The sequence below is a fragment of the Acartia tonsa genome, chromosome 3 (genome assembly GCF_053477335.1).
Source record: "Acartia tonsa isolate MP-2025a chromosome 3, ASM5347733v1, whole genome shotgun sequence".
Taxonomy (NCBI): Eukaryota; Metazoa; Arthropoda; class Copepoda; order Calanoida; family Acartiidae; genus Acartia; species Acartia tonsa.
The window spans coordinates 42,266,846-42,401,015 of NC_137262.1; the positions used below are offsets into that span (position 1 = coordinate 42,266,846).

The 134,170-nt window shown below is 32.2% G+C and overlaps 7 protein-coding genes across 12 annotated transcripts; 5 read left to right on the plus strand and 2 right to left on the minus strand.

Moving 5' to 3' along the window:
• Positions 1-4,991: 4,991 nt before the first annotated feature.
• On the minus strand, positions 4,992-11,315 carry LOC145314237 (protein grainyhead-like). Its single transcript, XM_080154070.1, has 7 exons — positions 10,999-11,315; positions 10,703-10,787; positions 8,071-9,005; positions 7,245-7,313; positions 6,643-6,994; positions 6,119-6,264; positions 4,992-5,159 (listed from the first exon to the last, which is right to left on the minus strand). The coding sequence occupies exons 1-7, from the start codon at positions 11,146-11,148 to the stop codon at positions 5,079-5,081; spliced, it is 1,818 nt and encodes a 605-aa protein (XP_080010196.1). The 5' UTR covers positions 11,149-11,315; the 3' UTR covers positions 4,992-5,078.
• A 12,710-nt stretch (positions 11,316-24,025) lies between these two features.
• Positions 24,026-31,461, plus strand: LOC145314238 (uncharacterized). Its single transcript, XM_080154071.1, has 4 exons — positions 24,026-24,179; positions 24,744-26,637; positions 30,109-30,228; positions 30,763-31,461. Exons 2-4 carry the CDS (start codon positions 24,781-24,783, stop codon positions 30,877-30,879), a joined length of 2,094 nt encoding a protein of 697 aa, XP_080010197.1. The 5' UTR covers positions 24,026-24,179; positions 24,744-24,780; the 3' UTR covers positions 30,880-31,461.
• Positions 31,462-33,058: 1,597 nt separating this feature from the next.
• Positions 33,059-43,275, plus strand: LOC145314235 (transforming growth factor-beta-induced protein ig-h3-like). 3 transcript variants are annotated; one of them, XM_080154065.1, is made up of 14 exons: positions 33,059-33,153; positions 33,808-33,874; positions 34,130-34,256; positions 34,398-34,502; positions 34,773-34,815; positions 34,979-35,030; positions 35,410-35,519; positions 35,835-35,911; positions 36,416-36,485; positions 37,176-37,230; positions 37,815-37,936; positions 38,324-38,417; positions 38,754-38,833; positions 42,326-43,275. In XM_080154065.1, exons 1-13 carry the CDS (start codon positions 33,077-33,079, stop codon positions 38,802-38,804), a joined length of 1,050 nt encoding a protein of 349 aa, XP_080010191.1. In that variant the 5' UTR covers positions 33,059-33,076; the 3' UTR covers positions 38,805-38,833; positions 42,326-43,275. The 3 variants fall into 3 exon arrangements, with proteins under 3 accessions (XP_080010191.1, XP_080010194.1, XP_080010192.1); XM_080154068.1 differs by lacking the exons at positions 37,815-37,936; positions 38,324-38,417; positions 38,754-38,833; positions 42,326-43,275 and adding an exon at positions 37,658-37,769; XM_080154066.1 differs by lacking the exons at positions 37,815-37,936; positions 38,324-38,417; positions 38,754-38,833; positions 42,326-43,275 and adding an exon at positions 37,498-37,596.
• A 458-nt stretch (positions 43,276-43,733) lies between these two features.
• LOC145314234 (uncharacterized) lies at positions 43,734-54,864 on the plus strand. Its single transcript, XM_080154064.1, has 18 exons — positions 43,734-44,130; positions 44,647-44,771; positions 45,113-45,137; positions 47,268-47,343; positions 47,992-48,207; positions 48,536-48,601; positions 48,949-49,012; positions 49,397-49,482; positions 49,723-49,795; positions 50,190-50,249; positions 51,106-51,192; positions 52,034-52,093; positions 52,239-52,305; positions 52,490-52,598; positions 53,092-53,143; positions 53,286-53,324; positions 53,700-53,777; positions 54,298-54,864. Exons 1-18 carry the CDS (start codon positions 44,070-44,072, stop codon positions 54,382-54,384), a joined length of 1,431 nt encoding a protein of 476 aa, XP_080010190.1. The 5' UTR covers positions 43,734-44,069; the 3' UTR covers positions 54,385-54,864.
• A 4,814-nt stretch (positions 54,865-59,678) lies between these two features.
• Positions 59,679-115,058, plus strand: MAPk-Ak2 (MAP kinase-activated protein kinase 2). Of its 4 annotated transcripts, XM_080154072.1 has the most exons (15): positions 80,887-80,992; positions 82,175-82,807; positions 84,727-84,781; positions 85,756-85,840; positions 87,744-87,826; positions 91,892-91,948; positions 92,525-92,583; positions 96,454-96,561; positions 101,235-101,297; positions 101,736-101,834; positions 103,833-103,908; positions 109,032-109,173; positions 111,130-111,198; positions 111,945-112,067; positions 112,294-115,058. In XM_080154072.1, the coding sequence occupies exons 2-15, from the start codon at positions 82,594-82,596 to the stop codon at positions 112,420-112,422; spliced, it is 1,362 nt and encodes a 453-aa protein (XP_080010198.1). In that variant the 5' UTR covers positions 80,887-80,992; positions 82,175-82,593; the 3' UTR covers positions 112,423-115,058. The 4 variants fall into 4 exon arrangements, with proteins under 4 accessions (XP_080010200.1, XP_080010201.1, XP_080010199.1 ...); XM_080154074.1 differs by lacking the exons at positions 80,887-80,992; positions 82,175-82,807 and adding an exon at positions 59,679-60,042; XM_080154073.1 differs by lacking the exon at positions 101,235-101,297 and having other exon boundaries at positions 80,879-80,992.
• Positions 112,657-115,058, plus strand: LOC145314241 (uncharacterized). Its single transcript, XM_080154076.1, has 2 exons — positions 112,657-113,247; positions 114,865-115,058. The coding sequence occupies exon 1, from the start codon at positions 112,657-112,659 to the stop codon at positions 113,131-113,133; it is 477 nt and encodes a 158-aa protein (XP_080010202.1). The 3' UTR covers positions 113,134-113,247; positions 114,865-115,058.
• A 1,288-nt stretch (positions 115,059-116,346) lies between these two features.
• On the minus strand, positions 116,347-119,187 carry LOC145314242 (uncharacterized). The gene is made up of 3 exons (XM_080154077.1): positions 118,982-119,187; positions 117,477-117,587; positions 116,347-116,574 (listed from the first exon to the last, which is right to left on the minus strand). The coding sequence occupies exons 1-3, from the start codon at positions 119,029-119,031 to the stop codon at positions 116,388-116,390; spliced, it is 348 nt and encodes a 115-aa protein (XP_080010203.1). The 5' UTR covers positions 119,032-119,187; the 3' UTR covers positions 116,347-116,387.
• Between the last annotated feature and the right edge of the window lie 14,983 nt (positions 119,188-134,170).

Genomic DNA, 134,170 nt, shown 5'->3' on the forward strand with positions numbered 1-134,170 from the left:
AAAAATACAATTGACCTCCAGGCCCAGGTGCTACAGGCTTCCATGTAGACTATGTCCAGAGAAAACCTGAAGGCCTGAACTTGAACTCTTTAAATAAGAAATTTGAGTCTTTTACCTGTCCTGAATGAACCTGAACTTGGATCCCGATATGTTAATATTATCCAAGTAAATGCATATTCTGTTATATAAATAGACTCTTCATATAAGAAATTTGATTGTTTACCTGTTCAGAGTGGACCTAAAGGCCTGCAGGACCTGAACTTGGAGGCCGATTTATACATTTTCTTCAGATATGTTAATAAGATCCAAAAAATACATATTCTGTTTTATAAGTTGACCTCTAACTCTTAAAACAAGAAATTATATTTTTTACCTCTCCAGAGTGGACCTGGAGGTCTGCAGGGCTTGACCCTGGGGGGCTAATTTTAAATTTTTTTCAGATATGTTAATAACATCCAAAAAGATGCATATTCTATTTAATAGGTTGACCTCCAACTCTTCAAACAAAAAATTTGAATTTTTACCAGTCCAGAGTGGTCCTGGTGGCCTGCAGGACCAGAAATTGGAGGCCAATTTAAATTTTTTTCTACAGATATTTTAATAACATCCTTAAAGATGCATATTCTGTTTAATAAGTTGATCTCTAAATTCTAAATTTTTTTACCTGTCCAACTCGAGAAACCACCTTTTAGCCTGCAGCATCTGAACCTGGAAACTTATCCAAAAAAAATATTAAATATAAATGAACTACTACCCAAAAGTAAACTTTTATCCCAAATAACCTATAGTCTCACATTAATACCTAGCCTAATAATCACGGAGTAAGCGAAAGTGGTAAAACTTCCCCCTCACCCTTAAGTTAATTCTATGAAAAATAACTGATATTTAAATCATAATCACAGACAAAAATATATTTTAAAGGAATTTCTTCATCTCTTTTTTACTGTAGAGCTTTATGCATTTTTGTCGTATCACAGTATCTTTTGAGCCCCCCGCAGGGGCTAGAAATAGGAGAAGACCTACTGTGAAAATAAGACAAAACGCTCCTTTGTGGCGTTGTCACAAAACTGACAATATTCGTTTTTTGTTATATAAATGTAATATTATATAGTATATATAGTAAATTTTGGTCAAGTAAAGGTAATAATATACAGGGCGACCACTCCAAAACAAAAAAAATATAGTATTTTTATAGTATATTTATTTAATCCGTATAGTATATATAGTATATTTTTTTAAACACATATAGTATGATATAGTATCGGACTTAGAATTATAATAAACCCCGTACAAACATATTATGCAAATCTGAATTTTCAAAATAGCAGCTTTATTATTCATTTAGGATGATTTTACAATAAATATGAAATGTAGATGCCTCTTTTGGTTACAAAATTCCACTGTTATTTTTTAATTAATCAGCACCAATAAAGCACAAGATCTTAAAAACAGCATTTGGGGGTAATACTGGTGAACAAATATATTATGCAAATCCAAAACAAAGCAACAAAAAAAAGGTTTTTTGGCACTTTTCTCCTCTTTTAAAGATTGATTATGATAAAATAATAATTTTTTAAGGGATTATGCATTAATTATTATGAAATATAGTATAAGGTAGAAATTAATGATTTTTCTAAATAAGAAATGATTGAAAAAAATAAATTCGATCCCTATCACTTTAGAAGACAGCTGCTGACCCCCAGTCTTATGGATGAACCTAAATACATGTTAAAGATAAAAATTACCCTGAAAATTATACAAAAATGTTTTTTGGTGTGTTGAAAAAATCTATTTTAAAATCTTGATTTTGAGGATGATGACCTTTAAGATGCCCCTATTGGTGGTGATGGTGAGCCAATTGTTATCAAAGTGCATGTCCATGATGACAACTTATATATTAAACTATGATCCAATTTTTGTAGTTATAGCATCCTCCAGCCCAGCATTATTAAAAAAGAAAAGAATTGCAATTTTATTTGCTTCAATTCATAAGGTGAATATTGTAGTTTTTAGAAGATGGTTATATTTCTTGTCGGAAGGCTCCATTGGAGGCTGCTATGACTACAAAAAATGGTACATAGGTTAATAGACAAGTTGTTGTAATGGGCATGTACTTAGATAACTTTTGGCTCACCATCACCACCAACAGGAGCATCTGAAAGGTCATCATCCTCAAAATAAAGATTTTAAAATGAATTTTTTTAACACATAAAAAAACATTTTTGTATACTTTTCAGGGTAATTTTTATCTTTAACATGTATTTAGGTTCATCCATAAGACTGGGGGTCAGCAGCTGTCTTCTAAAGTGATAGGGATCGAATTTATTTTTTTCAATCATTTCTAATTTAGAAAAATCATTAATTTCTACCTTATACTATATTTCATAATAATTAATGCATAAATCCCTTAAAAAAATATTCTTTTATCATAATCAATCTTTAAAAGAGGAGAAAAGTGCCAAAAAATCTTTTTTTTGTTGCTTTGTTTTGGATTTGCATAATATATTTGTTCACCAGTATTGCCCCCAAATGCTGTTTTTGAGATCTTGTGCTTTATTGGTGCTGATTAATTAAAAAATAACAGTGGAATTTTGTAACCAAAAGAGGCATCTACATTCATATTTATTGTAAAATCATCCTAAATGAATAATAAAGCGGCTATTTTGAAAATTCAGATTTGCATAATATGTTTGTTCGGGGTTTATAAACATCATCAATAATAACTAAAAGCATAGCTGTTATCAAAGCAATTTCACATTTAAGGGGCTTACTCTGTGATTATTAGGCTAGGTATTAATGTGAGACTATAGGTTATTTAGGATAAAAGTTTACTTTTGGTTAGTATTTCACATAATTATTTGGATAGGTCTCAGGTTCAGGTGCTGCAGGCTAGCTGGAAGGTGGTTTCTGGACAAGTAAAAAAAATTAAATTTCTTTTTGAAGAGTTAGAGATCAACTTATAAAACAAAATATGCATCTTTTTGGATGTTATTAACATAAATAAAGAAAAAATTAAAATAGGCCTCCAAGTTCTGGTCTTGCAGGCCTCCAGGTCTACTCTGGACAGGTTATAGATATTTTTTTTATTTGAAGAGTTAGAGGCCAACTAATAAAACAGAATATGCATCTTTTAGAATGCTATTAACACATCTAAAGAAAAAATTTAAATCGGCCTCCAAGTTCTGGTCCTGTAGGCCTCCATGTCCACTCTGGACAGGTAAAAAATTTAAATTCCTTATTTGAAGAGTTAGAGGTCAACTTATAAAAAAGAATATGCATCTTTTTGGATTAACCGACATAACTGAAGAAAAAAATTAAAATCGACCTCTAAGTTATAGTCCTACAGACTCTGGACAGGTAAAAATCAAACTTCACTCAATTGAACAGTTAATGGTATATTTGTTTTAAAAAATGAGCTTATATTTAGATGTTCTTTATATATTTAAAGGAAAAAATAAAATTGGCCTTCAGGTTTAGATAAAAATTTTTAATTTAAGGAGTTAGAGGTTTATTAAACAACATAAGCATCTTTATAGATGCTATTTATATGTTTAAAGAAAAAATGACAACCGACCTCCAGGTTTTGTGCTGCAGGCCTCCAGGTGGACTCTAGACAGGTAAAAATCAAAATTTCTTATTTTTGAAGTTAGGGGTTAGTTTATAAAACACCATAAGCATCTTTTTAGATGTTATTTACATATCTAAAGAAAAAATACAATTGACCTCCAGGTCCAGGTGCTGCGGGCTTCCATGTAGACTCTGTCCAGAGAAAACCTGTAAGCCTGAACTTGAACTCTTCAAATAAGAAATTGGAGTCTTTTACCTGTCCTGAATGAACCTGAACTTGGATCCCGATATGTTAATATTATCCAAGTAAATGCATATTCTGTTATTTAAATGGACCTCTAACTCTTCATATAAGAAATATGATTGTTTACCTGTTCAGAGTGGACCTAAAGGAATGCAGGACCTGAAATTGGAGGTCGATTTATATATTTTCTTCAGATATGTTAATAAGATCCAAAAAATACATTTTCTGTTTTATAAGTTGACCTCTAACACTTAAAATTAGAAATTTGATTTTTTACCTGTCCAGAGTGGACCTGGAGGCCTGCAGGGCTTGACCCTGGGGGCTAATTTTCATTTTTTTTCAGATATGTTAATAACATCCAAAAAGATACATATTCTGTTTTATATAGGTTGAATTTTTACCAGTCCAGAGTGGACCTGGTGGCCTGCAGGACCAGAACTTGGAGGCCAATTTTAATTTTTTTCTTCAGATTTGTTAATAACATCCTGAAAGATGCATATTCTGTTTAATAAGTTGATCTATAAATTTTACAATTTTTTACCTGTCCAGAAACCACCTTTTAGCCTGCAGCACCTGAACCTGGAAACTTACCAAAAAAATTATTAAATATAAGTTAACTACTACCCAAAAGTAAACTTTTATCCCAAATAACCTGTAGACTCACATTAATACCTAGCCTAATAATCACGGAGTAAGCGAAAGTGGTAAAACTTCCCCTTCACCCTTAAGTTAATTCTATGAAAAATAACTGATATTTAAATCATAATCACAAATAAAAATATATTTTAAAGGATTTTCGTCATCTTTTTTTTACTGACCTAGAGCTTAATGCATTTTTGTCGTATCCTAGAAATAGGAGAAGACCTACTATGAAAATAAGACAAAACGCTCCTTAAGAGGCGTTGTCACAAAACTGACAATATTCGTTTTTTGTTATATAAATGTAATATTATATAGTATATATAGTAAATTTTGGTCAAGTAAAGGTAATAATATATAGTATATATAGTAAATTTTGGTCATATAGTATGATATAGTATCCAAATTCATCCTATATAGTATAAATAGTATATATAGTATGCAGTGGTCGCCCTGTATATATAGTATATATAGTAAATTTTGGTCATATAGTATGATATAGTATCCAAATTGATCCTATATAGTATAAATAGTATATATAGTATGCAGTGGTCGCCCTGTTTATTACAATATATTGCCACATGTATTATGTTGTCCTTAGCTCATTTGAATTTGTCATACTTTGTGATTATTCTACAACTTCACAGAGAGTAATGTCGTACATTATACTATCTTGTCCTTCTATGCCCTCAAGTTCTATGGCGGTTACCTAAAATAAAGAAAAAAATTTTAACACACCATAAAATAAAAAATTATGCCTGTTCATCAAAGTGAGAAATAACAGAAAAATATTAGATAGCAATTTAGTGTAAAAACTCTAATATGTTTTTATTTTTATTTTGGCTAGGTATATAAATATGGTAAGTATGGAACACAGTAATAGTGTCTGACTGATTATGACGTAACAAAAAAAATTAGCCAATGAGAGGCCGTTATTGACCAATGGTAAAAGTTATAGTGGCCTCTTATTGGCTAATTTTTTTTGTTACTTCATAATCAGTCAGACACTATTACTGTGTTCGTAAGTATGCCATATTTAAACAAACATATTCTTTAAAGTGATACGTTGTTGTTCAATTATATAACACAATACCTAGTAGGTAAATACTTTATTATTTACTTTTTGTAAAACCAACTACATTCATATTAGTGATAGTATCTATTTTAAAAAACCAAAAAAATATGTCCCATAAAAACTCAAATTTAATCAAAATGTTATGTTATGATCAGTCTTTATAAAACGAGCTAAATTCTAAGGTAAATTTCTTTGTAATTTAATTAGATATTTATGGAATTTGATTAAATATTTTGTCAATAGAAATATTTTAATATAAGTAACATAATATAGAAAGTTCATAAATTAATAATTAAGTTATGTAAATGTATAAAGTACAAATCAAAAACCTAAACTAGTAGGTTTTTTTCTAGTTAAAAGAGATATTCACGAAAGAGGTTATTCTATACTTTAAAGAAAAGAAATAACTTTTTTTGATAAAAACTATGTTTTTATCTATTAGGCAAAAGAAACACAATTTTACTCTTTATCGTTTTAAACTTAATACCTATGCCTTTCAATTATTTAAGTAACAAGCTAAAAAGGAGATATTTTGCCAAAAAAAACTAGCTAAAACCAGCCCAAGACATAAGTATTTCAACTGAAAATCATACCTGCATCAAAAAAGTGTCTTCGTTGCAATAAAATTTGAGTAAATCGTCGTCCAACTTTGCAATGATTCCTTTATGATTTCTTCTGTACAGGTAGCGGATAGCTGTCGCGGATACGTTGTATTTACTCTCGATGGCTCGGGCCAAACCTAACAAAAAAAAATAATTCTATATCTTTTAAATGTGTACCTATTGAGGTTCATAGAAGTTCGGTCACTGCATTCAACAAAGATGATTCATAGATAAATATCGAAATAGAAAATAAGCCTTAACTAGTTTTCATTAAGAGAAAACCATTTTGACCCAAGTTTAACCGCCAATAAAATAACTTATAATATTTCTAAATTGGAAGCAAGTAAGTTTTTTTGTTTAGATAAACTATCCAGGGATCTTAAGGGATAAGACAATGAACAAAGCCCCCCCCCCCCGCCCCATACTTAACAATTTATGTTAAAATATAGATCGGAGTAGGGTTTTCTGTGATTGAAAAAGCACTTTAAGGAAAAATACCGATTTCTTCTTTCTACCTGTAACTGTAGGAGGAACAAGATGTAGAGGAGTATAAATCTCTTCATTCTCCTGTCGTACATACACAACCATCCGTGTATCCGACGGCGGATACGCCTTCCGCCTTCCCACATCCGTAATCTGCTTAACAGCCGTGCTCGAACCTATAACACTTCCGCCGCCGCCGACGCTGCTAACAATAGAAGATCCAAAACCACCGGTCTGATGGGTAACTAGGCCGGGCGAGGGACAAGACTCTGGGTCTGGCGTGAACAAGACAGGGAGGCGGGATAGGTCAACCATGGAGTAGAATTCAGATCTTTCTTGGCACTGGTGGTACATGTCTAAAACTCGTTGTCCGCCCGCAGCCACCTGAATTAGATTACAGGTTAATAGGTATAATCCCTAAGTTCGACAAGTTTGTCAAAGATAGACATTCAAATAATACTGCATAGAACAATTGAAACTAATTTCAAATGCTTTTAGCCGGGAAAAAATGCTTTAGGTGTACCTAAAGTCAAATAAAAAGGTAAAACCTAAGGCAAATAGGTATTACCTATTTCTATAAAGACATAAAAGGATAGGTAAACGTATATTAAATAGTCAAATTCAGATATCTTACCTTTCTTGAAGCTCGTCGTTCTTCTTGTCTAAATTTTCTTTCAGCACCTTTATCACAAAACACCTTCAACTGAAAAAAATACATTTCTCAATATTTGATAAACAAGATGGTGGTATTTCTGCTTGTTTTCCGTAATAGTATGTGTCTTTAGACTTTAAAACAGGAGTAGAACACTAAATTTGGCATGTTAGTTGATTTATTTTAATAAAAGAACAAGTATGTTATAAACTAGCGCTTCCAAAATGACAAGATAATAAAAATAAATAAAGTATATATATTTTTTATAATAAGTAACAGACATATTGCCGTTGATAAAAGCAAGAGACACTAAGTTAATCAATAACTGCGCTTTTTAGGGTTGGCAATCCGTATCCGAATCCGGGATCCGGAATCCGGCCAATGTTTGGCCAATTTTTGAATCCAAATTCGGAATCCGTTTTTTAATAGCGGATTCGGATTCTTGATTGGTAGGCTAAAAATAGCGTCTTGAGTTTTTTCTTTCAACTCCCCCTTTTTAAGGCAAAGATTATCATCATTATACATAATATCTTTAAAAATTTCATGGTTTGATTTTCGGAAATGAATTAGAGAGAACACCAAAAAAATTAATTTTTAGGACATATGTATGTAGCACTTAAATTTTTTAAAAAGGCCTTTTAAAATATTGCTAATATCCGGAATCCGAATCTGGAATCCGGAATTCGCGGGAATCCGCCATTTTTTTTAACGGATTCTTTTAAGAATACGAATTCGGTCAAAAAATTTGACGGATTGCCATCCCTAGCGCTTCTAGAAATCTTTTTGATATATTTTAGAGAATATTTACCTGACAATAAGCCCTGTGTACAATATCATACTCTCCATCCGCAGGATTCCTCACATACGTGTCAACTTGCAGGTGCATGGGCAGACCTTTCACTCCCTTCTGCAGAGAAAAATCCGTGGACAAACATTGAATGGCAACAGAAATGAAAGCGGCTTTAGATGGATTCCAATACACACTGATAGCATTGTAAGATACATCTTCGATCCTTACGATGCCACAATCGTCGGGGATGTGATTTGTTTCAGCATCCAGAATTCGTTGTTTGCCGCTTGGTTGGCGGCTGTGCCAGAATGACCAGGCATTTAGCTCGTCCTCTGGCTTCTTGGCGTCCCTAAAGACAAGCATGACCATACTTTTGACCTCAGTCATGTTTCCTGGTAGTGGCTCTGTTGGATTGGGTCTGTATTCCAGAGTTATGCCGTAAAATTGGCCTTTGTTTAGATAAGTGCAGCGATCCTCATCTTTTCGCACCCATTGGGCTGTTGGGGCTTCTAAAGTGCAATGAAATCCAAATGGAGAAAATTGTTTAGCAATATTAACCCTTGAGGGGTCGGCACTACGACTAGGTTTGCGTGGAGTTTGTGTATTGAACGTTGTCAGTGTGTCAGGCAAGTCTTCCAAGCCGGAACTGTCAGATCTTACAGAAGATTCTTCGATAACCATGTCACTGCTCAGAGACATAGCTCTACTAGGAGTTGTATTAAGAGTTGGACCATTATCAACTAGAATATGGGGTGGCAGGATTTGATTCAGGATTGATTTGTCTGATTCTTTCAAAGATCTGAGCACGTTTTGAACAGCTGTAGCCGCGCTGGCCTGGATGGCTTGTGCTCCAGCCTCCAGGTCGATGCCTTGTTCGGCGCTAGTGAAGCTAAGATCTTCAGGTTCAATTTTGCCCGGTGTTGATTGAAGTAAATATGTCTGATTGTCTTCACCCTGGGAGAAAGATACTTAGATATATTTTAAGATTCAGATGAAAAAGCATAACTGATATTTAACTTAAAACTGAAAAATCTTTTCATTTAATTCATATGTAATGTATTTAAAGTGTGTTACCTTTTTTTTATGTTTTATTATTAATTGGCCACAACTTGGTCAAAAATGCTCACAAATCAGACCTTTTTCGACCGAAGATACTCAAATGGTTCCTTTACAAGCCCAATCAATCAGTTTTAAGATATCTTTATATTTCAAGGAAACTTGATGAAAATACTAAAAAACGGCAAATTTGGGTGTTACCTTTTATATGCACAGATACCATAAAATCAACAGAAAAAATACTTATTTTTACTTTTCTGTTATTTTTAAAGTATGATTCTGTTAAATTGGCTATTCTTGAAGGGTTTTATGCATTGATTATACTGAAACATAATATTGGGCAGAAATTAATGTATTTCAAAGAAAGAAAATTTTGAAAATAAGAAATTTGACCTCTACCACTTTAGAGGACAGCTGCCAACCTCCAGTTGACAGGATATAGTTAAATACTTGTTAGCAATAATAATTAGTCCAAAAAGTAAAACAAAAAGTTTTTTAATATGGCAAAAAAAATGATAATCTAAATCGTAATTTTGGGGATGATAATCTAAAAGACGCTCTTGCTGTTGGTGATGATGACCCAGATGGTATCCAAATACATGAGCATTATGACAACTTATCTATTAAACTATGGTTCGATTTTTGTATTTGTAGCATTCTCCAATCAAGAGAAATCCCAAAACATACAATCATGGTTTTTAAATTCTCCAATTCATAAGGTAAATATAGTAGTTTTTAAAAATGGTTATATTTCTTGTTACAACTTTTATTTGGAGGCTGCTACAAATGCAAAAATTGGACCATAGTTCAATAGATGAGTTGTCATAACGCTCATGAACTTGGATACCATCTGGGTCATCATCACCACTAGTAAGAGCGTCCTTTAGATCATCATCCCCAAAATTAAGATTTAGATTATCATTTTTTTCCCATATTAAAAAACTTTTTGTTTTACTTTTTGAGCTAATTATTATTGCTAACAAGTATTTAACTATATCCTGTCAACTGAAGGTTGGCAGCTGTCCTCTGAAGTGGTAGAGGTCAAATTTCTTATTTTCAAAATTTTCTTTCTTTGAAATACATTAATTTCTGCCCAATATTATGTTTCAGTATATTTCAATGCATAAATCCCTTCATGAATAGCCAATTTAACAGAATCAAACTTTAAAAATGACAGAAAAGTAAAAATAAGTATTTTTTCTGTTGATTTTATGGTATCTGTGCATATAAAAGGTAACACCCAAATTTGCTGTTTTTTAGTATTTTCATAAATTTTTCTTGAAATATAAAGATATCTTAAAACTGGTTGATTGGGCTTGTAAAGGAACCATTTGAGTATCTTTAGTCGAAAAAGGTCTGATTTGCGAGCATTTTTGACCAAGTTGTGGCCAAATAATAATAAAACATAAAAAAAGGTAACACACTTTAAAATAATTTTGTAGGTATATTCTTAGCTGTTGCCTTTTTAAGAGGAGAGAAGGGGGGTGGGAGATGGACACAATAATAAACATTGACTAACTTATTTTTCATGTGTTTTTAAGGAATTGCCTTATACATTTTATATCAGAAAAAAAATAAAATATAACTAGGTATTCCTGTATTTGAATGAGGTTTCCATTTATAATCCCAGCTTCACTTGTGATAACAACATGCTGACCATTCGACATCATCACGACTTGCTGAAAATTTTAAAATTAAATATCTAGGTACACCAAAAAGTTACAAAAACATATCACCAGCTCGTTTTTTTTTTCTCTTATATGTACTGAACTCTGAGATTCGGAAAAAAACATCCATATTTTCTTGATTTTTTTAAAAATCAAGTCAAAACTAAGAAAACCTATATTTTTTTTATGCCGTCTAACTTTAAAAACCTTAAAAAAATATTACTTGATTAGGCTCTGTCACAATAGAGGACAGTGAAGGTATAGAGGCATGATTGAGGTCCAGTTCATGTATGTGTGCGCCAGGAGGATGCAGTCCTCCGTGAATAATATCTCCCCCCTCCGACACTACAATATCCGTCTTGTTTACAGTCATGATTGTCTTTACTACTAGCAGTTCCGCGTTGTACTTCTACTACAGGCATATATTTATGTGTGCTAGCTAGCTAAGTTTCTATTCTATTGTGGTTCTGTCAGGCGCCTTGTCAGGTGGTCAAGCTCGATACATTTTTTTCATTATGCCTGAAAATTGTAATGCATGAGTTATTATTTCACATTTATTTTTTTGTTGTACAGAAGATTTTTTAGTCAGGAGGCATATTTACCAACTAAAATGAATTTTTTCCCCAATCTATAATATAGAAATAGGTTTTCATCTAAAATCTTAACTTGATTTATACGGGATGGGAGGTGGGGGGGGGGGGGGGAATAAGAAAAATGTACCCCCCTGTATTTTGAGAAAAAAAAATTAATCTTATTTTTTTCTTTGGCATTACAAAGTTAATAAAAGTTAACAAATATGTACGTATTTAGAAGCCTGTAATAGCTTCAGGTAGATATTCAACACTTAATAAAACAGAACCGTTAAGAATGGCTGTTTTAAGTAATCTTAACATGAAAATAAAGAGGATTAACTATTAAGTAAAGCAACTTAAACACAAAAACCTATCACTTTTTAGCTTTTAGGAAGATTTAGAACATAAAACATCAGATATTTTTTAATTGGAGAAGAAAAAATAATAATCTTACAAAGTTATACAAAACTACAGTGTTTTTTTTATGTATTAAGCAGTATTAAGTTCCTTTTATTTTAGAATAATATTATAGTATCCTAAATTCCTAATCCAAAGACGTCGAATTAGTGGGGTAAAGGGATCGTATTTACACACCCTTCAAACTTTAAAAACCCACATTTTATACCCAAAAAAAACCTTTGAAACCCCTCATTACACCTCCCTCAAGATAAAAGGCTTGGACGTCCTGTGTCCCCAATCGAATTCTATCATTTTTTATATAATTTAATAATTTTTACTTAATTTTTAAACTTTTATAGCATAAAACGTATTTCATTGTTACAAAAACAGAGGATATTAGGTTTAAAATCTACTAAATATATATTATTGTCAATGTTTCTTGTTAAGGATATTTGATAATTATTTGTAATTCAGTCATATTTTTCTTTCTGTTCATAAAGGAGCTAGGCATTTTCTTACTTTAAAAATGCAAATAAAGGCACTGGATATTGAAAACATAATTTTCTACTTTAATAAACATTAAATAGTCATATTTGTTGTCATCATGTCAAAACAATTATGATAATAACTTGTAATATTTTGACGTAAATAAACACAATAAAATTAGTTAACTGGTTGAAAGCAATAAACCAGCTGAGCTAAGCTGCAACACTGGGCTAGGCTGGGTGGTGTGTGAGTGTGTGTGACAGGCTAGCCAGTGATGCGGGGGTGTGACTTGGTGCGGGTGTGACAGGCTAGCCAGGCATGCGGGGGTGTGACTTGGGGTGTGTGTATAGTCAAGGCTAGTGCAAGCTAGCTAGCAGGTGAAAGGAATGTTTACATTTTACATGACCCTGTCTGTAACAAGGTGGCCGATAAAGCATAATTCATTTTTTGATTTCATAATTTATTTTTCAGAAATCTGGTCATTAATATAAATTGTTAAGAATATACAAAAATGCTAAAAAAAATTAATGATATTAAGAATTGTACATTTTTAATAACCCCTGGCAACTGCGTTCAGGACATATGCAAGGCGACCAATCAAGTTAAAGGATTATAAAAATTCCACCCAATCAAGTAAAAGACTATAATAGTTTGACCAATGGCATTAAAAGTCATAAATTGCTTGACTTTTCGGCTCCAGATTCTTACACCAAAAACACGCGTTCAATCTCCCGGCTAAGCCGCACATGAAAAAATCCTTTACATTCCAATCTACTACGAATTCCTCTATATTCTCTCCCTACTACAGCTTAATTTTTTAATGGGTAGTTTATTGGGTGCATTCGGTACAAAAGAGTAAGGAGAAAATGCAAAGAAATTCGTTATGTTTATCTAACCTAAACTGTCCTTGTTATTTGTTCTTTTTTTACAAAAATTCGGTTAGATAAACGTTCGAATCGGACTAGGACGATTTACCCGCTCCTTTTTATGCTGTCGTGGTTGCCGTCTTGTTAAATTTATGTGCATTAACCCCGTCCGCTACTTTTTATTTTATCATTTATACCTGTCCTTTATATTTATATTTATAATTAAACAACGCTATTTCTCGCCACAATTATATTTTCTATGAAATTTGCGACCATCTCATCAAGTTACAATTTATGAATAGAATTTTATAACCCGTTTGTTGCTTCTGATATTTTTTAGCCGATTGCCATCGTAGTTTCCACCACCTGTTCTACCTCCACTCCTTCTTCGTTAACCTTTGTGTCTTTCGCCAGCCACCATAGTTCCACTATCTTTGGTTCCACGGCCGCGTTTGTCGCCAACTGTTTCCTATCGCGGTCTGCCGCTCTTTGTATTGAAGTGTATCCCGCCAGTTTTTTCCTATACGAATCTGAAACCCGTCTGTAAGCTTGCGCCGTTTCGAGTCCGACCCATCTTCCTTTGTCTCTCGCCTCCGCATCTGTCATTCCTGCTTTGAAGCCGTCAGACACTCCACTTATTTTGGCTGACTTCCCTGTCACTCTTCCTTCATAACCAACCCCTGCGCAAGCGGCCTTGATATCATCCAGAAGCGTTGAAACGCTGACTGCAAAGGTCCCATCCGATACCTGTATTCTGGTGCCTGGCAACAATCTCAATCGTGGAAATAGTGCGTTGGTATCATTGTGTTCCTCGTCATATAGCCAGAAACCCATTCTTGCGTAATACGTCTGAACCAACAAATATGGACAAGCCTCTCCACCTTCCGCTAAAATGTGACTAATTTGTCCTGTCGCTGTTTGGTCGTTTTTCATCCGTCTGAATTTAACTTCTACTGCCCGTTCTCCGTCCAAATCCACTAAAGCTATATCTCTCGCCTCCAACTGTATAAGGTCCGTAATTCTTGCCATCAAATAGTACTGCAGCACAAGCATGAGTGCCACTCTCATTCCATCCGCCGGTATTTGTGGAATATCCTCCGGTTTTTCAGCCACAGATAAGATTCTCCGAACTATCTTCTGTATGACACTTGCTGGCAAAGGATCACCTTTGTATATATATAGTAAAGAAAAGAAAAAGAAAAAGCAAAAAAAAATAACTCTTTACCCCAACTTCCTTTAATTGTACTACGTAGTTTGTGTTAGCTTACTGAAATGCAGTTATTTGTCGCCAAAGCTCGTTATATAATCTGTCCTTCTCTCCTGCTCATTAACCATTTTAAAAAACGTTATGGAACTTGTCCTTTTCTATACTATATCCTGCCTCGAAACATCCTTGTCCTGTATTCCGCTGAAACTCTGATTAACGCATCGCACATTCTTTGGCAACTTAATGACCACGTCGACTCTGGCACTTGTAACATGGCCAACATGGATTTTATGGATCCTTTCACCTGCGTACAAAAACCATGTGGTTTCTTCAATTCCTGTAATTCTGTTAAGTATTCTAATAATAATTGTTCCGACACACTGTTGGTGGGGATTCTTCTTCTCATCATATATTCTTGATAATCACGAATCACTCTGTTGTGATGTGTCGTAGTTCCTTGCGCTCGCCCATGTAGCATAATTCTAAAAAAAAAAAAAAAAAAAAAAAAAAAAAAAAAATAAAAAAAATAAAAAAAAAAAAAAAAAAAAATTTCTCATGTATTTTTCTTACTCCTTTATTATTAGAATGTCGCTGTTTGTCCTTGATTCCCAAATTTTGTCTTAAAACTACGCTTCTCTGTCTGTCCTTGTCCTTGTAATATATTTAACAAATTTTTTCCCCTTTCCAATCTGCTCCCCCCTAATCCCTACATTAATTTTTCTTGCTCATTTATTGGTTTGATGTTTTCCCAATTTTTGCCTTAATACTACGCTACTTTGTCTGTCATTATCCTTGTAATGTTTTTGACAAAAATTTCCCTACACAATCTGCCGCCCTCTGATCCCTACCTGGCTTGGTGTTGTTTGCCCTCATCCAAGTCCATTCTAAGCATTGATGTTGTAGGCTGTCTCAACTCCCCTTTATCTCTCCCACTCTGTCTTTCATTTGGGTGCCCTTGTCGGCTCCTACTGTAACGTTTAAGATCTATTCCCTCGTTCATTTTTCTCTGAAAAACAAACATATATGAATTTTCATTACAATTTTCTAAATTTGTTGAAAAGAATGTCTTTAAATTTCAGTCTGATGAAAAGAAAACTATTATCGGAAAAAATTATGAAGAAAAAAAAAACCACTGCTGGAACAAAAATAAAACATACTATAACAACAAAAGTAAATATTCTTAAAAAGAAATAGCCTCTAAAAGTCCTTCAACTAGTTTTTATCCTAATTTCTTTACCCTTTTGGCCCTCCAAAGTTGTATGCCTTCTTGTCATAGTAATCTTCATTCCTAATCTTATACATAATAATCCACCCTTTGTTTTTAATTAATGCCCTGTCCCCCCGTTTCCTAATTGTATTAGCCATGTGTTAAATTCCCTAATATAAAATTTTTGTATTTACTATTTCTTCTATAGAATATTTAGTGAATAAACAGAAAGGATAATTTATGTTAATATTCTACCTTGTTTAATACTCGCACTATTAAACTCAAATACAGAACTAAATACTGTAGTGACTCAATGAAAATAAAGTACATTTTAGGTACGAATCAGCAGCGCCAACATATTGAATTTTGCCTCTGAATTGAAAATAGTATGATCTGAATCTCGGAATGCGGCCTTAAATTCAAAATGTTTTTCAATAAACTTGTTAAAACATGTTTTTTCTCTAAACAACGGATAAAAGCTTGCGGAATACCAAGCTGGAACCACTAGCACTGCTGTAATATTAGGCACATTGGTCAGTGCAAACCATGTTCTTGTCACCTCTTTTATCGGAGGTACCAAGTAATATATCTCTTTAGGTTGTAATGTTTGTATGAAAAAATCTGTGGCCCATGCTGATGCCTCCGGGATACGAGAAAAATATTTTTCACACTTGGTATTCGTTTTTGTGGCGAAGGCGTCCACCGTCGGTATTACCGACAACGCCTGTGTTATCCTCTGGAAATCCTCCTCCGCCAGTTGCCATTCATCAGTCGGAATGGGTTTTGATCCAGCATCCGCTATCGCCAGGTTTACGTTACTTCTGCTAGCCCATACTGGGAATATCTTGATATCTGAAAATAAAAATAACATTAATTTCATTAAAAAACTTTCCATATTGAGACGCCTGTCGGAAAACAATCCTTATTTCATGTCCGTGATTTTGATAGTAACCTTAATAATTCTTTGAATCCCCTGTGTGATCCTAATCCTCCTTTTCATCTTAATTTTGTGTCCTTGCTCATGTACGTTTTAACTTATAATTTCAGTCAGGTTTTTTATAACGCTTACCGTATTTTATCTGTTGGTCTACAATGTTTAATATAATCTTCTGTAGCTCTTGGACCCGAGACCCTTTTGTCAATATATGTACCAGACTTTGGCTGTCTGTTATCCAGACCAATGTGGCCCCCCTTATGCTTTTGATATAATTTGTGTCATGTGTGAACAACCGGCTTACTGCTGCCAGTTCCCTGAACGTGGAACTTTTTTCAACCTCACTTAGGTCGAATGGATATTCGCGGACCAACCTAAATTGATCCGCTTCGAACACAAAAGCCTGCGTGCTGGAACTATCGCTAACCATTTTGATTAACGATTCTTCTGATTCATTCGGGTTCCATTGGTCTGTACTATATGTGCTTTGAGCAGGATGCACTATGTGAAAATCTTTCCTAATACGCCTAATCGCATTTCCATTCCCCTGTTTGAGATAGATTTTGCAAATGTTTAATTCTTGACGGGTGTGTTCATTTAGATCCATATGTCCATCCCATCCCCCGCTTTCCACACTTTGTCCAAGTAAATGTTGACACGCCCTGGTCGCTATTCTTACATAATTGTGGTGTGAGGTTAAAAGATGTGCGCAACTCCCCAAAATTGCCGCCATTTGTTTGTTGTGAATATTCTCATTCTTGTCCAGTATTAAATCAATATTTGCTATTAAATTGGCGATCTTGGCCTCTGATGCAAACACTCTCATCAACACGGAATCCATAAAAAATCCCAGATAATATATCTTAGTGGTTGGAGCTGTTAATTTTTCTGCCGCCATGATCCAACCACTGTTGCCCAAAAAATTTAAAGATAATTTGAAAAAACTGCCACATCTTGTCACTGACCTTCCTACATTTAAAGAATCGTCTATGTAAAACGATATATCCACTGATAATTTATGAAGTGTGACTCTTAGTGGCCTAATCAGATCTTCCATTTCCGCTGCTGCTGGTGCGTAACCAAACGGAATTGATGTCATCATGTAAAATATTGTCTCACCGTTGGTGTCTGTGATGCTGAATCCAAAATAAGTCTGTTCTTGTTCTGCCAGCTTCACATTCAAGTACATATTCTTGATATCCGCACTCGCCATGTAGTACCCGGGTTGAATCCTGAAAAATTCTTATGAATTATCCATTATTTATTTTTGCAAGCATATGTCTTGTCTTTGAGTCCTTTCCTGTTTTGCTCTCTGAAAATTGTTTTCTTGTCTTACCCCATTGACAATAAAAACTAGTTGCTTAAAATATTACCCTTGTTTATTCATTGTTAAATATTATCCATATAAGTTTTGTTTTAGACACCTGCCATATTTTTCCCAACTACTACGAAAAAACCCTCTGTTTCCCCTCACTGGACCATGTTTTATTCCCCATTTGTTTTATGTCTTTGTACTCTCGTTTTATCTGTACATAAAAAAGTCCGCTCTTCACGACCTATCTCCTCCCTGTTTCATTGACCCTAAGAAAAAAATAAAATATTCGAACCTTGGTAACACCGCCGACAAATCTTCCATGACCACGTTAGATTCTTTGACATACAGATTAACTGATCTTGACAGATCAAGGCAAACTCTATGTTTGAGTTTGCCTGATTGTGTATCTGTCTTTGTAGATAATGTAAGTGGACTTACTATCTTTGGACGTGTTGCCACTTGTTTTACTGCTCCCAGTTCTTCCCAGGCTTTAACTTGAGTTCTAACGATATCCATATTCAGTCTCGCAGACGCATTATTTTGAAAGAACATTGGACCTGGGGGGGTATTTTTCACCCATTGAGGTTTGTGTCCGTGAGTTAGGGTATGTATCACTTTATCACTGGCCCCCAGTTCTGGTTATAAAATCTGATGGATTCTGGAGAATGAAGTTTAGTATTATTTGAATCGAATCCCATATCTTCTAATTTTCTTATAATTGATTCACAAAAAGCCGAAAATTCTAAATCAGAGTCATCTACAGAAATATATTCAGGTAGATAGTTAACTTTTGGTGGTTGAATATTATGAATCACCTCTTTAGGTGTCACCTGTGCGAGAGGATCCAACGTTTCTTTAGTTTGAGGTGATTCTGTCTGCTCTAGCTATTTTGCATTATTTTCTGATCCTGACCTCTCAGATCCGTTCCTCCCTGGTCCTCTAAAACTCGCTCCCCCCGTTCCTCCGTTACCATTGTTTTGGTTTCGGAATCGGCACTCTCTCGCCATGTGATTTTCTTTGTTACATATGTAACATTTTCCCTCAAACTTCCTTCCACCCTGTTTGCTTGTGGGGGTTGTTGTGTTGTTCTTCCTATATTCCTCCTTTCTGTCCTCCTCTTGTTTGATTATCGCTTCCCAGTGCTTTTTGCGTTCGCCTGTCAGCATTTCATTGTGATCTTGTGTAATGAATTTCATCACTGAGCTGTGTGTGGCCTTGGGCCAAAAGAACATGTTGAGTGTGTGATTCAATTCTTCAATAAGATCTACCCCCCCCAACAGGTCATCCATTACTGCGTGTAGGCACTCCCTAAGATGTGCTGGCACCTCGAGAAAAAATAATCTTCGAGTAGCATCCTCTATTCTGCCCTTCATTGTTGCTAGTTTTGACAATTGGTACTTTGCAAAGTGGAGATGTGATGCTGATCCTGCATTCAAAATATTGATGTTGAACGATTTTGTTAACCTTTCTTGTTGTAGTCCGCTGAGAGTCGCTGTCAAAAATCCTGGAGTTTTGAATTCTGCAATTTGTCCCTTCACCATCCTCAAAGAAGGACATCCTACCATTTTGTACGTCTCTAATCTACTTTCTTCCAATTCCCCACGTTGAATTTGATATTCCGCCTTTCTCTTGCTACCACTGCTTGTTGGTTGGCCTCCCACGCCAACCTTCGGGTGATACCCATGTAGTCCATCTCCTTCTACATTTGCTTGCCATGGCTGCGGCATAGTATATTGATCCAAGTTTGATCCATAACGTCTTATATCTTCCTGATGCTGCGTTTTGTTTCCCATAGCTGCCGCCGGTTGAGACGTTCCCGCAAAAAAATCCTGCAGTTGTGACCTCTTGGGTGTTGGAGCTGTGCTCGACCCTTCTCCTAGCTCCACCTGTCTGTGTTGACTGTGTCCTACTTGCCTTGACTCCACTATAGCAGTGAGTTCGTCTACCTTGGATATTTTCTTGTGCAGTTGATCCAGTAGTGACTGGATCAAAGCTTGATTTTCCGACATCCCTTGAGCCTGTTGCTCCTCTCTATCTTTCTGTGTATCCGCCGGATTTGTCCCATCTCCCGCTTGTGACCCCTCATTCCCTGTGTCACCTTCATCATGTCTCTGACCTTGTCCTAAAACAAGTACAATATGTTATTCAAATGCGTTTGACTAAAAACTAGTAAAATTTGTCCTCACTAATAATTCAGAACCTGTACACATACGCTAATATCCCTGTGTCCTACTCTTTTTTATAAACTTTACCTTTTAATTTTACTGAAAAACCTTTTCCTTTGTTTGACTCTACTAAACGTGAGCTACACACTAAAAACCTTTTTTAGCTAAGATCCTACCCCACTGCCCCCCCCCCCCCCTCCATGTCCCAATTTCCTATTTTTGTCTGTTTTTACTGGCCGAGGGCTACCCTCGTCACAACCCTTTCTCTAAAGTCCTAATCCCCCCCCCCCCCTAATGTCCTAATTTCCTATTTATGTAGTGTGAGCAAAGTCATTCCTTAATCTTTTTTATGATAATCTTCTTCTTACCTTCTTGTTCCATTCTGCCGTACTTCGCCAGAATTGCTACTTCCAAATAAGACCACTACTTGTTTCCTTCTAAGAACGCCGTCGATTCTTCTAAAATAAAAAATTCGATCAGATAAAAATAAAAAATCATCCTTTGTGTATGATTCTTTTTATGTTCTCCCCCCCCCCTTTCATGTGTCTTCATCTTCCTTTTCTCCCCCCTTTTTAATCCTAGGCCATTACATAATATTATTTATTCTGCTATTAACCCCTCCTTTACTTTTCTCATTTTTGTTCCTAATCTGTCAACCTATAAAAATTTCGAAAAAATAAATGACGCAAATAAACCCAAAATGTACACTAATACCTGCTTACTTTCTTATAATACGAAAAATGGAAGAACAATCCTCATCCTTTTTATCTTAAAAACACCCGTTAAATAAGAATCTAGTTTTATTATATGCAAATACCTATCGATAACAATACACTCATTTTTCAGATAAAAACCATTGTTCATGTCCCCTAGACGCCTTTAAGTATTTTAAATGGAAAGTGGATACCTCCACCTCCCCTATACTTCTAAATTTGAGTTTTATTAAAAAAGATTTTTGAATAGAGGGTTTTATTTTGGCGCATTTGTATCAACCCCCTTTTTTCTTTGTATAAAATTAATAATGTAATGGACAAAAACAAATCTGATTTTATTTCCTATTTACCTTTAGTATCCCCACTGTTAGCTGTTCTGCCTGATACAATTTCTCTATCGTAGTTATTATATTGGTCTCGACTAACACTCTCACCTAAATATAAAATTATTATTTTTATAATTTTCCTCTCTATCTATATGTCTCGGCGAAAACCTAATCTTCTCTGTTTAAATGCCAACTCTTATTATATTCACCGCGTTCGCTTTTAGAATGTTAAAACATAATAACATCCAGCTCTGTAATTAAGCCCCCCCCCCCCGATTTATAGGAGGTAGTAAAATAGAGGGGGGGGGGGAGGGGGAATTGAAAATATCCTGTAAGCGGTTACGGGAAAATAAAATCTTAAATATAAATGACGCAAGTGAGTACGAAATATATACGCATATTTTGGTCGATTTTGGTGTTTATTTAAAAATGCAAAATAGAATGATAATTATTAAAACAATTTTTAAGTATAACTTTTATCTTATTGGAATAACAATTAAAAAAGAAAAATATTTTTGCTATATGCAGTTCGTGTTCAAACACCTGATTGAAAAAAATTATACAAAATATAGCTTTTATTTTAAGATAGACTAGGGGCAACGCCCCCTAGAAGCTTATACGTATTGTTAACGTGGGAGGTGGATAAGTCAACCGCCTTTCTACTTTTATTTTGAGTTTTTAATAAAAATATTATAAAAAAAAAAAAAAAAAAAAAATTTTAGGTAGGGGATTTGAAATTGGCGCATTTGTATAAACACCAGTTGATGCACAAAAATAAGAGGGGGGAACAAAACAAGTTTTAAAAAAAAATCCGAAATTTCGCAACTACTGTCATCCTGTAAGCCGCCTATGTGCACGAGTAAGTGGGAACAGAAATAAAAAATTAAAACCTTACTTTTTCAAGAGCCTGTGGCCCCCTCCCTAATTCCTATCAAAATTGTGTACTTACGTGTCCCTACCAAAAAACTAAACAACCCTTTGTTCCCCTCTCTATTGCTCTTTCCTTTTTTACTATTATTACGAGAATTGGAAGCTATGATTTGTCCTTATCTGACTTTATTCGTCTTATATTCTTGCCCTCCTACTTGTTTAGTTGTAAGGTATTAGAATAAAAAATCTTTGTTACCTGATAAAATCTATTATAGACTTCCTTCTCTATATTATGTTACCACGTAACTATCGCAACTTGTTCTTTCTCTAAAATATTAAAAACAATTATTTCATAAATTTATAAATTTCAAATATTCCTTTCCTCCCTGACTATTTTATAATTATCTCTATTGTACTGTATTAATGTTCTATGAACGCATCGCCAATGATTTCGGTTTTCTTATTTATAAAATACAAAAGTAATAAAATATTCTGCGCTGTTTCCAAACTAGAATTAACATAACGTAAACCTTGTAAAACCCATGTGTTATCCACCAATGCGTGTTCCTTATGTGTTAAAACAATTTTAATCTCACAACTATCGAAACAAACTTAATCTATTAAACTATTTTTAAAAATACCTAAATACCTATCGTTGTCGCTAACTTTCTTTTTACTTTTTTGTTCTAATAAAATTAATACATTCTATTCTATTCTATTCTATTATATTCTATTCTAAAATATTTTTTACCATATTACTCTACAGTTTCCGTATAATTTAAAAAATTTTTTATACCTACATTTACTGTGTCTTCTCTCGTATCATATTGTGTTTACTCACCTGTATAAATCTGTGTGGGATTTCCCTTTCACTTTCCCGCCAAACTTTTGTTTACATTAAAACATGAATCGTCTGAAAATAAGACATACATCATAAATTGAATCGTCGGGTGGGTGGGTGGGTAAAAAAGAAATTTTTTCGTGTATATTTTAGATCTTTTATTATATTTTCATTTGTTATTTTCACGAAAAATTTTCTTTTTATATTACTATACATAAATTTATCAATCTCTGCTTATATTTTCGCGGATTTTAAGTCCAGTCTTAAAACACCCGCGGAATCACTTCTTTCGTTTACAACGTGTGTGTCCCTACTAAAACTGCATCTTGACCCCTCTCCCCGTAACCCCCCTTTTTTCTCCCCCCCTTCCCTACCCCCCTTACCATCCTTTCCCCCTCCCCTTTCTCTCATCTCCCTTATATCCCTACCCCCTGTGTATGACCATTTTACTCTTGGCCCCGTTCCGAGTCCGTAGCTACTATTCCCCCTACGGCCTATTTCACTATATCTTACTAGTTTTCCCTAAGACCACCTATCTTAGGGCTCACACCTCCTTGTCCTACAAGGAATCTCTTCCTGTGGCCTATCACTTTTGCCCAGGGTTAAACTCTTCCTTTTTTCCTCCCTTAATGGTTCTCTACAACCATAGGGGCTAGACCCACCGTTTCGCAAACGGCCTTCAAAGAAAATATATTTCCTTCTCCTTATATTTTCTTTACAAGAATTTTTTCATGGCTCTAATCCTTCCATTTGAAAGCATAATTTCAAAGCCAATTCTGCCTAAGTTAAAAGGAGAGTAATATAAAAAATTTTAAAAATAATTTAAACAAATATCTTAAGTAATTTGTATTTTCATGGTTTAAAAAGGATAATCCTATGATTTCAAAAATAATCTTCATATATATTCTACGCCTAAACCACGAAATAGCCAAGACAACACTCAACCGAACAAGTTTCAAAACAAACAAGGGTCAAAATCTATTTTTAAACAATATATGATGAAAATTATTTGCATCTTAGTTGGACTTTTTCTGTTTAAAAACCCTTTTTTTAAAAAAAAGTTTTGATAGGAATTTACACAAAAAAAGTGCATAGAAGACAGTCCTTTTACGAAGAAGGGGGATATTGACGAATCAGAGAAAGTGTAGGAGTATTTCGACCAATCAACGCAGTCTAACTCAAAATCAGTTGTTTCTATCGTAATTTTTTCATTTTTTTCTGTCTTTAAAGAAAGCTAGCTATTTATAAAAGAAAAACTTAATGAATTAAACATCTCATTTTATCATTTTATTCGTTAATGAATATTTTTGTAATTTTTTATTACTGGAAAGCTAGCTTTAAATTTGTTTTCACAAAAAATTTCATTTGTTGACAGGTTCGTTTGAATCGACCACCGCGAAGCTTCAAACAAATTTTTTCCTTCAGCTGTTAAGTTTTAAGTTTAGCTCCTCTTATATTTGTGACTTTTGGGGCTTGAAAGCTTCTTTTTTTGTTGTTTTAAAGGTAATGTAATACATTTATAAAGATTTTTCTCTTAGCTGCTCTTTGTTTGATTACAAAAATAAGTAATATTACTTAAGATTAGACACAAAACGCCTTTCGATCAATTGATTTTGTCATTTTGAATTAATTAGTAAACCACATTGTGGCTTTGTTTGACATTTAAATTATAGATTTCTTCAACCCTGTTGAATAATATTTGGTGCTCTTTCTATTTAACATCTAATGAATTGATTAATTATATATGCTCTTCAACGTTTTTGAATCTTCAATCTGTTTTTTAAAATAAATTAAGATTACACTTAAATCAAGTTTCTTGCATAACATTTTATGGTACATTAATGAACATTGTACTTTTCCATTTAATCATAACGTTTTTAGTTATGTTTTCCAAGGGGGGGGGGGGGGTTGAAATAGCTTTAAACCTTTCAGGGACCATAACCAAACTTTCCGAGATTTCGGTACGTGCATGCACACACAAATACTTCTTTGTAATTATAGAATAAGAAAATACCTAGCTGATAACAAATATTTCATGATATTTAACTAATCTCTTTTCTTTTTTAGATTGACGTTTAAGAAACTGTGATATCAACTACATGCAATGACCATCAAAGAAAATGCAGAGAAGGAGAATCGAACCCGACCCAAAACCCGCTCCAGGCGAGTGGACAACCTGGACCTGCGTAAGAAGGTGCTTAAGGATCAAACGTCAAGAATCCTGAACCAGAGTCCTATGAGAGAGCATCTACGTGGTAAAAGTCCAGTTAAAATTGACTTTGAAAAATCCAAAAAAGAAATTCCTTCCTCTCTAACAAAGGAACTAACAGATGTGAAGAATGATCCCAACAAGAGGGTTGGCTGTGAGGAGAAAACATTGCAGATTCAAAGAAAACTGGAGAGAATCATTCACAAAAAGAAACCAGAGAGCAGTGCAGTTGATTTATTAGTTATGGTGCAACAAATGAAATATACACCAACTATTGTGGAGAATACGAAAATTTGTTATACACTTGAGGCTCTAAAGTTAATTGTTCAAGATAAAACTGTTATTGAAAAAGCTGATGAAACTTTGGAATTTCTTTCCAAAGTTACTAAAAATGATGGTGCTACTAAACCTAAAAAAACTGAGTTGAAAGTTAACAAAGAAAAAGATGAAGATAAATTGCATAAATTAGACAAAGATAATAAGAGAGAGAAAGAAACTACAAGGGCAAAACCTGTTTTTGAAGAGATCAACAAAGAAAATAAAAAGCCTGTTGAAGAGGAAAAGAAAGTTGAAGAAACGTTTAAAAAACCTGAAATTAACAGCTACAGAGAATGGAGGGATGCAAAAGCGGAAGAAAAATTAAAAGAAGAACTGCTCCTAGAACAGAAGAAAAAAGATTTTGAGAAGAGGATGAAAGAATTGAAAGAAAGAGAGGCAAAGCTGAAGCGAAAAGAAAAAGAGTTGGAACGAAACAAGGAGAAGCTGCAATCAAGAGAAGAAAGAATCAAAAACAAGTTACATGTAGAGGAGGAGAATAGCAAAGAAAAAATACAACCAGAAGAAACAGCTCAGGAGGAAATAGTACAAGAAACAGTGACGGATGATTCTTCAAGCATGAGAATTGGTTTCTGGATGGATAAACTTCTTGGCCAAGTGGACAGCTTGAGCTTGTTGGATAAGAAACTTGGAAATATTGAACAGAAAGTTAAGGAAACTAATGTTCCTAAAGAGGCTGAAAAACAAGATAAGCCCTCCTCTCAACATTCCGAGAAGAAATCTCATTTTGAAAAACCCAGGAAAGAGAAAAGTGATAAGGTTAAAGAATCATCCAACATATTTGATGATGAACTTTTGAAGATTACACAGAGTGTACAGAAAATACTTATTACTGAGGACTCTATTGAAACTGTTAGTGTACAGTTTGATAAAACTCAAATTAAAACTGTTCAAAAAGATCATGCTGTCAAAGAAAAACAACCGGTTAAAAAATCCTCCAAACTATGTGAAGAAACGGTTGAGCTCATATACTCTTTGAAAACTGTTCTTGACAATGAAGCCTCATATGAAGTAAATCATATTTTAAAAACTCTAAATTCTTTGCATGAAATTGAAATAAGTATTCAAACCCTACAAACAACAAAAATCGGCATGACTGTCAACAATCTCAGGAAAAATTCTGAAAGCACTGAAGTTAAAGATATCTGTAAGAAACTAATCTTAAGCTGGAAAAAACTCATGCCTCGAGATTCTAGCACAGTTAAACAAGAGAAGAGCGAAGCTAAAGACAAAGAAAATAGTGGTTCCATCACAAAGCCTGAAGATGTGAGGGAGTATTGTAGAAAGAAACTACTTACAGCACTGATTGTTGACATTAAGGATGAAGAAACAAAGATTGCTCAGAAGTTTGCTCAAGAGTTGGAGGAGGCAATATTTAAGATATTCAAAGAAGCCAATCCAAAATACAGAAATCAGGTACCTACCGATTATTTTTCTTTTGTGATAAAGGTAAAAGTTGCGCTTTAAATTATGGTTGAGGAGGGGGGTGGGGGGTCAAGATATTTAATCCTATTTATTAAATATATATTTGAGGTATAAAGGGGGGGGTTTTTAATGCAACCATCTCGTAATCAGTGAGCAAATGGCACTTAGAATTCGAATTTCGAGCTGAAATTTTGCATGGGTAATCCTTGGTAGGTCTATTTTCCCTAAATCGAACAAAAAGTTGGAAAAGTAACGGCTGGCGGCTGCAGCTCAGCCGTTTAGCCGTTTTTGGCCTATTTTTAGGGCAAATTCATCATTATTTACGTAGGAATCAACTTTTAAAAACATAGTTTTGGTTTAATTCATATTTAATGATAGCAATAACCATTTTTAAAATTTCTAGTACCAGCTGCTAAACGGCTAGAACCGGCTGAAATCGGCTAGGAGCGGCCAAGAGTATGAAGAGTAGATAGGGCTTGTGACATGTCTAGGGGTAGGTTTTTATGGGTGCTGAGCTCAAAAATACTACTAAAAATAGTGACGGCCAATCCATATGGCAGCTGGGTAACAGCTGCAGCTCAGCTGCGAGCGGCCAAGAGTAGAATGAGTAGATAGGGCTTGTGACGTGTCTAGGGGTAGGTTTTTATGGGTGCTGAGCTCAAAAATGGTACCAAAAATAGTGGCGGCCCATCCATGTGGCAGCTGGGTAACGGCGGCAGCTCAGCTGGGAGAGACCAAGAGTAGAATGAGTACATAGGGCATGTGACATGTCCAGGGTTAGGTTTTTATGGGTGCTGAGCTCAAAAATACTACCAAAAATAGTAATGGCCAATCCATTTGGCAGTTGAGTAATAGCTGCTGCTCAGCTGCGAGCGGCCAAGAGTAGAATGAGTAGATAGGGCTTGTGACGTGTCTAGGGGTAGGTTTTTTATGGGTGCTGAGCTCAAAAAAGGTACCAAAAATAGTGGCGGCCAATACATATGGCAGCTGGGTAACAGCTGCTGCTCAGCTGCGAGCGGTCAAGAGTAGAATGAGGAGATGGGGCTTATGACGTGTCTAGGGGTAGGTTTTTATGGGTGCTGAGCTCAAAAATGGTACCAAAAATAGTGGCGGTCCATCCATATGGCAGCTGGGTAACGGCCGCAGCTCAGCTGTGAGAGGCCAAGAGTAGAATGTGTAGATAGGGCTTATGACGTGTCTAGGGGTAGGTTTTAATGGGTGCTGAGCTCAAAAATGGTACCAAAAATAGTGGCGGCCAATCTATATGGCATCTGAGCAACAGCTGCAGCTCAGATGGGAGCGGCCAAGAGTAAAATGAGTACATAGGGCTTGTGACGTGTCTTGGGGTAAGTTTTTATGGGGAATGAGCTCAAAAATGCTCCCAAAAATAGTGGTGACCCATCCATATGGCAGCTGGGTAACGGCTGCAGCACAGCTGGGGGAGGCTAAGAGTAGAATGAGTAGATAGGGCCAGCTGCCATATGGATGAGCCACCACTATTATTGGTAGTATTTTGAGCTCAGCACTCATAAATACCTACCCCTGGACACGTCACAAGCCCTATGTACTCATTCTACTTTCGGCCGCTCCCAGCTGGCTGCCGCCGTTACCCAGCTGCCACATGGATGGTCACCACTATTTTTGGTAGCATTTTGAGCTCAGCACTCATAAAACCTTCCCTAAGACACATCACAAGCCCTATCTACTCATTCTACTCTTGGACGCTCCTAGCTGAGCTGTAGCTGTTACTCAGCTGCTATATATGGATTGGTCTCCACTATTTTTAGTAGCATATTTGAGCTCAACACCTATAAAAACCTACCCTGAGACACGTCACAAGCTCTATCTACTCATTATACTCTTGGTGGCGCGCAGCTGAGCTGCAGCTGTTACCCAGCTGCAATGTGGATGGGTCGCCACTATTTTTGGTACCATTTTTGAGCTCAGCACCCATGAAAACCTACCCCTAGACACATCACAAGCCTTATCTACTCATTCTACTCTTGGCCACTCGCAGCTGAGCTGCAGCTGTTACTCAGCTGCCATATGGATGGGTCGCTACTATTTTTGGTAGCATTTTTGAGCTCAGCACCCATGAAAACCTACCCCTAGACATGTCACATGCCCTATGTACTCATTCTACTCTTGGCCTCTACCAGCTGAGCTTCGGCCGTTACCCAGCTGCCATATGGATGGGCTGTTACTATTTTTGGTAGCATTTTTGAGCTCAGCACCCATAAAAACCTACCTCTAGACACGTCACAAGCCCTATCTAATCATTCTACTCTTAGCCGCTCGCAAATGAGCAGCAGCTATTACTTAACTGCCATAGGGATTGGCCGAAACTATTTTTAGAAGCATTTTTGAGTTCAGCACCCATAAAAACCTAATCCTGGACACGTCACATGCCTCATGTACTCATTCTACTCTTGGCCTATCTCGTCTGAGCTGCGGCCATTACCCAGCTGAGCTGCGTCGATTACCCAGCTGCCATGTGGATGGGCCTCCACTATTTTTGTTAGCATTTTTGAGCTCAGCACCTATAAAAACCTACCCCTAGACACGTCACAAGCCCAATCTACTCATTCTACTCTTGGCCGCTCCCAGCTGAGCTGCAGCTGTTACCCAGCTGCCATATGGATTGGCCGTCACTATTTTTAGTAGCATTTTTGAGCTCAGCACCCATAGAAACCTACCCCTAGACATGTCACAAGCCCTATCTACCCTTTATACTCTTGGCGGCTCCCAGCCGTTTTCAGCCGGTTATAGCCGTTTAGCAGCTGGTACTAAAATTTTTTTTAAAAATGGTTATTATTATCATTTAACATGAATTAAACCAGAAATATGTTTTAAAAAGTTGATTCCTACGTAATTAATGATGAATTTGCCCTAAAAATAGGCAAAAAACGGCTAAACGGCTGAGCTGCCAGCCGCCAGCCGTTACTTTTCCAACTTTTTGTTCAATTTAGGGAAAATAGACCTATCAAGGATTACTCATGCAAAATTTCAGCTCGAAATTCGAATTCTAAGTGCCATTTGCTCACTGATTACGAGATGGTTGCATTAAAAACCCCCCCCTTATAAAATGTACCTTATCAAATTAATTTCAACGTATACAAAATGATCATTGGATTTCATAATGTTAGTGTTTTTAAGTAGATAAATTAAACCCGTTATCATCTTTTTCAAATTCAAATTCAAATATTTATTGGGACAAAACAACATATACATTTAATATTCAACATTCATAAATGGTAATTACATTGCATTAAGAATTTATTAATAAACTATTTTTTATATAAACAATGAATACTATAGGATTAACACAATATAATACAAGTATCCAAGGATTGAAAAACGCCTGAGGGCGGTGTTTTGTTAATTTTACACATGTGTTACATGAATCAATAAGTGCAAACTTTCATAATTTATCATTACTGATCAAATTTCTAACTTTTTTAGGTAAATTCTCGATTTTTCAATTTGAGCCGAAATTCTGGACTAAGGAGAAGAATTTTGGCTGGAGAGATGAGACCAACAGAAGTGGCAACATTGAGTCACGAGGAGCTTGCTTCGGAACAGGTAAAGATTAAATCAACATCTAATAAATGACAAAATGAGTTAGGTTTAGATAGTCATACACAAAAAGGGGATAGGAAAGATTAATGGAAAATGGGTTCAGTATAAAAATACACACAGAAATTGTGATGGGATAAAATGTATTCAATACCTTTGTGTTGATATCCGAATAACACAAATGGATTATAAGTATCGTATGAATTAAAAATGATCAACCAATCATTACAGGAAAATGCATGATGTACATAATTTATAAATAATAAGAGAAAAAAAAGAATATGCTTCGCCTTTTACGTTGATTCAAAACATTGTTTTACTTTTTTGTCTGATTTATTTGGTCTGGAGAACCTCTAAAATAATGGTCTCCAAAAAGATTGTTTGTCACAAGAAACATAATAAAACGGGTGTAACTTTTATTTTTAAACAAAGTTTAATCCCTCCTTTTATGGAATTATGGAAAATATACACCCCTACATTTAACAATTCTACCTACAGCATTATAATGAGATCTTGTACTAATTTGAAATATTTTATTAGGTAAAAGAAGCTCGGGCTAAATGGAACGAGGAATCCTTGCGTTCAGTTGAGGAAAAGCACGTGACCGATGACTTCTGTACATGCAGAATGTGTCTGCCCCCATGGATTAAACTTTAAAGTTTTTTTTATGATACTACCTTGTTCATGCTATAAAAGCATTAACTAATAAGCTGCAAATAAATTGTAATGCTATAACTTTTGTTTTAAAAAGACCTATTTTTACATCATCGTAACAAAATTTTTATTTTACACTTTACTTTACCTGAATATATATTTTGAACTTTAATTTTTTATTTGTAATTAACCCGAAATTTTTTTGAAGGAAATTTTAAATTGATAATTAGTCTTATTATGATTCTAAGATCTTTTTTTTTGTACATTTCTTTGATCTCAGTTTGTCTCAACCTATTTGTGATTATCAAGTGGCAATTTTTCTCTATGCATGATATTGTGCTTGTTTTTTTTTGTACATAATGTTATTGATTATATAATAATTTTTTAATAATGCGAGTGATCTCAAAAAGTATTTATGTTCTTCCGTGTTTACTATCTTCAAACAGTCAAATTTCTGTAAAAAAAAAATATTCATTCTTAATTTGCCCAATGTGATTCTTCATTTATTGAATATTTTGTTTTGTAATTTATTATTTTTGTAAATATTCAACTGTTATTTCCAATAAAAAGAAAATTTCCTCGTTATTTTTTTAAGTCTTCATTTTCAAGATAAGTTTTTAGACATTTTTTTGATGAATTCTTTTAATATAGCAATTTGCATAGGTATTATCAAATTATATATTAGAGAATTTTATTCTAGAATCTGAAAATATCGGAATTAAGTAACATGTAGGTACCTTTTGACGTGCATTCATACAGTTTTTTTTACCGGATTTCCTTGTTGATTTAGCATTTTTTAAAATCTATCACTAGGCCAAAGATTTGTCTTTGTTTATAAGAAACACAAAGACAGTCAGCGCAATTTCAGGGATTTAATTTCCTTATAATATAGTCTGGTTTGTCCTGTTAAGATCTCACTAACACGATTGGTTTTTCATTTTAGATTTTATGGGTGCAGCCGCTAGTAGATTAATTTACAATTGTTCAAAATATTTAATTAATACATCAGTTGAATTAGGATAAAAAAATTGCGGATAATTTTGTCAAAGGTTTGTAATTTCTCTTATCAAATTGTTTGACGTCAATAAATGGATAAAAATGTACATTACACTTATAACATCAGGTCCAAATAACCAACGATAATTAAGCAGAGCCAAATCTCTTCTGCCTAAACACCCGGGGTATTAGGTCAAGTAACAGACAACCAACTGTTTGATTGAACGACCTTTGTCTCTGCATGTCCATGAGTTGCGCCTGTTTTGGGCCAAGGCATTCCCCCTACTCTAACTATTGTCGCGCAACTGACATAGCAGCAGTAGGAACTATTTTAAACCCGGAAGTAATAGACATATCCTTCGTCCCTGTCAATCTCCATGCTAATATCAGCCCATGCGCATATGCTTAAACTCGTGGAGGTTTAATTTTTAAAAATAATCCTATGATCGAACAAAGGTTTCGCTGATGCAGCAATTTTGAGATCTAATGTGTTAAATAAAATGTCTATATTATTATTATTTAGTTGCATTTAAGGTCTAACAGTACTAACTCGTTAAAAAATATATCAAGAAAAAAGTACCCAAAAAATCAAAAAGCTTTCTTACTCTTAAAAGCACTTATTGGTATTGTATGGTTTTCCGTCTTGAAAAAAAAGTAGCTTGATGTTCGTTTGTTTATAATATGTACGCCCAGTAAGATTTCATATTGCTTAACAACAAGGGGGGGGGGGCGGGCGAAAGTGACACTTTTTGAAACCAAAAGTCAAAGGAACTCAACTAAAAAAGAGTTACAGGTCTGACATTTTGCATGGCAGTTGCTTTATATGGGTACAATATGGAACTGTAAAGAAACGGCGTCGCAACCGCCGAGAAAAGGCAAAAAAAATTCGGCGGGAAACGGCGATTTTCGGCGTTGCGCCGCCGTTTCTTCACAATTCCATTTTTTACCCCTATAAAGCAACTGCCATGCAAAATCTCAGACCTGTAACTCTTTTTTTAGTTGAGTTCCTTTGTTGACTTACTTTTAGTTTTGGTTTCTAAAAGTGTCACTTTGGCCCCCACCCCCCTTTGTTGTTAAGCATTATGAAATCTTACTGGGCGTACATATTATAAACAAACGAACATCAAGCTACTTTTTTTTATTTTTCTTTAAATACCAACTGTTTAAAAACGTTTTTGATTTTAAGAGTGAATCTAATGCCAAGATGAAGTTTGCAGTATTGAGCTTATTGTTGGTGTGCGCTGGTGTCAGCCAAGCTGCATCTCTTCATGAGGTGGTCAGGTTAGTGGGTGTGTGTGTGTGCTGGTGTCAGCCAAGCTACATCTCTTCATGAGGTGGTCAGGTGAGTGGGTGTGTGTGTGTGCTGGTGTCAGCCAAGCTGCATCTCTTCATGAGGTGGTCAGGTGAGTGTGTGTGTGTGTGTGTATTGGTGTCAGCCAAGCTGCATCCCCTCTGGAGGTGGTCATGTGAGTGATTGTGTGTGTATGTGCTGGTGTCAGCCAAGCTGCATCCCTTCATGAGGTGGTCAGGTGAGTGTGTGTGTGTATGTGCTGGTGTCAGCCAAGCTGCATCCCTTCTTGAGGTGGTCAGGTGAGTGTGTGTGTGCTGGTGTCAGCCAAGCTGCATCCCTTCATGAGGTGGTCAGGTGAGTGTGTGTGTGTATGTGCTGGTGTCAGCCAAGCTGCATCCCTTCTTGAGGTGGTCAGGTGAGTGTGTGTGTGTGCGCGCTGGTGTCAGCCAAGCTGCACCCCTTCATGAGGTTGTCAGGTGAGTGTGTGTGTGCTGGTGTCAGCCAAGCTGCAGCTCTTCATCAGGTGGTCAGGTGAGTGATTGTGTGTGTGAGTGTGTGTTTGCTGGTGTCAGCCAAGCTGAATCCTAAATGAGTTGGTTGAGTGATTGTGTGTGTGTGTTTGTGCTGACGAATAATATATTCAGGTTGACTGGCCGTCTGTACACCTGGTGGACTCAACCTCATCCCCCTCTTGACATTCTGAAGCCCGAGGTTAGTAGCATTTTTTAAAATAATTAACAATGACAATTATGCAAATTAAAGTAAAGTAACATTTGGCTAACATTATTTTAGATGAAAAAAGAATATTAAACTGTAATGCAGTGTTTATTTCGAAAAGAAACATTTATGTACTTCGTTTAAAGAAGCTTCGTTTTAACTGGTTTAACGGTTTTCATTCAGAAGGACGTATGGACTAATAGTAGAGAAGCCGCGATGCTAATGAGATTTGAACGAATGCTTTCCTAGTATGTGAAGGAGGACGCTTTCGCAACCGGAACCCCCAACCTGATCCAACTTGCTGGTGATCTTGGCCTCCACGAATGTGTCACCAGGATGAAGGAAGTTGGACTTGACAGGGTTCTCAACCATGAAGGTGAATTAGTGTTGTCTAAAAATAAAGCTACACATATTGTCTATTGTCTACTAACTGATGTAGTTCAGCCGTTTATAAGATTTTTCTGGATTTACATACATGCATTCATCATGATAGTTGAAATACTGAATTGTTTTATAGGTTGGTTCACCCTGTTCTGTCCCACTGACGAGGCTTTCAAACAAGGAAATATTCTCCCCGGAGACGAGACCCTTGTTCAAAAGATGAGACTTCATGTTGCCAGAGGTAATACTTATTTTTGATTATTGCTTTCTATTGTGTTACACTATCGGTGATGCTTTGGATTTTTTTTCTTCACATACCAAAACATGGCTCTATTGCTTGATTAACTACATTAAAATCTAGCACTGTAAAAAAAATAAAATGTACAAAGTCTATTGCAAACCTCCTTATTTGTATTGGAATAGGTACTTTATTCATTTTTCATTTTGAAACAGGTTAAGTTTCAATCTCCCAATCATAATTATTTTTTATACACTTTTCTTTTTTTGATAGGTCTGTACAACAGTTCTGACTTCCACAACGAGGCTGTTTTCAGGTTTAGATGTTTTACTTTCAAAAATAATTTAGATTTAGTCAATTTTTTGCCAAATGAAGAGTTTAACTTAATTAGATTTTTTGTGCCTCTTCATTATATAACATTTACATTGATTATGTAACATCACTGACAAAAATGTTTTTTTTTAATGAAATTATTTTAGAACCATGCTTCCCAGAAGATTTATTAGAATCAACAAGTACGAGACCGATAAGGTGAGCGAGTGACTTTATTCTGTCTTTTATTCCAATGGCACTAACATCCCATTTATAGCAGATAATCAAACCTTTGATTGCATGATCTTTGTCTGAAAGTCTTAACTGCATGATAATTTATTGCGCCTATTTTTAGGTCATGGCATTTTCATTACTCTTACTGTTATAACAACAGTTGATAAAACTTTAAACGTTTGAAGTTTCATGTGTGCATCTGAATTCTAACTTCAGAGAATCACGGCTACAAACAACAGCTACTTGTTATGTTATACATAGTCGCGAGTTCAGATCCTTGCAAAAGGTGAAAAGAAAATTACGCTCTCTTTTTTGGGAATTTAATAACACCTACTAACTGTGCTTATACAACATGCATGTTTAGGAGACCCAAATTAGAACTGCTAATGGCCAACCTATCAAGTCTATGAACCACAGAGCCAGAAATGGCTATATCCATATTCTTTCTGGTATGATGACCTCTGTTTACGACAGGTAAATAATAATTCAGTTTTGTGATACGCCCCTACATCCCAGAATCCAAAGAGCTCCATCTATAGGTAGTTTTTAGTAACATTTTCTTACCAATAATATGACCGGATTGTTCCTCCACTAAATCTTTTTTTTATTAAAGTTTATTATGATAGTTACATTTGTGCTCGTTCTGTTGTATTTATTTGTCCACATGAAATACCAGGCTGTCTTTAATCGTATGTGTCTATTTGGAAGAAACAAGTTTTGGGGGGGGCTTAGGTAGAATTTACTTTATCCTACTTGAGATTAGATAAACTTTGCTAATGTGTATTTTAGAGCTGGAACTGTCCTGTCTGAGCTGGAGGAGTGTTGTCCCCAACATTATGAAATGATCAGTCTGATGAAGCTTTCTGGTATGGTATCAATCACTAAACTTGTCATCTATAATACCCTAAAACTTGCTTTATACACTTATAGGGAACTTAAGGGATGGGACATTGGACGTAAAATTTTTTACCCTCTTATTATGATTATTGGTAGAAAAGTCCAATAAAGATTAAATGTTATCCCCAAAGTTTAAAGGCTGACAAATTTTTATAAACTTTAGATGTAGTATCATTTTCAGTCCATTGACCTATCTCTCCCAGATTATTCATAATATATTATATTTAATGTGTCGAAAAGAGTTGGTTACTGTAATTTTATTTCAAAATAATCTACTTAAATGTAAAATTATATTAGAACAAAATACTGAATTCATTTTGCATGTATCAAATTCAATTGTCGCTTAATCTCATCCATATATATAATATATATTAGTCCCAATATGGAACTTATTTTTTGTTATACGCTTTACAAAGGTCAAAACGACTTAAAATTGGTATTTCTTTTGTATAATCATGAAAATTTCTTTCAAGGCCTTGACAAGGATTTGGACAGAGCCAACCCCATCACCTTCCTGGCCCCCACTAACGAAGCTTTCGTCAAGTAATTTTGATAATTCAAATATTTTTCTTTTTTTTTCTATACAATTAGATACACCCTTAGGAACACTTGTTTGGAAGGGGTACGACTATCCACATTCCACTCTCAATTTAAATTTTGAACGGAAAAAGATAAAAATAATTTGGGGGATTTCTATGGGAGTTTTTTCTCTTGGATATAAGGAGCTTCACTGTAAAGGAGAACTAAATCGGTCTAGCGGTTAGCGAGATCCTTTGCATTACCCAGATAGACTCATAAACGCAGACAGATTTTTTTTTAATATTCTGCAAATTTGACCCTGCTAAAGGGGGGGAAAAAAATACAAACTATGGTTAGGGGGGGGGGGGGGGAATGTAAAAATTAAGAGAACTGAAAACATTTTTTTCCATTTTTCTCCCCTCCTTGGTGAAAAAAACTAAAAGAATATGTCGAAGGAGGGATAAAATGAATAAAATAAAGAGTCCTAAAAATATTTTTTACATTTTTTTTCCCTTCCTTACTGTATAAAACTAGGATGGGAAAAAATAAAAAAATGCAGCAGGAAAAAAAATTAATCTTGTGCAGAATATACACCCTTGTAGTGGGGCCGTATTGAAACTTGTAACACCATAGGTAATTAAGCAACTTTAATAAAGAAAATTTTCTAACCTGTTTCAAAACTATAAAGATTTTCATATTTTATTTCTGTCTCAGAATGCACCCTGAATTTTTGATCCACCTTAAGAAGAACAAGGCTCTGCTTGCTAAGGTAAATAATATTTTTTAGTATCCGAATTGGAAAACTTTGTTTAAAATTGTCCTACATAAGATTATTTCGGTCGATCATATAAATGTTATTGAAAATATGACAGGGGCGAATTATTAGTTGGTTTTTTTCTTACATTAGGCCATGTAGGTTAGGTTAGGTTATTTTGGGTACTGGATAGCCCCGCAAGGTATAGGCATAGCAGGGGAAAAAATAGAAGCTGGTACAAGTGCATCTGTCCAATTATAACTATAATAATATTATATATAGTTGATGAAAGCTCATGTTATCCCTGGAACCTGGTATACTGTTGGTCTGTCCAATTATAACTATAATAATATTATATATAGTTGATGAAAGCTCATTTTATTCCTGGAACTTGGTATACTGTTGGTTTGTCCAATTATAACTATAATAATATTATATATAGTTGATGAAAGCTCATGTTATTCCTGGAACTTGGTATACTGTTGGTATGTCCAATTATAACTATAATAATATTATATATAGTTGATGAAAGCTCATGTTATTCCTGGAACTTGGTATACTGTTGGTCTGTCCAATTATAACTATAATATTATATATAGTTGATGAAAGCTCATGTTATTCCTGGAACTTGGTATACTGTTGGTCTGTCCAATGGAATTAAGCTGAGAACCTGGTCTAATGAATATGTCACTATTGGAAAGGACCAAGATGGCAAAATCAAGTAAGTGTAAAGGTTACAATTTATCAAAATGTACGTGCATTTAAAAAAAACTAATGTTTCATCAGCAAAAACATTTCAACAGCAAAAAATCAATTAAGATATTCTCGAAATTTAGAAATACGTTTTTTCACTTGCACTAAGTAATGATTGAATACTTCAGTACTTAGTTAATAAACTGGCTATGGGTAATTGAAGAATGTTAAGTTCGTGCTGAAAACAGTTTGATTTTGGCCATGTGAATTAGTTTGGACCTAAGTCTTCATGTAGTGTTGACACACTTTTGTATAGCTATTAGGGTCATCTCAAGGTCCACTTTCAAGCGTTTATTATATCATGTGTGTTCAAGTATTATCGCAATTTTGTAACTTAAAAATAAATGTTATTAAGGTTCTCTAATGCTGAAGCTGGTATGATTACTGATATCAATGCTACCAATGGTGTTACTCATACTGTCGAGTCCCTTGTTGTTCCTGCTTCTGTCAGGGATGGATACTTGAATAATATTAAACCTTAGATAAATGTGATAGGATGTCACTATCTAATTCTACATATATGTAGCTTAAGATCTACGTAACTATTTTGGGAAAGTTGAAATTACCTTTACCCTCCTAATAGAAATCACCCCTGGAAAAAACGTCCACTCGAAAAAATAATATTCTTGTTTTTAAAAAAATTAAAGTTGAGAGGGTCGACATGCCGACCACCACCCCTTTATCAAGTTCCCCCAGAGGCCTCTTGGGGCGAAGACGATAGTTACAGCCAAGGATTTTAAATTTAACAAACCAGAATGTTAATTCTAAGTGACCATCTTTCAAATAGAATGGAAGTTCAAGCTCTTCTTGCTAAGCTCCACTCCAACAAGTACTAAGTCAGCACACAACAAGGAAACCAGATCTTAGGAAAATTCTGCATAAATTTGAAAATAATTGGATTAATTTCAATGAGTTTAAATTTCAGTACGATTTCTGGGGGTGCTGCCACTTTTACCACTAGCAAAAGTACAGCCACTGTGTAAAATTTAATTCGTGTAGCTATTCTATAACTTACTTTGTCTGCCCGTCAGTATGTAATGCTGTGGGAAAAATTCAATTTACTCGGCGGCTATTTAAAAAAGAATTATACGCATCTATTATACAACCCAGGCCCTTTTCTTGGTCCGACGGTTTCCAGGGAGTAAGGGAGGGGACAATGGATCGAATATTCAATTTTTAGTAGTCTCAGACTTTGGGGACTGGCTTAAAGGGAATGTGCAAGAATTTAGCAGTTTCTGACTGAGTTTGGGGACTTGCGCATAGAATGCCGCTACTCGTTATGTATGTTTTGAATATTGCAGACGGGGAGAAGGGATAAGGGAAGTGGGGGGAAGGGAAATAAACACTCGTTGTGTTAGTTTGGAATGTAGCAGACGGGGAGAAGGGAGAAGGGAGGTGGGTTCAAGGGGCAAGGGAAATAAACAGAATAAAAAGGGGCAGTCATATTCTTGCTAGCAGCTGGCCGGGTCCAATAATCTTTTAATATAAAAATCACACCAAAAAACCTCAATATATTTCATCAAAAATAAGTTGTGATTTCACTTTACATGACGCTATGGAAATCTATTATTCAATTAACAATCCCTTTATAATTTCCTACAAAGGGGGAGGTCATTTTCTAGTAAATTCCGTAAAGGTGTGTGTGTTATAAGGCCTAAAAATAGTAGTAGAACGATAAGGTGCTCTATATATTTGTATTCCCTATTGAATAGAACAATAGGGAGCACCTTATCGTTCTACTACTATTTTTAGGCCTTATAACACACACACCTTTACGGAATTTACTAGAAAATTACCTCCCCCTTTATTGGATTAAACTGGATTTCATGCCCTTTCTTTGATAACTCTTATATTGAATTAATTGCCCATTGTCCCCTCCCTTACTCCCTGGACGGTTTCTCGGTCATGCTCTATATAATACTAAAATTCTGTAGGGAAAGAGTTATTTTTATAAGAGATAGACAGCTGTTTAATTTTCTATTGGCAGATAAAACTTCTATAAAGAAATGTAATTCATTGGCTGTTGGGTAAATAAGACAGATGTCTGAATTTTTGTGCAAAGAATCTTCTGACCAAAAAACAATTGAACATCTAATCAATAACTCATTTTGTCTATGTTTGATTATTGCGTTTTTTAAAGCGAAGCTTTTCATAATAAGGGTCGGTCCGTCCGTCCGTCACAGAGAGATAGCTCTTTTCGTTAATTTAAAGGTTAGAATTTTCCTATCGATTTCAAATTTTGCAGGGTGATTCCTGTAGTAGTTAGGTACGATTTAGAAAGTGTAGCAACTCTATAATTATTATCAGAATATCCGTACGTCCATTTCAGACATGTTGATTTTTTACTTTTTTAACAACAAATTTTTTAGGTGATCTAATTATCCGATTGATCTGATTTTTGGTATACTGGGACAGCAAAGTACAATATTATAAGCGAAGCAACTCTAAAATCAAGTAGGGTAGTGCGGGGTAATTCCGGTCATTTTTTTGCTTCAACTAAAAAAAAAACATACTTCCCAAAAACTTTTTCTGGTTTTTAAGAGTGCAAATGAACGATATGGCAATAACGAAGAAGCCTGTCTTGGTCCCATTAAGATCTCGCAACTAGAAGTCGGTCAAAAATCGGTTTAAAGGGCGGCGGTTGGCCTATACCGGAATAACCCCACCGGTGGGGCTATTTCAGTCAGTTGACTTTGGGGGGGTGGAACACCCCCTTAAAATATTTTTTTAACATTTTAAACTATGAGTAGAAAGCTGAGGTCATTAGCTTTCTAACAGTACTAGTCGCATGCAGATCAGACAATTTTTTGACCACATTTTCCCCATTATAAAAAAGTCGGTAAAATCGCAAAAAAACATCAATTTTTTTCATGCAAACTTTTTAAAAAAAAATCATACTTTTTATTATATGATTAGGTTTTTTAAAGCTTTATACATAAATTAGAGGCAATTTCTGATTCGCAGGTCTTGGAATTTCTTGAAAAAAGTTATTTTTTCCCCAAAAATATTTAATTTTAAAAATCCTGCCAGTTTGGACAGCAGTTTTTGATACATTTTTTCTTGTCTCAAATTAGCTAGGATTGACCTACAAAGGTGGTTAAGGTGTTTAAAGATGCAAAATTACATGCCTGACAATTAACTCGAAATGATATGGGGTCTAACTCTAATATTTCAACACATTTTATGCAACAGAAATTTTGATAATGCAAAATCTTGAATATGTACTTTAAATCTTGAAGATAGAACCCATATCCTGGGGAGTTTTTGTTAGGACATGCAAAGAGCTTTCTATAGACACCTTAAACACCTTTCTAGCTTAATCCTAGCCGATTTGACATAAAAAAATCCAAACCGCGCAAAAATCGCGAACACCCTCTTATACGAAAAAGATGCAAGGGTTTCATATGGAATTTTAAATCTTCTAGCGGTCTATCTAATAGACATACCCCTTCTTACATGAGCCAATGCAGCTGATACATCTTCAGGCAAATATTTAAGGCGTTCCTTTGGGTGATATACTCTTCCCATTACTTTAAAAATGTGTCTGAAAAATTTTTAATGTCTTTACAAATTGAAAAGCTTAGGCAACAAAACATGACATAATACAAGCAGTAAAATGACTAGTAATGTACATCACACAACAGGCAAGGCAATGATTAAAGCTTAGGTCATGCATTTAGGTTGTTTATGCTTCCAGATCGCCTAAATAAAACATTAGGGTATTATACAGTTATAAATACAGTAATAAAAAAAGTAAAAAAAGTGACCGGAATAGACCATTTTTTTAGAAGAAAAAAAATTATGAAAAAATCAATTTAGAACAACGCCTCCAATTGCACAATTTTTTTCACAATTTTAGATTGAACATGGCCTATTTTGAATTTTTTTTCTTCAAATTTTTTGCAACTTTTTGAGGGCAAAAAAATCATAGAAGGGGTGATCTGACAAAAATTTCCTAAAGTAAGAAATGAAAGTATAGGCAATAAACTACAACTTTGCTTTTCTGAAGATCTCTCGCAAACGTTTAGAACACCGTTAAAAAACGGTTTTAAAAAAGTTGGTCGTTTGACCGAAATTGACCCGATGACCGCATTAACCCCGCACTACCCTATCTATAAATGTAAGTATGTCCATAAAGATTATCCTGTATCAAGCAGTTTTTCATCAAATTTTCTTACAATTTTGCTTCGATACTTATACATTTATATTCTGATGATTCAGTTCTGACACTATACAAGTGTTAATGTCCGTTTGTCCTACCGTTTCAGAGCTTCGCTTTTATGGGTCTTGTCATCCTTGTTATATCAACAATTTGTGTCATCCTTATTTTTAGATTTATTTATGCATAATTTATAACAGATTCTAAGATTACACTGATCAAATGGAAAATAGATAATGATAACAAATTGAGATAAGCAAACGAATTAAAAATAATTGTACTGTTAAATCAACATTTCAATATATAATACTTTTAAGGCATTTTTTGTTGTACCATATTTAATATATGCAGCTTTAAGTTTGAAGTCAACTTAGAATTCAAACTAAAGAAAAAAAATGTATTAAAAGTTTCATATACTGAAATATTTTTTTACAGCGTAAATAATGTAATAGTATTTTCAGTATTGCTTCGAAACCGAGTAATATTCGCTGGATTAGAACCGGTTCTCAGCCATACTGAAAAATCATGTATCGTAGCGAATAATAGACAATTTGCTACGAATATTAAAACAAAAAAAATCATAAGATTGATACCATTTTTGTTAGCCGTGGCCTTCAGCCAACAGGGGCTAACAAAACCGGAATTAACCCCTAATTTTATCTTTTTGCTATCTGTGGAAAACTGTCTATGATACGATTCGATAAATAACTATAAGTCAGTCTATCTTTAACATATTTAATCTCTAGTTTTAAGTTCAATTTAGTTTGTAAGTATTTTTTTAGATTTGAAATATTATGAATCTTTGCTCATTTGATTTAAGTATTTATTTTATAATATTTTAGATTTTATAGTAAAGAAATATATAGTTGAAGGCATCAGAATTATAATATTTATAATTGTTTATTATTGTGTTGTTTAAATAAGCCGAGTATCATTATTAATGAAATGAAAACATAGTTTTACATGTTGAAATTCTTAAAGCTTTATATTTTTTTTTTGAGCTCATAAGTAAAAACTCCTACTTCTTAATTCCTTTATTTTTTTATGTATTTATAACTCAGTGTGATTGGTATATTTTTTTGTAAAAAATGTTAGGTTTAGATTATTTTATTGTAAAAGAGCTATAAAATATATTATTCTGCATCATATTTTAATAATTTTCTAATGAATTTGAAATTTATGTTTCGCCTAGGGGTTGAATTTGTGATGTAGAGTGGATTTGATACATTTTCAGATTTTTCAAGGGTTTTATTACTATCCCCTTGGAGGAAGGAAGATGCCATGTAATTAAGTTTAAAGTTGTCAATCTACAAAAAAAAAAACGTATTCACACGATATAGATTATTTGTTGCCACGATTCTTAGCGCCATTTATTTGAAAAAAAATTATGAGAAACAATCATAAATATAGGGGCTTATCTGCTAGAATTTCCAATTAAGTTTGACGGATTTTGGGGTCAGATGTACCATGTATATTGTATATAATATATATAATTATAATATATTTTATAGTAAAACAACGTTTTTTACTTCAATTTTATTTATCTTTAACTTAAAGTTTCATGCTTTCGCAATCTTCAGAAAGATATAATATATATGTATCTATTATGTCTATTTGAGAAACGTCCATCACGTTATAATTGTTGCCGTTGCTTTTTTCTACTTATCGCATTTTTGTAGCAACAGGTTTGGTTCATATTGCAAAATAGATGATAAGGGAAATGAAATGTGTGTGGGAGTCTGTGTGTGAGTGTGTGTGGGAGTCTGTGTGTGAGTGTGTGTTGTATTATTTAGAAAGGAGAAAAAACAGCTGATCCCACACAGAAATCAAAACAAAAACATAGCCGGACTCTTAGTTAATATAGTACATTTCTGTCAGTGTGGTTGTGTTATAATATAACGTATTGATGTTGTGAATTGTTGTTTAAAACAAAGCTGTGAAAATGCATGGCTCAACAAGATTGTTTAATATGGTTTCAGGAGTTAGCTCTCAGAGACTATTCAAGGGACACTTCTAAACTTTAATTTTAGAGTATTTCGTAAACTTAAAAATGTGTACTTTCGAAATTGATTAATACGATATTTAAAATGAGTCATGGCCAGTAATGGCTTGAAACATTTTTGATAAATTTTTATATAGAAATAAGGTTTGCTACAAAAAGAGAATAGGTAAATTAAGAATATCCTATTATAAAGAATTAGGGCCTTTTTGTCTATAGTTTAAGATTTCTATAACTATAGAACTGATTGAAATATCCGTTTTATTTAAGGAAGCTTCATATAGGTCCCAAGATGGTTCTAGTTTATTTTAATTTAAAATTTTAGCCTTGGGATGGTTTTAGGCTACTGTTCAGCCCTCTTCTTACCCAGAAGACAGAGTTCTTAGGGGCTAGGGGCGCAACCGTTAGTATAACAAGACCAATAATGTCTTGAACCATTTAAATTTTAACCATAAGAAAAAGGATTTGCTACTAGATTAGTTATTAATAGAAAAATTTATGAAGTGTCCACAAAACTTTTAGAGATGTAAAGTACAAAGCCTGTCAGAGCTGCCAGTGGTACAGATAGACAAGGCTGGCGATCACCAACATAAAACTGTTTCTATCCAAGATATTCTACATAAGTCACCAAAAAAATTGTCATTAAGGGATGGTTTTCTTTAAATATTACAATAATTTTTGAACGTATCGTATTATAGATTTCCGTGGATGTTAAAATAAAAAATTATAAGATGAAAACCAGTTAGCCCCGGTTAGGCCCGGGCTAACAAAACTAGTGTTAATTTCATGGTTTTTATTTTAGTATTCGTGGGAAATTGTCTGTAATACGATGCTTTACAATTATCTTTAATTATAGCAGGAAACCGGTTAACTAATCCAGCGGATATTAATCGGTTTTGAATCCATACTGGGAAATAACTTCTCCAGTCACCTTAAATTATAAAAAGTTAACACACAAATATATTTAAAGAAAACCAAATATATTTAGGGATCTGCGGATATTATCAAATGGTAAGATACAAGGATAGGTTAATAGTAGATATATTAATCTTTCCTACAGATAAAATAAATTTTTTTTTGAAATTCTTGGGAAACTGTTTTTTTTTTCGTTCTGATTGCTGAGTTAAGACATAATTTGTTTTTCAGTATGGTTTCGAAACCGATTAATGTCTGATTGATTAGAACCGGTTCTCAGCCATACTAAAAAATCATGTATATGATCAAATTACAGACAATTTCCACGAATATTAAAATAAAAATAATAAAATTAATACCAGTTTCGTTAGCCCGGGCCTTCGGGCGATAAATACTATTCTTAAATGTTTCTTGAAAGTTTGAAACGAGACGTATGTACATTTAGAATATTTATTTCATTAAATGAAACAATATACAAAGTAATTGTTATGATTATTGTTTGTTAAAATGTTAGTGTTTAGGTTATGTTAGTACATTTTAAATTAATACATTATTAATAGTTAAAGATAGTATTACATAGCTTGTTATATCGGTATTTAGTTATAAGCACGTTCATTTGTTAGATAGTTGGGTAGCTTGTTTGGTGGTTTATTTTTTTTCACTTTTTACTGTATGATATTATTATAAGCAAGCTTTAATGAGTTGATAAGTAGATAGTAAGCAGGGGGAGGATGGAGAATGTTGGGTATTGGAGGGCCACAGTCCAAGGTCTCTGTGGATTGTTGAGGACTTAAAAAAATGATGAAACTTCATTTTTTAAGGCGGCCGCCAGTCAGCTGCAAGAATCTTGTAGCAGATTTATAAAGCTTCATACAATTGCATGAAAAAGGCCCAGCTACAAAGCCTTCATAATCCAAATGTATAAAACAAATGGAGAGTTAGCATAAAAAGGAAAGAGCATTTGGGGAGATTCTGGGACCCCAAATGTTTACACTTTTTCACTTGAGTAGATGAATATAAATATGAAAGCTGACACGGTAGATTGTTGTTGACATCTGTAATACCTGGGTGGGAAACTTAGCAGCGGGAGAGGGGGGTGGGGTTGGGTGGGGTACAGAGGATCATGTGACATCTTTGTATGTAGAGTTATTAATTAGGTTTTTACTCTAAGAACATGTTATATTTTTTTATGCATTATATAAACTTACTAATTTATAATATAATATGCATAAAAACCACAGGAACCAGGATGAAATCTTCTTGATGGTGGTAGAGTTTGGTTTTCAAATTCACACAACAATGTCATTTTAATTTTGCTCAGAAAGCTAATTACTGACAATTGTTTACACACTCAGTGCAAACCGGGGGAATACATGTGTATTCACATGTTTACCCTTTGAGGGTATGATGCTAACTGAAACGAGACGTATGTAAAGATAAATTTATATTTACATAAGAGAAAGAAAAGGTCACATGAAATGTTTACGGTGAAATCTAATCAATATTGTGTATATACATACATATACCCGTTTCTATGGTAGGGAATATTAAATATTAATATATATTTATAGTATGCTAGTACATGCACCAGAGTAAAGCAGAAATATTTGCATTATTCTCACAAAATGCAGCCCTTTCGCTCGTCGTCGTGGAGACTAGGGGTTTAAAATAACATTGAATAAAAAATAAGATTTTAGAGTAGCACACATAATATTTACAACATAAAGTACAACTTTAAGAACTAGATAACATCTTTATAGAATGAAAAAAACAAAGACAAGACAAAAAGAATCCTTTTCTTGTTCAAAAGATTACCCATTTAGTATTGCATAAAATCCTTTAGTTAAATCAGATAAGTGAAGTAAAAATACTTTTTTTTATCCTTTTTGAAGAAAGAATTTGGTTTTATTGAAAGAGATAGCTAGTTGTCGCGCAGATAAACAACATAACGTTGTTCTGTTCATAGGAGGACGCGGTGATGTGTGATCAATTCTTCCCAGACCAAATTCTGATTGTATTGTTCTTGTTATAGGAGGACGCGGTGATGTGTGCTCAATTCTTCCCAGATCAAATTCTGATTGTATTGTTATTGTTATAGGAGGACGCGGTGATGTGTGCTCAATTCTTCCCAGACCAAATTCTGATTGTATTCTTATATATAGAAGGACGTGGAGATGTGTGCTCAATTCTTCCCAGACCAAACTCTGATTGTATTCTTATATATAGGAGGACGCGGTGATGTGTGCTCAATTCTTCCCAGACCAAATTCTGATTGTATTGTTATTGAAATACTCTCCCTAAGGTAGTATTTAAACTATTCATTTAAGAGTCTGAGGTATTAGTTTTAATTTAGAAAGTTATATTCATTTTTTTTCTTTTTATTGGCGACAATTGATTAGTATTTATGAAAGGAACAAAAACTTTAACTTATTTACTCCATTGCTTCTTTTAGTTGTCTCAGAAACATTGAAAATACAGTCTTTTCGTCGATTATCAATCTAGTTTTTGGTAGCGAAGCTACTCTGTAATTCACTTTGTCCGCCCGTCCTTCAGTCAGTCCGTAAAGCTAAGGGGATAATGTGATTTTTTCGACAATGATTTGATATATTCAGTGAAGATTCCTATAGCCAGTTGGTGCGCAACTAGTCTGTGTAACTTGTCTATAATAAGAATAAAATTTATTTTCAAAAGAATGGAAAGTTGTCAGTTATATAATCATACATGAAAAGAAGTTTAGAGTAATCTACTAATTGGGGGAGAGGCATAATATTTAATTTATTAAACTTTTCTTGCTTTAAAAAGAAAAAAATGTTTTATTACTAAGGATTCGTGAATTTTAATTTTTCCTACAACTGAATTTTTGCTCTACAACCAAATGTCTTTTTGTCCATGATTTTTTTGTGCTACACTACCTATAGATGTTATGGTCTTGAAACGTCTAACAATTTAGGTTGTTAGTATGGAAAGACAGATGTCTGATGCTGGAAAATCCTGAGCAGCCCCTCCAACATTACAGAGATTGTGAGGCTAAGTACAACAATTATCAACCAAGAATACCAAGTCCAGAGCTCCCTCCACTCCATCGGTCACAAAATAGTGAGGCCCAGGCTAATCACAATCATCAACAAAGAATACAGAGACAGTTTATTAATTTAACTCAACAAAGGTATCATTATTCTTTTACTTATCCCGGGTGTCCAAATGACAGCCCCTTCCCCCCTGTTTATAAGTTAACTAATAGGTTTTGTCAAAATATGTGTGTTTGTGTTTGGTATTAAATAATGAAAAAGCAAAGGGTGGAGGGAACTAAAATATTTTTTTTATATAAACTCGTAATCTGGGCAGCCTTTCCATTACTAAAACAAGTATTGTTATAACTTCAATGCCATAAAAGAGCCATAAAAAATTATCCATTAAGAATGTCACTAATGTTTATTTTGTATCCCCTTTTATGTTATAAAATTATTAAAACTACCTAATGCCTATTTTTTTAGTTTAACAAATCAAAAGATTAAGAATATAAACGACTTTGACAATGTACTTCGACTCTACCAAAACAGGTGATGAAAGAAGAAACTAGGGATAAATAACTTGTGTTTATATGGCTAGTTTTAGATATGGAAGCTTTATATTCGAAGGAGTAAGGAATGTAGGGAAATAGCCTCAAACCAAACTTAGATATGAAAAAATAGAATAGCCTAAAACTTTTAATAAGCTTCAATAAAATGGAGAACTCAATCGGTTTAGTAGTTATCGAAATATTTTGCTACAGATAGTAAAACATTACTACTTTTTATAATAAGATATAAAAATTTTGCATTTATAAGCCTGCATATATAAGATCCTTGATGTTGCATTGGGTTTACCATGAATAATTTATAAAATCATGAAAATATTTTGTTAATAGTTCTGAAACCATCGAGTTTGAGCAGAAAATTCTTGAATGTGCTTTATCAGTTACTGTTGAAAAGGTCAGTTACCTGTATTTTTTTAAGTAGCAAAGCTACAAATACACGTCTGTCTTGATTGTCTTGTAGTGTACCTACTTATTATTTGTCTGAAGTCAACCAAATAAGAAATACTCTTTTTCTGAACACATTATGTAATCAATATGGTAAAAACGCTCTCTATCCTGTTACAGAAACTTGGAGTTGGATACATTTAAAGAAAATCGATCCTCCACTTTAAATAGCCTTTGGAGGGTCATTTTTTCTGGGGGCGATATCTCATTGAATATTGAGGGCACCCTCCCCCCAAAATAGTTATAAAAAATCCCTAAACACATACATAGACAGAGAAAGACATACAGATCATGTTACTTTTTGATAAGAATTTTAATGTCATTTATTGTTTAGTTTGAAAGACATCTGCAAATGCTTTCTCCAGCTGTAGACTTAATTCTACAGCAGATTTCTTGCGACCCCAGCTCTAATATGCTCAGGTAAAATTTTAGATTAATTTATAATCTTAGTATTTTGATTTTCAAAGGCTTTTTTATCCTATGGATTTTCCTTAATATTGAAAAGATATAAATCTAGCCTATTATCAAGACATAATTACATAAACTTTTTACTATAACTGTTTTAAAGATCTAAAGCAACACACAGACAGACAAACATTTAACTTCTGAAGATTTGATAATTCAAATGAGATTCTAACTACATCAATCTTATTCTTGTAGGAGATTATTAGCTGTTAAGAAAAGTCTGGGAGATTTTGAATCTGATGTTCTGAATTTAAGCAGAATTTTACAGGTATATACTAGAACCGGTTATAAGTCATGCTGAAAAATCAAATATCGTACTATTTTGACAATTTCCCACAAAATTTTTTATTTTTTATTTTACTATCCGCAGAAAGTTGTCTATAATACGATGCAATAAATAACTATTCTGCAAGACTAATATGTATTTAGTTATGTGAGATGGTATGTAGCAAAACTGCTTTATTAGCCAATTTTGACGTCTGTTTGCCTGTCTGTCTAAATTTTCCATGTTCTTACTAAAGATAGACGTCTGATTTTTTTATTAAAATTCTGGAGATCATTGAGTATTTCTACTGTTACTCGCTTGGCCCATTTATCTCTTGTGTTCTTGTGAATATTAGATTTTAAAAGTATTTTTTATCCTTATCTCAATAATGCTTCAGGGACTTTTAAGCAATGATGAAGATTTGATTGGACTCTACCTTACAAAGAAACGTACAGAGGTTTGTATATTATATTGTATAATACCTTGCCTTAATGTTGAGCGACTGCTATTAAAATATTAATATCCATAGTAAATGATTCATCATCACAAAACTGCCATTCATCAGTTTTTGTTACATTAATCTCATTTTCTGAGTAAAAAATGACACAAACAAAATTGGATACAAAATTCCATTAAATATATTAATTGTGGCTTGTAATAACTGTTTATAGGAGGCTACTCATAAGCAGTGGAGCTCATGAATTAATTTACGAGATTTCTACAATGATAATCCCCTCTCTTTGCAAATAATTTTACAAAAAGGATTTTTAAAATCTAAAATTATTTTGTAGGTAATATTTGGTTTATTAATTTCATTTTTGTCAAAATAATAAAATTATTTCTATTATATTTAATTACTAAGTTACAGTTTTGTGTTTTAATGTTGATATTTTATTCTTAGAAACTCTAATTAAGTTTTAGTTTTAATCATTTAAAGTAAAATAAAATAGACTTACTTGAGTCAATTTGCCCTAGCTATGATCATAGGAAGTTATTAAACAGGCATCATTTTTGAGACCCTCTTATTTATTTAAAGTGAAAACACTGTGATCTGGAACTCGACACCCAATATCTAACCCCAATGTGGGTTAATTTCTGTTATGGTACAGGTAGATTTTATCACACCCTAATAAATATGCTTGATTTTGTGCTATAACATGCAATTGTTATAAACCTTCCCAGGACATATAAGAAGCTATCGTGTAAAGGAGAACCAAATCGGTTTAGTGGTTAGCAAGATCCTTAGGTACAAACACACGGATAGACAGACAGATCCTTTTACTTTATTGTATTCATGACTTATTATTTTTTAGATATCTGAACATGAAGAAGTAGAGCTGTTGTTAGAATCCTACCTCGCAGATTTAGATGATATTCATTCCAATGTTAGAAGGATTAAGGTTGGCAAGCTTACTTAATACACATGTCCTATACCTTACATGGATGCAGGGATCTAAAGGGATAAGACAATGGCCGGTAAATTTATGTACTGTACATCCAAAATGAAGTACTCAAAATTACCCCTTCTGTAGATTACAATTGGTAGTTGAAAGAAACATTTGGTCACTCAACTTAATTAACCATCCAATCAAAAATCATCAAAAGTCCTCAAAGTAGATAAGCCAACGAATATTAAAATGCTATTATAAAACCTTGGGGACTAGTGTAATAAACAGTCTAATGTCCCCTCCCTCCCTGGGTTATTGTCTTTGTTGTCCTAAGGGTCCAGGGTTCGAGGATAGGATCGTATCATCCAAAAACCAACAGACGACCAATCATTCTATTGCAAGACCTTTACCAGATATCCAATCTGTGCATAGAAATAATCACTGCCCTAATTAGCTTAACTGTATTAATAAATTTGATTTTGAAAGTAAATAAGAAGCTTTGGATTTAATTGGCTATGATTAATATTTTTATTTATATCAACTTGTAATATTTTTCTCTAAATAATTTTTTACTGTATTTTATGCAGAATCAAATAATTTACTTCATAGAAACAGAATTAAAATAATATCATTTAGAAATAGAAATTAGAGGATTTATAAAACCCACGTCAGTAATTCTATTTAATCCAATAATTTAGAATTTATATTGCTTGCGTGTGTAACTCTTAAAACTTAATAAATATTATATTTTAATGCATTTAAAAGTTTTGCTTTTCTATACTTTAAGTATGTTTGAACGTTAGTCCGTCTCTACTTTTGTTACTTAAAAAGTTTCATATTTTTTGTTATTTAGGACAGAATTGAAGATACAAACCAATTTATAGCTGCTCATTTAGATACTGCTAGAAATAAGGTAAATATTTTAGTATATTAAAGAGCAAAACTTTTCTACCCCCTTTTCTTGTTTCTATCCTTGCAGTTTCCGACCGGTGTTACTGTCTTCCTGTTACCAACCAGAATTTGTAACTAAAGAAACACATATATGTTTACTTTACTAGATGATTCGAATGAGCTTGTTTATGGAGATGGGAACGCTATCGATTGCTTCAGGCGGTTTAATTGCTGGTAAGATTTTTCCTACTTACAATCTTTCTTCACATAAGGCAACGAATTTTTGAAAATTCTATAATATGTCTCCTTGAGATTGAAGATATTGGAAAGAAAATAATTCCACCACCCATTTACCTACTCATAGTTAAATAGAAGTTATACTTTAATGTGGACCATAACTGATTTAAATATATAACAGGAATATTTGGCATGAATCTAACCCACGGAATGGAAGAAAATTTGGCCGCTTTTTATGCCACTATTGGGGGTATATCTGTCATAATGGTTTTGATATACACCAAGTTTAGGTAAATTCCATTTTTTATTAAAAGAATTTTCAATATTAAGATTACGTTTTAAATAGATGTAGATATTATGACAGGGGAAAAATTGTCGTCAATCTAGGTTGCTATTTCTCATGTCATTAATTGGTCAGTTTGTTTATAAAGTAGGAGGGGAGTGGATGTTGTAAAGAGGGTGTAGGGAGGGAATAGTTATTATAGCCTGCTACGAGTTTCGCTTTATTAGAAAACATGATAATCTGGTGTAAGATCCAATCAATAACAAATCCATTACTCTTTAATATGTTGTTAGGTCTGTTTGTTAAATTGAGCTTGCTTTAGATAACTTTTTACAAAAAATAATGTAGAGGCTTTTAATCAGAAAGATAATATGAATAACAAATAACAATTTCACCTAAAAAAAGCACAACTTTACTCTTTTTCTTCAAAAGGACCATGAACCTAAAGATTTGTAATTAGAAAAAATAAGGAAATAAAGAAAATATATTTTTTATTTTAGAGCAAATTATCAAACTCTCAGATTTGATACAACAAATGCCCACAGTTTTAAAGTAAGTTGACTTATTTCTAATTTTCATTTGAAATATATACATATTTATAAAAGCTCTAACCAAATATTAAAATCTTGATTTTTATCAAAGTGCAAATAAATTATTTTCTAAATTTACTGGTTAAATAAAAATTTGCTCTTAGGTTTTAAAGAATTTTCTGACGTATGTAGATGAACTGGAAGTAAGTACTTTAGTTTTACATTTTATACCAGAGTCAATTTTGTTCACACTTCTAAAGAATATTCCATTTTTTTTTTAATAGTTTCATTATTGAATTCATTGCTACTCAATTGCTTTTAGTATGAGAAGGCTGAACCTTCTCATACTAAAAGATCTTAAACATAGATAGCACAATTAAGTTCAAGGAAATTTTTACTGTAACTTTCTTTATATTATAAATGAATTTAAAATATAAGGGGTTTAATTATTTCTGTATCCAACCCTGCGGGTCCAATACCTGCAGTGCCCCTTATCTTGCGGGGTTACCCGTTAACCAATTATAACCTAAGCTATCCAAAAGCAAAACACATAAAAAATATGGTTAATTTTAATTTAGGATATTGTAAATTCTCGAAAAGATCAAATAACAGAAACTGAATTCAAGACAGCCTTGAATAAGTTGGTTGGACATAAGGTTAGTATTATTTCAGGGATGGGACAATAGATTGTAAAATAACCCTTATCTCAAAGTTTATGCATGAAAATTTTCCCTTTTGTAGCTGGTAAACTTTAAGAATGAGGATTCTACAATACCCAATTAGACAGGAATTGACACGGAAAGAAATTAAGCATATATTCATCTAATTTCATAATATAACTTATCTTGGTTGGAAAATATATACCCCTGAATGGACAAAAAAGATATTGAAACCAAATTATTGCAATTTAATAGTTATTTATCGCATCGTATTATAAACAGGTTTCCGCGGATATAAAAATGTCCAATTGAAGATTAAAGCCAGTTTTTTAGCCCCGAGATTCCGAAGGCACGTTCTAAAAATATGGTTTTCATCTTATGATTGTACATTTTTATATTCATAGAAAACTGGATATAGTACGATGTTATATATGATTTTTCAGTATGACTTAGAACCGGTTCTAATTCACCGGATAATAATCGGTTTCGAGGCCATACTGGAAAAGCTTTATCGTAGGTACCATCTGAAGAGGCAGAATTTATCTTCCAAATGTTTGATCGTAACAAGGACAGAAAAATTGATAAAAGTGAACTCAATTTTTAGCTTGTAGATGCGTAGCATCTCTATAGTATCCGCTTCCCTCACTGACTCAATCACTCATTCTAACAGAAATGTTGTATACCGCAATTAGAGTATATGTTACTTAAATGCCCTTTGAGTCAAAGCTATTAGAGTGTATTAGTATTTAGGTATGTTAGATAACAATTTTTAAATTCTTTTTAATGGCAGTCACAGAATACATTTTTTATTTTGTACTTTTCTATAGATTTGTACAATAAAAGCCCTTTTTTTATTTCTTGACCCATTATTGTATTCTATTTTAAATTATATTAATTTTAAATACATCTACCTACTCATCTTTGAACGTTTTAAGTATTGTTGTGTATACATATATTTGTTCTTAATGTTTTAATTAAGCACCAATTATATTTATTCAGATTTCACCATTGTTGTTAATAAATGTTTTCATGTTTATTAATAAGTATTTCTTATTTAAAACCTGTATTATTTTTTCAGATAAAATATAATGAAAATGAGCTATACTTATTAATGAATATTCATAATTAATATTAACTTTCATAACCCTCTACAGTAGAGTAACAAGTAGCGCAAGTCGTTGGGGAGGTGAAGGGTTCGAATCTCGTCCCACAACTCATCATATCTGAAGACGCTGAAAGTCTTACCTTATGCTGCTATGTCAATTGCCCGACATTAATAGTAAGTGACAAGAATGGGGAATGCCTTGGTTCATAACAGACGCAACACATTAACCTGCACGGTAAGGACTCCTGGTTGTCTGCAATAGTTAGAACGTTAATGCATTGGGTCCTACGTTGTTATCAGTTATCCCCAGAGGTACATAACAGCGAGGCTAAACAAATCGGTGAAACGAGCGTTAGCTATTATAAAGTAGCAGAACTCACATTTTAATTTAGTTGATGTTCTTTCTATTCTAAAGAAACTTTTATATTGACTTTTTCATTGGAGATTCAAATTGAACGTAATTTTCCTTGCTTATACTTAACAATTACAAGCGGCTACACCTTTACAGGCTTCTAGGGGCATATGTTGAGTGGTGGGGTAAGTCATTTATTGAAATTTTTTTTAAGGTTTGTCATTTTTTATAGGGTTGATTTCTCTTGGGAGGGTGGTGGTACGCTCCACAAAATAGTTGTAAAATTTCACAGGCCCTGTGACAAAACACATGTACACACAGTTATACTGATGCTCCTTTGTATAGGTTATCTTCACAAAATATTCTGCCCTATGAAAAGCAGATGAGAAAATCACCCTTCCCCCATAGCCTTGCAGAATGACTGACGGACGGAGAGCCAATGTGAATTATAGAGTAGCTTCGCTACTTTAAAAATTCTTACTATTAAGGACACTATTGTTTAATATATGGTATATAAAACAATTAATATAATTGACAAATACAACAAATGATAAATATGTGGTATTTCCCATATATTAATAATTCCATTAATATTCCACATTGTATGGTTTCAAAGTTGTGGTCAAATGATAAGTTCTGGTAATTTTATATTCTACGCAGCTCCGCCGTAAGGATTTTATCATGACTCATTCAGCTGTCTGATAACATTGCAAGAAAACCAAACAAGAATAAACCTTTCCATTTTAGCAAACATTAAATAAAGTAATTCATTTAGTTAATATAGTTGTTATTTTGACATTAGAATAGTGTTTGATTGGTAATATTAATTACCAGGGCTCGTCATCAGTATAATATGCTTGAACATAGTGACTGCCGAGCCCTGATATTACTCTAAAAAAAATCAACCCTTTCGGGGTTTGCCTGGGCCCAATATAACCTAACTTAAAAGTATGATAATAACACACGAATAACTCCATCCTCCCTAGTGATGGTAATCCGTCGAATTTTTGGGCCGGATTCGGATTCCGGATTCTTCAAGAATCCGTCAAAAAAAGTGGCGGATTCCTTGCGGATTCCGGATTCTTATTTTTGGCGGATTCCGGATTCGGATTCCAAAATTGGCCAAAAATTGGGTGGATTCCGGATCCGGATTGCCAACCCTAATCCTCCCTATTTTTTTTTTATCAAAACATTGAAGGGGGCTGAAATTCTGTGTTCTCATTGCACTTTGACAGAAAGTGTTTTAGATTTTTTAAAATATAATACTTATGTTGAAATTTATGAAATTGGAATGGATGCTTGTCTTTAAAATACCCTTATTTATCATAAATCGAAAATAATTTTATTCAGTTATTAACGCCAAACGACTTGAAAAGTCAAAAATTACACTGAGACAAATAAATTTTGTGTTTACTTCAACTTATTTATGGTAGTGATGTTAGTGAGTTTATAAATGTAAAAAAACACAAAGTTATACGGGAACTATGAGTAGTTGCTCTCCCCCTTATTTACTGATGGACTGATTACACAAGGACTGAACAAACTGTAACCTAATGTAAACATTTTCACTATATTTAGACACACATGTATATATACTTTTAGGTGAGATCATTTACATTTCACATCTGTCAATTTTGTTAGACAAGCTTCAATAAAAATATAAAGTTCTTTGAATAGATGAATAAAACAAAATATGAGCAATTTAGAATTTCTATGTTTGTTCTATCACGCATAGCATGTTCTATTTAGCATCCTTTCTTTCAATCAAACTATAGCTCTAACAGGTAGGCCTCTATTGAAAATATTTTATAGTTTTTATCTTTTCCAAATACGTTTTTAAAGTTATATCTTGTCTTTTTTTTGTTCAATTTAGGGAAAATAGACCTACCAAGGATTACTCATGCAAAATTTCAGATCAAAATTCGAATTCTAAGTGCCATTTGCTCACTGATTACGAGATGGTTGCATTACCCCCCCCCCCCTTACTAAACCAATTGAGTTCTTCTTTTTAGGGGAGGATCACATAGGTCAAGGGATAGTTTTAGGCTATAATACAAAGCCCTCGATGCCAAGGGTGCAGCCGCTAGTATTTGTTAAAGTATTAGCTTTAATAATGATAACACGTACCTTTCATTCTCTTTGCTGGGACTGGTGGGTTCCAATGGTCTCCAAAAGGTTTGTCTAATTGCCCGTCGCACTTTTAAATTTGGCATACCTATTTTTTCCAAAATTCTTTGTAATTTCCAAATTTTATGGTTTTAAGCATTACAAAATAATTTCAAGTCAATCCATTAGTAATTGGGTGTCTTTATGAGAAAGCATTGGGATGTATGTGTAGAAATTTGGCAGATCTTGGCCATTTTTCATAAAATTTGAAATGTTTTTCAAGCTAAATGAATTAGAAAACGGTGAACTTATTGATTGTCAATCTTCAAAAGTAATATTATGGATATTGTATAAGTGTCTCTTCATTGTTCATCGGATTTACAATTTTATCTTGCTGAAAATATTAGGAAATAAGTTCTAGACGTCTTCTGGGTGTTTGCATTCTAATTTTAAACTCTTGTTTACATTTTGTTTTTTGTCCTAATCATAAAAACAATTCTTTATTAATTCTTAATATCGAGGGAGAATGGCCTTTTTGAAGAAACATTTGCCTTATTGAATCTGTCTAGTAACTGTATTAGTTTGACGCCTCGATTCTTTGATGAGATTTAAGGTGAAATTTGACCTTTGCCCAATTCCTCCCCCCCTCATCATTTTTTGCAGTCAACTGTGTCCTGTCCATGTCTCTGTATTTAAGCAGGGAATTTAAGGGATTACATCATAGGCGAAAAAAATATTAATAAAATATTTTCTGTAGATAAGATTTATTGAAGGATATGTTTTTACAACTTAATTAAGATTTTGTAAAAAGTAGCTAGTGTAAACGAATAAGAGAACGTGTTTATATAACAATGGGGACCAGAATAATTTACAGTTCAATGTCCCCCCCCCCCCTTCCTGTCATTTCAGACACCTTTTAAACCTTTAAAAAGGACAGTTCCACTAGGGGTATTTAGAAAGGTAAGCACTTTTGCAGAGCAAATAAACCAATTTGAAAGAAAATTTTATAGTTAAAATCATTTTCCATTGTTTAAGTTATGGATGTTATCATGTTTTTTAGCTCCTTTGAGATTTCTCTTTATTTTAACCCTGACATTGCAGAATTTTAAAAAGTTTAGACACACACACACACACACTGACTCAGCAGGCAGACACAAAACACACACACACACACATAGCAGCCTCTTTCATTCTCTCTCATTTACTCTTTTAGAGCATCTCTTTATCTTACAATTTCATATGTATATTATATGTTGCAGCAATGCACAATAAGCTTTGTTTTTCTTTATCTTCTGTCAAAATATTAACCTTTTATCAATATTTAATTCTATGATACAAAAAGACTTTATAAATAAAGACATTATTTGACAATAACCCTTGATTAAAGATTTGAATTGTAGAAATATAAATTTTGCAGCTTTCAATAAACATTGAGCAGAGCAAAATCTAACTTGCATATTTCATTATTGCTATAAAATGTATTCAAATTAAAATTTTTCAATTAAAACTTCCTATTAAATATATTGGGTATAAGCATTCTGTATAAGGCAATTATTTATAAGAGGATTCGAACCAGTTCCCACTTGCTTAATTTTATATCCATATATTATACAGTGTATTGTATATTCAGTGAGAACTATTCTTAAAATTATAAATTGCAAATATCTGCTGAGAGCCACCCCTTCCCCTCTCCACTCTGCCCCCTCTTATAAAGATTGACCAAGCCCCGCAATTAAAGACCTCTGGAGGGAGGGTGATACTACCCTAACCTAACCTTGATTTATATTTTTCTTAATCCCCCTCTAGTTCTGCAACTCTTTTCATATCTTTTCTATACTAATCAATAGCCTCCGCCCCTTTGAAGGCTGAAATCACCTCTTTTTGCAGTGGTTCTCTTTTTATTTCTTCACTCTTTCTCTATATATTATTCCTTTCACTGGCCTCTCATAAAACACCCCCTTTCAACTTTCCTTTTTTTGTTTCCCCTTGTTAAAGAGCTGTTTTCTTTTCCTATTTTTGGGTGGCCTCTCACTGTCTCTCCCTCTCTTAATTTCTAGAGGTGTTTTAACATTTTGCTAACTTTTTACCTTATTTGTAAAATGTTATCTTAACTTAACATTTTTGTGTTGTTGATTTTTTTATATGGTTTCATTGTGAAGAACAGTTTTTTTTCAGTGTAAGAATACTTGTTTAGAAGTCTTTGTACCTAGTTAATATATTAGATGATATTAACTTGTAAAATATAGATATTTGATTGTCAGAGGTTTTAATGCAAGATAACTTTAATAGGGGAAAAAGGTATTAAGCTTTTGACAATATAAAACTTTTATTTTTCAGAATAAAATGATTTTTTGTTGAAATATGTGACAACTTATACTCTCTCCCCCCGGCCAAAATAGCTGGGCTGTGTACACATTAGCACCCCCAAACACCCATAACTCTCCCCAGAGGGCACCCGGAACACCCCAATTTGACTCCCCACAGTCGAGAGTCCCCCCTAGCCTGCACCCTGGATGTGGATCCATCTTTCTACGGCTAGACATAACATTGTCTCTCTACCTGACTCAACTCACAGCAGTGCCTAATGCTTAAGCATAAGCTCTTTTTCTAATACTTGACTTAAAACCCACCAGTACAGTGTACAGTGACCAAAGTGATGAAATAATCCAAGTGAAATCCAACCATGGAGGTCGAGCAAGGTAGGAAAAATATTTGAAGCTTTACCACTAGATTATATCAGCTGGGACAATTGTTATTTCTTTCTCTATACATCTTTGTTTTATATTTGGAGAAAGTATATCTTAGATTATTCTATAAATAACTCTGTATATATTATTATTAATGCAATGCTAGGGTTTTATCATTTATATTTGATAATATATTTGTTTATATAAAATGACAGTTTATATTACAAAAGGATGTTTTGTTTTCAATCCTTTTTATTCAATGATTATGGTAAATATGCAGTTATAAGTTTTCAATCATAAAAGAACGTTTTTCTACAATAGATAAACAATTTTTAATTTGTTATGGTTTAGTTATCATCTTAAATTCTGAAACCTTTACAGTACGTTTGGTTGTAGGGAAATGAATTTCAAAGTAATAATTCTTTGACAAAAACTTGGATTGGGAACGAACGAGTGATCTCAATCTCCATTTTTTTTTAGAGGGGGGGGGGGGGCTATTTACTGAACTCCAGTGAAATAAAAATTATGAACGATACAAAAATGTTTCCCCTCAGTTTAAGGAGAACAAATTTTAAATGTAAACAGAGTTTTGTCTAAAATTCATCAAACGCTTTGTTAATTTCATGGTGTCAAAAAAATCACGAATACAATATCATTAAATGCTATAGACGGGTCATTCTTAATTTTTTTAACCACAAACCTAGAATAAGCCACCCATGAAATATTAAGTTTACTAAGATCATTTATTCTTGTTCGTGCATTGCCCCCTTTTGGATATAAACTCTAAATGAATGAATTATGTAAATTCATTAAAATGATAAATTAAACAGTTTCATACAGTCCTAGCCAAATTAAAAGAAATAGTATGTACTATTAATAAAAGGAAAACATAGCATAGCTCTTGATAAGACTGAGTAAGTCTACTTTTAGGCATATTGACAAATCGATTTATAGAGTAGCTTTGAAACTAAAAACTGGAAATCCAATCTAATAAGTTTTTTAACATTTGGATTTTGTTGATTTTTTGCTATATTAGCTTGAGGCAAAAACCTAAACAAATATTGAACATACTATTTTAATTAACTTGTGTTACAACTCAAAGAAAGCACACGTATAAACAGCATTGGATTTATTATTACTTGAATCTTACACCAGATTATCATGTACTCTAATAAAGTAAAACTTGCAGCTGGCTAGTAACGATCCCCCCATCCACCCTCTTAAAACCATCCCTTCTCACCCTACTGCATAAAAAAACTAAACAATAAATGATATACATATTAACAACCTAAACTGACAACAATTTTTCCCCTGTCATAATATCCATGTATTCTACATTCTTTTAAACAGCTGAGATTAAAAGGGGAGAAATAAGTTAACAAAAAATGTTTAAATGTTGCTAATTTTAGAAAGGCGTGTTTCTCATTCATTTTCAGATATTTTACTGAATTTAGATTTGAGATAGCAAGAGAGATTTTATAAAAATCCTAAAAAGGGAAACCTAAAAGTTAGAAAATTAAACACTAATGATTTTCTCAATTTGTTACATTTGTTTTGACGACTAGGTATCGATTTTTAATTTTAGTTTTAAAATGGTGGGAGGTTTTTTTCCATGGTAGATTTTGCTTTGGTATGAATAGGCACAAACCTTCCCCAGACCTATAAGAAGCTTCACTGTAAAGGAGAACCATAAATATAGAGCGGATCTTAGCTACAGACAGACATACATTCTGTTAGATTTATATAAGGAGTACTTTTATGATCTAATTATCACATCCAGTCAATTAATATTTTCATTAAATTTTTTTCTTTGTTGGATTATTTAAAAAGAAATTTAATTTACTACCTAGCTATATTAGGTTTTCATTTTTTAATTGAAAATATATGAAATACAAAATTATTTGTTGTTAGATGAAATAATTTTAATTAAAAACATTGCTCAATTGTTTAGGTAGTATTTATAAATTATCATCTTATTATTCTTTTTATTTGAAACTAATGGCTGCGCCCCTAGCATCTGGGGCGCTGTGTTCAATGTTGCAGGGAGGGGGCATATACATAGCTTAAAACTATTAAAAACTTAAATTCCCAAATAAAATAGCCTGAAAACAACCCAGGGACTATGTGAAGCTTCCATATAATGGACAAATAAAGAGCTAAAGTGGTTAAAAACCTTACTACTTTTTAAAAAAGAATAGCCTATTGTAGCTAACAAAAGTTGTCCGTCCGTCTAGCCGTGATGGTTTTTAATTAAACAAAATCAATACACTTAAACCAACGATACCATTGAATCGGAGATATAATTCAATTCACTAAAAATGTCATAAGGTTTCCAGAAAGATTATAATTGCTATATTATTGTTATCATGTTAGTTTCATGAAGCTGCGCCACTTTTTAACTTTTCCTTGTATTACTATGAATCATAAGGTCTACAAGGAATAGACAGTGCTGAGGAATTATTTTGCTAGTTTCACCATCCCCTCCCCTAACTTTCTCTTAAATAGCGCAGCTATTTTGGGGTAAAAATAAGGTTATCATTCCTAATATAAAAAAACATTACCTAATCAACAGCTTTTTGTCACTCTATTTGTGGATATTTTCATCCTTGTAAACTTGGGGTGTCATCTTATCCAATATTACTAATTTTTTAATGTTATTTGCGGATTTATTTGATCTTGTTTATGAACTATGACTCACGAGGGTTTAAATTAAAGAAAATGCGCAAGTCTATACATTAGTTCATTGTGGCTGAATATCCCAAGTGAAAAAAAACCAAAGCTACTTCTTGGCTAAATGTCATCCTAAAGTATGAAGTATTCAGTTTTTATGTCTGAAAATATTAAATTCATAAATTGCAGGTTCAAATGGATTGTTCTTTAGGGAAATATTTATAAATGTCCTATGGTGGTTTTAGGCTATTTTCTTAACCTCCCCTAGAGGCTAGTGGATATACGACTAGTTTATTCTAAAGCGAGACAGAATTAATATATTGCTCTCGTAATCTAAGTAGATATATAATACATTAGACAATATCATAGAAGACAACCAAAAATTCATATATAAGATCCTGAAAACAAGTTTTCAAGTTTTTTGGCGCTACGCAATCATTCAGTTGTCCTTGTTTTTGTCGTGTCTAAAATTTCCAAATTATATAGTATGCCATAAAGTTTTTATTTTCTTGTTGTGTATATACTTCCGTATACATTTCTGGTTTGACAACTTGACGTCAATATTTATTATTTAGGCAAATATTTAGATTTTTGCAGGGATCTCAGGGGACGAGACATTGGATAAAAAAGTAACGTACATCCCAAATGATGATAAACAAAACTACCCCTTCTTTAGATTAATCTTGGACACTTTTAGTTTGGAACCAACCAATTACAATTCAATAGAAGTTTTTGAGCCAATGAATAAGACAACTTGGTTTAAAACTTTAGGTTCCAGTGAAATTTACAGTCCAATGTCCCCTCACTCCATAGAGATTTGGGTAAAAAGGGAACTTAGTGGCTTGTTTTCTTGACATCATCCTTATACTAAAGTAACAGGATGTTTGTCTGTTTGTTTGTCTGTGTGTCTGTACCAAAGGATCTCGCAAACCGCTGAACCGATCGGGTTCTCCTTAACAGGGTAGATTTTCATGGGTTCTGGGAAGGTTTATAACTATTTTGGGGGAGGGTACAACCACCCTCCCAAGAGAAATGACAAAAAAATCGAAAATTTTTAAAACATATAGGAGACTTCAACTTAACATAAAGAGGTATTGTAACATAAAGAAGTAACGTAGAGACTTTAACAAACAAAAACATCTAAAGTGCCACTAGGGGCGTAGCCCCTAGTATTACATAAAGTAGTAAGCTGTTTAGTCTGAGGCGAAGGATATCGCTAACCGTTGAACCTATATGGTTCTCCTTTACAGTGAAGCTTCTTATAGAACCTCTGATGATTTTAGGCTATTTTGCTGCTCTTGCATATCCCTTCGAATATAGAGCCCCTAGATAAGGAGCGCAGCCGCTAGTTATATTTACAAAGTTATGTTGATTATATTGAAAAGAATATTTAGTTTTAGACTAAATAACAATCACATTATAATGTGTAACAAATTGCAAAAAAAGCGGGTTTTTTTGTACCAATAATTAAATGGCAGAAAATTTGCAAGCTTTTTTTTCTGATGAAAGATTTTGCAAGCCAATTATGTTAAATAGTTGATTTTTATATACAATTTAAAATATTTTAACAATTAAATTTCAGACAAATAAAATTGACAGAAGGATCTGTGAATAAGCAATATAGGTATATTTTCTAATTTAACTATTTTAAACATTAAAGTTATATTTAGTTAAAGATATTTTAATTGATTTCTACATTTTTTGCTGTGAAATGTATAATTAACAATGATGATAACATCAAAAATAGCGTATAAAAAAATAAAAAGATGTTCATACAAGTTTTTAAAACAGTGATCTCTAATAAGCAGATGAGGAATTCTAATATTCTATAAGTAAAAATACTAGCAAACCGACAGACTTAGCAATCTTTAGGAAAAGATTTTATTAGCACTTAAGATCCTTGTAATGGAAAAATGCAATTAGAGTAAGAGAAATAGGCAATAAAAATACATTTTTCCTTCTTCATTTTAGAAGCTGAAACAAAATGTTTAAAAGTTCAGTTTATTGTTTGTAATTGATTTTCTGTTTAAAATATCAATCACAATAAAGTTCATGATTAATTTTAAATTGTTTTTCTTGTTATTTAACTTTTACTTCTAATTGATTTAATTTTCCTTTTAAAGCTAAATGATTTTTTTAATTGCTAAATTGCCCTCAAAATTTGATTGTTTTTGGTTAATTGGTTGTTTATATTCAATAAAAAGATTAAATAATATTCAGGAAAATGAAGTTGTTTAGACTATTTAAAGCTAAAGGTATTAAAAACAAGTATGATATATTAATAGGACTTCTATATATACCTATTTTAGATTTTTCATTAGATTTTTGTGCACAACAAAATTTTAGCACCAAAGTAAAATTATTTTTAACTTCTATTCTTAAAAAAGTGACAGAAACACTTAAAGTTGGAGGCAAAATTGTTTTTCCTAGAAGACATATCTTTGCTTTTGTTATATCTTTCAGGAAGGTAGGGGGACATTAGACTGTAAATTATACAGGTACCAAAAGTTTTATTAACTCTCATTCATTGACTGAAAATCTTTGGGTAATTTAATTAAATCTAGATTGGTTGGTTCTAAATAGCAATGTCCTAACTTATCAACCAACAACTTTGATCTTTAGAAGGGGTAATTTTATTCATCGTCATTGACGATTGACATCAATTTATCATGAATTGTCTTATCCCTTAGATCTCTGCTTTACTAATTTAAAGAATGACATGAATAGCAAATGGCAGGGTCATATACTCTGCGATTTTATATTAAATACAAATCATGATATGTTTGTTTGTATTTCAAGTTTGAAACCACTACCTTAACCCCCCCCCCCCCCCCCACTTATTGAACCTTAAAACATACATTTAAATATAAACATAAAATGATTCATATAATTTAAGATTTTAAAATATCCGAATACCCATGCCTTTCTGAAACTTCCTGTAATATATCAATACCTAATTCTTACAGCACTTGTACATTACTTATATTATTGATAGGAAAGACAGAAAATCTATCAACAAATCTTACCTACCTAGTATGTACAGTATTTTAGAACACTTTTAGCCATATAACACATGTTTAATTATTTTTGAGATTAGAAAATAGAACTTTTTTATGTCACAGTCAAAGTATGATAAGTTATTAAATTAATACATAGTAATTTTGCATTAAACACAATATGAAAATCCGTTTCTACATCGGTATTCACTTCAGTTAATTTTGTGGAAGGTAGTATTGAAGCTTAAGATCTCAGAAATGAGAGGAAACTGTTTACAAGAATGCCTTATGTTGGTCTCGGGGGGGGGGGGGGGGATAAAACTCTAGGAGTTAGAGGCAAAGTCACTAATATATTGCGGTTTATTGATAAGCTTAACTTTACAAATAGTGTAATTATTTGAGGATTCTTTTTAAATGTTTTAACTTTTAATGTTTGAAAAATGTAATGAATTGCAATGCATCCTTGTTTTTACATGATTCTAATGTTTCATGTACACCACATATAAACATTTACAAATACATATGCTAGAAATAGAGGTACAAACTCTTCTGGTGAAAAAGACACATGGAATAGAGATCAATTTAACTGTAAATACTGAAGTTCTTCTAAATATATTTTGGAAAAATGTTCACGCATTTATGATACAATACAATAACGTTTTGATGATATAGTATGATAAACAACACAATCCAAATGAAGATTAACTAGCAAAACTGTTAACCCATTTACCATTAATCTTTTTTTACTTGAATGTGCAAACTGTGTAACTATACTGCCTTATTTGGCTTGATAAGTAAGCTACCTGAAACTATGATTAGTCAAAGTTTTCTCAACCCTTTTTTGTCCCTCTAATTCGGTAGCTTAATTGATATCGTGCCAGCAACTGTTTGCCCATATCCCAAGCTCAACACAAATACTCTCTCTCTGTTCTAATCTCATCTACAAGAAGAAAAAGCTGGATTATTGGATTCTGCTGGACTGGAGTCAGGGATCTAAACAGTGTTTTATAGATACAACATTTAAGTTAATGGGTAGAAATTAATAAGGAGTAGTTATGTAAAGGCAAATAAACAAGAGGGCTAGATTTTGATAAAGCAGAATGTATATATTGTTGAATGAAGAAAAATCAATCAAGCAAGTTAAGTCAAAGAACACTTTTTAAGTGAAAATTGTAGTTAAATAGATAACTACAATTAAATGCTCTTCTAAAATCGAAAATTAAATTCAGTCTATTAAAATTAAAGATAGCTATATTTGCTGTAATAAGCTTTAATTTTTATTTAAATATAACATTTTTGAAAAAATTATATTTAAGTCTAATTTTCTTTGCTTTTGCTTGTTATTCCCTGATCTGATGAAACTATATAGAGAATTAGATGGGCTAAAATGTTGATTCTACAATGTAGAATGAATTCTTTCCATAATGAATGGTTTTCTCAACCAATTTTATAATTCTAACTTTGTGTTTGAACCATTTAATAATTGTTTCAGGTGATTAGATTGCTAATAATATCCATTGGTGCTTTACTAGGCAGTACCTTTCGCTCATTGATAACCCCTCCCTCCCTCATTATTTTGAAAAAAAAATTAAAGTAGTTTTAATCTATGCCCATTCCCTGAAGGGGGCAAAAATCAGCGAGGCTTAACTTGCGGTGACCTAAACCTTTGGGGCTACTCATTACCCAATTTGACCTAATCTTACCTGACCTAAAGTAATACTAATAAACAAATAAATGAAAAACTTCTCTACCCCCTTATTTTTCAATTATTCAAAAAATTATTGGGGGGCATTTTTAATGGATTAAACCGGTTTATTTTGAAGAATCATGACCAATAATTACAGTTTCCGTCGGTGTAATTTTGGTTATCCTCGATATTATATTTATCTAATTGTTTTATCAACATAAATTGCACAATTTAACTTTTAAGTTGATTGGATAAAAATATGAAGTGTTTTTCAATATTTTGACTTATACAAAGCACTTGATTAGTTGGATAAATAATATATTTGTAGCAAAGCTAATTTACAAGGCTGTTGTGTTGGTCGGTTAGCAAATCAATTGTTGGATTTCACACAGCGCGTTATGCACAAGACATTAAAATTGTTTCACTGCAGCTTTGTCAGTCTCATGATATCTAATTGTACATTAGAATGTTTGTCTGTAAGGAAGGAACTCGTTAACCGCTGAACCGATATGGTTGTACTTTACAGAGAAGCATCGGATAGGTCCTGGAAGGTTTACATCTATTTTGGGGTAGGGTAGGTCCTCCCTCCCTAGAGAAATAGCTCTGGAAAAAAAATAATCCTCCAAAATATTTTTTAAATTTTTCTTTTTAAAAATAAAATTGAGAGTCGACCTTCCTCCCACCTTCCCTCAAGTTCCCATATGGGCCTATATGGGTATAACCGCTAATTTTTTTTAATGTGTCATCTTTTTTTAATTCCTTTATACATAAATGGAAATAATTGTTCTTGTTTATTTAAAATCCTATTAAATAAATACTTATGTACACAAAATCCTCTGACAAAGTTATCTAAAAGTTTATAAATAGTTTTGATTAATCTGAAAATATATTTTCTCTCAAGCAAAATAATCTTTACAAATTTTATTTATAGAATTTCAAATCTTTATTTCAGTTCATCCGAGGATTTTGTAAAAGTTTCAAAATATTTAAATGAATATATAATATCTTTTGCAGCGAGGCTACTATATATGCATAAACGTTAGCCATACACCATTGAATTTAAGTACATCAATATTTATTGTCCCCGGAAGCACCTTCAACAACAACAACTTTAGATGCAAGGGAGCTTCCCTGAAAACTGTAACCCAATGTTTCTGGTTCTTTAAGAAATTTTTGCTTTTACGGTCAAAATTACTAATAATACTAGTTAAGAATAAGAATATGTAACTAACAACAAACTATATATGAATTAATTTTATTTTTTTTAGTCATTTTTTTATAGTTTTTAGTCAATTTTGAGTCAACTGTAAATTACACAAAAAATAAACTAATTGAAGAAAAATCGCTAAACCTAGTAATTATATATTATTTAAAAATCACGAAACCTTTCTATTTTTTCTAATTTTATTTAAACATAGCACTTGAAATTTGTTTTAAAACGACAAAGATATTATTTCACAGTCTATTCAATGGACTATAAGTGTGTTCATAGTTAACTTTCTTACAAATAGTACTGACATACAGTGTTTATAGAGCAACTGCGCTTAAAAGTTAGTAAACATAAGAAACCATATTTATGTATATAAATTATAATTTATGCAAATCGATAAAATGTCAGAATTTAGTTTTGATGTATTGCCTCCCCATAATGCTAGTTTGAGCAAGTCCAAATAAGGAAATTTTTGCTTTGTTTATTCATGAGATATTTGTCTACGGAATTTTTATAGTTTTTGATTTTTTTTGTCATGTATGCTCGGTTTATTTAACTCAAATATATAATTTGTGTATCTATACTAAAGTCCGATAGAATCGTTTATCTATTTTAAAATTTACACATTGGTCCTCTGCTCATTATATTTTAGTTAATAAGTTGAATCATATCAAGATTTTAGTACGTTTATTATATAGAAGATTTATGAAAAATGTATTAGTTATTTCTTTCATCGTATTATAAACGGCTTTCCGCGGATATAGAATGTACAATTATAAGATTAAAACCAGTTTTTTAGCCCCGAGGTGCCGAAGGCACGGGCTAAAAAAATGGTTTTGATCTTATGATTGTACATTTTTATATTCGTAGAAAGCTGGATATAATACGATGCTAGACATAGTTTTTTCGTATGAAAGAGAACCGGTTCCTATCCACCGGATTCGAATGAATACGAGAAAATACTGTTAAATACTGTATGAAAATAATTGCGCTTTTGACCCTAGTCTCTAGGGGGAGGAAAATTCACGGGGGCGTTAATCCAAAATAAACACAAGACGCATTTAAATCGTTCCTAGAAAGCATATTTAAATCAATACAGCCATATGAATGATCATTGACTTTAAACTAAAAACCTTACTACTTTATAATAAAGAACCATTTGAAATATAATTATCCATTTTGATTGAAAACTAAATATAAAATCAACTATAAAAATAGATGAAACTGTTCATTTTACATTTTTAGCCCTCATAAAAGTTTTTACCTCTAACTCTGAAACTTTCCTTCATTCTTTAGCATGGAAAATTTAAACTTTTTAGATGTAAAACATCTCTATAAGTTTAAATGACACCCACCTTCTAACAGTAAAATATACCTGTAAGGAATCAAAAATTGGTCTGCTTATTACACTAGTCCTCAAAGTTTTATTATGACGTTTTCTTATTTGTTGGCTTCGTAACTTTGGAGACTTTTATTGCATTTTAATTGGTTGATCTATTAAGTTAAGTGTACAAACGTTTCAAGCATTAATTGAAATCGAGAAAAGGGGTAATTTTGTGTATCATCATTGGAGATATACATCAATTTATCGTCCATTTTCTTATCCCTTAAAAATCCCTGAAAATATCCAAATTTTCTCTTTGTTTTTGAATAAGTTCTTTCTTGTTCTTGTGTAACATGTGCTTAAATGCTTTGAATTACAGGTAAAATAAAATGACACAAGTATTTTAGGATTGGCTAATTTCCAATTTTATTTTTACATTACATAATATATGTTTAGAATTTAATGGAATACTTCTAGATATCATTAAATCTTTAGTATTTCCTTATTTTACCCTACCCTTTTTTCAACCATCCACTCCTTGATAATATCTTATACTTTTCACTCAGTCTCATAAACATTTTTGATACTTTTGTGAAACTACCTATTGACCTTCCCATTATTTTTTGGAATCTCCTCTCCAATTTTGAGTATCGCCGAAACTATTATTTTTCCCACTTTTTTTAGTGTGTGTGGTTGAGTGGTGAGTCATTAAAACTTTTGAGTATACTTTTATAAACAATAATTTTCCTTGGAGCTCAAATAAAGAACTTTGACCTGATACTAACTATTGTTTATTTTATATGACTCATTAAATTAATTTTTAAGAAGAAAATTTGTGCAATTTTGCGTCTTGTCTTTTTAAACAAGAACTCTATTTAGGTAATGAGGCTTAAAGTTCAAAGAAATTGTATCATAAATGACTTTTTAATAACAAATGTTTAACTTAGAACAAAATATTACTTTTTATTTATGAGTTTTATCTTAGAAATTAAAAATCTAAAGTTTTAGGTTCTTAATATTATAAACCTTTATCAAGTAATAACAAGATTTTTTTCTCAATAAATTGTCTACTACAAAAGATCAAAAAATGCAACTTTATATTTTATTGTCCTATCATGGTGTATTTTTCAGGGAGAGAGGGGACAATGCTGTTTCTAAAAAAATTCAAATCCTCTCCACCCAAATTGTATCATTTAGGTATAAGAAGTTGTTCTGAATTAAGCCTTAACATATAGACAAAGTACATATGTATATAGCAATGTTATTATCTGAGCTTTATTATTTAAATCAATATAAAATATTTAATGCATAAATATATAATATGCTTCACATTAAAATCATTTGTTAATTTTTTTATCCCTTTATCCTCAATGAATTTATCTATTTATCCAAGTTAACGAAGTATTTCCAACTAAAACCAGTACAAATAGTGCATACTATGGGATGCTTGACCCAAATAATCATCCTATCATGTAATGATAAGTGTTTTAATATAGGTGAAGTGATGGATGTAAGAATCTGTTGAATTATCATATAGTTGATTAGCCATAAACCTGCCCTGAAGCTAAATTAATTAAGCTTTCCTAAAATTATTGATAAACATATTGTTTCACCTGTTTATGAGATCTTAACAAACACATCCACTCATTCAGCCACTTTAGTATGAAGTTTCTAATTATGTGTGCTTTTAATTAAGCACATTTTTAACACATCTTCCCTCTTTTTTTTAACAGGGTGCTCTAACCTTGCAGACCCACTTCATTAACATATCCCTACACACCTGATATTTCTATAAATCCAACCTTTCATTGTGTCAAGAGCAATAACTCAACAATTTTATGATTTTGAGGGATTTCATTCATGAACAAGGATGACAACATCCATAAAAGCGAAGCACTGAAACGGTAGGACAAACGGACATTAACAATTGTATAGTGTTAAAACTTAATTATCATAATATAAATTTATAAGAGTCAAAGCAAAATTGTAAGTAAAGGGGGATGTGGAAAATAACCATTTGGGCAGGGGGGGGGGGTTTACTCGAGAACCCTTAGAGCTAGAGGGAGCTAATTTTGGATATAAGCTTCTAAGGGGCCAAAGTTACTTTTAAAATTATCGTCGACCCCCCACCCCCCCCCCCAAAAAAATTTTTTTTTTGGGGGGGGGGCGGGTGGATTATACTATAGGATGTTTCTCATAAACGACTTGAGATAAATGGAGCAAACCTTGGGATACAAGTTTTGTAGGCCTATATTTGATTTTAGAATTATCGTTGACCACCCACCCACCCCAAAACCCCTAATTTGGGGGGGGGGGGCGGGTGAATTATACTATAGGGTGTTTCTCATAAACGACTTGAGATAAATGGAGCAAACCTTGGGATACAAGTTTTGTAGGCCTATATTTGATTTTAGAATTATCGTTGACCACCCACCCACCCCAAAACCCCTAATTTGGGGGGGGGGGGGCGGGTGAATTATACTATATGGTGTTTCTCATAAACAACTTGAGATAAATGGAGCAAACCTTGGGATACAAGTTTTGTAGGCCTATATTTGATTTTAGAATTATCGTTGACCACCCACCCACCCCAAAACCCCTAATTTGGGGGGGGGGGGCGGGTGAATTATACTATAGGGTGTTTCTCATAAACGACTTGAGATAAATGGAGCAAACCTTGGGATACAAGTTTTGTAGGCCTATATTTGATTTTAGAATTATCGTTGACCACCCACCCACCCCAAAACCCCTAATTTGGGGGGGGGGGGGGCGGGTGAATTATACTATAGGGTGTTTCTCATAAACGACTTGAGATAAATGGAGCAAACCTTAGGATACAAGTTTTGTAGGCCTATATTTGATTTTAGAATTTTCGTTGACCACCCACCCACCCCAAAACCCCTAATTTGGGGGGGGGGGGCGGGTGAATTATACTATAGGGTGTTTCTCATAAACAACTTGAGATAAATGGAGCAAACCTTAGGATACAAGTTTTGTAGGCCTATATTTGATTTTATAATTATCGTTGACCACCCACTCACCCCCAAACCCCTAATTTTTTTTTTTGGGGGGGGGGGGGGCGGGTGGATTATACTATAGGGTGTTTCTCATAAACAACTTGCAGCAATTTTATTTTGGGTGCTACTCCCTTAGTTTTAGAGATAATTGGATGAAATCTTTTGGGCTGGGTCACTAATTACCCCAACTATTGGTATCTTTAAAAAAACGGCTGCAAGACCGCCGCTCCCGCCGCCCGCCGCCATTTACCGCCGCCACCAAAAAATTTTTTTTATTTTATTTCTCGCTGAATTAGGCAATTTGGAATCATTTGAGACCATGGTATTTTTTTCTAAAATTTTTTGCCTTACAAGCAACCCTGCGGGGGATTTAGTCATTTTTTCAAATTCTCGAAAAAAATAACATGGTCTCAAATGATTACAAATTGCCTAATTCGGCGAGAAATGCAATAAAAATTTTTTTTTTGTGGCGGCTGTAAACGGCTGCGGGCAGCGGGAGCGGCGGTCCCGCCGCCATTTTTTTTAAAAGATACCAATAGTTAGGGTAATTAGTGACCCAGCCCAAAAGATTTCATCCAATTATCTCTAAAACTAAGGGAGTAGCACCCAAAATAAAAGTCGAAACAAATTCTCGTTTATCAAGGTATATCTTAAATTCAGTGCCTCTCCTAAGCTTTTAAAGATATTGAGACAAAACCTTTTGAGGTAGATCAGTAAAAAATATTTGAATAAAAAATGGCGGCGATACCGCCGCTCCCGCCATCCACCGCCATTTTCCGCCGCCCACAGGACGGCTTGTAAGGGGAAAAATTTTTGAAAAAAATAATATGGTCTCAAATGATTCCAAATTGCCTAATTCGGCGAGAAATGCAATAATTTGAAAAAAATGACTAAGTCCCCCCGCAGGGTTGGTTATAAGGGGAAAAATTTTTGAAAAAAATAACATGGTCTCAAATGATTCCAAATTGCCTAATTCGGCGAGAAATGCAATAAAAAAAATTTTGGCGGCGGTGGCGGAAAATGGCGGTGGACGGCGGGAGCGGCGGTATCGCCGCCATTTTTTATTCAAATATTTTTTACTGATCTACCTCAAAAGGTTTTGTCTCAATATCTTTAAAAGCTTAGGAGAGGCACTGAATTTAAGATATACCTAGATAAACGAGAATTTGAAAAAAATGACTAAGTCCCCCCGCAGGGTTGGTTATAAGGGGAAAAATTTTTGAAAAAAATAACATGGTCTCAAATGATTCCAAATTGCTTAATTCGGCGAGAAATGCAATAAAAAATTTTTTTTTGGCGGCGGCGGAAATTGGCGGCGAACGGCGGGAGCGGCGGACCCGCCGCCGTTTTTTTTGAAAGATACCTCTAGTTGGGGTAATTAGTGACCCAGCCCAAAAGATTTCACCCAATTATCTCTAAAACTAAGGGAGTAGCACCCAAAATAAAATTGCTGGTATGTCGTGGCACGAGTCACCACATTTCCCCCCCCCCCTTTTTCGCCTCACAAGCAACCCTGCGGGGGATTTAGTCATTTTTTAAAAATTCTCGAAAAAAATAACATGGTCTCAAAAGATTCCAAATTGCCTAATTCAGCGAGAAATGCAATAAAAAAATTTTTTTTGTGGCGGCTGTAAACGGCTGCGAGCGGCGGGAGCGGCGGTCCCGCCGCCGTTCTTTTTAAAAGATACCAATAGTTGGGGTAATTACTGACCCAGCCCAAAAGATTTCATCCAATTATCTCTAAAACTAAGGGAGTAGCACCCAAAATAAAAGTCGAAACAAAATTGTAAGTAAAGGGGGGGGGGGGAAATGTGGTGACTTGTCACACGACATACCAGCAATTTTATTTTGGGTGCTAGGACCTTAGTTTAAGAGATAATTGGATGAAATCTTTTGGGCTGGGTCACTAATTACCCCAACTACTGGTATCTTTAAAAAAAACGGCTGCGTGACCGCCGCTCCCGCCGCCCCCCGCCATTTACCGCCGCCACCAAAAAAAAAAATTTTATTGCATTTCTTGCCGAATTAGGCAATTTGGAATCATTTGAGACCATGTTATTTTTTTCAAAAATTTTTTGCCTTCCAAGCAACCCTGTGGGGGATTTAGTCATTTTTTTCAAATTCTCGAAAAAAATAATATGGTCTCAAATGATTCCAAATTGCCTAATTCAGCGAGAAATGCAATAAAAAATTTTTTTTGGTGGCTGCTGTAAACGGCGGCGGGCGGCGGGAGCGGCGGTCCCGCCGCCGTTTTTTTTAAAAGATACCAATAGTTGGGGTAATTAGTGACCCAGCCCAAAAGATTTCATCCAATTATCTCTAAAACTAAGGGAGTAGCACCCAAAATAAAAGTCGAAACAAAATTGTAAGTAAAGGGGGGGGGGGGAAATGTGGTGACTCGTCACACGACATACCAGCAATTTTATTTTGGGTGCTACGACCTTAGTTTTAGAGATAATTGGATGAAATCTTTTGGGCTGGGTCACTAATTACCCCAACTATTGGTATCTTTAAAAAAAAACGGCTGCGTGACCGCCGCTCCCGCCATTTACCGCCGCCACCAAAAAAATTTTTTTAATGCATTTCTCGCCGAATTGGGCAATTTGGAATCATTTGAGACCATGTTATTTTTTTGCTTACAAGCAACCTTGTGGGGGATTTAGTCATTTTTTTCAAATTCTCGAAAAAAATAACATGGTCTCAAATGATTTCAAATTGCCTAATTCAGCGAGAAATGCAATAAAAAAAATTTTTTTTGTGGTGGCTGTAAACGACGGCAAATAAATAAAAGTCTAAACAAAATTGTAAGTAAATGTGGTGACTCGTCACACGACATACCAGCAATTTTATTTTGGGTGCTTCGACCTTAGTTTTAGAGATAATTAGATAAAATCTTTTGGGCTGGGTCACTAATTACCCCAACTACTGGTATCTTTAAAAAAAACGGCTGCGTGACCGCCGCTCCCGCCGAAGCCCCTCGCCATTTACCGCCGCCACCAAAAAATTTTTTTTAATGCATTTCTCGCCGAATTAGGCAATTTGGAATCATTTGAGACCTTGTTATTTTTTTTTGAGAATTTGAAAAAAATGACTAAATCCCCCGCAGGGTTGCTTGGAAGGCGAAAAATTTTTGAAAAAAATAACATGGTCTCAAATGATTCCAAATTGCCTAATTCGGCGAGAAATGCAATAAAATTTTTTTTTTTTGTGGCGGCGGTAAATGGCGGGGGGCGGCGGGAGCGGCGGTCACGCAGCCGTTTTTTTAAAGATACCAGTAGTTGGGGTAATTAGTGACCCAGCCCAAAAGATTTCATCCAATTATCTCTAAAACTAAGGTCGTAGCACCCAAAATAAAATTGCTGGTATGTCGTGTGACGAGTCACCACATTTCCCCCCCCCCTTTACTTAAAATTTTGTTTCGACTTTATTTTGGGTGCTACTCCCTTAGTTTTAGAGATAATTGGATGAAATCTTTTGGGCTGGGTCACTAATTACCCCAACTATTGGTATCTTTTAAAAAAAACGGCAGCGGGACCGCCGCTCCCGCCGCCCGCCGCTGTTTACAGCCGCCACCAAAAAAAAAAATTTTATTGCATTTCTCGCTGAATTAGGCAATTTGGAATCATTTGAGACCATGTTATTATTTTCGAGAATTTGAAAAAAATTACTAAATCCCCCACAGGGTTGCTTGTAAGGCGAAAAATTTTTGAAAAAAATAACTTGGTCTCAAATGATTCCAAATTGCCTAATTCGGCGAGAAATGCAATAAAAAATTTTTTTTTGGTGGCGGCGGTAAATGGCGGCGGGCGGCGGGAGCGGCGGTCACGCAGCCGTTTTTTTTAAAGATACCAGTAGTTGGGGTAATTAGTGACCCAGCCCAAAAGATTTCATCCAATTATCTCTAAAACTAAGGTCGTAGCACCCAAAATAAAATTGCTGGTATGTCGTGTGACGAGTCACCACATTTCCCCCCCCCCCCCCCCTTTACTTACAATTTTGTTTCGACTTTTATTTTGGGTGCTACTCCCTTAGTTTTAGAGATAATTGGATGAAATCTTTTGGGCTGGGTCACTAATTACCCCAACTATTGGTATCTTTTTAAAAAAACGGCGGCGGGACCGCCGCCCGCAGCCGTTTACAGCCGCCACAAAAAAAAAAAATTTTTATTGCATTTCTCGCTGAATTAGGTTATTAGGAATCATTTGAGACCATGTTATTTTTTTCGAGAATTTGAAAAAAATGATTAAATCCCCCGCAGGGTTGCTTGTAAGGCAAAAAATTTTTGAAAAAAATAACATGGTCTCAAATGATTCCAAATTGCCTAATTCAGCGAGAAATGCAATAAAAAAAATTTTTTTGGTGGCGGCGGGCGGCGGTCTCGCAGCCGTTTTTTTAAAAATACCAATAGTTGGGGTAATTAGTGACCCAGCCCAAAAGATTTCATCCAATTATCTCTAAAACTAAGGGAGTAGCACCCAAAATAAAATTGCTGCAAGTCGTTTATGAGAAACACCCTATAGTATAATCCACCTGCCCCCCCCCCCAAAAAAAAAAAAATTAGGGGTTTGGGGGTGAGTGGGTGGTCAACGATAATTATAAAATCAAATATAGGCCTACAAAACTTGTATCCTAAGGTTTGCTCCATTTATCTCAAGTCGTTTATGAGAAACACCCTATAGTATAATTCACCCCCCCCCCCCCCCCAAATTAGGGGTTTTGGGGTGGGTGGGTGGTCAACAAAAATTCTAAAATCAAATATAGGCCTACAAAACTTGTATCCTAAGGTTTGCTCTATTTATCTCAAGTCGTTTATGAGAAACACCCTATAGTATAATTCACCCGCCCCCCCCCCCCAAATTAGGGGTTTTGGGGTGGGTGGGTGGTCAACGATAATTCTAAAATCAAATATAGGCCTACAAAACTTGTATCCCAAGGTTTGCTCCATTTATCTCAAGTCATTTATGAGAAACATCCTATAGTATAATCCACCCGCCCCCCCCAAAAAAAAAAAAATTTTGGGGGGGGGGTGGGGGGTCGACGATAATTTTAAAAGTAACTTTGGCCCCATAGAAGCTTATATCCAAAATTAGCTCCCTCTAGCTCTAAGGGTTCTCGAGTAAACCCCCCCCCCCTGCCCAAATGGTTATTTTCCACATCCCCCTTTGTTTAAAAACTGCTTGATACAGGATAATTTTTATGGACATACTTACATTTGTAGGACTTGATTATAGAGTTGCTTCGCTTTTTACATTATACTTTGTTGTCCCAGAAATCAATATACAAAAAATCAGATCAATCCGATGATTAGATCACATAAAAATTTGTTGTTAAAAAAGTAAAAAATCAACATGTTTAAAATGGACGTACGGACATTTTGGTAATGATTATAGAGTTGCTACGCTTTCTAAATCGTACCTAACTACTAAAGGAATCAACATGCAAAATTTGAAATCGATAGGACAATTCTAACATGCCTAAATTAACGGGAAAAGCTATCCGTTACGGACGTACGGACGGACCGACCCTAATTATAGAAAAGCTTCACTTTTAACAAGGAGAGCTGTGCTCGTTTTTTGTAGCGCAGCATTAGCGGAAATGATAGCGTGCCTGCTTTCCGTTGGGGTGGTATTCGTTTCTAATCTGGAGTAGTACGCCGCGTCAAAATTGAGACCCACTACTGCTAAGTCTAGCGCATGATACTAATAGAGACAAATGTCTTTTGTAATCAAATGGTCGTTTGTCAGTTCAACGTTACTTAGCCTATTATCTATGGTGGGCTTTAGAATATTGCATCCAATTGCAAGCTGATTATGCCCTTGGATTCTCTAGATGAAGTCTTGAAGTCAAAGTAACGAACTTTACCCCAACTATTACCAATATTATGCTGATTTTTTTTATGTATTTTTATTGTTTGAAATCATTGTAAGTTTTCATTAAGCAATATGTATGTATTTTGATGTTAAATCTTTATAGAGTCTTTTGTCAATGATTATATGGATAAGGATAGACGAACAGACCCACTATTTACAGAGTTGCTGCGCTACCGAGAGGGGGAAATGTCATATTCTGAATTTTTTATGTTTTTTTTTACGAAAATGCATTTTAAAGCTTTTTACATTTAAAATTTTTCTACAATGCATTATCATTCGAGGAGGGAGAGAACAATGGCAGTTGAAAAAATCTTTACTTTAATCTTCTTCCTTTGAATAAAAGAAGTTTCTATACCATTGCTTTATTTTAAAAGCTATCAGAACTGAAAATTTGCATTGAGCACTATTTGCCCTTCTATTTACATCCTTTTTGAAGATAGATTAATTTTTCGAGCTAGCCCCTTATCCGTGAATAGTTTACCGCAACAGAGAAATGATTTTAAAAATTTTAGTTTCCAACCATTTCCGGAAATTATCAACTCTATGCTTTGTGTTTCATATTCGCAAAAAGACACAATAGCAAGAAAATTGAATGAATTGTTTGTTGACGATTGTTTAGCAGAGGGGAACATTTAGAACTTTCACTCAAACACAATCATTGACCACTGAAACCTTCCCCTTTCCCCCTCTTTCTAATTCTTGAAATTATTTTGGCTCCTGTGGAGCTATTTTGACCTGACCTAATCAAATCTAAAGTTTTTTTTGTGATATAAGGGAAACTGCCGAACAGTTTTGTATACAGCTGGTTATAATCATATCATATAAAGTAGTAAGATTTTTTTGACTGAAGATTAAGACCTCAATAACTACTATTCCTATTGGGTTCTCTATTATATTTAGGCTTCATATAGTTTTTGAAAATATTTTATCTTTCACTTTAAGTCTTGGGATGGTCTTTCATATTTTTTCATTACACTCTGAATACAAAGCCACTAGATGCTAAGGGTGTATCCTTATAATTTGATACATGTGCGGATATGAATGCACTCACAGATTTTACAACAATGGATATATTATTACTTGGATGTTGCACCAGATTTTCATTTTCTCTAATAAAGCGAAACTTGCAGTAGGATAACATAACGACCCCCCCCCCCCCCTTTACCCCATCCCCTACTTCAGGATGAACACACTAGCCAAAAATTAGTTCCATATTAGCAACCTAAATTAACGTCATTTCCTTGACATAATATCCACGTATATTCTATATCCAAATTGACAACATAACCCAAGCATATAAAACTAATTTTACATTTTAGTTTTAACCAGCCTAAACAAGTATGACAACTTCCAGAAGTAGTTTAGCACAAGATAAATCAAGATTAATATCTTTACATCTAAAGAACATGATGTTTTTACAATATGTTTATAGGTAGTCATTTTTGCCTCATTTCTTCTTAATATAATACAATTTTACTTTAAGTTAGAACATCGAAAATTCTGCATTTTACATTTAGTGGTTGAAACGTTTATACACTCATTTTAATACACCAAAGAATCAAAATTCATTTTAAGTACCTTAAGTTGTTAAGCCGACGAATAAGAAAACGTTATTAAAAACCTTTGGAGACTAGTGAAGTAAACAGCCCAACTGAATAGTTGGTAGGCGAGTTCACAATTGTCTTATAGAGAAGCTATGCTTCTAACCCAAAAGTCTTTAACCTTTGTAAAAAAAATTCTGAAGAATTTCATCATACAACCCCATAAAAAAAGAAAATATTAGTCATATCGACAACCACTATAAAAACCAAAACGATGGTTTATGTCCCCCTCCTCCCACTCCCCATATTTCTCCGCATCCATTTTCATGATGTAAGGGGTGGGGGGGGGGGGAGGAGAGTTTCAGTCCTCGTTTATTAATAGGGAAAGGTTTCGGCGTATATGGGAAGGAATAAATTATTTGAGAGTTTTCTCTCTCCTTTCCTATATCTCTCTCTCTCTTTCTCCTTTCCTATCTCTCTTTCTCTCTCTCTCTCTCTTTCTGGCTCTTATACTCATATCTGTAAATGTTCGTGTTAGTTTTCATTTAAGTTTGTTCAAGATCGAATGTGCTTATTTTGAGTTATTTGATAACTCAGTGAAATAAAAATAAAGAACTCCATATAAAGTGATTTGCAATATCTACAAGGCAATTGAATTAATTCATGGGATAAAATTATTGTATTTTTCGAAAAATTTTACATTAAAGACGTTATTATAATTAGGCATAGAAATTATCTTTCATTATTGTAAATATTTCAAAGAATTAAATTAAAGTATACAGATATATTTACAGAAAATTATCTAAATTATTATTATATCAATTATGATTGATCATAACAATCAATATTTAATCAGAAATGTTTATTTAATGAATCTTTAATTTATTTATTTTCTGTAATTTGTCCTAATAAGATATCTAATTAGCATATCTGATAAAAGTTAGGCTATTAATGTTATTAATAGAGCTATAGTTTAGGTTTTTTTTTTAGAGCTTCACTCTCTAGGTAAATGTGTTACTGTTAAACTTCTTTCCCCCTCCCTTCACACCTCCTTTGTAGTGCAATAGCTTGAAACCATCGAAGTTTTTCCTTAATGAAAGAATCTAAATAGTCTATTTTTTTTGCTTTAAACAAACAATTATGAATATTTTATTTATTACTTGAATAAAATTTGGTTGTAAAACTGGTATTAAAAGTTAAAACCTTTTTTTTTTTTGGGGGGGGGGGTGTTAATATTTCATAGGTTTTTAATCCGACCTGAAGAATAGCCAGATGCCCCAAAAGAACCAGTAATATAATTCCCTGGAAAGCACAACCTAATAAATTCTACTGTCAGCAAGAGTATAAGGGAAAAACGAACGGACGGAAGGACATTATTCTATTTTGCAATATAATAGCAACTTCTCTCATACAATAGCGCCTTTCTGTGCTTTGCTGTTAAAATAGCATTAAACCTTATATCCCTCATACTTCAAAAGTACTGCAAAAAATCCTTAGATATTTTGCACATAAAAAAATATGAAATATTTTACTTTATGGGAAAGAATGTATGTAATTGAATACCTTAAAAATTCATTTTTAATGAAACAAAATATTTTTAAAGTACTAATAATAACATTGTACTTTTCTCAAGAAAACATTCCTTAAATTCCCATCTGAGTGCATTTTAAAATACCTTCAATTAAACAGTGATTCAAATTTCATTCTTGTGAAAATTTTCTTGAAACATTGCATCATTATTGCTAAATGCTTTTCCAGCAAATTAGCACATAAAGTTGTTATTATGTTATCTTTCCACCCGCCCATGAATTAATTCAATGTTTTCACAGTGTTTTCAAGTGTCAGTCTGAGTTTAACTTTGAGCCGGCATTGTTCACAGTTATATATTGCATAAAGATTAATGAGTTAATTAAAGCATTACTCATAGACACACATTTTTGAAATTCCGCGCTACAGACACACACACACACATTTCAGTAGAAATTCTAGTGATATAAGAAAGCCCAACAAGTGTGTGAAGTAGTATTAGTGTGTATTCTGAATTCAACTCAGGCAGCAGACAGACTAAATTTGTATTAGTTCATAGTTGCTTCCTGCCTGATAGCTGCTAAACTAGTTATATATATTACACACACACACTAAGCTACCTTGCTTAGCCACGCACAGTGAGTGACACACACACACACTTTATAGTGTGACAAACTGACTATCTTTCTATTCCTATATTTATTTATCAGCTAGTTTATATATGAAACTTGTGGACACAACGTATTTCTCGCTGGCTAAGTCCTACTTAACCTCGTTGGTTAAGAAGAAAGAGAAAACGTCGTCTTCGTTGCCCGTCTCGAGTGCACACAGTTGTGATTCAAATATCTCAGCGTCAGCTGATCAAGGCTCAATGAAGCGTTCAACCACAGAAGAAGGGCTTAAAAACATTAACAGCCTTCTCATGTCGCTTGTTGGTAGGAATTTTTACATTTTATTTGCATATTTTGATATTATTTACTACTATCTTTATAAACTATTTAAAGCATAAAATTGCATTATTTTAAAAAAAAATTATTTTTAAACCAATAGCATTTGTCATAGATATGGGAATTCCGTTTTTTAAATCCACTTATTTTTCTTATTTTTACAATTCATCATGTATTTACTTTATACCCTCTAGCATTGCATTATCTATAAGTAAATAATAATCTTTAATAAATTGATTTTTAAACATACATTACTCGTAATAAATTATTGCAAACAGTGAGAACTCTTTTTTTACCTACCTTTTTTTTATATGTTTTAGTGAAGTATTGGTTTTTGATTCACGCCCAATTTTATTTGAAATTGGAAATTCTAAAATCCAGAAAATATCTATTAACATGATTTTTATGCCATTTATCATAAAAATATTGATAAATTGATAAATCATTCACCATTTTGTCAATAATCATTAATTCTACACAAAAAAGGGTTTTGCCTTTATGAGTTGTGAATATATCCTGTTCTTATAGAATAATCTAGATTCGACTGGTGTTATTTTTTAAATATTAAATATATTGATTTTTGATTACATGTATTGTAAAAAAAAATTAACTAAGAGGGATAGGTTTGACATGAAAAAACTTATTTTGTCTTAAATTTTCTGACAAACAAAATAACTTTTTGTATTGTAAATAAAACCACAATCTCTTATTCTTAAAGTGTCCTATTCTTTCCTAAAATAGTCCTTATGGTTATATATTTATATAACTAATTACAAATGAAGGAATGGTAAATAGCTTTCACACCATTTTTGTGCATTCATTATATTGTATTCTTTCTTCAACAATTTCCGTTACAATTATCGGGGATGTGCCGCTTTAGTTTTTCCAATAAAAAATGCATAAAGTTTGTATAAAAATCTTAAAAGCTGAATATAAGTTGTACATAATCATATGAAGAATAAGACACCTTTTCAAAAACCTTTTGCTTAAAACTTTTCAATGAAATGATGTTACAGAAACAATTTCTTCTTCTCTATAGAGTAACAAACTATTATTTATTACCTACCTAGTAAAAAGTATTACATTTTTTAAGGTTTTGCAACTTTTTATAGACAAAAAGTTGTTATGTTTTTTTCTTCAAGAGACCTAATTTTGCTTAATCAAGTATCTAAGGGGAACGTCTAATATATGTGACAACCTTCTCCCTGAGTAATTATGCAGCACCTAGTAGTTCTTATAGTTTTGCTGAGTTATCAAGATACTTAATAGGGACAGGTATAAGGCACTGGAAGAAAATGTTAGTATTTAGTTTTTCTGTCAGTCAAAATAATTTCTTTGTTTACCTAGTTAGTGAGATACTAAAGTTATAAAATTAGTGCTGAATTAAAACATTTTTTTGACTGGTTGAAAATCTAACATTTTAGATACTTAGTTTTCTTCATGTATCACATACCTGTCCCCGATTTTTAGAAATACCAATAATATACCTAGATTATTTATTTATGTTATATCCTCTTTTTTTTATGTGACAGAAAAAGAGAAAAAAGCTAGAAAAGCTTAACATTATAAAATATAAAATTCCGATCAGGATTTACATCTAAGATTAGATTTAAAATTGTAATTTTTGGACAAGTGAACACGCGTCTATTGAATTTACATTTAATAGTAGCATAGCTACTTCATAGATAGTTTTTGGCCTGTGTTTGTTGACAGAGAAAAATCCACCAAGGAAAGTATCTGAGCTACCTATGATTTAGTGTCAATTGGCAATCCTTACAAAAATGATCTTTTCTGAACTTATTTTTCATCATAAACTAGTCTTTAAGTTTTTTTTCTATAGGTATTGGACCATAATTTTGAATACCTAATTAAAAAATATATATATATTTAAAAATCTTTTTTTTCAGGTACTCCCCGCGGTACCCTCCAGGTGAAAACGCACCCAATCACAGACGATTACAGGTGAGTTCAGACAATTTTCTTCGAGTAATAAAATATCATTAGATTAGTACCATTTTTGTTTTTCCGGGTATTAGGCCGATCTGGGCAATCAAAACTGGTTTAATCTTTTTTTTTACTATCCTCGGAAAGCTGTATATAACACGATGTGATAAATAACTATCACAGGTCAGTTTAATATGTAAATTAGTTTATTTGTACTTATAAAAAGTTTTTCACCAAAAAGAACTTGCATCAAAATCTGATATTTTGAAACAACAAGGAGCTTCAAATAATAATAAAAACCAATTTTATATTTTTATTTACCGAACACTCTGTGAAGAATGAAATATGAACAGCTTTTCATATTGAAAAATTCCATTAGATCGTTCTGCTTTTAAGGATATTTGATTTTTGTAAAGCGCTCATACAAGGATATTTAAAGTACAGAATGTTCAGAAAGAGAGGTTTTTATTGTATAAAAAATTATTTAATGGAATAATCCAAAATGTTGGTAGGTATATTTTTATTTGAAGTGTGTGATTGCTCTTTTGTTGAATATTTGATTTTCAAAATATGGATTTTTGACAATAGAATTCAAAACAAATTCTTTTCAAAGCAAACTCTAGATAAATTTTGAATAGGTACTACAGAAGGTACTATGGAGGTTCTTGTCTATTGTTTAGAAGAAAATATTCGAATAATCTGTAGGATATAAAAATTAACCCATCTTTATTTAAAAAAAAGATATAAAAATTTTAATATAAAATTAGTACCTACTGATTATTGTTGTATCCAATAGACGTCCTAGAGTGGGGGTAAAGGTTTGTTTGCCACTCTTAAACTTTTAATCCCCTCATTTTATCCCCCTCAAAATATAAAGCTTCGACATCCCTGTTGTATTAAGATCAGTTTTAATGCCTAAGAACTTTAGTATGTTTGAATATATTTAATACCTACCTAGTTATCTTTTTATTTAATTAAATATTTTTTTTCAGACTAAGTTCCACAGTGTTGGGCCTGGGAATCAATGGCAAAGTTGTTGAATGTTATGGCAGTGATGGACTCAAATGTGCCCTCAAAGTAAGTTTTATTTTTTATTCAAATTCTTAGTGATGTATCTCTTATTGGTCATCCACAGTTTTAAATTGAAGCATAATATTTGTGTCAAATGTTAATTTTTAATACCTTCCTACCCATTCCAAATGATTTTGCCATGTGTAATTTCTTCTGTTTTTGTACTTCATGTGTTTTAAGTTAAAAAGACTAAAGAGCTTATCTTTTTCTTAAAAAGATCATTAATATTTTTGTATTGTTTTTAAACATTACAAGAAATATATATCTTTTTTAGATAAATTTTACTTTTTGAAATATTTTTGTAAAATCTTTTTGCTTTTTAATAACACGGTGAAGTGAGCAGAGATAATAAGATCAACTCTGTAGACTATTTAATAGGACTTTCCTTCATTTCTTTTTATTTAAAATAGGTCAAAGTAGAAAGAGAAATAAAAAAGAATAGAAAATCGTAATTGTTTTCTAAGATTTAATTTTTAAAATATTAAATTCTTAGGGTTTAATATCTGGTAGCTAATACCAATTTAATTAGACCCAACTTAGTTAATCATCTAGAAAAAAATTTGAAAATGAGAGTGTCATTCTAAAAAGATGTTGCTAGGGAAATTTAATTTAACTCTCGGTTTAATGTTTTTTACCTAACTAGGTATTATATGCTTCTTTTAGAATTCTGGGAAATAGTTGGAATAGTTTTACTATGTTACTAACTTCATTTCAGGCAGATACAGAACTTAATGAACTTTTTTATTGTCTTTTACAGAAAACGTTTTACTACATTGATTTGATTGTTGTTAGGTAGCTAGCTACATTTTATAGAGGCCAATTAAGTTTTTATTCTGCAATTTCTCCTTTCTAATCCTTTTTACTCTGTTTTGTTTACATTTTCAGCGAAGGCATTGATCTTATGTTTTTATATTTTTAAAAGGATACGCTCTAGCTAGACTTTTTGTCTTATTACTGAAAAAATTCCTGATACATTATAAAACTGAAATAGCTTGAAATTCTGAGAACTTCTTTGTGTTAGCCATGTCTGACTTTCTTGAATTTTACATTCAAGATCAATTATCTAATTGTATTTCTAGTACGGTTTCGAAATTGATTAATATCTTCTGGATTAGAACCGGTTCTCATCCACACTAAAAAAATCGTGTATAGCATCATATTAGAGACAATTTACCACGAGTATTTAAATAAAAATCATAAAATTAATACCAGTCTTGTGTTAGCCCGGGTTTGTGGCCCCTCGGGGCAAACAAAACTGGTTTTAATATAATATTTTTACTTTAATACCCGCGGAAAGCTGTCTATTTAACAGTGCGATTAAATACTACCTACCTATTCTTTTATTTTCGTCTAATTATTTTTAGATTTTTAAATATTTTACCTAAAAATTCCGAAATTCCTAATTTTTGACCTAATTTTAATAGATTTTAGATATTTCAAATTCAGACATGTGAGTTTAAATTGTCTGAATTTCAATGTTTATTTGCCTAAAGTTTCAAGCTCAAAATATACATAAAAATATTGACTTTCTTTAAATAAATACTCAAATTTAATTTTTAAAGATATTAGATGTACTTGAATTTCTTTTGATTATAGATTTTTTCTCTTTATCTCAAATTATATATTTTTAATCATCTTTAGTTTTTCTTCAATATGTTTTAAAATTTGAAAGAAACTTTAGTTTTACTTGATAAGAAACAGTCGAAGTTAACTATTAATTAAACAGAGGTAAAATATCCATTAAAACTTAAAAAATAAACAATAAAACATTAGTTAAAAATTATAATTCAAATTTACAGCTGAATTTTTTATACAAAACCAGCTTTATCTCGCTATGACGGACATACAGACCTAAGACAGATATAAAGTAGCTGCGCTACTAATTAATTATTAATTGTTTATTGTTTAGGTGTTAAAAGATAACACAAAGAGCAGACGAGAAATAGATTTACACTGGAGATCTTCAGGGTGTAAACACATTGTTAATATCAGGTAACAATATTTACAATTATTTACCCTTAAATTGCACGACCTTTGTCTTGAGGTCCTCCCTGTGCATTGTAAAAAAGGAAACTTTTTATGAGCCAAAACATTCCCAGTATGTTTTAGTCTAATATAGCAGCCTAAGGTGGCTTTTTACATCTTTAGTATGTCAGGTGTGCAGGGAAAGAACAATGGTCAATAATATAGATTAATACCTAATGTCCTCATTCAACTTTTCACCAAACTATTTTTTGGTACCAAACGACGGGAACTACTTTATAATGTTTTGAAGAAGATATTTATTTAGTACATTACCCTCCCCCTATCTCTCTGATGCCGTTATTTCTGCTCGATACTTCCCTGACAACTAGTGGATGCTTAATTTATGTAACGATTAAGTAAATCTAAAAAGAATAAAGAGTTTTAATTACAACCATTTACTTAAATGAAAAGAATATAATTTAAAATGAAGTTTTCTAATTAAGAAATAAAATGAACTCGTTAGTTATCATCAAATTTCCTGAGTAATGACCTCGTTAAAAAGTTTCTTAGTTAACATTTTTTCAGAATTTGATAACGGATAAGTTTTTAATGTTAGTTTCAAAATTATCAAGATTATTTTTAGAAGCGCAGCTACAATTTATTTCTTTTTAACATTTAACGCATTTCCAATTATTATCACCACAAAACAGTTACCAAGTTCTTAAGGCTTTCCATTTTTACATACCTATAGATTTTTATTTCCTCTAAACGCTTACTCTTAAAATTGCTGTGCTCATTCTAATATATTAGTTTATTCTTATTTTAACCCCGCTTTTCATAAAATTGTCCTTGTTGTAGCCCAATTTTAGTTTCTGTTTTTCCTACTCTTCCATGATTAAATGGCACTAGAGACCTTGTTTATATGAGATTTTATTATAAGCTGCCAGATTCAGATTATTACCAATTGAATAGATATGGAAGGTTTAGATATATAATCTATAAATCAGCCAATAGGCAGACAGTGCTGGAGCAATTCGGCGATATTATTGATTATATTTCTTAGGTTAAAGCTAATTTTGGGAAATTATATCTTATAACTATAAATAGAATCCCTTTTTAAGTTTCGCGAATTATGGGGCCAGATTGACCATCATGATCTTCTAAATCTATTAGCAAATGTCAAATCTGTTGTTAGCATATTGTCCTATGTAGTAGCGCAGATACTTTTATATTAACAAATATGTTAGTTCATTCTAATGATATGTTGAACTAGAGTAACTAATCAAGATTTTATTAACAATTTTTTTAAGTTTACGGATTTTAAGTCAAAATTTTCTTCATAAAAGTTCAACTCTTTTGAATAATATTACCCTTGTTCCTTATTTTGTACTGTCAGAAATGAAAAATTAAAAAGAATATATTTATTTTATACCATACTTTATTTTCATATTTTGTTTTTATTGAACTTTTAGATGTCTATAAATATTTTATGAAGGAAAATTGAAATGTTAGATGTGTAAAATGATTTTTTTATGGCCAGACATTTTAATATTTTATTGCAAGCGGTTTAAAGAAAATACAATTTAAATTTTTTATTGGTTTAAAAGAAATACTTCTTAACATAAGTACAGTATTGTTTTATTATGTACTAGTTGGTCAGGAAAACAGCCTAAAACCTCCCCAAGACTATAAATAAAGCTTTCCTGAAAAGCACAACCCAGTTAGGCCGGCTGATTAGGCTTCAGGCAAAAAAATGTTTACTTCTTTATGTTGTAAATAGACACCTGTCATAATGATATCAACATTACTAAGGCAACTATTGCAATTCTCTGGTAAGCTCTTTATTAGCGACTTTGCTGTGTTAGTATTACTGACGCTATTGGCTGATATTTTCAAAGACCTAATTGAAAGACGGCACATGCCCATACATATTTAACCTCTGTCCCCTCTATTATATTACTCTAATGTCAACATAATAACATACAATAAACGTTTATAACAAACATACTTATATTTGTTATCTTATTCCAAACTTAGATTTGTTTTAACCTCATTGTTTACTGAAGACATATAATCTATTTTAAAACTTGTGAGATGTGTACTAGGTACGTCACAAAGTATATTGAAAACGTAGAAGGACAATGGTAAATGCGTGTGTTGGAGTATATTTAAAACACGAAACAAAAGGTCCCCTTGGATTTTTAAACAGGCATGTAAGTGATAGTGCATTCTAAAACACGATTTTAAATCATAAAAAGACACATGATAGATTTTTAAAGGTTAGGTAATCAAAAGTAAGAAAATAATAGAGGTCTGATGAATATAAAAAAAAACTATTAATAAATGGCTTCGAAACCGATTAATATCTGCTGGATTGTAACCGTTTCTCAGCCATACTGAACAATCATGCATCGCATCGTATTGGACATATTTCCACGAATATTAAAATAAAAATCATATAATTAATTCCAGTTTTGTTAACCCAAGCCTTCGGCCACAAAACTTGTTAAAATCTATAATTTTTAAATTTTTTTATCCGCGGAAATATTTTAATTGGCTGACAATGCCTATTACCCCTGTTATTGAAACGTATTGGAACACAAGTTAAATTCTGGGATCTACTTGCTATTACTCAGAACTTTAAGTGGAATTTGTAGGGATCTACAGGTATAAGACAGTGGCCGATAAATTGATTTACATCCTCAATTATGATACACAAAATTATCCTTTCTGCAGATTACAATTAGTTGGACATTTGGACACTCTATCAAATGAACCAACCAATCAAAATTCAATAAAAGTTCCCAAGGTTATTAAGCCAACGAAGAAGAAAACTTTATTATAAGACTTTGGGGACTAGTGTAGAAATGAACAGCCCAATGTCCCCTCCCTCCCATAGAATTTGGGAGACAAAGCCTTACATTTATATTAGCCAGGTATTAAAGGAATATGTTATCTTGTTATATATGCTGGATTCTTTTTATATAATGGTAACTTAGATAACCTTTAACAAAGACATTTTTAACTATTAAAACTGTTCTTTTAATTACTTTTAGTAAACACTTTTTCTCAGCATCTATTTTTAAAAGCTTTTAAAATGCCCTATAGAGATATTTTAATAATCATTTACCCCTGTTTTATATAAGTAAAGTTTTACGAAATCAATTTCACACTTAAAAGTTGGATTTACATGAAATTGAAAATTCAATCTAAAATTCAAGTATTTTTGGTCTATATGTACTAAAATTTTGGTTCTGGAAAGTTACCATAAAGTTTTATCCTCCAATTATAAAAAGTAGTAAGCTTTTTAGTCTGTAGCGAAGGATCTCGCTAGCCGTTGAATCGATAAGGTTCTCCTTAACATTGAAGCCGTTTATAGGTCATGGGAATATATTTACCTGTTTATGAGGAGGGTATCTTCACCCTAACAATAAAAGATGACTCGATACCATCCCCCCCCCCCCAAATAAATTTTGATTTTCCTAACTCAAATCGAAAATGGTAGGGGGTAGTCGACCTTTCCCCCTTCCACTTTAAGTGCCTCTAAAGACGTAACCGTTATTAATTCATATTTTGCTATTTCAGCTGTCTCATTAAATACTTATTCTTTTCTATTTATCTTTCCTGTGCCACCTTTCAAATTTCATATTCTTGTTATTTGCAAATAACTCCTCCACACTTTAACCACTACCAATGTAAAATTTGTGTTGCACATGTATTTGGAAGATTTTCTATGGGTTTAAATCCGCCCACATAATATTTATTTACAAACAATCCAAAATAACAAACATAATTACTTCTCTAAAAGATAGTTTAACACATGGACAATTAAGAATAAACAAATAGCACAGTGCAGAAACTTATCCGCCAGTTAAAAGTAATAATTTTTTAACAGAAAATATTTTTGCTTCGCAGCCACAAATTTTACAACAAGTCGTAACCGAATTCAATCACCAATTTTGAATAACCTTATACTGTGGCTTCCTATAGTAAAACGTCACATATAAATTAATTTTGTGTACAGACAAGTTATGTATAGCAGATGTGCTGCTAAAATTTGCATTAGATATAATGAGATGAATTTAATTTTAGGGATGTTTACGAGAACACATACAATGGACAGAAATGTTTGCTTGTTGTTATGGAATGGTGAGTTTTCAAATAATAGTTATTTACAGCATTGTATTATAGATGCAGCTTTCCGCGGATAAAAAAAAAGTTTTAAGATTAAAACCAGCTTTGTTAGCCATGAGAGGGAGAAGGCATGGGCCAAAAAAAGCTGGTAATTATTTTATGATTTTGGTTTTAATATTCGCGGAAAATTGTATGTAAAACAATGTTATACATGATTTTTCACACTGTAAAAATAATTTTCCTAATTCAGAATAGGTATAAATGATATTTTTTGTTATTAATGGATTGTGATTTATTAAAAGCTGAACAAAATTTATTTAAACCAACTGCTACTCTATAATTATTATTAATTAATGTATGTCCGTAAGTCAATCAGTCCGTAACGCTTAACCTGATTTTCTCGGCTGCTATTAACGTTTTTTAAGGTTTCGTGAGTTTCTTGGAGTTTTTGCATATTCTCTCTTACATTTATAAGAATGGAACATCTGCTCTTAAAATCACTTTGTCAATTCCGTGATTTTTTCGTGCTTCGCTACTTATGGGTAATTTGATCTTGTTTTACACAACTTATTTACCATTTTGTTTGTTTAGTATGGAGGGAGGAGAATTATTCACAAGAATACAAGACAGAACTGCTTTCAATGAAAGAGGTAAGTTGGTTTTCTCGTATTCATTCGAATCCGGTGGATAGGAACCGGTTCTCATCCATACGAAAAAACTATGTCTAGCATCGTATTATATCCAGCTTTCTACGAATATAAAAATGTACAATCATAAGATTAAAACAAGTTTTTTTAGCCGGTGCCTGTGGCACCTCGGGGCTAAAAAAACTAGTTTTAATCTTAAAATTGTACATTCTATATCCGCGGAAAGCCGTTTATAATACGATGTGAGAGATAACTATTCTTGAAATTGTGGATAGACTCCATTTTAAGGTAGCTGCGCTTCTTTCATTTTATTATTGCTAATGATTTATGGGCTGTAAAACCCTTCAAGTTATTTGATTTTTTTTCTCACTTTTTATGTTTTTTTTCCTTTTCAACTAGCTATTACTCACATTAAGATTTGACTATATTATGATTGGCTAACCCTGAAAAGAGTAAAAAGTAGGTCCTTCCTTGGTACGAACGCAGACTTGCAGACTTCCTATCTTTTAAAACATTTGTTGATGAATATAAACAACTTGCTTAAATTTTGCAAACCTTACTATAATTCCTGTTTTGCAAAAAATAAATCCTTCAAATGTCTTTAATTATTTCCAATGAAACGTTTAAAAAGCAAGATAATGCTATTTTTAACTAAGATGCCATGTTTACATTTGCATGTTTATTTCAATCAGAACAGTATCATCATGAATATGTTTTGTGTTGAGCTTTGCATAAAAAATATCAGGGATGGCGAGGCTATCCGTGGAATTTTCATTAATTCATAAAGTGTTTTATTTTTGTATAAACCGGCGGATTTATCTGAAACCAATCTTGAGTCCGAATAAATTTTTACAAAGATTTAGGATTTAGATTTTGATATCCAATCTAGAAAATGGCGATCTATATTAGAATCAGATTCGGTCAGCCATCCTTTAAGTATATAAATATAAAAATGTAAGGATGTAATCATTGTTTTTATTTTTAAATTTCATGTCCTGCTAGATATTTATTTAGCGGAACTACTTTTAAACTTACTCTTTCAGTTTGGTTAGTTCGATTTTTAAATTGAATCCTTTATAGTTTGTTTGTTTCCTTCAAGCTTATGTATGACTAATAGAAAATATACCAGACATACCAACAAAGTCTGACTTAAATATAACATTTACAAAATAGTTTCGCTACAACCACTGCACCTAAATTACCTTGTTATTTTCTTAACAATCATGAATAGTTATTTTAAAAACAAATCATTGATGTTGTCAAGAATTGGTAATTATGTAGTTCCGTAGTACTGATTAAGAATAAGAAGCCATAATATTACCAGGGAGTGAGAGGACATAGTACTTTTAATTACACTGGTACCCAAAGTTTTATAATTACGGTGTCTTATTCGTTGGACCAAAAGACTTTTGGTTCTTTTATTAAATTTTGATTGATTGGTTTAAAACTAGTAGTGTTTAAACTAATAATTTTAATCTGCAAAATTATTTGTTTATCATCATAGGAATGAACATCAATTTATAGTCCATTGTCTTATCCCCTAGGATCCCTGAATATTACAAAAAAGTCTGTTTATTACATACACAACTTATTTAGCTATTTTTGATGAAGAATTTATGTTGAATAATTGTCAAAAATAATTAATCATTACACAACAGGGAGGCTAAAAAAATTGCTTTGCTTAAAATCATTATTTTGATATAAAAAAAAGAAAATGAGATGAACATTTGATCTTTTATAAATGTCAATTACAATGACATTAATATTTTCTTTCTTCTTATTTTCTCGGAAGTTTCTTTCCTTTGAATTTTTAATACTTTTGTAGATCAGACACTGTATATCAATCAGAACAAGAAAGAATGAGCACAAAATTTTATTATATCTCTAAACTTTAGACTTTAAAGTTTTTTGGCTAAACGCTTGACTTACACTGTTAGGGCTCTAAGACAAAGGTCTTGTAATCCAAAGTGGTAAATTTATTTTTGCATCAATTAATGCTGACTTGAACAATTTGGCATAAAAATCACCTCAATAGCCTATTTCATTACTAATTTATTGTTATGTTCTTCCATTTCATTTAAGAGCAGCCAGAAAACTTTAGGATTAAGGAAAATAAACTTTCTTTTTATTTTGCAATCTACAAAGGGGGTAATTTTAATATCATCCTCAAGGATGTGTATCAATTTATTGTTCACTGTCTTATCTCTTAGGACCACTTGTTTAATTTGTTTTATCTTGGTGTGGCCATCATAGACGTCCAAGCTTTTTTTATTGGGGGGGGTAAAAAATTTTAAGGGGGGGGGGGGGTAAAATGGCGCGCGAAGCGCGCCGAATTTCCCCCCCCCAAAAAAAAATTTTTACCCCGGGGGTAAAATTTGCTTGGGGGGGGGGGGGTAATTACCCCCCCTGAAATCTGTTGTCAGGGGTAAATTTAGTTTACCCCCCCCAAAAAATTTACCCCCGGGGTAAAATTTTTGGAGGGGGTAATTTAAATTTTATTAAATATTTAGTATTAAAAATGAGCGCGAAGCGCGCAAAATTTTTTTTTTATTAGAGATAATTTTTTGTTTTGGGGGGGGTATTTACCCCCCCAAAATTGTTTGGGGGGGGTAAATACCCCCTTCTAAATGGTTGGGGGTGCCTACGGCACCCTCAAGGTAGGGGTAAATTTTAAATGGGGGGGGGGGGGGTAAAATAAAAAATTTTTGGGGGTGACTACGGCACCCCCAAAATCGTTTGGGGGGGGGGGTAATCGCCCCATTACCTCCCCCCCCTTGGACGTCTATGGTGAAGGGGGGGGGGGGGTTAAATTGGTTTACCCCCATCCCCCCTTAAACTTTGAAACCATCATTGTACCGCCGAAACCCCATTTAATTCTTTTTAAAAAAGCCTGACGTCTTTGGTTGTGGCCAAAAAATCTTTTTTCTATAGTAGAAGTCACAAATATTATTCTATATTTCAGAGGCAGCCGAGACAGTGAAGGATATCTGTATAGCAGTGAAATATCTTCATGTAGTCATAAATATTATTCTATATTTCAGAGGCAGCTGAGATAGTGAAGGATATCTGTATAGCAGTGAAATATCTTCATGTAGTCATAAATATTATTCTATATTTCAGAGGCAGCAGAGATAGTGAAGGATATCTGTATAGCAGTGAAATATCTTCATGTAGTCATAAATATTATTCTATATTTCAGAGGCAGCAGAGATAGTGAAGGATATCTGTATAGCAGTGAAATATCTTCATGTAGTCATAAATATTATTCTATATTTCAGAGGCAGCTGAGATAGTGAAGGATATCTGTATAGCAGTGAAATATCTTCATGTAGTCATAAATATTATTCTATATTTCAGAGGCATCAGAGATAGTGAAGGATATCTGTATAGCAGTGAAATATCTTCATGTAGTCATAAATATTATTCTATATTTCAGAGGCAGCAGAGATAGTGAAGGATATCTGTATAGCAGTGAAATATCTTCATGTAGTCATAAATATTATTCTATATTTCAGAGGCAGCAGAGATAGTGAAGGATATCTGTATAGCAGTGAAATATCTCAGGGATCGGAAGCCTCACGTAAGCCGCGCATAAGCCTCAGTTTTAAACTTGCTTGTGAGTAGAAAAAAAAATTTCAGAAAGAAGGATTGTCTGCTAAAGAGCCGTTTTATACATCCAGCTGAATTTTATTGTGATAAAATCACGATTTCACTGAGGCTTACACGCGGCTTACGTGAGGCTTCCGATCCCTGAAATATCTTCATGTAGTCATAAATATTATTCTATATTTCAGAGGCAGCAGAGATAGTGAAGGATATCTGTATAGCAGTGAAATATCTTCATGTAGTCATAAATATTATTCTATATTTCAGAGGCAGCAGAGATAGTGAAGGATATCTGTATAGCAGTGAAATTTCTTCATGATCTTAACATTGCACACAGAGACCTTAAACCAGAAAATTTGCTCTACACAAATAAAGGTAAGGTTGCTTTAATCCTTTTTTATTAAAGTAGTTATTTGTTTTGTCATATGCTTAAGAAAACTTAAAAACTAATTGAGTTCTCCCTTCTATAAAAGCATTACATATGTCCCAGGATTGTTTTAGGCTTTTTTATTTTTAGAAGTATGTCTTGTGATGTATTTAGTCTATTTTCTGCTTATTTCATGCCTTTTTTTAATAGTCCCCAGATGCCCGGGATGTAACCGCTAGTACTTTATGTGCCAATGGCCCAATATTATATTTTTGTTAAAGTCAAGACTCTTCATAATTGGAAGTAATAATTCATCTGAATTAAATTTATTATAATCTGAAATTAACATTAATTAATAGAGGCAAAATAGATGAAATACATTAACTTAGTAATACTTCCAATATGACCTTATTTAAATTTTTTCAAAATATTATTTCTAAATCCTCGAACTTTTAGCAATAAATGTAAACGTATAGATGTATAATCTAGAAAACTACCTGTATCTAGTGTTGTTGACCTTTTTCGTCTGCTAGCACAGGGTCCCCTGTTTAACTTTAATCTTTTAGCAGAATTATTATTTAATAAGATAATAGCATTTAAAAATGAAAATTTTTTCATAAATATCACCATCCAGACTGATAATTATATTCATATTGAGTTGAACATGATAATAGTTTTTTAAAGGCTGAAGTCATATTCAAGTAAACCTAATAATTTTTATAACAATGACGTTTCTTTTCTAAATGTCTAAACTTTATTTTTAACCTTTATCTTTTCCTATAAATACCATAAATATTTTCCCTAGATAGTCTTAGATATTTATTGAGACAATATGTGCAGCTTTTCTAAAATTGTAATGATTTTTACCAGAGAAAATATTCATCTATAATACAAAGTAGAATGATGTCTGTCCGTCCGTCTGTCTGTCTGTCCTGACTGTCTGTCTGTCCCTTAAGATCTCGGTAACCACTGAACCGATCGGATTCTACTCTTCAGGGTATATACCTATAGGTCCTGTGGTGGTTTTAAGCTATTTTCTTGGGGGGTTGGGGGTGGGACACCCCCAACCCCCTCAAAAATGAAAATCCCCGCCCCCCCCCAAAAAAAAAAATTCACACTTCACATAAATTATTGGCAGCAGCACAAGAATTTTTTTTTTATTTTTTTTTTAAATTACCTCATGGGGCAAAGCATGTATAACAAAACATGTATAAATTTTAAGATTTTTAATTTATTATTTGTTGAAAATTGTCTGTAAGACGATGCTATACATGATTTTTCAGTATGGTTGAGAACCAGTTTTAATCTAGCCTTAAATTAATCGGTTTCGAAGCCTTACTAGAAAAACAATCAATATTCAATCTTATTGTACGAGATTGAAGAACTGGGTTAATTACAGAGTAAATCCTCTCATAATAATAAAAAAAACTATATCAATATCTAGAAACTTTATAACTGCGTCATTCAATATATATCTCATGCGACAAAGGCAGGAATGAATCGGCGGGTAAATGTACAGAAAATCGTTTATAAATAGTACTCTTTTACAATGGATTTATTATTACTTACACCAGATTATTGTTTTCTCTAATAAAGTGAAACATGTAGCTGGATAAAATAAGGATACACCCCCTTCTACCTCTTTTACCCCTTCTACTCACCTCTTACTGAATGAACGAACTGACTAATAAATAATGTCCATGTTAGCAATCAAAATTATAATAATATTACAATAATGAAATATTATCCAAATAATTAGGTATTTGTTAATCCTATGTATTTCAAAAGTGTTTTGGTAGATTTTTTATGTTTGGTTTACTTTTATTAATGGTTATAAAAAAAATTACAGATCGCAGCCGATTCTTTTTAATTTATTTCTTTATCTCTTAAATGACAGAGTCTCGTATCATCATATGAAATGTAAACAATTTACTTTATTCTTCAGAAAACGGATGCTAAATATTAAATATTTAAAAATCCTTTTCCTTAGAATATAAATAATAATGCCATTTCAACAAGACCGCAAACAGCTTAAGATGCGTAGAATGTAGATGACACACAAAATAATAATTTATATCTTTAATCCTTATGTAATTTCTCGTCATTCGTATAAATTTTTGTGTTCATAGATCATAGATCAAGTAGATTTTTCTCATAATGATCTTTAAAATAGACACCATGGAAACTGTCCCAATTTTGTATAACTTTTGCGGAACATGTTCCAGTTACGTCATATTTTTCTTTCCCGAAAAAGGGAAGGGGGGAAGAAAATCTCTTCAAAAGAGATGGGGAAAACCCCCTTTTCTCCCATCTCTTTTTTCTTCCCCCCTTCCCTTTTTTTTCTTTCCCCCTTCCCTTTTTCGGGAAAGAAAAATATGACGTAACTGGAACATGTTCCGCAAAAGTTATACAAAATTGGGACAGTTTCCATGGTGTCTTTAAAATAGATTATTGATTTCTTTGGAAAGATATCTCATTCCAATGAGCATACAGTATACAATTTGAATTTTATTTTGGCAGCCTTGCTTTATTAGTTATTATTCTAGTCTTTAGAATGACTTTTTGTTATATACAAAAAAAACATCATAAAATAGATTAGTTGTAAATATGTTATTAATATTTACGAGGATTTTTATAGCTCACTAAGATAGCAATATTTATTATCTTATCTTTTTTTTTATTTTATTGATAAATAACTTGTAACATTTTTATTGATTTCTATTAATGTGTAGATTAGATAACATCCATGTGTATTTTTATATCTTGTACAGGTACACATTTACACATCAGGGAGGGAGTGTTTATTACTTTAGTCCTCAAAGTCTGATAATAACGTTTTCTTATTCGTCGACTTAAAAAACCTACGGTACTTTTATTTAATCTTGGTTGATTGGTTCATTTAGTACAGTTTCTAAACGTTTCAACCACTAATTTTAATCTACAGAAGGGGTGATTTTGTGTACCATTATTAGGGATGCACATCAATTTATCGGCCATTGTCTTATCCCTTTAGATTCCTGATATACATATTATTTGTAAATGTTACAAGTTTTTTATTTATTTTTACGATGAAGGTTCTAGTATTTAGTTGATCTAATAATAAAGCATTTAGAATTAGAGGCTTAGATACTAAATGTTTCTCATTCAATTTTTAATGAAAATGGCCTAAATCAGGGAGGGTTAGGACATTTGACTCTAAATTAAACATACCTAAAAATTTTTTTTTAAATCTCTGATATGTTGATTTAAATTTTTTGGGACTTTTTAAAAATACTTATTGCAGTGGTCAAACATTTCCACCAATAAGTTTAATCTACGTACAGATCGAATAATTTTCTTATATCCTCTTACGAATATATCATCCAAAATCTTATAAAACCCTATCTTGTGAAAATATAAAAAATGTAATTGATATAAGCTTGATTTAGCCCTCTAACCAAATATCTTTATAAAGTTTACCTTGAAATCTTTGATATATAAACAATTTGTCTTTCATGTAATACCTCTTCTTCGTGGCTACAGGGATAGGTGAACAGAAAATTCTTTTATTTCCCATTGACCTTGGCTTCCTGTGTCTTCGTTAGGGGGGGAAGGAACATTGCACTGTAATTTATACTGGTCACCGTAGTTATAAAATCTTTTTCTTATCCCTTGCTTTCAAAATCTTTTATATCTAGATTGGGTAATAAAAACCAGCAAACTGACCCCAAGAAATTAAAATCTATTCAAAGGGGCAATTTGTTTATCATAAGTGTAGAAGTTCACCAATTTATCTACCATTGTCGTATCCTTTAAGATCTCTGGCCATCGTACATTTTCTTCCACATGAAACAAATTGAGTTTTGATAGAAAATGTTTCTGATGAATTTATAAGAAATTATTTACATTACAGAATTAGGTAACAGTTTCTTCTAAGAACTAGGTGTATTTATTCTTAATCATTTCATTTCATTTAATTACATAAAAATCATGTTTACGCATTAATTTAAAGGAAATTAACTTGCGTCATTGTAATTGACAATGTTTTTTTTAAAGATGTAGGATGTCCATTTGTCCTTACAGAAAGGTTTCTTTAATTGCTGGTCTTTTCTTTAAATAGGTAGAAGCGGAGGAAATAATTTTCAATGTTTCATTGTATTACTAGCAGCTGCGCTCATAGTATGTAAGTGCTTTTTTTTTAAAGGGGTAATGAAAGGGCAGAAAAATAGCATAAAAACAACCATGAACCAAAAGCTTAAATCTAAAATTAAAATGGCCTAAGACCAGCCTGTGACCTATGTGAAGTTTCTTTATAAAGGATCTTAAGCTTGAGACATAAAAAAACCTTACTACTTAATATAATAGGGTGATATTTTAACCAAAGCTAGAAAATGTATATGATCACACTTGGATTACTATTGCCATGACAAATGTTATAGAAATAGATTAATCAACTCTGAATATTATAATATACACTATATACACAAATCCTGTATTAAGTGATTAATTAATGAATAATAATAATATAAAATGTATTAATCTATTTATGCTTATTAATCAAGAAATAATTTATTGTCCCTAGAGTTACTAGAGTTATTCTCACAAGAACAATCATGTCCAAAAGTAGAACAGCCAAGTTTAACATTTTTAAAAATTGAGTTGAGACAAATCATAACAAAGACGTTAAAATATTCTAATTTAGATCCTTTACTCGCGAAACAAGAAGTAGTAGTTGAGTTAGTTGATAATAAAGCTGTCTTAAAAGGTATTTCAAAATACCTAGCCTTCCATTTCTTTAATCTGTTTCATCCATATTTCTTTTATTGTGTTAATGCTATTAATAATTATTTTTAATATGTTTAATTTTGGACACAATTATTGATATTACAATCAGGGCTAGCTGCGCTATTTTCATGTAAAATTATCCTTGTAATATATGTTCCAGTATGGCTTCGAAACCGATTTATATCCGCTGAATTAGGACCGGTTCTCAGCCATACTGAAAAATTATGTATTGTATCGTATTAAAGACAATTTTCCACGAATGATACCAGTTTTGTTACCCTGGGCTTTTTCCCCTTGGGTTCAACAAAACGTGTTTTAATCTTATATTTTTTATTTTAAAATCCGCGGAAAGCTGTCTATAATACGATGCAAAAAATAACTATTATTAATAATAATAATTTGCATTATTTTTGTTTAGAAAACAACAGTGTTCTGAAGCTTACAGATTTTGGGTTTGCCAAGGAAACTTTGGCTAGAGACACACTACAGACACCATGCTATACTCCTTATTACGTAGGTTAGTAGCTTACATTTCAGGGATATAAAGGGATAAGACAATTACCGATAAATTCATGTATATTCTCAATTATGATACACAATATTACTTCTTCTGTACATTAAAATTAGTGGTTGAAACGTTTAAACACTCAACTTAATGAATTAACCAATCAAAATTCACTAAAGTACCTAAAGTTGTGAAGCCAACGAATAAGAGAACGTTTTTATATGACTTTGTGGACTAGTGCAAAGAACAGCCCTTTGTACCCTCTCTCTCTTAGTATCTTCCCTGTTGGTCTTCCAGTTCTGTGCTGTCATTATATCGACATTAGACTATAGACATATAATATATTTGACATCTTTTTACTGGCGCCAGAAAATTTCAAAAAAAATATTTTTTCTGTTAAGTAAACAATGAATCTTAACTTAAAGCAATGATAAGTAATTTTAATTTAAACAAGGATGATAACTTCCATAAAACTGAAAATAAGAAAGTCGAACAAATGAACATTTATTTTCTAAAAGTGTCGTCAGACTTAAACAGAATATTCGTGCATAACTTTAAATTAATAGGAAGTTTCTAACATAATTAGATCAAAATGATAGCTATCCGTTATGGACAGACAGACGGATCATAAACGTACAAAAGCTTTTAAAACAAAGCACAATTAAGCCGCTAAAGGTTAATTTTCCATGAGTATATGATTAGGAGATGTTTTTAAAGTCAAAATACTTTCAATTTTCATGTACTTTTAGAATAAACATTCATATTAGCATAGTGTTAGTCAGTTTTTATGTAAACAAATGTGTTATATAATTGTTAATTGTTAGGTTTTATTTACTGAGATGACTTTTAATTTATTTGTTCAATCTACAATAACATTTTTTTTCTTTGAGCGTCCATGAAGAGGAATGGGATAGTTTTTTTTTTATAAAAAATTAGATAGGAATGATTTATGTATATAGCAATTAATATTTTTTTTATACCTCAATCAAATTTTTCCAGTTAATCTGTGAATACCTATGCTATGCTACCTATTTGTTTTGTTCAAAAAAAAATTCTCAGGGGTGAATATTCTACATGGGATCCCCTGCTCAGGGGGGGGGGGGGGAATAAAAAAACAATGGTTGGAGGAAAAAAAATGTAAAAATTAAGAAAACTGAAAACATTTTTTCAATTCCCCCCCCCTCCCTTCTCCTTGGTGAAAAAAACTAAAAAGATGTGTGGTAGGATAAAATAAATAAAATATAGAGTTCTTTAAATATTTTTCCATTTTCCCCCCTACTTGGTGAGAAAAAACTAGGGAAGGAAAAAATTTAAAAAAGAGGGAGGTCATTTTCTAGTAAATCCCGTAAAGGTGTGTGTTATAAGGCCTAAAAATAGTAGTAGAACGATAAGGTGCTCTATATATTTGTATTCCCTATTGAATAGAACAATAGGGAAGAAATTTTTTTTTTTTTTTTTGATAGCCGTACCTGGAATATCTGGAAATTTCTATCAAACGCTTTGTTTGGCTCAAGCTGACAAAAATAAAAAATAATATAATTATAATAAATCAACCTGTAAAGAATGGCTTCTTCCTTAGTTTAATGGTATAGATTGTTCTTAACCTTTACATTGTACCTATAGAAAACATTATTATTATAATTATATTTTTTTTTAATTTTTGTCAGTTTGAGCCAAACAAAGCGTTTGATAGAAATTTCGTATTTTTTAAAGATATTCCAGGTACGGTTATCAAAAAAAAAAAAAAAATTCCCTATTGTTCTATTCAATAGGGAATACAAATATATAGAGCACCTTATCGTTCTACTACTATTTTTAGGCCTTATAACACACACCTTTACGGGATTTACTAGAAAATGACCTCTCTCTTTTAGCAGAGGGAAAAAAATAAATCTTGTGCAGCAGAATATAAACCCCTGCCTTGAAAACAAAGCAATTTTTAAAGTTAAATTACCTAAACTTATATGAATGATTTGATATGATATTGTGTAAAAAAAATTTTATTTTCAGCACCTGAAGTGCTTGGACCTGAGAGGTATGATAAGTCATGTGATATCTGGTCTCTAGGAGTCATCATGTATATTCTGTAAGTAGTAGTTTTTCCACGTTTTTATTTTCATTAGAGAATGTAACAGGGGGAAGTGGATGAGCCACAAACCTAAAACACTAAAGAACACAATGTAGTGTAAGGATAATAAATGTAAACCAAGACAACTACCTGGTTCCAGTGATGGGGACCTTTTTCGTCTACTAGCAAATTGCTTTCTGATCTTTTGTATCGACTTTGCTGTGTTAATATTTTTGATGCTATTTACTGATATTCAAAGACCCAATTGAAAGCCCACAACCCATGAATATACAGTTGTTTAACCCGTGTCCCCTCTAATCTTCACTTTTATGTTAGGATATGTAAGGAGAAAAAACTTCTTTTAGATTGACAAAACGTTTCTTTATATGAAACAAAGAATAGTTATTTCTTTCATCGTATTATAAACAGCTTTTCGCGGATATAGAATGTACAATTGTAAGATTAAAACCAGTTTTTCTAGCCCCGAGGTTAAACAAACTGGTTTTAATCTTATGATTGTGAATTATTATATTGGTAGAAAGCTGGATATAACACGATGCTAGACATAGTTTTTTCGTATGGATGAGAACCGGATTCTATCCACCGGATTCGAATGAATACGAGAAAAATGATTAACCTTGAGAAGGGCAACAAACAAACATATATAGATAAATTCAGGGATATAAAGGGATACGACAATGGTCAATAAATAGATGCATATTCCCAACGATGACACAAAATTTAGCATTCTGTAGATTACAATTATAAGTTGAAACTTTTAAAAACTCACCTTAATGAACCAACTAATCAAAATTTATTAAGTCACCAAAGTTTTTAAACTAACGAATAAGTAGGTAATGTTATTATAAAACTTTGGGGACTAGTGTAATAACCAGCCCAATGTCCCCATTCCTTCTTGAGATAAACTGCAAAATACAAACATAATCCAAAGAATATAGGAAACTTGAAGTGGATCTTTTTCTAATCCAATAGAGAAATACAAAGTTACCCAGTAAAATAATGCATTCTCATCTATAATACATCTTTTCCTGCTGTTTACACATTTAAGCTGATTTTTTTAAATTGAAAATGATACAAGAATTCTTTTGTGACATGTTTTAGTCCAAGTAAATTTTTGCAAGACTTGGATCATTGAAAAATCCACTAAATTAATTATGCCATTTTTGCTTGGATTTATATGAACACCGGTTAACTATGTGCAGCTTTTCATAGCTTAGGAAACAAAGAGAGGGAAAAGGAAAAGTGTTTATTCGTTTCAGCAAAAATAAAGGATGTTTTTAAAGTATATTCCGGATCATCGAAAGAAAACTAAGTATCGGGAATAGTCGTAGTTTCACGGTAGTTTATGTCTAGCCCCCACAGAGTGCTCTAACTCTGCGCGGGGCCAATTTCCTAACCTTGCGGGGTAATTATTAACATTTACCCGACCTAATAAATCAAAAGCTACTGTGAAAATACGACGAAACCCGCTATTTTGTTTTCTTTCCATGATCCCATATTTTTCCTTAAACTAAAACTATATTAGGATTTTTCTAAAAGTAAAATTAAAATATTAGCATTTTTTTGTCTTATAGTCTTTTTCGTATATTTGTAAGCAATTTAAAGATAGATTTACGTTTGATATTAGGAAAGTTTGAAAAGTTTATTTACCTACTACACAACACATAAAACAGTTAGGTTGTTGAAAAAAATTCTCCTCTCTTCAAAGAATAATTCTAAAATTAATGATAATGAATGAATACTAGTGATTTTTACGTTTAAAAACTGAGCACAATCGGTTCAGTGGTTACAGAGATCATAAGACAGACATCATTCTTCTGTAAAATAATAATTTAAATCTTCATAATCATAATCTTAGATTTTTCTTTGATGAAAGGAGAAATGTAAACAATATCCCAACTGTACAGAGCTTTAAACTATAGCAGGTATTTAAAGGGATAAGGCAATGGCCGATAAATTAATGCACATCCCCAAGTATGATACACAAAATTACCCTTCTTGTAATTTACAATTAGTTGTTTGATACGTTTGGACACTGAACTTACCGAACTAACAAATCAAAATTTAAAAAGTTGTAAAGTCAACGAATAAGAAAACTTATTATTAAACTTTGGGGACTAGTGTAATAAACAGCCTAATGTCCCTTTTTTTCCTTGGTTCTATAGTGTAGATAGAACAACTGTAATTATTTGCTTGTATGGTTGGTATGTGTGTAACTATTTTATTTGCATTTTACCTTTAGACTTTTATATATTAGAATCAAGGGTGGGCTAGTATAATTTAAAAACGCCATAAATTTGTTTTCAACTAACAAGCATATTGCATCAAAAAAATTATCAAAACACTTATACCTATATATCAGAATTTTCATCAAAATTGTGCAAAATATCATGAATGAAAATTTTGGTTAGAATTACTTTAAAAGGTTTTTATAATGTGACTGATGTGCTAACCTCAGCTCTGGGAATTCATTTTCCTATTAAAGTGTATTAAAGTGCATAGCTCAGTGATAAATTACTCTGAAGAAACTTAAAACTAAATAAGATACCTAGGGTAAACCAAGGAGAAATATTTTGGGTTTTTAAAACAAAAATATGTATATTTGTATGTGATATTAGATATAAAAAATTAAGCTTTTATACTTGAATGAATATTTTGATATTTACAAAACAAATATGTATACGAAGAAAAATTAGCTTATACTAAGATGTTTTCTATTAACATAACAAAGACAACAACATCCAAAAGTTGCAAAATACAAAAAAATCATGGATGAACAATTAGACAAAGGAAGTTTAGAGCAGATGTTTAGTGGCCATAAAAGATATGCGATAGAACTTAGAAAAAATACCTAGTAGCTTTGCTACTAAAAAATGTAAACTTTATAATGAATATGCTGTTCAAATTAGTAACAGGCATATGATATTTTATATGAAGTTGTCATATTTTGATAATAAATGCTGAACTAATATCAATCATTTAAATTTCCTACAATTCATTTTAATTTAGGGGAGATTAGCAATTTAGTAGAATAAACTTTGGCAACTTTAATCTAAAATTAATTATCAATTAATTTTAATACCTATTCATGAATTTCCAAAATTTTCAATTACAAAACTTCTATTGTATTTTATTCAACACCTCTTGTAAAGAATTATCTGTTTAATTGATGTGTTCATAACACGAAACCTTATGAAAAAAGTAATAATAGACCTAATACTAATATCTCGATAATCATATCATAATTAAATTAATCTGCTTTCCATGTACTAGGTTTATTTAATAAAGCCTGCATGCAATATTTCATATGAAAACAAATACGGCAAGATAATTAAGATGGAATTGTCAATCTTAACATAAAAATTTAATCACAAAAAATGAAAAAACTGAGAATGGAGATCAATATTTAATTTTCTGATCCAATTATGAAAATTGGGGCGACCCTTAACCTTTTTTTTTAATGACAGAAAGTCAATTTAAGGTATAGAGTAGCTTAACTAATTTAAGAATATTGTAAAGATAAACTCCTTTAGTTAGTAAATTATTTCCCGCAATCTTTATAGATGAAGAAGCAAAGTTTTATAATAAGTCGGCTCACCAACTTTGGGGACTTTGAATGAATTTTGATTGGTTGGCTCATTAAGTTGTGTGTCCAAACGTATCAACCACTAATTGTAATCTACAGAGGGGTGATTTTGTATATTGTCCTTAGGGATGTACATCAATTTATCGGCCATTGTCTATCCCTTTAGATCCATGAAAAGTAAAAAATGCTTTACATCTAAAAAGTAAAAAGTTGTAACATGTTTCTGAACAAATATTTTACAATATTCTTTCTCGCGGACCCTCTCTCTCAAGTTATTCCATAAAGTTAGTAAAATCAAAGGAAATAAAGAAGTTTCTTCCTGAATGCTAAATTTGTTAGAAAAACTTCGAGGTATTTGCTCTAGTTTTTCTATTTTTACATTTGTATATAAAAAAAATATCTAGGTATTCGCACATAAATAATCATGTTATTTTGTCTTGTCAAGAAACAGTTCAATTAAGATGCTTTGAATTTGAATTAGGGTCGCAAAGAACTAAATTTGTAAAGAATATTTGAAGAAAAAATACCTACCATCTAGTTTTAGAGATAATATTACCCAACAAAAAACTCGTTTTGTGCAACTTTTAAATGTTTCTTATCTTAAACAAATTTCACCATTGATTAATTATGCTATCCGTCCTTTTTTGGTTTGAAAAGTCTAAACTCCCATTAAAAATCAATTATTCAAAAGTAGCTAATAATCAAAAAAAAACCTAATGGAATGATCCCTGTAAAATATTTTATTTTTTCCGACACAATAATATCAATTTAGCTTGTCAATATTGCTATTACTCAATAAGTCATAGATCCAAGGAGAGAGAGGGTATATTGGACTGGAAATTACACTGGTATCCAAAGTTTTAGAACCACGTCACCTTATTTGTTAGCTCAAAAACTTTGGGTACTTTATTAGGTAATTGTTTTGTCCTCAACTAGTATTGTCAACCAACAATTTTAATCTACCGAAGGAGTAATTTTTAAAAGTTCATCATTGTCTTATCCCTTAAGATCTCTTATAATAGTTTCAATAATAATATCATTGAAAATAATATTTTGTTGTCCAATTGTAAAGTAATGTTTTTAAAATGATATCTACTATGGATTAAAACATTCATGATTTGAAATACGTAATATTACAGATGGTTATAAAAGGAAAACTATTTGCAATATTAGCGCAGCAATAACATGATGTATTAATATTTTTGTATTATCAACATTACATTGCAGGTATCAAAAGGGATAAGACAATGTGCATTGAATTGATGATTCCCAATGATGATATACAAAATTACCCCTTCTGTAGATTATAATTAGTTTGGACACTTAATAAACTCAATAAACCAACCAATCAAAATTCAATCATAGTCCTCAAAGTTGTTGAGTAAACGAAAAAAAAACTTTATGGATTTGTGTTATAAACAGCCCAATGTTCCCTCTCTCCCTGACCAGAAAGCCTTTTAAACAAAAATGGCATTACATTTTTTCTTTAAAATGATTTAAAAAGACTGTCCTATTGATTTTTCTTTTATTTCAGATTGTGTGGATTCCCGCCATTCTATTCCAACCACGGGCTACCCATCAGCCCGGGTATGAAGAGAAGAATTAGGTCGGGACAGTATGAGTTCCCAAATCCGGAGTGGCAAAATGTGTCCAACGATGCCAAAGACCTAATTAAGGTAAAACATTTTTTGGCTCTATATACACGAAAACAAAGACTATTTTGTCCATAAATGTGAGGTGGGTTTAAAAGCAAATAAAATGCAGGTATCTAAAATGATAAGACAATGGCCGATAAATTGGTGAACATCCAAATTATCCCTTCTCTAGATTACAATTAGTGGTTGAAACTTTTGAACACTTTACTAAACCAACCAACCAATCAAAATTCAATTAAAGTCCCCAAGGTTGTAAAGCCAACGAATAAAAAAACGTTATTATAATACTTTGGGTACTAGTGTAATAAACAGCCCAATGTCCTCTCCCTCTCTGATAAAATGGGAGAACATTAAGGTTGTTTTTGTATAATTCCATATGTAGTTGTTAAGTTTGTAATGAAAGGTATTATTTACAAGGTTTTTACAAAAAAAAATTTTATCGTGTAATCGCCCTATAGTCGATTCTTCATTTATTATCTTTAAGAACCCACTATCTACGTTTTTCAGTAAATTAACGCCAAAAGAGATTAGGTATTTATGTATTTGTTTTCAGAGAAATTTTGCTAATATTTTCTTGAAATCTAAATTTAAGTGAAGCACTTAATTTTCAAATCTGTTAATCCTTTTCTACTAAACTAACTTTTAACTTATTTATATTATTTTGTATGTTTTGTATTTTCTCTCAAATTCCAAAATTTCAATGTTTTTAAATTACTTTTCATGTTTTATAATTCATTACATTGCTCAATTTCATAGAATTAGGTTCTTTCATTCAAATATGGTTTATAAAACGTGTGCTTTTTAAAATTAATTAATCACATACATTATTAAGACTTACATGAAAGATATTTTAAACAGAAATAGTTCTTTATATATATGGGATATTAAAATGTACAAATATAAAAAAATAGATTAAAACTAGTTTTCTTACCTAGCCCCGAGATGCCGAAGGCACGGTCTAACAAAACTGGTTTTAGTATTATGATTGTAGATTTTTATATTCGTAGAAAACTGAGTATGAAAAGGTACGATACATTATTTTTCAGTATGGCTTAAAACCGATTCTTATCCAGCGGATATTAGACGGTTTCGAAGCCATACTGTAAAGATACTTAACAAAGATTAAGCGCCATAATCTTAAGATTTATTTAATCTTCATAAAACTTTTAAAAAATTAAAGTTTCTTCATTTATCTGCAAAGCAAGTTCGCATCATGATAAACGAAAAAAGTTTAGATGAAAATCAAACTTTTATTGTTAAAATTTGTAACTTTTACATTAGACTTTTAAGAATAGACTGGGTTTTATTTTATTGTCCCACAATGTTTTTCTTCACTGTTTATTTTTAAGTCGATACAAAGTGGGGCAAAGTTATAAGTATAATTGCCTGTGTTGGTTTGTGTTTCAATCCCGAACCTCTAAGGGTATTTTTTTCTGTTATCAAATATGATAGAAAACGCTTTCTAAATCAACTTAAAATATTGTCTGAAAAAAAAACGATTAATTAGAGAAAATGTTGAAAAAAGTATTTATATAGTTAAAAAATAAATTCATTAAAAAAATGAAATCTCAGTTTGTAAATGATATAATTCCATATTTTTATATGTCCATCTGCAAAGTAAAAATAGCACAAAATTAATTATCAAATATTATTAAATCATATATTTAGATAACTTTATATAACACAGGGAAAATTGAAACAATATTTGTTACTTATGAAACTTTTTTTCTTTTAAGATTAAAAAAAATAATTTCTCTGTCTTTTAATAAATTTCCTTTTAAGCATCATGATTGCATTTTTTAGATTATTTTAGGGGGGGTTGGAGAGAATTACTCGCCTAGTCATGTAATAAACTGACTGACTTAATCGACGGAGAAATTAATCCTATGACATGTAAGCTAATTGTCGGAGGTATAGACTGCAAATGGGTTAAGTTTCCATGATTTTGAGAATGAATTTAATTGAAATTATTTTCAGGGTTGTTTGAAGACCAACCCCGAGGAGAGGTTAACAATTGACCAAGTCATCAAGAACAAATGGATCTCAGTAAGTTTTTTTTTCAATATTCAATATGTGTTCTATAAATCTTATGCTTTCTTAGTATGAGTTTAGGCTTATTTCTACAATTATATCTGTCGTTTTGCGGTAGAAATGTTACTAGCTTATTCAGTTGTAAAACTAAGTTTAAGATCCAATTAGGGCATTATTTCTTGTACATTTAGTTAACAATTCTAGAAGCAGCTTCTAGTGCCTATAAAAAAATGACACAATACAAATGATAGGCAAGTATATAATATACATAGTAATTGACCAATGGTAAAATGTATACTGGCCTATCTTTGGATGACATCATTTTAGGTACTGTAAGCTGCTTCCAATTCAACAATATTTCTTTTTACACCCATACAAAAATTTTTTAATAATCTATATATGATTCCACTTACAAATACATCTTTTAAAGTTGTAAGTAAAAAGCAGTTTCTCGTATTTATTGGAATCCGGTGGATTGGAACCGGTTCCCATCTATACGAAAAAAACTATGTCTAGCATAAAAAGCAGTTTCTCGTATTTATTGGAATCCGGTGGATTGGAACCGGTTCCCATCTATACGAAAAAAACTATGTCTAGCATCGTATTATATCCAGCTTTCTACGAATATAAAAATGTAAAATTATAAGATTAAAACCAGTTTTAATCTTATAATTGTACATTTTTATATCCGCGGAAAGCTGTTTATTAAACGATGCGAGAAATAACTATTTTACAACTTTCAAAATTTTTTAATTTTTCAGCAATACAACGTGGTTCCATGCACGCCACTGTTGACAAGTGATGTGCTGAAGGAGGAGAATGAGCAGTGGCCAGATGTCCAGCAGGGCATGTCTCTGGCTCTCAAGGAGATGAGAGTTGACCAGGTAAATACTTTATTCAACACTTCTGAAATCTTTACCTGATATAATTTTTAATTTACTTTGTTTTTTGCCTTCTGGTCTAACAAATCTGGTTTTAATCTTACTATTTTTCATTTTAATATCCGCGGAAAGCTGTCTTTATCACGATGCGAAAACTATTCTAAAATCTTGTTTCTTTTATCACAACTTATCTTTCATCAACATAAATAATCATGAAAATTTGTTTCAGGATCAACCCTTCCTTGTGAAGAAACCCTTGGACTCTAATGCCGCCCTGGTGAAGAAACGCCGGGCCAAGGCGGGTGTACCCACCATCCAGGAACAGATCACACAGGAGGGAGAGATGGCAACCTCCTGAGACTTGGTCAGTGGCGGCAGAGCTGAACTCACCATAGTAGTGTGCTCTGCCGCCGCTAGTGCTGTTAATGGCGCTGGTGTAGTGGCGCCCTGTGCGCTAGTGTGCTCATCAGCCGCTGGGGGCGCCAGTGTTGTGGCTGTTCCTCAGGCTAACAGCACCAACATCACAGTTAACTCCTCCAAGCAACAAGACTGTACAAGTAATCGGAATATTTTAAGTAATGACACTATAAACATGTATAAAAATAACAATAATGATCATAGTGCTGCTAATGATAACATAAATGTTGTTGTTATTGAAACAAATTCCTCAGGTGGTAGCAACATGTCTGACCTGACCCCACCGCCAGATCGTAAGGATGTCGGGTTCGGCTCCCCCACCACCATCCACCTGAGCCTCGGTGATGAATGTAATACACAAGAATACAATAGCCATGCGACTGCTGGATATGTTGATCACGTGACGGCTGGATATAACAATCGCGCAACTTCTGGATATAATAATCACGTAACTACTGGATACAATGACTACGTGACTGCTGGATACAATGATCACGTGACTGCTGGATACAATGATCACATGACTGGTGACCAGGAGAACAGACTGGAGATTGTTGTGACCCGAGGCGCCACCAAGCGGTCAGCACAACAGGACCAAAATCAATGTAATCAGAAGAAGAAAATTTGCAAAACCTATTCAAATCCTCAGTAGACTTATAAAAAAAGAAAAATAATAACATAAAAGCTCTCTAATATCATTATTTTTGTAAAATCATATAAGTAGTGAAATAGTTGTTAATCAATTTTTGAGAAAATTTTATCTAAAGTAATAATGAAATGCATATTTTTATGGTTAGGGTGAAATTAGAATTTTAAGTGGTATATTCTCTTATGTGCCATACACCGCAGTAATTGCTGTTAAATTGAATAAAATAATGTAAATTCAGTTATCTTGGGATACTGCTGAATAAGTAGGACTTGAGAATTTTTTAAAAAGTAAATATGGATTGTCCAGTTATTAATGCAGTTACCCCATTAATCTGTATTTACTGTATATGACTGTTCAATACAATATTAAAATGTTAAAAGCTTAGCAAAGCTTGTATATATTATATACATACATTCCTATTTAATAAATACAATGCTTAGTGGTTAATATTAAATATAAACATAAGTAAAAATAAATAATTCAATCTTCCAATCTTTACTCTCAATCAAGATAAATCAATATATATTAAATACATCTTATATTAATTAAACTATAGCTGGAATTATATTTCTACATCATAACATGTACAAAAATAAACTTAAGAAAATATATTTTTAATCTGATTCCTTGCTTTTTGTCCAAACTCCATATAAAAAGAAGCTGTGATCTTTAAATTCTAAACCTATTGCTTATTATTTTTATTTATCAGATAAAAAATTTAGCATAAAAGTGAAGCAATCATAGGTTTAGGATTTTACTTAGATTTAGAATCCTTTCTTCTAGAAGTCATGTAGGATCTATAATTAAAGATTATATATAAATTTCAGTAGTATTTTCTATAAAAATTTAAATAAAATGAAGACTAGTTGAGCTATAATAAAATCTGCATAACAATGCAAAAAAATATAAATTTTTTAATGTCCAATCTACAAATATTAGGATCTTTTTTTTACATTATGTTTTGACTATATTTGATATTATGCATTTGTTAAAAATATAGATGGAATAATTATTGTTTGTTTAATCTAAATGTTTTTATCAATTGTTAAATGGTTTCACCTCAATTTCAGAATATTTTTTTTGCGAAAAATTCCTTGTTTATTAAAAACTTAAATTTGTTTACCGTTGTGTCATTGTTGAATATTATTAAATCCTTATAGAAAAAAAGCATAAGAGCAAGTTAAGTGTATAGAAATTAGATTTTTTTATACTTTTCTGAAATGGTTTTTTGAGAAAAGGTACATTTTTTTGTTGCCATTAGCCCTAGCCATTCTAAAGCTGTATCGTGCATGCCAGTCATAAGTTTTTATATAGCCCTAGTTATTTAAGGAATTAAAGCACCATGTTATTCTGGTCCTTAGGCAAAATAAAGGTTAAAGTGAACAATTAGGAGTCTACACACAAAATGCTGAATTAGCAGAAAACCTTTTATTTTCTAAGACCAAATTAACATATTGTTGAATAAGTTTAAAACTGATATATTACTGAATTATCTCCACCCTTATTACGCACAAAGTGAAACTATTGGATAATGAAATATGTTGGATGTTAAAAATGTTCCATTGAGCTTTTACATTTATTGTATTTTTTTGGTTGCTGTGTGTATTATACTATCATCATTATATTAAACCGAGAATTATTTTTGTTTTCTAAAGGATTTTTAGGTGTTAAAATGTTAAATTTTCATTAAAATCTAATTTTTAATGCCTAAATATTCTTTAATATATATAATAGCTTTTGAAGCAAAAAAATATAAATCAATTTTTATTTTTATGCTTTCTGGCATTATACAGTAAACCTACCTATTGTGTTACAATTCTTTATATAATATTATATTATTATAATTATTATGAGAGTGTTCAAACTTTCTTATTAAATCTTTAAAAATTATTTGTATTGATTAATGAAATAAATTTATTAATTCTCAATTGTTACTTGTTTATATTAAATTTTCTAGATATATCTGGTTAAATTAGAATTTACAAGATCAGAATTGTAAAATAGGGTCCTTTGTCTAACAACTGTAAATGCTCAAGGATCTAAAGGGATAAGACAATGGCTGATAAATTGATGTACATTCCCAATGATGATGCACAAAATTACCCTTTCTGTTGATTATAATTAGTGGATATAACGTTTGGACACTCAAGTAAATGCACCAAACAATCAAAATTCAAGTCCACAAAGTTGTTAAGCCAACGAATAAGAAATTGTCAAAAATCATAAAAATTTGGAGACTACTGTAGTGAAGAGACCAATGTCCCCACCCTTCCTGCCTGCATGCACAGTTTTTTTCCAAGGTAGGAGAAATAAGGGAAATCTATTATTCAACTTTAATGGTGGCAACACGTACGCCTATAATCTAAAATATTCAAGACCATTAAAAACATTGGCCATAAGAAGCTTATAAAAATGTGTTGAAAAACCTCCTTCCTATTTTCGACTTAAAATCTTATGATTGTACATTTCTATATTCGTAGAAAACTGGATATAATACGATGCTAGACATAGTTTTTTCGTATGGATGAGAACCGGTTCCTATCCACCGGATTCGAATGAATACGAGAAAAAGATTTATTTTCCTTAAAAATAGATTATTATATTAAAATATCTATAAATAATGCTATTTAATAATATTTGATGTGTACTTTTTAGATTATTTATAAACTTTTATTTGTTTAACTTAAATTTTTAAATGAGATCAAGTTTTATAAAGGAAGGGATAAATATAAAAAAAAGATTTGATATAAGATCATTAAGAAATGAAAAAAGATTACATGAATGTTATTCAATTCTTCATTACTATTGACTTTTTTTGTGGCATTTGATTTATATCTTGTGTTTAAAGTTTAAAAAAAAACAAGGTTGGTCCAATGGTATATGTATAAATATTTTTATTTTGATATTCTTTTTAATGTTTCTTTGATAAATTCAGCATTTAGTGATCAAATGTTTTAGAGAATAAGGAAGAAAATAATCTACTATTGTCCTCTCCTTCCATGTAAAAATATTGTTTTAAAACCGTTTTGTGTAAATTTTTTAAAAAGAACAACATTGACCATGCCAAGTCACTGAACTGAATTAATTTGAAAATATATAAGGTAATTTCAGCCGATTTTTGTGATTTTGTATCGTGCACTAAATCATCCCCTTATAGTTAATTAAATTTATATACAGTACACATTTCAAATTATTAATCTAGATATAACTAGAAAGTTTCACATATATATTTATTATTGTAAATTTATCAATTAAAATCACATCTCCATATAGAATAACAAATCTTTATTGGGCGTGTTCTCAACGGAGCCGACGTATCCGGAGTCCCGCCTGGTGTACTGGCTCTGGGAGCCCATGTATGCTGTGGGCTCCAGGGTGGGCAGGCTATCACACGAGTATAATTGTTCTCTCTGTAGCAGCACTGATATCATAGAATCCAAGGATCTAAAAGAAAAGAAGTGATTAGATGGATTTAAAATATGTGGAAAAATTGACAGGGGAAAGTTTGTCATCAATATAGGTTGCTACAATAATCCTTATTTATTTGTCAGTAGGAAGGTTTGTGGGGGGGGGGGGGTTGTTACTTCAGCCCCCTGCGAGTATGACTTTATTAGAGTACATGAAAATCTGGAAATTTTATAGGATTCGGCTTAATTAACACGACTCGTTCATCGCAAATTTTAGATGTGAGGGTTCTATATAAGTGTTTACTGTTCAACCCAATGGCTTCCTTAATAAATGGCTAAACTAATCAAAATTTATTTTGGCAAGGATGAGATAATGGGAATGTCTGGCTCTTATAAACCTGATTGGACAAACATAAAGCTTCCCCGAAAACTGTGTCTAGTCTAAAAGTTTTTAATTTTTCTTATATTTTATCAGATATTGAATGTTAGAAAAATGTTTAAATTCAAGTTAAATAAAAAGTAGTAATTTAATTACTGAAAATGACAGATTAATAATAGAATAATTAAACATCCAAAATTACGGTACATATTAAATTCAGTTTAAAACCTAATGAAAACTGTTATAGAGTCTGTTATTGAATTTTTATCTAATAGGCTGCGGTTGAAAGAAAAAGAAATTAGCAATACGTGAAGAAAAAAACAACGGTTTTAAATTTGAGGTTTAGTCGCTGCCGAGCCCTGGTTTCTTACTTGGTAAAAATGTTTATGTGTCAAGTTATAATGTAAATTGAAAAGACCGCTTATTATTAGTAATCTAACCTGGCTCTTAATAATTTAGTGTTTAGTTTCTGTGGAAGAGAGGTTGGATTAATATCTTACCTGGCTCTTAATAATTTCGTGTTTAGATTCTGTGGAAGAGAGGTTGGATTAATATCTTACCTGGCTCTTAGTAATTTAGTGTTTAGTTTCTGTGGAAGAGAGGTTGGATTGAAGATGCCGCGCAGTAATTTTTTGTGTACCAAGTCAGGAACAATGTCACGCAGCACTTTTCTAAAATTTATAAAAAGAATTATTTAAATACTAGTTGCTGTGCCTAGCCTCAAGGGATTCTGTTGGGGGCATCTTTAGACTAAAATGCTAAATGCTAAGGAAAGCTCCTGGAAACTCTGTGGAACTTTTATAAAAGGAAGAACTCAATAGGTTTGCAGTGATTAGCGAGATATTGACGGACAAATCAAAAGAATAAACCTTAGATAATAAGAAAGGGAGAGGTCATTTTCTAGTAAATCCCGTAAAGGTGTGTGTTATAAGGCCTAAAAATAGTAGTAGAACGATAAGGTGCTCTATATATTTGTATTTCCTATTGAATAGAACAATAGGGATGAAATTTTTTTTTTTTTTTTTGATAACCGTACCTGGAATATCTGAAATTTCTATCAAACGCTTTGTTTGGCTCAAACTGACACAAATAAAAAAAAATATATAATTATAATAAATCAACCTGTAAAGAATGACTTCTTCCTTTGTTTAATGGTATAGATTGTTCTTAACCTTTACCTTGTACCTATAGAAAACATTATTATTATAATTATATTTTTTTAAATTTTTGTCAGTTTGAGCCAAACAAAGCGTTTGATAGAAATTTCGTATTTTTTTTAGATAATCCTGGTACGGTTATCAAAAAAAAAAAAAAAATTTCCCTATTGTTCTATTCAATAGGGAATACATATATCTAGAGCACCTTATCGTTCTACTACTATTTTTAGGCCTTATAACACACACCTTTACGGGATTTACTAGAAAATGACCTCTCCCTTTGTCTCAGTTGATTATAGATAGTTATGGTTTAAAATGGAGTAAATTGAAGTAAAGCTTTGATTCAAAACACTCAACATTTCGACATTATTTGCTTGAGAATCTATTCAACAAATATGCAGAAATAATAAATGCAGCTATTAATGGGCCAGGAAATTCTTTCTGGCTTTAAATTTTAAAGTAGAAAAAGGTACAATTCAAGACTTTTTTCTTTTACAAGTTTTAGGCAGGGATCTGAAGGAATAAGCCATGGCCTAAAAATTTATGTACACCCCTCAATGACGATACACGAAATAACCGCTTCTGTAGATTACATTAGATGAAAGGGTTTGAACACTCAACTTCATGAACCAACCAATCAAAACTTAATAAAAGTCCCCAACGTTGAAAAAGCCAAAAGAAAACGTTATTATAAAGCTTTGGGGTCTAGTGTTATAAACAGCCCATTGTTCCCTCCCTCTCCCTGGGTTGATTGATAAAGCCCGATGCTGCCATTTTTATTGATTAGTGACTTCTTGCGGCTTAATAATTCCAAACCACTACCACGGCCAGCTTCAAATTTCAATAATACAGCTGCCAATCACAAACTAAATGGCGACTGAAAATCAAAAATTAAATAAGAAACTCACCCAGAGCAAGAAACATTTTCTTCTTTGCGTTTTTTGGTAAAGACAGGCATTTTTATTTTTCACTAAATGTATTTTTTTTGTATAATTTAAAATGAATATGATTAGCAATAATCCCTGAGTAATACTGTGACTGAGTTTTGAGATATGAATTTTGTTGCAAATACTGTTTCTTGCTACTACATATCAGTCTGAAATAGAAACATAAATGAGAATGCATAATTACAACAGGGAGGGAAGGGACATTCGGCTCTTTATTACACCAGTTCCAAAAGTTTAAAACAACTTTTTATGATTCGTTGGCTTTACAACTATGGAGATTTTTATGGAATTTTGATTGGTTGGTTGATTAAGTTGAGTCTCTAAACGTTTCAACCTCTAATTTTAACCTACAGAGAGGTTAACTTTGATAATTATCATTGGGGATATACCTTAAGTTATCGTCCATTATCTTATCCATTTAGATCCCTGTAATAACAAGGATGAAAAAGTTATCTAATGCAGTGTTTAAAAATGTAAATATAACATTTGCAACATCATCTAGATTTAAATGTTTTGTGAGGCCTCACAAAAACTTCGTTGGTCGCTAATTACGGCATCGGTCGCAGCTTTATCACAGCCATGATGCTAAGTGTGGCCTCATCTGAGTAATTAGCCACAGCCACATAATCATAATGAGGTGGCTGCGGCTCAGTTTACATTAAGCTCTTTGTGGCTTAGGGTGGCCGCGGCTAAGAATGCTAAGATGCGGCCAATCCGCTGTGAATTACCAACAGACTGACCAACTTTATACAAAACATAGAGTAGGTAAAAATTCCTAATCATATAACACTATAATTTTGCTTCTTAAGAATCCCAGCCATAAACTGACGGACAAGCGTAATTCAAATAAAACCTACGATGAATTGCGTTTCCTGGGCAAATAAATGATTTGAAATGATCACTTCGTGATATTTGTGTGCAAAATTAGGGAAAGTACTTCTCAAGTTATCTAATATTAAGACAATTATTTTATTCCTTTTTTAACACAAAGTGTTTGTTAAGCCCTGATACAACACCCTCCCCCCCCCCCTGTATAATTTTAAAAAAAGGGGGGAGGTGATATTTTTTTATTCCAGATACCTGCGGAGTGCCCTTACCCAATGTAACATAACATAACCTAAAGTAATAAACAACCCCCCCCCCCTCCCCACCATCCTATTTTGCCTTATTTTTAAATTATCTTTAATACTAATACTTTGGTTAACCCAATGAAGATTGTGTTTAATAGTAGCAAAGCTTTTTTTTTAAATCTCAGCATAAGCAAATATTTTGAGAAATAGAAACAAAAAAGAGACTATTAGACACTAGAGAAAGGAAGAATTATATAGAAAATTTAAGGAAGAGAAAGAAAGTTTACAAAACCCCCATTATTTCTTAAATCAAATATCCATAAATTGCAATTTGTTATCATTTTTATTGCTTTGCAAGTGCTGGTTTAAAATATAGAGCTGCTGGACTTAATCTGTTTTAAATTAATCTTCAAATGAACTTTAATCACTCACATTATAATCAGTTTATCAATTATTAATCTTTCTTTATATGACCTTGTCTTTGTAGCATTTAAACTGAAACTAAAAATATAAACAAATGCTCTAAACTGTATACTTCTCAAATATGAAGACGCAAGGAATCAAAATCATATGATTATTGCCTAATATTTATAATTTATCCTAAAATATTGTTGTATAAGTATCTCTCTTTCATACATCACTCGGATTTGTCAGTAGCGAAGCTACTCTATTTTAAGAATGACGTTTAGAAGGTCTGTATAGCACTTGTCACGCACTTGGTGCTTGCTGTTATTAACATATGGAATAGTCATTTTAAGAATAGCATTATATTGTAAAGGAATATTTCTATTTAACATGAGACAAGGTAGCTATGAGTAGAATCAATTTTAACTACTTTCTTTTAATACAAGCAACTAGGCCCCTAGAGGCCTCTAGGGGGGGGGGGGGTTATCTTGGGATAAATAGTTATAAACTTTTCTAGGACATATGAGAAGCTACCCTGTAAAGGAAAACCATATCGGTTCAGCGGTTAGCGATATTCTTAGGTACAAAAAGACAGACACCCTGTTACTGTTAAGAATTGTAAATAAATTCAAATGAAATTAACATCTATGAATTTAATATTTTTATCATAATCCTTGCAAAGATATTTCCGAGGCCTTGGACTGAAATCCTACTTGTTTAATCAACTTGTGACAATTTTAATCAATTAATAGTTGAAATGTATTTTCCTGTACAGTTTTAATTCATAAGCACACAGTTTATACAACTAAATAAATCTTTTTTCTAGAAAAAAAGATTAAACAATGATGACAACATCCATAAAAGCGAAGCTCTGAAACGGTAGGACAAACGGACATTAACACTTGTATAATGACAGAACTGAATAATCAGAATGAAAATGTATAAGAGTCAAAGCAAAATTGTAAGCAAATTTGTTGAAAAACTGCTTGATACAGGATAATGTTAATGAACATACTTACACATTTAGGGTTTGATTATAGAGTTATTTCACTTATAATATTGTACTTTGTTGTCCCAGGAATCAGTATACCAAAAATCAGATCAATCGGATAAATAGATCACATAAAAATTTGTTGTTAAATCTTAAAAAATCCACATGTTTAAACTGGACGTACGGACATTCTGGTAACGATTATAAAGTTTATAAATCGTACCTAAATACTACAGGAATCACCATGCAAAGTTTAAAATCGATAGGACAATTCTAACATGACTAAATAAACGAAAAATCAGTTCTGGACGGACGGACTTACGGACCGACCCTAATTATAAAAAAGCTTCTCTTTTAAAAAACCTAGGAAGACAGTGGCTTGCACAGGGTTATGCAATGGGGTGTGAACCTGGAGAATGAAAAGAAAATGGGAAAGGCAAACCTTCAACAATTTCAATATAGGGGTGGGTTTGACATCCCCTTTCCGCACGCCTATGGAACAAGTACCACACTGCTGTATATAGTAAAATTAATTTTTTTACTTGCTTGACATTGTAATGTAGTAAAACAAAGATGACAATATCAATAAGTAGCGAAGGTCTTAAATTTGTAAGTAAGACAAATAGACTGACGGAACACATGAGTAACAGATAAATGCGCATGGGAGAAACTTTACAAGAAACAATCAGCTCTCCATCTACAATGTCAGCTGAGTAAACATAGTATTGTCGACAAACCAAATAAACCATGTACTGGGTGCTCACTGCTCATTGGTATAAACAGTTTAAGGCGTCTATCTTAAAAAGCAGCCGAGAATATCACGTTTCTTCTTTTAAGTAGCTAACCGACAGACATTTCGAATTATAAAGTAGCTTTTCTGTTAAAAATGTTGTGCTTTACTATTATACTATTTTGTATACATGGTAATTAAAAGCGAAGCTTTTCTATTATTAAGATCGGTCCGTCCGTCCGAACGTCCGTCCGTCCGAGATAGATAGCTTTTATTCATTAATTTGGGCATGTTAGAATTGTCCTATCGATTTCAAACTTTGCAAGATGATTCCTGTAGTAGTTAGGTACGATTTAGAAAGCGTAGCAACTCTATAATCATTACCAGAATGTCCGTATGTCCATTTTAAACATGTTGATTTTTCTACTTTTTTAAAACAAATTTTTATGTCATCTAATTATCCTTTTGATCTGATTTTTGGTATATTGATTCCTGGGACAACAAAGAACAACATTATAAGCGAAGCAACTCTATAATCAAGTCCTAAAAATGTAAGTATGTCCATAAACGTTATCCTGTATCAAGCAGTTTTTCAACAAATTTACTTACAATTTTGCTTCGACTCTTATACTTTTATATTCTGATTATTCAGTTTAGACACTATACAAGTGTTAATGTCCGTTTGTCCTACCGTTTGAGTGCTTCGCTTTTATGGATGTTGTCATCCTTATTTAACCAATACTTAATGGTTGCCTTTTAATAATCAAACACTAGCTTAAAGTCAAACTAACTAAAATTTTGATATTTATTTTTATTTCAATTGGGTTATTACCCCTGTCAAAACTATTGACATTCTATACAACAAACTTAAAGTATAATTACAAGTTGTAGAGTAACCTTGTTTGTAATATATTATTACAGAACATTATACATATATATTTTAATGATGATTTTAAATGCTATTACATACAAATATGCTTAGTTTATAGTAATAATAATTTTCAAATATTGATATTAAACATAGTGATTAACACAGCATCTAAAGAAAACAAACACATTAGTTCAACTGTTGATATTAACTGATAAGTGTAAATGATGAGATTTAATTCCCTGTCGCTTAGCAATAGGATAGAGTTCCAAATTCGAGTTTTTTCTCTCGTTAAAATGTAAAGGGATACTCCAATAATTCTTTTTATGTGTATAAAAGTCTAAACTTCTCGGCTTTATATCGAGACTTAAAGAATCTGCATCCTAACAAAGATGTTAAAAATTGGGGAATAGTCCCTTTCGTGGCAACGCCCCTTAAGGGGTTGTTCGTCGTATTTTTAAAATGGCTTTTCATAGGTTATTTTAGGTTAGGTTATATTGGGTTAGGTGATTGCCCCACAGGGTTAGGCAATTGGCCCCGCAGGGGCTAGAAATAGGAGCAAAGCTACTGTGAAAAAATTAAGAATCGCCCTTAAAGGAGCGTTGCCACGAAATTTTTAAAAATTGTAATAAGAGCCAAAATGTAAGCAATGTCAAAAATATTTTTAAGGACAACAATCATTCTGAAATATCTAGGCAAAGGTTCTGCGATTAAAAAGTTGTTGATCATAATTGTCTATTTAAGTTTTGTTGCAGGCAAGATAATACCCAACTGCCCTCATACTTTATATTGAATTCTCTGGATCAGAAATCTAAAAAAATCTTTTTTTGAAGCATGATCGACAGACTGACGGACAAAGAAAACTGAATGATCTTTGTGGGCATCTTAAAAATCAGATGTCTATTTTAAATAGGAGCCGAGAAAATCACATTTTAAAAATAGACGAAAGGACTAACATATAAAGTAAGTTATTAAGAATATTCGGTACTAAAACAACTGTGTCCTTTTTTATCATGCACAATTTACACAGTTGCTGGGCTCATAATATATCAGCTAAAACAAGACCTCAAAAAAAACCTAAAAAGAATGCAAATAAAATGATACTTCAGAGTTCCCTTTTACTACTCTGCAGGAGATTGTAACATGTGATTTAATTAATATTTTTAACATTTTCCAAAATTAAAATTCTCAAGAAATTAATATTTACTCCTTGCTAATCTCATTTGATATGACTTACCCGTTATTATCAGTTTTTGGTAGATTTTTTATATCTAAAGTATGCGTTGTAAAAATAGAAATAAGACGCGGAAGTTTCAAGACGTAAAAATTATAACAAGAACGAAAATAGATCTTATTGGTACACTTACATATAACAATAAAATTATTGGAGATTGATTTAAATGATAGTATTTTGTATTGAAAGTATGGTTTGAAAGCTGAAGTTGCAAAGCTTTAAATAAACCACAGCTACCGAGCTGTTAGTACACTAGCCCCAAAAATATTAAAATAATGTTTTCTTATTCGATAGCCTAACAACTTTGAGGACTTGAGTTCTGATTGGTTGATTCTTAAGTTGAGTGTCCAAACGTTCCAACCATTAATTTTGTGATATATTTTGGGATCAATTTATCGGCCACTGTCTTATCTCATTAGATCCCTGGTTTACAAGCTTCACATAAATCACAATTTTAAACTTCTGTAATTCAGGGAAGACTAATTCAAACTATATTGACTTACCCCCTGTCCCTTATTAAAAAAATAAAGCATTAATAGTTATTTATCATATTTTCGTAATATTGTGAATGCTAGAAAGGATATTAAAATTATTTCAACAATTTTGGTCATGTGATCAAAATTTGAATTTTTCTTCTACTATTGCCCCCTCTGGGGGCGAAGTAGGTGGAAATTTAAATTTTTGTCACTTGACCTTAATATTGGTGAAATAATTTTAAATGACCTTTTTTGTATAAGCAATATTAATAAAATATGATACTTGGTTTTGTCTCATTCTCTATCTTTTTCTTAAATTCAAAAAAGTCTATCAAAAAATTTACATCATCATAGGGTGAACAATAAATATCTCTGTCTATTTTTTCTCTATATTTCTTCCCCCTCCCCCCTCCCTCACTTTTCTGTCTATTTCCTTCTCTCTCTCCTCCTCTTTTGTACGTTCATTTATACAATAGAGATAACCTAGAGACAGCACAAGGGAATTTTGTTTACATTATGTATCAGCTATAAATTGTTGAATATCTTAGGTTAAAGCTTTCCTTGGGTGAAATAACTGAAGAAAATATTTCTTCCATCATATAATGTGAAGCGTATGACACAACATATAATAAGTTAGTTATAAATAATTTAATTTCTTATAATAAAGTTATCTTTCAAAAAATTATATCATTGCAAAATTTAGTTGCAAATAATGTTGCCTATAGGGCTGTATTTCATATACAACAAAAAGTGAACAAAGGTTTCTTTTTAAGAAAAAAATGGGGTCAGATTGACCATCTATGTCTAATGTTTATACCCACATCAAATATTAAATTATAACAATGTACAGTAGAATGGATCAATTTTGGACATTGAATTTGTAATCAACATCTACAGTTTAAACGTCATATAAGAAACCTAAATATAAAAAATTTATTTTGTCCTTGAGGGGAAATGGGGGGAAGGTGTTTCCATGCATTAAAAATTTTAGAAGTTTATTCTGGAGGTGCAACTTTTTTTCTTTCAAAGTATTGCTTTATGCATCTTTTTGAATTTGTCTTGTTGATTAATATAAGAATATCAAATTGGTTTTAAAAAATATTTATCCAAGCATGAAAAATCTTAAATTAAATGTAAAATCTCTTAGTTTTAAAATTTATTTATGGATTTTTCTTGCTAGGATCAATAGTTTTAAAAACAGATTTTTTATTCTTATTCTACTCTTCAAGACAAAATTGGGAAGGTGCATAAAGCTATACTTTGAAAGAAAAATAATTGCCCCCCCCCCAAAAAAAAAAAAAAAAAAAATTCTCCCCACAAGTGTCTTTCTAAAAGTTTACATGCATCAGCGAGCCTCCCCATTATTCAAAATATTTTCTTTTCATTTTTTGGTCTCTTATATGATGTTCAGACAGAAAGTGTATGTAGCACATTTAAAATTAGAAAATCATTGAAAATCAAGGCACTCTATTGTACAGCATTTATTTCTTCAATTCCACAGTACAAAATTATTCCTGTATTTAGATTTAACATATCATATAGGAAAAAATATTCTTGTATTTAAAATTAAAAATCATGTTGGAATTTTTTTTACAATTTTTTAATAATGTACAGCAAATTATTTCCTTTTTATCTCATGTTTTGAAATTTATAAGATAGTTAGAATAAATTACAGAAATAATGAAAGATTTAAAGAAGAGAGCGTCAGGGGGGGGGGTCGAGGGGGGTTTCCCCCCTTCAGGAGAGGGGGGGTTGAGGGGGGTCTCCCCCCTCAGAAAAAGCTTGGGCTTAAATCTTCAACAAATAAAGAAAACAAAATTATTTTAAAAATTTCTTTTTTATGTTAAATATTATTATTTTTGTGACACTTGATTTTGAATGACAAAAAATGTTGAAATAAATATTACCCACTGTATGAAATGTTAAATTAGAAATCAATAATGATGTTGGAAAATTTATTCTCATTTTATACTCTGAAAAAAGGAATTTACAAAAAATAATAATTTTTATTCAAAACTTTTAAAACAGCATGCCTATTTCTTATTGGTTGACACTCGAATTAAAATAAATAATGAATATTATTTCAAGACCAGAAATAAATTTGAAATAAATAATTTTCTTTCCCCTATATTTTTTATTCCAAAATGCCAAGAATTAATTTTGAAATAAAATAATTTTCTTTACAATATTTTTATTCCTTTTTCTTATTGGACGTCATTTTGTGTCAAATGAGAGACTAGTGTTTAAATATTTTAAAGCTTATTACAGCATTTATTTTGAATATGATAATAGCAACATTCTCACATTAAATGTGATAAAGTAAAATTCTGGGTTTGTTTTAACGATGAAAACATACACTTAGGAAAGGGATGGATTGTAGCTGCGCTACAAGAGACAAATGTTGAATAAGAAATCACATGTTCTTCTGACATAATAAGGCGCCAACAATTTAATAGTTTTTAATATAAATCAAATTTAATTATCCACTATGAGTATCTAAATTAAGGGATCTAGCTTTAAAATTTTAAATGATATACTCCCCTAGCATGTAGGGGGATGGACTGACATGAAACACATACTTACATTTATAGATTATAATACAGAGATTCTTCGCATATAACATTATATCTAATGGTCCTAGGAATCTATATTAAACAAGGATGACAACATCCATAAAAGCGAAGCTCTGAAACGATAGAACAGACGAACATTAACGTTTGTTGAGTGTCAAAACTGAATATACAAAATATGAAAATATAAGGTTTGACAAAATTATACGTAAATTTGTTGCAAAACCTCTTAAATACAGAAGTCTGTTTAAGGACATACTTACATTTTTAATACTTGATTATAGAGATGCTTTCTATAATATTGTACCTTATTGTAATAGGAATCAGTAATAAAAAAATCAGATCAATCGGATGTTTTTATCACATAAATTTTTTTTATTAAAAAAGTAAAAAAATCAACATGTTTAAAATGGACGTACGGACATTCAAGTAACGATTATAGAGTTGCTACGCTTTCTAAATCGTACCTAACTACAACAAGGAATCACCATGCAAAGTTTGAAATTGATAGGACTATTCTAACATGCCTAAATTAACAAATAAAAGCTAACTATCTCGGACGGACCGACCCTAATTATAGAAAAGCTTCGCTTTTAAAAATTAAGTAAATGGGATGATTACATCGTGTAAAATATTGTTTTTTAAAAAATCAAAAATCAAATAGACATACTGACTTTCAGGTACTTTCTAAATTGTAACATACTGTTTATTGAATCATCATTCCAAGTTTGACATTGATAGGAGAATTTTTACATGCCTAAATCATGACGGACGGACCTACCCTTAAAGAAGTTGTATCAACTTTTTTGCTTTTTATTTAAGATAGCTAGCCGGTTCTTTCAGTAAGTAGTAGATGTAAAATTTTTCATAGAATTCAGATATGCAATCGGTTTTTTTGTAGACCTCTTATTTTTTAAGTAATTTAAGTTTTAAAAAAAATAATCAAGTCGGTTTTAAGGTACTAAAACGCAACAAAATAAAAGAAGAAAATAGCCAGTATGAACAAAAATAGTAAGATCTTTAATTTGACACCTTACTTTTAAAATTCTGTTGAGTAATTGTTGAAAAAATCTATTTTTTTAACCTCGGTTTAATCAAAACATTAAACCTAAATATTTTCTCATACAGACATAAAAAATATGGGTTCATATATACCATTAGAATGAGAAAAATAATATGAATTCGTTCTAAGCAAAATTGAAAAAGTTTAAAAAAATTGTAATAAAAAATAGAAAAAATAAAAAGTTTATTTTAAGAATTGTAACTCCTAAACTAGCCAATCACAAATCGCAAAAATTGACGAATCGGGAAGCTCAACCTATAAAATTAACCTATAGAATTGCCAGAAAAAAAGGAGAACGTTCATACAATATATACAATAGATTCTACAATAAATATAGTGATATTAAAGAACATGTAAAGAATGAAAAATTATGAACAAATATGCATCAGTCTGTTTATAAACTTCAAAACAATGCAGTTAAAAATACATTATTGTTTCTTGTGTTCAAAAAATATCTGCTACATTGCATTGTATTTTGTTTAGGTTTGGTTCAGGTTTGGCGCAAGCTAACCCTTTAAAGCCGAAAATTATGATTCTTAAAATAAACTTATTTTTTTTATTATAGTTTTATATATTTGCTTAGAATAGATTCGTAATATTTTTTTGATTCTAAATGTATATATGAACCTATGTTTTTTATGTCTGTTTGAGAAAATATTTAGGTCTAAAGTTTTTATTAATCCGAGGTTAAAAAAATAGATTTTTTCAATAATTACTCAACAGAATTTTAAAAGTAAGGTGTCAAATTAAAGATCTTACTATTTTTGTTCATACTGGCCATTTTCTTCTTTTATTTTGTTGCGTTTTAGTACCTTAAAACCGACTTAATTATTTTTTTTTAAAACTTAAATTACTTAAAAAATAAGAGGTCTACAAAAAAACCGATTGCATATCTGAATTCTATGAAAAATTTTACATCTACTACTTACTGAAAGAACCGGCTAGCTATCTTAAATAAAAAGCAAAAAAGTTGATACAACTTCTTTAGAAAAGAATAAGAGTAACTTTTCTGTAAAGAATTATCCTTTAACACCTGCAATAAAAGCGCACAATTTATGTTCCGGGTCTTTGTAAAAAATACAGGGAAATAGGGTACATAGAGCTGTTTATTACACTTGTCCCTAAAGTTTTATAATAACGTTTTCTTATTCGTTGGCTTACGTACTTTGGGGCATTTTATTTATTGAATCTTAATTAGTTGGTTCGTTAAGATGAGTGTCCAAACGTTTAAACCACTACTTGAAATCTACAGAATGGGTAATGGTATGTTCATCATTTCCTATTTTAGATCCTAGGAAAAATAGAACAGTAACATGCGTTTTTATGGAATTTTCCAATTTGATTGGGTCTTGAACTTCGATCTTTGTCACCTATACGTAATTAGCTGTTTTTCCCTATTATATTTTAAAGATGGTGAAAATAAATGTTTTTTTCTTACTTATTTCGTAGTGTTTTGGCCAAATTCATTACTGTGGTTTTTTTAATTGGCCGTTTGAGCAAAGTTCATTGAAACTGTCTGACTAATTTTGTGCAAATTATATTTTTGCATTGATTTATCATGATTATTGACATTATGCATGCATTTGTTACATAAGATCTCGTCAAAGGCTTGGCAAAAATTATATTCACACCCACTTAGTATTAAATTTTACAATCACATTGCACTGGGTTATTGACTTAATCAGTGACTTGCGACGGGCAATAATCCTCTATGTAGTAATCTTTTTTTATTAAATGATAAGCCATAGTCTTAGCACCCCGTGCCATTTTTTTTTTTTGGGGGGGGGGGTCATAAGTTTTACTTTACCTTCGTCTATCTGTGAAGCAAACCTTCTAGCCGTTTATGGGATATTACCAACAGACTTCATTAGAATTTATATGCATTTGTGAAATAAATATAATTATTATTAATCTTTTGAGTTGTGCACAGGGAGGCAGGGGACACAGCTGCTTGTTAACTTATTTTCAACCCTCCCCCCCCCCCCCCCCTACAATAAAAATTACAAATAACCAAAAGTTGAAATTCGGAATGAGATTTTGGGAAAAAGATACGTAACTTTATATATCTTTGTCCTATTCCTGATTATAAGCGATGAACATTCATTGTTATGAATATAATTTTGAGCTGAAACAAAGCACTTTGTGCTAGCTTGAAATTCAATTAACTTAATACAAATGTATTCTATTTATATTAATCTAACTACATTTACTAATACCGAGCTTTGATTTAAATCGTTTTAGACAAATTTGCATGAAAGCTACAAATACATTGAAAATTTTATATAGTAGTATTTTAGGGTTTTAAAATAAAAATCAAAGTATAGAAATTCTTCAAAATGGCGAAAAAAAAGTAGAGAATTGTTATGCTCTCAATTGTTTCATTCCTTTTTTGGTAACCGGAAAGATTGTATATTTATTTAGGGCCAGAACACAATCTGTCACAGATAGCTCTGATAATTCATTTAAGCATATTTTGATCGTCCTATCGTTTTTGAAAGCGAAGCTTTTCTATAATTATGGTCGGTCCGTCCGTCCGTCCGTCCGACCGTAACGGATAGCTTTTTTAGTTAATTTAGGCATGTTAGAATTGTCCTATCGATTTCAAATTTTGCATGGTGATTCCTTTAGTAGTTAGGTACGATTTAGAAAGCGTAGCAACTCTATAATCATTACCAAAATGTCCGAACGTCCATTTTAAACATGTTGATTTTTTTACTTTTTTAACAACAAATTTTTATGTGATCAAATCATCCGAATGATCTGATTTTTGGTATATTAATTCCTGGGACAACAAAGTATAATGTTATAAGCGAAGCAACTCTATAATCAAGTCCTAAATATGTAAGTATGTCCATAAACATTATCCTGTATAAAGCAATTTTTCAACAATTTTACTTACAATTTTGCTTCAACTCTTATACATTTATATTCTGATTATTCAGTTCTGACACTATATAAGTGTTCATGTCCGTTTGTCCTACCGTTTCAGTGCTTCGCTTTTATGGATGTTGTCATCCTTGTTATAATTTGCATGATGGTTCCTGTAACAATTAACTTCAGTTTGAATAGCGTACCCACTCTATCATGTCATGATTGCCAGCAAACCAATAAGTCTATTTTATACATGTTGATTTTTTTAGCTTTTGCAATAACATGTTTTACGTAATACAAATTTCCTATTGATTTTATTCTTTAAATAATGACTTCTATGACGATTTAGAAAATTGTAATAAACTTATTTATGAATTTAAGTCTTAAAATGTATTAACGTCTGTTCTAAGCAAATTGTATTCAAGCAATTAAATGGTAGACTTCAATAGAAACTTTTGGGACTACTACAAAAAAATACATTTCTTAATATAAAAAGTATTGTAAATCTTTCTAATTGATGAGCTTCGATTTTATAAGATTATTTCATCTTCTAAAAAATGTTAGTTAAATAATGAACTTAGAGATATAGTAAATTAATTATTATGAAAATCAATTTTTGCAGTTTTGAAGCACATAAATCTTTTTATGATGCCATTTGTAGTACACTATAATTATAAATTTAATGTGACAGAAACATCTTGTTTTTTGCATGTGCTTCTGCAGGGTTTCGGATCCGGATCCGGATCCGCAAGGATCCGCATATTTTTGAGTCCAAGGATCCGGATCCTTAGACTCCAAAAAATGCGGAAAAAATGGAAAAATCTACCTAAATTTATATAAAATCTCAGACATTCTCTTGATGAGACTTGAAAATTAAAAGTATTTTTGACTTCGAATTAAAGAATAAAATTTTTTTGAAAAATTTGGTGATTTTATTTTTATTGTCAAAGATCCGGATCCGCATAAAATCAATGCGGATCCGAAACCCTGTGCTTCTGTCATATTTATACATTATTAATGTATTTTGTTTTGTTTTGCAGCTTTTCCTTAGATAATTCGTTCTATCTAAACCCCGAACCACTTCATTATGCAATCTACATTTTCCTGGATATTTTGTCTACGGTAGTCCATAAGTGTACAGCTTTACAGTACATTGTTTCTATTTGTTAAAGCAACACGTATGATAAAAGAAAAAAGATTCTTTTTAAAGTAAAATGCTTATATTTCAATCAAAATCTAATTTTTTTATTTTTTACCGATCCACTTCATTATGCAAATCAAAAGAAAATCAATGAGAAAACGTTTGTTTTGTACTTTTCTCCACTTTTAAAAAATGATTCTGATAAAATAACAATTTTTTAAGGGATTTATGCATTAATTATAATGAAAAACAGTTTAAGGTAGATTTTAATGATTTTCCTAAATAAGAAATAATTGAAAAAAAGAAATTCTATCCCTATCACTTTAGAGGACAGCTGCTGACCTCCAGTCTTATGGATGAAGCTAAATACATGTTAAAGATAAAAATTACCCTGAAAAGTATACAAAAATGTTTTTTGATGTGTTGAAAAAATCCATTTTAAAATCTTGATTTTGAGGAAGATGGCCTTTAAGATGCTCTTACTGGTGGTGAAGGTGAGCTAAATGTTATCTAAGTACATGACCATTACAACAACTTGTCTATTAACCTATGTACCATTTTTTGTAGTCATAGCAGCCTCCAGTGAAGCCTCTCGACATGAAATATAACCATTATCTAAAAACTACATTATTTACTTTATGAATTTTATTAATTAAAATTGCAATTTTTTTCTTTTTTAATATTGCTTGGCTGGAGGCTGCTATGACTACAAAAATTGGACCATAGTTCAATATATAAGTTTTCTTCAAGGGCATGCACTTTGATAACATTTAGCTCACCATCACCACCAGTAAGAGCATCTTAATAGCCATCATCCTCAAAATTAAGATTTTAAAATGGATTTTTTTAACACATCAAAAAACATTTTTGTATACTTTTCAGGCAAATTTTTATTTTTTACATGTATTTAGCTTCATCCATAAGACTGGGGGTCGGCAGCTGTACCCTAAAGTGATAGGGATAGAATTTCTTTTTTTCAATTATTTCTTATTTAGAAAAATCAATAAGATCTACCTTAAACTGTTTTTCATTATAATTAATGCATAAATCCCTTAAAAAATTGTTATTTTATCAGAATTAATTTTTAAAAGTGGAGAAAAGGGCAAAACAAACGTTTTCTCATTGATTTTCTTTTTATTTGCATAATGAAGTGGATCAGTAAAAAATACAAAAATATAGATTTTGATTGAAATATAAGCATTTTACTTTAAACAGAATCTTTTTCTTTTATCATACGTGTTGCTTTAACAAATAGAAACAATGTACTGTAAAGCTGTACACTTATGGTCTACCGTAGACAAAATATCCAGGAAAATGTAGATTGCATAATGAAGTGGTTCGGGGTTTAGTTTGCATAGTATAAAATATTCTTATAGAGGTTGATTACTGATTAAATTGCAAACATACATTTTCTGATACATTTTATAATTTTACTTGACAATGTATTTGTAAGTTTTTGATCTTGTTATATTATGGCTAGTACTATTCTGTATACAAAGTTGTAAAACTTCACGTGAATCAAAGCGTGACTATTAAATAAATTGTAATTTTGGGGGATTTTATGTCTTTAGATTATTTAATTTTAGTTAATGTTTATCATATAATAGTATGTCTAAAAAGTCAAAAGTACTTTTGTAAAATATTATTTTTTTATTATCTAAAAAATTATTGCATTGATTACTGTTTAGATAAAATGTATAACAAATGTAATTTAATCTAATAGGGTTAATA

Excerpts from the sequence above, each read along its gene's own strand:
- LOC145314234 (XM_080154064.1), top strand. The coding sequence starts at position 44,070 with ATGCATGGCTCAACAAGATTGTTTAATATGGTTTCAGGAGTTAGCTCT. Across the intron at positions 45,138-47,267 it reads TCTGCGGATATTATCAAATG|GAGGACGCGGTGATGTGTGC; the intron begins GTAAGATACAAG and ends TCTTATATATAG. Across the intron at positions 50,250-51,105 it reads TTACAAAGAAACGTACAGAG|ATATCTGAACATGAAGAAGT; the intron begins GTTTGTATATTA and ends ATTATTTTTTAG.
- LOC145314241 (XM_080154076.1), top strand. The coding sequence starts at position 112,657 with ATGTATAAAAATAACAATAATGATCATAGTGCTGCTAATGATAACATA.
- MAPk-Ak2 (XM_080154072.1), top strand. The coding sequence starts at position 82,594 with ATGAAACTTGTGGACACAACGTATTTCTCGCTGGCTAAGTCCTACTTA. Across the intron at positions 87,827-91,891 it reads AAACACATTGTTAATATCAG|GGATGTTTACGAGAACACAT; the intron begins GTAACAATATTT and ends ATTTAATTTTAG. Across the intron at positions 96,562-101,234 it reads TTTGCTCTACACAAATAAAG|ATCCTTTACTCGCGAAACAA; the intron begins GTAAGGTTGCTT and ends ATTCTAATTTAG.
- LOC145314238 (XM_080154071.1), top strand. The coding sequence starts at position 24,781 with ATGACCATCAAAGAAAATGCAGAGAAGGAGAATCGAACCCGACCCAAA. Across the intron at positions 26,638-30,108 it reads ATCCAAAATACAGAAATCAG|GTAAATTCTCGATTTTTCAA; the intron begins GTACCTACCGAT and ends TAACTTTTTTAG. Across the intron at positions 30,229-30,762 it reads AGGAGCTTGCTTCGGAACAG|GTAAAAGAAGCTCGGGCTAA; the intron begins GTAAAGATTAAA and ends ATATTTTATTAG.
- LOC145314242 (XM_080154077.1), bottom strand. The coding sequence starts at position 119,031 with ATGCCTGTCTTTACCAAAAAACGCAAAGAAGAAAATGTTTCTTGCTCT. Across the intron at positions 117,588-118,981 it reads GAAAATGTTTCTTGCTCTGG|AAAAGTGCTGCGTGACATTG; the intron begins GTGAGTTTCTTA and ends TATAAATTTTAG. Across the intron at positions 116,575-117,476 it reads ACTAAATTACTAAGAGCCAG|ATCCTTGGATTCTATGATAT; the intron begins GTAAGATATTAA and ends CTTTTCTTTTAG.
- LOC145314237 (XM_080154070.1), bottom strand. The coding sequence starts at position 11,148 with ATGACTGTAAACAAGACGGATATTGTAGTGTCGGAGGGGGGAGATATT. Across the intron at positions 10,788-10,998 it reads TTGTGACAGAGCCTAATCAA|CAAGTCGTGATGATGTCGAA; the intron begins GTAATATTTTTT and ends TAAAATTTTCAG. Across the intron at positions 6,995-7,244 it reads AACGACGAGCTTCAAGAAAG|GTGGCTGCGGGCGGACAACG; the intron begins GTAAGATATCTG and ends AATCTAATTCAG.
- LOC145314235 (XM_080154065.1), top strand. The coding sequence starts at position 33,077 with ATGAAGTTTGCAGTATTGAGCTTATTGTTGGTGTGCGCTGGTGTCAGC. Across the intron at positions 34,816-34,978 it reads CACAACGAGGCTGTTTTCAG|AACCATGCTTCCCAGAAGAT; the intron begins GTTTAGATGTTT and ends AAATTATTTTAG. Across the intron at positions 36,486-37,175 it reads ACTAACGAAGCTTTCGTCAA|AATGCACCCTGAATTTTTGA; the intron begins GTAATTTTGATA and ends TTTCTGTCTCAG.